Source organism: Gopherus evgoodei, unplaced genomic scaffold, assembly GCF_007399415.2.
Source record: "Gopherus evgoodei ecotype Sinaloan lineage unplaced genomic scaffold, rGopEvg1_v1.p scaffold_35_arrow_ctg1, whole genome shotgun sequence".
Taxonomy (NCBI): Eukaryota; Metazoa; Chordata; order Testudines; family Testudinidae; genus Gopherus; species Gopherus evgoodei.
Genome location: NW_022060027.1, coordinates 5,713,268 through 5,833,662, shown reverse-complemented (window position 1 = coordinate 5,833,662; position 120,395 = coordinate 5,713,268). Strand labels below are relative to the sequence as shown.

Below are 120,395 nucleotides of genomic sequence, written 5' to 3'. Positions count from 1 at the left end.
AGGGGAGAGAGCGAGCGAGGAGCAAGCAGAGGAGAGAGGGAGAGAGCAGCAAGCAGGGGAGAGAGCGAGCGAGGAGCAAGCAGAGGAGAGAGGGAGAGAGCAGCAAGCAGGGGAAGAGAGAGCAGCAAGCAGAGGAGAAAGCGAGCGAGGAGCAAGCAGGGGAGAGAGGGAGAGAGCAGCAAGCAGGGGAGAGAGCGAGCGAGGAGCAAGCAGGGGAGAGAGGGAGAGAGCAGCAAGCAGGGGAGAGAGCGAGCGAGGAGCAAGCAGGGGAGAGAGCGAGCGAGGAGCAAGCAGGGGAGAGAGGGAGAGAGCAGCAAGCAGGGGAGAGAGCGAGCGAGGAGCAAGCAGGGGAGAGAGCGAGCGAGGAGCAAGCAGGGGAAGAGAGAGCAGCAAGCAGAGGAGAAAGCGAGCGAGGAGCAAGCAGAGGAGAGAGCAGCAAACAGAGGAGAGCAAGCGAGCGCTCGAGCAAAGGGGCCAGCGAGCGATTGACAAGCAAGCAAGAGAGAACACGTGCATGCAGCCAGGCAAGCAAACAGCGGAGCAGGAACCAGAGAGCGAGGAGCCAGGCCGGCAAAGGTGTGAGGACGGAGAGGAGTAAAAGGCGGAGCAGGGGGGAGAAAGGGAACGTGGCAGGAGAGAGCATCTGAGCAGCCCGGCGAGCGCAGGGAGAGGAAGCGAGCCCCAGCTTGGGCTACATCACCCCGAGCGACATGACAGGCCGATGTAAGCGCCAGTGGGACCAGAAACGAGACAGACTGTCAGGGTGAGCAAAGGGGGGGTGAGGACAGAGCCAAGCGAGCAAGAGCCGGGCTGGACGAGCAAAGGCGCGAGCAAGAAGCGTGTCGGGGCAAGCGAGCTGGTGAGGGAGAGGGACTGGAGCAGAGGGGCACGCCGGGGGCGATTGCACGGCCAGCGCTGGGACGAGAAGCCAGGAGCGAGCAGTCCTCAGCGAGTGAAGAGCACATGAGCGAGCACCTGCAGCTGGGTGAGTGAAAGTAACAGGCAAGCAAGGGGGCAGGGGGGCAAACGGGCCAGAGCTAAAGAGAGAGAGAGCTAATGCAAGCCACCGGGGGAGCAAAGGGGAGAAAGACCCTGAGTCTCCCCTGCCTTTGTCTCTCTCTCACGCGTGCGCACACACACACACACACACACGCACGTGCGCGCACACACAGAGTTGGGATAATAGGCGTCTATCACACACACACACACACACAGTTGGGGGGATAACAGGCATCTATATCACACACACACACACACAGTTGGGGGGATAATAGGCGTCTATATCACACACACACACACACACACACACAGAGTTGGGGGGGGATAACAGGCGTCTATATGAGAAAAAGTCACAAAAACGAGACTGTCCCTTTAAAAACAGGACATCTGGTCACCCTCACTGGAGGGCCAGGATGAGAAAGGCCAGGCCCTCAATGCAGGGGTGGGATGGGGGGGGACTGCAGTCAGTGACCCCAGGGGCAGGAGGGTGTAGAGCCAGCCATGCTCTCACTTCCCCAGGGTCTGAGCCTCCGAGCCCACAGAGGTAACCTCATTGGGGAGTCGCCATGGGTCAAACCCAGCCGGGATGGAGCACCGACGGGTGCACTGCAGCCAGGAGCCCTACACTGGGGACGGGGTCTGTCCCAGTTGACCATGTGGCTTTCCTGCTCCATGCAACCAGGGCAGCTTGGGCGAGGGGGACCCTACATCTCACCCTCTATCCTGCAAAGAGCCGGGTCCTTCTCCCAGGTGGCACAGGGCAGCGAGGGCTGCGCCAGCCCGCAGGCACCAAGCTGCTGGAGGATTGGCCTCACTGTACTGCCCTGTGCCCCGGGGCCCCGCAGCCCTGCCAGGAACCAGCAGCGGGAGGGAAGAGACAGAAATGCAGCACGAGAGAGACAGAGCGTGAAAGCGAAAGGCCGGAGAGCAGAGCCGAGAGCAGGGCTTTATTACAGCACAAGAAAACGGGGACAGGAGAGAGGCTTTGGCAGTCGAGCACTTTCCCTGAGAGACCGCGCTGGGGTGAGGCCGGGCGCATGCCCTGAAATCCGCCATGGTTCAAAGAGCTCGCAGCTCAACCTGCTTTCAATGCAACCCCGGCCTGGGACAGGCCCCCAGCCTAGTGTTTGCTGAGCACAAAAGACACCCCCCCCCCGGGGAGCTGAAAGAGCGCAGGATGCATGCAGGAGATAGGAGCGTTGGGGGGGGGGGAGAAAGCTGCAGAGAAATAGAGAGAGCCGAAGTAGGGCACTGAGAGAGACGGGCACTAGTTGGAAAAGGAATTCGGTCAATGTCGGGTCTCTGAGCCCAGGGACGAGATGCTGGGAAATTCAGTCTCATCTTCCCTGCTTAGCGGCTGCCTGAGGCCTCTGGCCACGATCCTGGGAACAGCCCTAGGTTTAGAATTTCCCCAGTTTTTCTTTTTTCTGTGGCAGTGGCTCCCAACCGGGGGAGGGAGGGGGTCCGCGAAGGTCTCCCGGGCGTCCATCAGCTCATCTAGACAGTTGTCCAATTTTACAACAGGTAACATAAAAAGCACCAGCCAAATCATTCCAATTTCATACAGACGAGGCCTGGTTTGACGGCTTGACAGACTATATTCTCCGGTAATGTCCCGTGTGGACTCGCACTGTATTAGACACACATTTGCTGCCATTTACTCATGCGTGCAAGCCAGGGCTGAAACTCTCAGAGAGTATTTCCCTCCCCCCAATGCCTCCCGTGCCCCAACATGCTATAAAATCTCCAGGGAGTTGGAAAATATTTCCCAGAGCTCTGCTCCAGACAGCAGCGGCTGAATTTAAGCCCTGGTGCGAGCAGATGCATGAGGCTGAGGTCGTTTTTAAGAGGGGTGAAACGTGGGGGGAGGCAAGACAGATCAGAGTCCTGAATGGGGTACGGTCGTCTGGGACAGTTGAGAACCACTGATTGAAAAGACCAAACGACCCCCTTTCCCGTGAGTGAAAGGGGTGAGGCCACCCAGCACCATCCTGCCCCGGGTGTGACGCAGGGATCTGATATTAAACGCTGGCTAAATTCACCCTCGTCTCCACTGCCTGGGGGGCAGCAGTGTTCCCCCCTCTGCACGTACCACTCCATTGTCTCTATGGCCAGGGGACCGGGGCCAGGCAAGAGCTGGGTAATAGGACACTGGGACCAGGCGTCCTTCCCCCCAGCAGATTCTGGGTAACACGGTGCTGGAGCCAGGCGGGGTTCCCCCCAGGGGATTCTGAGTAATGGGTCTGGGGTGCTAGAACCGGATGTCCCAACCCGTCCGTGTTGGGGGCAGGGGACTCGATGGAACATGCCCGTCGCTATTCACACCGAGATCTCAGAGTCCACTTCCCAGGCCCCTTCCCGTCACGGCCACCGGCCTTGTCAGCCCCTGGTTCCTCAGTATGGCGTGAAGCGGTTGTACCCTCCGCGGTACAGGCTGGCCTGCCGGGGCAGAGAAGGCGCCATTAGCATCAGCTGCTCGGCGGGGTGGGGTGAGAGAGGGAGAGGGCACCAGCAGGGCAGAGTGTGTGTGGGCAGGGGCTGCCTAGCAGCGTCTGGGGGGGGGGGGTCTCCCAGATGGGATTGAGGTTCTGGACAGGAGGGCGAGGCCACCAGGCTGGGCTTAGGGGCGTGAGCGGATCTGCCCAGGCAACCACCTCGGTCAGTGAGCAGAGTCACCTCCTTGGAAAGCACCAGTCTGTCGGCTGGGGGTCATGTTCAGGGAGACCCTCTGCCAGGGAGGAGCAGGGCCACCCGTGAGGCAGGCGGGGGCGAGGGTGCCGGAACATGCCTGCGCGACGCGGGGTGAGGCAGGGAGAGAATCGGGGAATGGGGCTCAGGGGCGGGCCCAACACGGGGCGGGGAGTCCCACCAGCTGCTGCTCACCATGGCCCCGACGCCGTAGGCTGGAGTGACGGCGTGGTGGTAAGGATCTGCTGTGGTGTAGACCCGGCCGTACCTGGGGTAGCAGAGCAGAGGCCGGTGTTAGGGAGTGAGCGAGCACACACGCACGCACGCGCACACACACACACACACACAGAGCCAGCTGTGCCAGGAGGAGCTGGTAGCAGCGGTTCCAGAACTGGCAGGGACATGCCCCCCCACCCACATTTTTTAAAAATGGGCCCCCCACTTTTAAACAAAAGAAAGATAAGCGCAGCATTCATGTCCCCTGCCGATTATTTCCCACCCCCGCAGAATAACTGATTCTCCCGGGGAGGCGCTGCTGTTACACCTTTAGCCCAGCAGGGGCTGCTGTGGTGCCAGAAGAGAGGGCAGCCGGCTCACCACCGAAGCAGCCAGCCGGGGACAGGAGGGGGGTGCTCTGGCCTTGGGCAGAGGGGGCCCCCCCACTTCTACAGCGCCCTTGGCTGGTATTCCCCGTGCCCTGACACTTACCCGTCGGTGTACGCCGCTGCCGTTGCCGCTGCCCCAGGGGGTTGTGCCACACGGTAAGCTGCATAGCCCTGAAACAGCCAGGAGGGGGGGTGAACCCGCAAGCAGCCCCTGCATCCTACACACACAACCCCGCCCACGATACCCTTCGAGGGCAGATCATGGGGGGGAGGAGCTTCCCTAATCGCTCCTGTTCCACAATGAAGGACCAGGGCTGATTCCCAGGGAGTGGACGTCTCCGTGCGCGCTCAAGGGAGGAAAGGGGCACTGAGGGCATGAATGGGGTGTGTGGGGGGTCCGATCTCAGGCTGTCATCCCCCCCTTTCCTCCCTCTGAGGCTGAAACAGACAGAGGGGTGGGGCAGTGCTCACAGGGCAGGGGAGAAATGCTTTGACCCCCAGGCCTCCTCTGCCCCAGCCCCTGCAAATTCCTAAACCCCAGCCACATATGCTAGCACAACCCAAGTCCCCCACACACAAACACACGCATACACACAGCTCCCCGGAGTGTAGGGCAAGGATTCAGGAGCCCGGGATGCTCCCACGGCAGCCCAGAGAGACAGGGACCCAGCGGGTAGGGGAGACATGCCAGGCACTGGTGGAGACCAGGTATAACCCCACACACACACACACGCACGCACACACACACACAACACGCCAGACCAGGTATAACCCCACACACACACACACGCACGCACACACACACACAACACGCCCACTGGAGCGCCAGAGGCTTACATAGATGTCGGTGCCATATAGCCCATCCGGGTACACCACACTGTGGAGAAAGGAGAAGGATCAGCTCCGGCCGTAAGCCCCCCCCCAGCACTGATACTGCCCCCCCACCCCATCCACATCCTCGCCCCAGATCCAGCTCCTCTGGCTGCAGGGTGCAAAGAAAGCGCCCCTCCAAAAGTGTCCCCTCCGCCCTCCTGACTGCCAGGATCGATGCCCAGCCTCCCCCACCCCCCCATGCCCCCGTTCCCACCCCCCACGGGCTCACCTCCCATAGGCAGGGACGGGCGACGGGGCAGGAGCTGCCCGGATCGGGCTGTAGATGGCTCGGCCACGGCCCCGGAGGCCCCCGCGATAGGCCAGTGCCGCCGGGGCCACCATCGGGTAGGGGATGGTGGCCACTGGGAACAGAGCAGACAGTCAGGACCACAGGGTGTGAGTGGGGGCGGGGGGGGTATAGGGGGCGAACGGGGGATGAGAAAGGGACGGGGCATGGGCAGTCAGTATAATAGGCCAGGGGAGGGTTGGGGCCCCACCTACGCTCTGCCCTGAGCCCCTACCCTCGCTCCCCTCTCCCCCCAGATTGGCGGGGGCTCAGGGGTCGGGCTGGTGCTCGGGATAGCCACCGGCCATGGTGGAGGGCTCCGGCCGGGGGTGGGTAGGATGTAGGGGCGGGGCTTCAGGCTTAAAGGGGGGCCGGGGGGGGCTAGGCTCCCTGAAAGGGGGGTTCACCCGCCGCCCCGAAGGGGGGTTCACCCGCCGCCCGTGATGGGTGGGTGACGGCGAAGCAGCAGACATGGGGCAGGAAGAGAAGATCCTCGTGGGGCCAGACAGGAGAGGGGGATGGAGATGCTGGTGGGGGGGACAGGCCTGGGGAGACACAATGGCAGCAGGGAGGGAGGGAAAGTCCCACCTGTGTAGAGGTCGGGGGCATAGACAGCACCAACCAAGGGATTGATCTTCCAACCTAGCCGCCGAGAGAGAAAGGGGGGCATCAGACCGGACGGGGGGGCCCAGCCCCCCTTCCCTCCCTGCCCCCCCCAGCTCAGCCCACGGCACCGGTCTCTCCCCACAGACCCGGCCGGGGGCACGTCAGAGACAGCCGCCTGCCCAGATGCCGGGGGATGGGGGCGTCCCTGTCCCCTGGCACCAGCAGCAGGAGGGGCCTGCACCCTGGCCGAGTGGGGGCCCTGCCGGGGGGGGGACACACCTCACCTCCCGCCCCACCCCCTTGTACCGTTCACAGCAGGCGCTGCTGGAGGCTTCTTGGTGACCACACGGGCCGTGGCGTTGTTCACCTGCCGGGGGGGGAGAGGTGAGCAAGTCTGGGGTCACGGCAAAGCCAACCCCCCCTCCCCACACACACACACATACAGCCATGGGGCTCAGAGCCAAGACACTGGACCCTGCCCGTGCCAGCTCCCCACGCACATCCCCCCACCAGATGGGCACAGAGCAAAGCTACCCCCCGCCCCCAGAGTGAAACCACCTGGGTCCCCCCCCGTCCCGCCATGGGGCACTGACCTCGATTTTCCTGCCCTCCACAACGGTGCTGTTCAGCTTCTCTCGCGCCTGGTCTGCATCCTGGCTGCTGTCGAAGGTCACAAAGCCAAAACCCTGCAGGACGGGGAGAGGCCGGGGAAGGATGAGGCTGCGGCTGGCTGGGGAGAGAGGGCGGCTATGGGGTGTGTTTGGGGGGGGGCACACAAGGGGTCATGCAGCTGCCCTGGCCAGGCCCCGCTGGGGGCTTTTAAACCCTGCCACATGCCCCATTTTCGTCCCCCTCAGGTTCTAGGGGCTCCCACCCCACACGGCTCCTCCTCTGCCCCAGTGTGACCTGCCTCGGCCCCGGGTTCCGTCTAGTCCCCAGCATTCACACACATACACACACAGTCACACAAACGCACACATGCTCACACACTCACACACACACAAACACACACTCATGCACACGCGCACACATGCTCACAGGCTCACATTCTCTCACACACACGCTCACACTCACGCACACATTCACACACATGCACACACACAAACACACTCACGCACATGCACGCACACACACGCATAAACACGCTCACACACACAAGCACAAACACACTCACAAAAACACACACACTCACGCACACACACATGCACACAGCGTCCCTCCCTGCCCCACGTCCTGGTTCGTGCCCCTCTGGACCTTCCCGCATGGGGGTCAGTGCCATGGGCAAAGCCTTGGCTGCAGAAAACCCAGAGAGGCCCTGAGCCATGGTGGGCAGGCGCTGCCCACTGGGTGGGCTCCGCTTCCAGACAATCCAGCAGCTGCCACCTTTCAGCCAGGCCAGGAACCTCTCCCGCCACCAGCAGCCTCTGCTGGGACCCCCCGGCTCCCCCCTCCCCCCGGCGCCCCCGCACCTTGGAGCCGCGTTCGTTGAAGATGATTTCCACGTCTAGGATCTTCCCGAATTGCTTGAAAAGGGGGGGTGGGGGGGACAAGACAGGAATCAGTGACCGACTCTCCAGAACCCAGTGGGGCCCCGACCAATCACAGGGCCCTAGAAGGGCCCTCGGTGACACACACACACTATGTGTGCTACACAACACCCCACCCCCAGGCCATCTGGGCCACAGGTGGTACCTTGTCCCCCCTTCACCATGGGGTACACACACACACACACACACACACACACCCAAAGCCCTGGGCTGCAGGACTCACCCCAAACATCTGCCGCAGGTCGGGGTCACGGAAGCGGAAGGGGATATTGGAGACGTGCAGCCGCTTGGGCTGGGATTTGCTGTCTTCGCTCTCTGCTTCCCGGCCGTCTGGGCTGAGCGCGGCCACGGGACTCTCCTCGGCTGGCTGGAGGGAACCCCAAGAGATAAACCGGACAGAGCTGGGGCAAAGAGACACTGGGATCCCCTGCATACCCCCACTGGAGCCCCAGGATCCCATTACAACCCCCCCACCAAGATTCCCTGCTATCCCCCTCCCCCGGAATTCCCCATCAACCCCCACAATGGGATCCCATAAGAACGGCCACACTGGGTCAGACCAAGGGTCCATCTTGCCCAGGGTCCTGTCTTCCAACATTGGCCAGTGCCGGGTGCCCCAGAGTGAATGAACAGAACAGGGAAACGTCAAGTTATCCATCCCCTGTCGCCCGTTCCCAGCTCCTGGCAGTCAGAGGTTTAGGGACACCCAGAGCATAGGGTTGCATCTCTGACCTTGGCTAATAGCCATTGACAGACCAATCCCCCATGAATTTATCTCAGTCTCTTTTTTTTTTAACCCCGTTCTACTTTTGGCCTACACAACATCCCCTGGCGAGGAGTTCCACAGGTTGACAGCACGCTGTGTGAAGAAACACTTCCTTGGGTTTATTATAAACCTGCTGCTTATGAATTACACTGGGTGACCCCTGGCTCTTGTGTACTAACGCTTCTCTACTCCCTTTCTGCAGGCTGTTCGTGCTGTTATCCCCTCCTTAGGCATCTATTTTCTATGTTGAACAGTTGCGGGCTTTTTCGTCTCTCCTCGTATGGAAGCAGCCCTGTACCCTTAGTCATTTTTGTTGCCCTTTGCTATACTTTTTCCAATTCTAATTTATCTTTTCTCGAGATGGGGCGACCAGAACTGCACGCAGTATTCAAGGAGTGGGCGTAGCATGGCTTTATATGGTGGCATTATGATCTTTTCTGCCTTATTCTCTATCCATCTCCATCTGGTTTAGACATCGTTCGCTTTTTTCGACTGCCACTGCGCACTGAGTGGATGTTTTCAGAGAACTCCTCTGCCATGGCTCCGAAATCTCTTTCTTGAGTGGTACCAGCTAATTTAGACCCCATCATTTTGGATGCGGAGTTGGGATTATTTTTCCATTTACAAAAGCCGTGTTGAGTCTTCCCCACCGTATCCTGTTCATCCGTGTGTCTGATCATTCTGTTCTTTACTAGAGTTTCTACCAATTTGCTCCTGGCGTCAGGTTTAACAACCTTTAATTGCCAGGTTTCAGAGTAGCAGCCGTGTTAGTCTGTAGCCACAAAAAGAACAGGAGTACTTGTGGCACGTTAGAGACTAACATTTATTTCAGCATGAGCTTTCATGGGCTACTGCTCACTTCTTCGGATGCATCTCTAAGGTGTTACCGGTACTCCTGTTCTTTCTTTAATTGCCAGGATCACCTCTGGAGCCTTTTTAAAAAAACAGCATTACATCAGTCATGTGCCAGTCACCTGGTCCAGAGGCTGATTTAAGCGATAGGTTACACACTACAGTTAGTCGTTCTGCAATTTCACAATGGGGTTCCTTCTGAACTCTTGGGTGAATCCCATCTGGTCCCGGTGACTTATTACTGTTTAGTTTAACATTTTTTTCCAAATCCTCCTCTACTGACACCTCAATCTGGGACAGTCCCTCAGATCTGTCACCTAAAAAGAACAGCTCAGGTGTGGGAATCTCCCTCCCACCCTCTGCCATGAAGACCGATGCAAAGAATTCATTTAGCTTCTCCGCAACGGCCTTATCGTCCTTGAGTGCTCCCTTGACCGGCCAGTGGCTCCACTGATTATTTGTCAGGCTTCCTGCTGCTGATGTACTTAAAAAATTTTTTTTGCTCTTAGTTTTTGTGTCTTTTGCTAGCTGCTCTTCAAATTCTTTTTTGGCCGCCCCAACTTTACTTCTGCGGCTGACTTGCCAGAGTCGATGCTCCTTTCTATTTTCCTCAGTAGACTTCGACTTCTAATTTTTAAAAGATGTCCTCTCGTCTCTAACCACACCTCAGTTGTTTAGCTATGGGCACAGGTTTTGGGGGAGGGGGATTGTGGTCCTCTTACTTCTTTTTTCTTAATTGGGGCATACATATAGTGGGAGCCTTTCTTACGGGGGCTTTAAAAAGTGTCCATGCAGTTTGCAGGCATTTCATTTTTGTGATGCCTCTTCTCTCTTTGCCAGCACACCGGGATCTCCAGCTATCTCCCTTTTACACCTCTCCCCAATGATATTCCCGTTTCCCCTCCCACCCTTGTCCTGTAGCACCTCTGCGCCGGGGGGGAGCTGGGGAGGGAACAGCCTCGACCATCTCACTTGAAGGTTCAGTGATTCATGCCCTTGTCCCTTCAGAGTCAGTTCGGGAGGGAACAACCCCCACCACCACCACCCCATTCAGTGGGTGCTCCAAGCGCCGTCCCCCCTCCCTCCTGTCCCCTGCAGCATTGCCTGGGAGACAGGCCCCTGGTGCCCCGGCATTGACACCGGCCGAGACGAGACAGCAGCTCTGGCTCCTGATCCCCCGTTCAGGGCCGAGGATCAGGGGGTCTCCAGCCCCGTCGGCGGACAAGCCGGGGCAGGGGATCCAGGGAAATTCAGTGCCGGGACCTCTGGCTCCCAGCCAGGAACCAGGTGTGAGCCGTGGCTGGGCACAAGATGCTGAGCCGTCGGGGAGCAGGCACGAACGCACCCAGAGGTCCTGGGCCGTTGGGTTAGCACACGCTGGCACAAGCAAGGCAGTTAGTGACAAGAAGCAAGGGGGGTTTAGTGGGGGAGAGGGGGCTGGGATGGGCTTTTCCACCGCGCTAGGAGCTGAAGGAATCCCGCCCCTCCCACAGGGATGGAGGCTTCTCTCCTCTGCCCATGCAGACGGCTCAGCTCAGCCCAAGGCCTCAGATCTCAGACATCCTCCAATGCACGGGCCAAGATGCCGCATCCGGGGTGTCGCCCATCGCACGGAGCACAGCCACCAGGTCAGAAGGCGTGAAACCGGTTACCCAGCTAGAGAGACGGGGTTGAACTTGTCTTTAACCTTTTCCCTGGGGCCTCTCAGGAGGGGTGGGGCATGTGCATTCATGTGTGTGTGTGCGCGCACACATGGGGAGAGTGCGCACACGCCCCTGTTCCAGCCCAGGCGTGGGGCTGCGTGCAAACTGTGTGGGTGCCCGTGGGGAACGTGTGCTCCTGCAGAGTGTGTGGGGGTGAACATGTGTGCACATGAGGGGTGTGCGGGTGGGGGGTGGGGTTGGATGCTCACACAGCAGGGGTGTGTGCAATGCAAACGCCCCCGTGCATAGGAGTGAAGAGTGGGTGTGCGCCCTCAGTGCACGCGCACGGGAGCAGGGGTGTGCATGCGTGGCATGACTGTCTGTGAAGTGTCGGTGCGTGCGTGTGCCAGGCTGGTGTGTGCGGCCTCCGTGCAGTGGGGGGGGTGTGCAATACACTTGGTGGAGGTGCGACGGGGGGTATGTGTGATATGCTCACGTAAGCATGCGTGTGCACAACTGTTTGAAACATCCCTTTCCCTCGGCCGTGTGAACAGTCCGATGTGCTGCAGCCACACCCAATGCTCTGCCCTGGGCCTCCCAGTGGCTCAGAGCAAGGGGGTTCACCCGAGCAGCTTTCCTCTCTCTAACTATGTCCCCGCCCCCCCCGCCCCCTGCCTCCAGCCCTCCCCCAACTCTCCATGGACCAGTCACCTAGACCCGGAGCCGCTCCGCCCTTAAAGACAAGTTCAACCGGGATCGCCCCTGCCGAAGCCCAGGGACGGTATCCAGCCGGGGTGGGTGGGAGTGGTGAGGGGGTGCAGAGAGAAACTGAGGCAGGCAGGTGCGGCGCCGGGGGGTGAGTAGGGATGATCGAGGCGGATCACGGATTAATGCTACTAGGCCCGAGAAACGTGACGGATTCCAAGATGCCTGGGACAAAAACCTGCTTTTGCCGGGAGATCCGCCAGCGCCGCTCCCAACGCCCCAGGGGGGCCCTAGCCGGAGAGGGGGGGAAGAGACAGAGTCATTCGCCACATCGCTAGGAGCCAAGAGGCATCTGATCCGGCGGCGGCCGCGGCCGGTGGGAGGAAAGGCCCTCGGAGAAGAAACCCCCCTGCCAGCCACCCCCGGCCAGGCCTTGCACGGACACCCCGGTGATTATATCCCACACACGCTCCTCCAGCATTCGCCGCGATCTCTCCTCGCCGGGCTAGGACGTTTGGCAGGCGTGGCTTGGGGGGAGGTCACAGGTCTTGAGGGGACCCATTTCCCAGCGGGCAGGAGGGGAACGCTCAGCTGCAGAGTTACGTCAATGTCCACACTCCAGACTTGGTCCCACCGAGGACCCTGGAGAGCCTTCCCAAAAGTGGGGGGGCTGGGGGCCCCCCTGAGGCCCTGCCCCCCAAGTCCCCTTCCCCCCAAGGGCCCGCCCCCACCCCTCTTCTCCCGCAGGCCCCAGCCAAGCCAGAAGCCAGAGTGGGGCTGGGGAGAAAGCAGCCCCCTGCCTGTGTCTCCAACCCCCAGGACCCCCACCCAGGGCAGATGGGGGGACCCAGCCTCCCCACAGCTGCCCGCACAGGTCTCCCCAACCCAGCTCTGGCAGGGGGGCCTCAGAGACGCAGCCCGGCCATGATAGGAGTCAGGCGGGGAGCTGTGGGGAACCCACGTAGCGTTGCAGACCTTCCACCTGCCCTGGGCCGGGCGGGGAGCCTGGTGGGCGGGGCCCCAGGTAGGGGGCTCTCAGCCCCCTTACACCATGGGCAGGGGGAGGGTCCGCATGGTCCCACAACTGCCTAGGCTCCATGCCGGTGGAGAAAGAGGTGGGGTCCGCCCTAGTGAAAAGTGGACAAGCCATGACCTCCCCTCCTAGCCCCCCGGTTCCAGCACCCCTGGTCTCACCAATGTATGTTCCCTATTACACCAATATAACACCACCCCGGGGGCTCCCCACTCCCAGCTGGGAGCCCAGCTGCTGGGAGGCTCCCAGGAGGGAGGTGGGAACCTCGGGAGGCTGAAGTTTCTAGCGTACACATGCCCTGCCTAGTCACCCCGCATCTCGGCGCTGAAGCCCCCAGACCGAGTCTGTTTGGAGTCCCCAGAGGATTCAAGTGCATTGTTGCAAAGTCTCCCGCAGTTTGGTCATCCGCTTCAATCCCCAGCTCTCAGAGTCACGTGATTGTGAGACAATCTCACCTAGCATTGACAATAAAAAAAAAACCCCACAACCCTAAAAAACTGGATGCTTCTCGCCCACCTGGCTGAGGTGGGAAACGGGACGCGAGGCCGAGTGCGCAGAACCCGCAGTGGGCTGTTTCGCTCATCTCACGATTTTGGGGCCGCATTGTGGGTTTTGGACACGGGGCGAGGGGCTGAAATGCTGAAGACACAGGTCTAAGGCAACCATCCCAGCCTGGCAAGGGCACAAAAGCATCTCCCTTTGGGGGGGGGGGGGCACAGCACCCTCTGCTGGCTCCATGAGGTGCTGCAAACACAGAGCGCCTCAGCAACAAACCCAGAACTCTGGGGCAGCCCAGAGCCCCTTGGGGATCCCAGCCTGAGCCCGCAGTTTGTTCTCACCAAACCCCAAAGCAGGCCCGCATCTGGGTGATGGAAGCTGGGCATCCAGAAATGCAGCCTCCCTCACTGACAATCTGAGACTCAAACTGCCAGCACAGGGGGGGCAGAGGGGGACCACAGGCCCGTGCCCCTCCCCCTTTTAGCACAAGAAACATAGCGCAGAATCAAAGTTCCCCGCAGATTTTTCTTCCCCTCCCGGAGAATAATCGGTTGGGCTGGGGAGGCGCCGCAATGACACATTTCGCCCACCAAGGGAAGCTGCAGTGCCAGAAGAGAACTGCTGGCAGAGGGAGGGGCCACTTTGACCTTGGCTTGCCCCCCCTTGCCCCCACCACACACACACTCACATACACACTTCTACAAAGGTCCCTTCACAATCTGCTGCCCCCAAACTCCTTCCAGACTCAGGCCGGACCTCCTGAAATCCCGCTCCACAAACACCAGCCTGGGGGCAGCTGTCCAACCCCCATCTCCAGCATGCAGCTCTCCTGTCCCCACCCCCTAGCCCCTTCCCGGGCTACCGGTACCGGTACCGCGCTGCTGGCTGCTGCGTCATTTACCGTCCCTGGTTGCTCAGCGTCGCTCTCACCCGGGGGCTGGAAGACTTTCATCTTGCAAAGGGCGGCACAACAGGTTCGGGGTGGCGGGGGGACGCAGGGTCGGTTGCCACTGAGCAGAGCAGATGGGGGTGGGGGGCTTTTTCTAGGGCACAAAGGGATGTGAAATCTGGAGGGGGGACTTCTGAGCAGGGGGGGAAGTGGAGGGCTCTGTGCCACCCCATTCTGGGTGTAGGGGCAGGTTGGGGGGGGGCACCCAGAGATTCCCAATCAGTGCAAAAGCCCCTGGTTGAAGAGGGGGGGCTAGTTCTGAGCACCCATCTCAGGGCTCCAGCCCCGAACCGGCATCCCCAGGATTGGGGGGTGGCCAGGGGCACTCCATGCTGCCACCCCTCCCACCCCCCGCATCCATGCTCTCCATCTGGGGACCCCAAGCAGCAGGGGCATGATCTGAATTGATGAGCAGCCCAGATGACAGTGGTGCGGAGGGGGGGTAGATTCTCGGGGGTGAGGGGGGCTCCCTGGGGCAGGGAAGTGTCTCACTGGGGTCCCCCACGGAGGTGGTGGGGTGTGGCCCCTGTTTCCCAGGGGTTCAGAGGACACCGTGTCCTTCCCAGAGCTGTTTGTGCATTTGTGGCTGGGGGGGGCGGCGTGGGGAGGGGACCAGGAATGCACCATTTGTTCCATGTGGAGATAAACAGCTGCCGGCGTTGGGGGGGAGGGAGGAATCCGATCCCGAGGGGGCAGGCGACACCATGACCCGATATGGGCAGAGAGCTCCAGAGCCCAGGGAAGGGGACGCCCAGCTGCCTGGAGATGGAGGGGGGGGGGGATCACCTTAGCCCCCAGCACCGGGCGTGAGGGGGGTGTCCAGTCCTCCCCCCCAACAGGGGCCTGTGTCACACTGAACCTGGGACCTCCAGGGCTGAGGGCAGGAGCCCTCAGAGCAACTGGCTGTTAGCTGAGTCTGTAGGGCAGATGCATTTTCTCTCTAAGGAGGTCTCGGTACCCCGGCATGTGGGTTACATGTGCCCCCACTCCCCCCCCCCAAACGCACAGATCTTGGCAGCCGAGGGTCAAGGCACGAGGGGGGGAGCTTGGGATCGAGGGGAAGGTGGGGGAGAGTTAGGATCCAAACACCCATGGCCCTCACCACTCCATGCCGGGGAGATCACCCTCTTCCCTAGCCCGGTGCTGGCCGAGCGGGGGCACCAATACCCGAGGGGGGGCTGCAGAGCGATCTGCACTCAGGTGAAGCGGCCACGTTCCTCCTGGCCCCTGTGGGCCCAGATCCCAGCCCCCCCACCGCTACGGAGACGCCACCAGTGCCCTCCAGCCATGACCCCGATCCGCCTCCGATGGGGGACGCTGGGGGGCAGAGAATAGACACAGCGCCGTGCGCCCTGATCCACCCCCTATGGGCCTTGGGGGGCAGAGAACAGCCACAGCACAGTGCGCACCGATTCTGCCCCCTATGGGCCTTGGGGGGCAGAGAACAGCCACAGCACAGTGCGCCCCGATTCCGCCCCCTATGGACCTTGGGGGGCAGAGAACAGCCACAGCACAGTGCACCCTGATTCCGCCCCCTATGGGCCTTGGGGGGCAGAGAACAGCCACAGCACAGTGCACCCAAACCAGGCCCCAATCCAGCCTCTGTGGGGTCCACCTTGGCTACAAAGGCCCCATGCCAACATCTCTGCCCACTTGGCACTGGGGCGGGACGGATTCCTGTAGGAGGGGTTGCTGGAGGGAGCGGCAAGGGGGGTGCAGGGAAGGAGGCCTGCGGGGCCCCTGAGACATGCAGCAGAAGAAAGGGGCAGGAGGGCATCTCCCAGGCGAAAGGGGCCAGGCACTCACCGCGGGGGGAGGAGGCAGGGCTGGCACCAGGGGCTCCGGTGGGGCGGCGTGCTCCGGGTGGGGCTGGCCAGCCGGGTAGAGGCACAGACCGTGCTCAGCGGGGGTCTGCGGCGGGTAGTCCTGCAGGGCGCCGGGTGGGCGGAAAGGTGGGGGCAGCCGGGCCGGGGCCGGGGGGTACGGGGCAGGGTACGTCTGAGTCATGGGGTCAGCGGGGGCAGCGGCATCCTGGCTACCCTGCCGGGGAAAGAAGAGGAGAAGTGAGACCAGGAGCAGGAGCCAGGCCCTCCCCCATCCCCACTTAGCACCAGGGAAAGGGTCCCCCCTGCCCGGAGTAACACACAACATCTAGCTGAGAATAGAACCCAGGAGTCCTGGCTCCCAGCCCCTACCCTGTCTCTAACCCACCAGAGCCCCCTCCTCTCCCAGAGCCAGGGAGAGAACCCAGGAGTCCTGGCTCCCAGCCCCTACCCTGGCTCTAACTCACTGGACCTCCCAGAGCTGGGGAGAGAACCCAGGAGTCCGGGCTCCCAGACCCCCCTGCTCTAACCCACCAGCCCCCGTGCCCTCCCAGAGCCGGGGAAAGAACCCAGGAGTCCTGGCTCCCAGACCCCCCCTCCCTGAGCCAGGAGAGAACCCAGGAGTCCTGGCTCCCAGACCCCCCTTCCTGAGCCAGGAGAGAACCCAGGAGTCTGGGCTCCCAGCCCCTACCCTGGCTCTAACCCACCAGAGCCCCCTCCTCTCCCAGAGCCAGGGAGAGAACCCAGGAGTCTGGTCTCCCAGCCCCTACCCTGGCTCTAACTCACTGGACCTCCCAGAGCTGGAGAGAGAACCCAGGAGTCCTGGCTCCCAGCCCCTACCCTGGCTCTAACTCACTAGACCTCCCAGAGCTGGGGAGAGAACCCAGGAGTCCTGGCTCCCAGATCCCCCCTCCCTGAGCCAGGAGAGAACCCAGGAGTCCGGGCCCCCTGTCACAGGGAAACCCACCCACCTACACTGGGCACCAGCCCCATCCCAGCAGCTGCCTGAGGCCCCCGGCCTGGCTGGGGGATGCTGCCTTTGGCCCCCGGCCCAGGGGCTATAAGGCCAGCTTGGGGGGGGGGTACTGCATCCTAGCAGCAGCCAATGGGGAGAGTGACAGGGTGCGGGAGGGCGTCCCATTGGCCGCCCCTTATCAACCCTCCCCCCGCCCCCCAGGCCCTATTTGGGCTGTCGCCTTTTTCAGCTGTTTGAGGATTTTCTAACCCTGGCAGGGAGCAGCCCGACAGCTGCAGGGTCTGCCGGCCCCCCCCCCGGGACACCTCCCAGCCCAGGGGGAATCTGCCCCCCCGGGACAACCCCAGCAGCCCCCAGCCCAGAGAGAACCTGCCCCCCCGGGACACCCCCCCCAGCAGTCCCCAGCCCAGGGAGAACCTGCCCCCCCGGGACACTCCCCAGCAGCCCCCAGCCCAGGGAGAACCTGCCTCCCCCGGGACATCCCCCCAGCAGTCCCCAGCCCAGGGAGAACCTGCCCCCGCCCCCACAGACCTGGGAGTCAGCGTCCCTGCCCCAGCCCCAGCCCCAGGCATGGGGCAAACCCGGCATCCTGCTCCCCAGGAAGTGGGCAGGAAGTGAGGGGTCCCCACATCTCTCTCTGCACCCTTCCCTCCTGCACACCTTCACTCCCCCCTCCCTCCTGCACTCCCCTCCACTCACCCCTCCCTCCATCCATTTATATAAGAATTCTTCCAGCCCCCCTCTACACACACAGTGACCCCCCCCCCTCTCTCCCTGCCCACATCCACCCCTGTATCCCCCCAGCCACCCCTTCGGGAGCTGACCCTCTCCCGGGTTCGGCCTGGTCTGTGCCCGGCCTTCGTCCCGCTGGGCCCTGGGGAATCCGTTCCCCTTTTAATAACCACTGGGGCTGGATAGGACCAGCCCTGCGGCTGAGGTCCCCGTCTAGCAGGGTAAGGGGGCTTCAGCCCCCAGCGCCGCTCTGCCCCTCGCTTCCTTCACCCCACTGCAGCTGCTGCAGCTCTGCGCCCCGTTCACGGGCTTTGCTTTGTCCTGAGCGGACGCTCGGGGCCTGCGAAAGGCCCAGACTCGCTTCCTCCGGCCGGTGCGTTAAGACTTCGCGTCTCCTGCAGTTCAGACTGGGGGGGTGATTGCGTAATATCGCGGCAGGAAAACGCCCAGTGAGGCAAAAAATCAGCTGGGGTCACGTCAGGCCTGAGGGTTTAAAGGGGGGGGCAGATCCGCAGGTCACAAGCCGCATGGTGGCTCTTTAACAGTTCAAGGGTGACCCATGGAGCCTCTCTCCCCCCAGGCCCCCGCCCATTCTCCATCTACCAGACTGGAGGGGGGACTTGGGGTTTCTGCCCTGCGGCACGGTGGGGGGGCTTCTGTCCAGTGGGGAGAGGGCACTGGGGGGGGTTCAGCCTCGTGATCCCCTTCCTCTCAGCCCCGGCGGGTGCCTCCTATGGGGAAAAGCCCTGAGCCCCCCTTCCCCGCAGGGCAGAAGCCCCGAGCTCCATCAGGCCTGATTTTGAATGGTCCAAAGGGCGGCGTAGGCGGCTCGGAGGGCAGCAGGTGGGGCCACCCCGGCTTTACGCGGCGCCAGCACCTTGTTCTTAAACCCACCGGGCGTTTCCCCGGTCCCGCGCTGACCGTCGCTGCCTCCCCGCCCTTTGCCACGGCTTTGGGCCGCCACCAAGCCGACGGGGCGAGCGGCAGCGGGACGGTTTTGGGTAGACAACAGCCCCTGGGGGGCCTCCTTGAAGGGGGAGGGGGCAGCAGCAGGTCCCCGAGAAGTGGTTGGGGCCTGACGCTGAGCTCTGATGGGGGGGGATTGCAGGTGGGTCACCCCGAATGCTGGGAGCAGGGGGAATATAATCAGAGCCCGTGCGGGCCCTGAGCAGGAATATCCCCCCCCCCCCATCCTAAACCAGGCAGGTTCTTATAATAAAAAGTGAAGGGGGGGGGGAGAACCTGCTGCTCCAGGCTTAGTCTGCCAACCCCACCCCCATGTGGGGCCCAGCCTCTCATACATAGATAAGACCTCCCTTTCCCCCCCCCCCCCCGCCGGCTCCCCCAGCCCCCACAGCTGCTTTCAGCAGCCGCTATCAAGGCATCTGGCTGGATATAAATAGCAACACCTTCCCCAATCACTCAAGGCATGGGGGGGGCAGCGAGGGGAGATGGGGGGGGACAAAGGCCCGTGGGTCCTGCCCCTCTGCCTTCCGGACCCATGGAGGAGGGGGAGGGACGGGGGGTGGGATACAGGCGCCACAAACCCCCATCACCCCCCCGGGGTGTCTCTAATACAGGGGTGGGGGCAGGGCTGCATAAACACAAGTGTCCCCACTTCCCCCCAATCCCGAGGGGCTGGGTCCCCCCTTCATGTTGCACTCGACAACGCCGCCCTCCCACATAGGACAGGCTCCAAAATGGAGCTACCATGGCCGAGGGGCAGGGATCCACAGTGGGTCTCAGGAGAGGCGCCCGCGGGGGGAGACAGGTGCAGCGAGGGGACAGGGATTGGGAGGGTGTGGGGGCGGGTGCCACTACCTGCCCCTTCCTATAAAGCCACAACCAGGGGGCAAGTTTGCAAAATGCCACGGCCACAGATTCAGACCGGACCTGAGAAAAATGCTTGGCCAGGGGAACTCCCTGCTACATGATCTCGCTGAGAGCACAAGTTTAGCACGGGCTGGCTGAAAGCAGAAAGGACGGCGCCCCTGCTTCCTGTTGCTTTGGGGGCAAACCCTGACATGAAGGAGGCTGGTTATCTCCCCCCACCCCCCACCCCACCCAGCTGTGGGTTTCTGGCCCCTTCCTTTGTAGGGAGCTGGTGCTGGGCCAGACAGGTCCCCAATCCAATGGGCGCTGGCCTGGGGCCCCTTCATCCAGTCCTCGCCATGCAGCCCCAAGGCACAGCGGCACTGCGGTGACAGAGGCAGAGGGTGGCGTGGGCTGGGACCCTTGGACACAACTTACATCGGGGCTCACCAGGCCAAGGGGGGAGCACAGACCAGCAAGGGCCCCCCTCCCCCCCGCTGCAGAGGTAGGCGAGCACCCATCTGCTCTAAGGTCAAACCCCCCCCAGGGTAAGGGCAGAAGATGTGAATCCTGCTGCCCCTGAGGTAACTCTCAGACTCGGAGAAGCTGAATTCACTGGGCCCCCGGCCTCTCCAGCCTTCCCCGAGAGCTACAAATAGCACTTCCCATACATGGCCGCCCGTCTCCGCTATCTGACCTCCCGGGAGACGGGGGCCCCCCAGAAAGGAGACAAGGAATCCAGGAAGCAAGGGGTTATCTCCCCGCGGTGCTGACAGGCCCGAGGTGTTACAGGGGCTCCTGGCTCCCAGGCACGGCCGGTCACCGCAGGGGGCCACAGACACACACCCACACACACACAGAGGGGAAGCGTGTACCTGAACCAGGCCCGGGTAGCACTGGGGCACCTGCGGGTACACAGGCAGGCTGTACGGGTGGAGCACCACAGCCGGAGAGGACAGCATGGCTCGTAGGCCCCGGCCCCACACAGGGCGGCACAGCGAGGGTCCCACAGCCCCAGCAGCCAGCTACGCGGGGTCCGTCTCTCCGCCCCGAGCTGTGCGTTGGGCACTTGGTGGAGGGGAGGGAGCCGGGGGCTGAGTGGCAGCTGGGACAGTGCCACTGAGAAACACCGACAGCTGCTGGGACTTGGTGACGCTGCCACAGGTGGGGGGGGGGCAGGCCCCTCCTCCCCAGCTCAGCAGAGCCCTCCTCAGAGACAGGGACCGACTGATCCCAAAAGCAGCTCCCGCTCCCAGCTGTTCCAAGCACCTGCGCGTGCAGAGAGGTGAGAGACGAGGACTGGGCACACACCGCCACGTGCCTGGCACACGCAGCCGGCTCTCCGCAGCGGGTGCCCGCACCCAGCCCCCAAACACACACCTTCCACCTCCAAACAGCCGGGTGCTCGTCGCACCCAGCCAGCGCCCATGAAAACCTGTCTCCAGCGTGCATGCCTGTATCCCCCAATGCCCAGCCAGTGCCCACGCCACCCAGTCACGTAATCCCCAAGCCCAGACACGAAGCACCCACAGACCATACAGGCAGCTACGCAGCGCTTAATCTGTGCCAGGTCTGAGCCCCAGCACCTCCGGGCCTGGCCGCTCCGAGCCCCCTGGGCACCTCCGGGCCTGGCCGCTCCAAGCCCCCCAGGCACCTCCGGGCCTGGGCGTGGGAGTTATGAAAGTAAAAAAAAAAATTTGCTTGAGCCCCAGAATCGCTTCCATTACAAATGAAGCCCTGCAGCCAAGATAATGCCCCGGGGTCCCCAGTCAGTGACAGGCCCCAGCCCCCAACGGAGCCCAGCACCAATTTTCTCCCCACACACAAAGACACCTCCCCAGTGGTGAAAGCATAATGGCCAAGAGGCTTCAAACGGCAACGCAGGCACATCTCCCCCCTGGGGTCCACTGAGTAAGGGAGGGGGCAGGGAGCTGGGACCCTTCCCCAGGGCTGAAAGCAGGTGTGTGCGGGGAGCCGGCAGGGCCTGTCCGCGCCTGAGCCGAATAGAACCCAGGCATCCCAAAGTCTCAGCTGGGTGCCCCCCAAACCCCCAGTCCCCGTTCCCACCCCCACGCTGCCCTCAGTTTCCTCCCCCACAAGAAACCCAGCCCCAGCCCCACCCCAGGCAATCACTTCAAGGCAGAGTGAGCGTTGTGTCCTTTATCATAAACTTTGTAAGCACTTGCAGCTGAGACAGATGCCCAGCAGGGAGATGGGGCCAGGCACCCTAAGCCAGGTTTCCCTGTGGCCCCCTGGTGCCGTCTCTGGCTCCAGGGGCTGTGGGGTGAAGGGACCCCCCAGTGGAGTGAGAGCAGCATGCCCGGAGCCATGCACTCCTCAGGGCAGATGGGATGGGGTATCTGATGCCAGCACCGGAGGGGGGGGGGGGGGGCTGTGACTAAGCCAGACTCAGCATGTGGGTCCTGCCCCCCCAGCGAGGCTGCTACGAACAGTCAAAATCTTTGGTATCTGCGGCATCACTCTGGGTTCAACCAGCAGCCGGATTCCTCCACGGCCCGGGACACGACCAGCAGCACTTCACAGGGACCCTGGGACAGGAAATCCTGAAGGAAAGCCCTGCGGGGAGGGGCAAGGAGATGGAGGGGGGGTCAGAGCAGCCCCTGCTTTGCACCCCCCGTCTTACACATCTCGCCGCGCTCCTGCCCTGCACAGCCCCTGGTTCATACACCCCTCCAGCCCCGTGGTCCATACACTCCCAGGGCCCCCTCGTCCATACACCCCTCCGGCCCACCCCCTGTACAAGCCCCCTCCAATCCCCTGCACCTCAGCTTTGCCCTCTGTTCTCTGGCCACCCCTGCCCATGTCCCAGACCCGAGCTCCCCCCACACACCCTCACTGCCCCCTATATACCAGCTCTCCGAGCCCTGCCCCCTGCTTGTCCCCCCATCCCCCTCTTCCCCCCACATAGCACCATAGGGCTGGAAGGGACCTCACGAGGTCTCCAGTCCAGTCCCCTGCACTCATAGCAGGACTAAATATTATCTAGACCGTCCCTGACAGGGGTTTGTCCAACCTGCTCTTAACAATCCCCAATAATGGAGATTCCACCACCTCCCTCGGTAATTTATTCCAGCGCTTAACCAGCCTGATAGGACGTTTTTCCTAATGTCACAACCTAAACTGCCCTGGCTGCAGTTTAAGCCCGTTGCTTCTTGTTGGATCCTCAGAGGTTAAGAAGTTTTTCTCCCTCCTCCTTTTAACGCTTTCTTCTGTACTTGCAAATTGTTCTCCTGTCCCCTCTCCGGCTTCTATTCTCCAGACTCAACAAACCCCCTTGTTTCAATCTTCGCCCAAAGCTCATGTTTTCTAGATTTTTCATCATGTTTGCTGCTCTTCTCTGGACTTTTTCCAATCTGTCCCCATCTCTCCTGCACTCAGAACAGGACCCAGTCCTCCAGCTGAGACCGTATCAGGGCGGAGCAGAGCGGAAGAATCACTTCTTGTGTCTGGCTTACAACACTCCTGCTGATACAGCCAGAAGGAGGTTTGGCTTTCTCGCAACAGTGTTAAACTGTTCACTCACCCCTAACCTCTCATCCACCTGAGCGCTCCTCCCCACCCCTTGCCCGTCCCCCACACCTGAGCTCCCCCTCTCCGCCGACACAGGCCGGGGCCTTCAGCTTGGAGTCCAGGTTGTAGTAGGTGCCTCCCACCTGGCGCACGGCGATCCAGTGCTTACGCCGCACGGGCAGCGACACGAAGCCCAGGGACACGTTGGACGGCACGTTCACGATGAAGCCGTGCACCCGGCTCAGTACCAGCTGCTCCAGGGGCCTGCCGGCAGAGGGGTAGAACCAGGGGTTACACCGAGACCGACGGGCTGGAGGGGTGGCTCCAGAGAAACAGCCAGAGGGGAACACGATCGGTGGATATGCAGCAGGGAGGGGAAGGCAGGTGGACAAAGAGAGGCACCGGGGCAGCAGGGAGCATCCTCCAGGCCCAGGGTATTTCAGGGCATGAGAACATAAGAACGGCCAGACTGGGTCAGACCAAAGGTCCATCCAGCCCAGGATCCTGTCTACCGACAGTACCAATGCCAGGTGCCCCAGAGGAAGTGAACCTAACAGGTAATGATCAAGTGATCTCTCTTCTGCCATCCATCTCCACCCTCTGACAAACAGAGGCTAGGGACACCGTTCCTTACCAGCCTGGCTAATAGCCATTAACGGACTTAACCTCCGTAAATTTACCAGTTCTCTTTTAAACCCTGTTACAGTCCCAGCCTAACAACCCCCTCAGGTAAGGAGTTTCACAGGCTGCCTGTGCGCTGCGTGAAGAAGAACTTCCTTTGATTTGTTTTAAACCTGCTGCCCACTAATTTCATTTAGTGACCCCTAGTTCTTATATTATGGGACCATGTAAATAACTTTTCCTTATTCACTTTCTCCACATCACTCATGATTTTATAGACCTCTGTCATATCCCCCCTTCGTCTCCTCTTATCCAAGCTGAACAGTCCTAGCCTCTTTCATCTCTCCTCATATGGGACCCTCTCCAAACCCCTAATCATTTTAGTTGTCCTCCTCCGAACCTTTTCTAATGCCAGTAGATCTTTTTTTGAGATGAGGAGACCACATCTATACACAGTATTCAAGATGTGGGCGTACCATGGATTTCTATAAGGGCAATGAGATATTCTCCATCTTATTCTCTATCCCCTTTTTAATTATTCCTAACATCCTGTTGCTTTTTCGGCTGCCTCTGCGCACTGCAAGGATGTCTTCAGAGAACTATCTATGATGACTCCAAGATCTCTTTCCTGAGGGCAGACACTGGCCTCTCAACTAGGGTGATCAGATGTCCCAATTTTATAGGGACAGTCATGATTTTCGGGCGCTTTGTCTTATATAAGTGCCTATTACCCCCTTCTCCCTGTCCCAATTTTTCACACTTGCCATCTGGTCACCCTACTCTCAGCGCCAGCTGGAGCCAGGCCGGGGTCACACATGGCACCAGGAGCCTTTAAGCGCTCTGCTATCGGACAGTGCGGGGTCTGCCCCAGCCTGCCCGCTCCTGCTGCCCCGCCGCCTCCCTCTCACCGGCGCTTGTCCCACCAGATGGCCGCGAAGTCCAGGCTCTGCAGGGCTGCCATGATCACATTGACATCGTAGTTGCCCGTGCCCAGGACGCTGCGATGCGGATTCAGCCGGGCGTCCGGCGCCAGCCTGGAGGGGAGAGACGGGTGCCAGTGAGTGACCCAGGGTGGGGTGGGAGCGTTGGGTGCGGGGTGGGGTCAACACCAGGGGAGACAGGGGGTGGCAGGAGGCAGGCGAGGTGGGGGGTCTGTTGGGAGGGGGGGCCCGCCTGCCCCCTACCTCTTGCAGATCTCGTCGGCCGCCTCCTGGGTGAAGCGTCGCTCCTGCAGGACGTTGTTCAGGGCGTGGACGGCGCAGAGCTCCAGGCGCTGGCGTTCGTGGTACACCCGCGGCCTCCCGCCCGGCTCCGGCCCCCCGGACATCGCGCCCCCCAGCCTGGGGGGGGTGGGGGCGGCCTCACGGCGCGGCCCCGAGCCCGGCTGCCTGCAGAGGAGAGGAGAGAGGCGGGGCTAGGCCCTGGGGAACCCCCGCCCCAGTGACCCCCCCGGGACCCCCCCGCCAGGGCAGCCCCGCCCCCTGCACGGGGCCGGCTCCGCCCCCCCGGACCCACCCTGGGGCTCCTCCTGCAGCCGGGGGGGCCCGTCATCCCCCGGGCCGGGGAGCCTGAGACCAGCCCGCAGCCAGCGGGACCGAGCCGCGGGGCACGGGGACCACCGCTCCCGGCATGCACCGCGCACCGCCGCTCCCGGCATGCACCGGGGCACGGGGACCACCGCTCCCGGCATGCACCGCGCACCACCGCTCCCGGCATGCACCGGGGCACGGGGACCACCGCTCCCGGCATGCACCGCGCATCATCGCTCCCGGCATGCACCGCGCACCACCGCTCCCGGCATGCACCGCGGCCACGGCACCATTGCTCCCGGCATGCACCGGGGCACGGGGACCGCCGCTCCCGGCATGCACCGCGGCCAGGGCACCATTGCTCCCGGCATGCACCGCGCACCACAGCTCCCGGCATCCCTTGCGCCAACGCGAACTACAGTTCCCAGCATGCACCGGGGCCAGGCCAGCTCTCCCATAGCTCCCAGCATGCATAGGGGCAGATCAGCGCGCTCCCAGCATTCACTGGGACCAGAGTATCACAGCTCCCATCCTGCCTCGCCGAACTACAGCTCCCAGCATGCCCCAGGGCCAGAACAGCCCATCTCCCGGCATGCACCGCGCCAACGCAAACTACAACTCCCAGCATGCACCGAGCCCCGTGGCCCGCAGCTCCCGGCATGCACTGTGCTAGGAGTGACAGCTACAGTAACAGCCCCCCCCCAAATGACGGTTCCCAGCATGCACCACTGACCTCAGTGACCCCCCCCCCTGTTCCCAGCCCCGCCTGGCCGGGGGGGGGGTGTTTTCGGTCCCTGGCTGCGCCCCGTCTCCAGGCTCCTCCGAGTCGGGGTCGCTGCTCTGTGCCCCCCCAGCTGGAACCTCTGCCCCCCTTGTGCCTTGTCAGGCTCTGGTGATTGTATTGCTGCCCCCCCGGACGAAGGGGGGGGGGGTGCCGCGCTCTGTGTGCCTCCCCCTTTCGTTTTGGCCTAGGGAGACCAGACGTCCTGATTTTATAGGGACAGGCCCCATATTTGGGGCTTTTTCATAGATGGGCCCTTACCACCCCCCACCCCCGTCCCGAATGTTCACACTTTCTATCTGGTCACTCTATTTTGGCCAGGCCCTGGCCCGTCCGTCCCATTACCCGCAATCAGGCAGCGGAACGGGGGAGCCAGGGGGCTGTGGCTTTGCCCTCCCATTTTTTTGACTGTCCATAAAGGGTGAGCGGCACGGGGGAGGGCAGAGAGGAGCGGGTGGGGGCAGAGTCTTGGGGGAAGGGGCAGCGTGAGGATGGGGGGACGGGGTCTTGGGGGGATGGGAGATGTCGGTGCGGCACCTTGGGGGAAGGGTGCGTGGGGGGGGCACGGTTCAGGTGCTGGTGGGCCCCCTGCTTTTAGGGAGTGTCCATCGCTCCTGCCCACAATGGGTACAGCTCCCAGCATGCACCAGGCCCCACGCATGGAAAGCTTACAGCAGATCTCATTGAACTTTATCTCCCAGCATGGATCGGAGGTGGATCGTAACTCTGAAATGGCCGTAACTCTATACAGGTGCTTCTTGCCAAAGTTTACAGCTGACCATTGACGACCTAGTGCTTTGAAACTTTCCTCTGCAGAAGGAAAAAAGGCTGCTTTTAACCCTGTTCATTTAAATGAAACAAGCCCAGAAACAGTTTCCTCGCCTCGTCAAATCTTTCTTTTTTTTTAAACTTTCCATTTATTTTTTGTCATCGTTTACATTGAACACAAGACTGTACTGGCTTTGTGCGTTTGTCTCTGCGGCTGTTGCATGACTGCGTACGTCCAGTTTACAAGATGGGGTGTGGTTAGGGTGACCAGATGTCCCGATTTTATAGGAACAGTCCGGATTTTGGGGTCTCTCTCTTATATAGACTCCTTTTACCCCCCACCCCGTCCCAATTTTTCACACTTGCTGTCTGGTCACCCTAGGTGTTGTTGACTGGTCAGTTCATCACGCGGGTGTTCATAACGCTGAGGTTCTACTGTACCGTTCCCGTCATAACCCAAAAGCAACAGCCGACATCAGTCTCTGCAGGAGGGGGTTACATACCCTGTGACTCCCACTCAGCTCCGGGGAGCAAGAACTAAACCCCCCATCATGCCTCTGGGACCAAGTATGAAAAATTTCCCACCATTCCTCCCTGCCACCCTGCCCTTTAATGATCTCTCAGTCAGAGGAGACACCCCCCAACCCCCAGCAACACACACTACCAGCCCCACTGGCTTCAGCCAGGTCCCTTCGGCCCCGAACCAGCATCAGCACAAAACAACATGCCCTCGGTGGCCCTGGCAGGCTGCGGGGGAAATGAGAAGGGGAGGTCAGAGGGGCTGATCTGTGGGGCCCAGGCCCCCCTACCCACCTTCAGGAGAGCCCCCAGCCTGCAACTCAGTTACCCCATGGAGAGCTCCCAGCCCAGGGTACCTCACCCCACCACAGAAGACACCTTGGCTCAGCCGTTAGTCAGTCCCTGCAGCCTCTAGTGGCAATTGCACTCCCCAGGTCTGGGGGACCCCCCCCCCTTCCACAGTGGTCGCCCCCAGGAGTCGGTCTCCCTCCAGGAGTCGCCCAGGGCTCAGTCTGTCCCAGCAGGCAGATTCCTGTCCCTCTATACACACCCAAGAGCGCCCCCACCCCCTCTTACCCAGCAGGCTGCTCCAGAAAGAAGGGAAAGTAGCCGTGCCAGTGACAGCTCCGGGGGAGGCTGGGTTCCTGCGGCTGGTGGTGACCGTGAAGGCCTGGTCCCTGCGCTCGCCAGACCGGCCGGTCACCTCCACCTCCACCACATGCCAGTCAGGGAGGCTGTGGGGACAGGAAGGCAGGGAGGTCAGTGGGGGGGACCAAGCTGGGGGAAAGAGAAATGGAGAGGGGGATGCAAAGATCAGGGCACGGAGTGGCACTGACCTGGCTGGAGCGGAGCAGAGAACTGGGGGGGGGGGGCGGTCAGGGAGCAGGGAACTGGGGGGATGCATGGAGCAGGGATCAGGGTGGTCAGTGGGGGGGGGGTCCAGGGAACTGGGGAGGTCAGGGAACGGGGAGGTGCATGGAGCAGGGATCCAGGGCTGCAGGGAGCAGGGATGGGGGGTGCAGGGAGCAGGAATGTGGGGGATGCAGGGAGCAGGGAACTGGGAGGGGTGCAGAGATTGGAGGGAGCAGGGAACTGGGGGATGCAGGGAGCAGGGATCGGGGGGGCAGGGAGCAGGGAACTGGGAGGGGTGCAGGGATTGGAGGGAGCAGGGAACTGGGGAGTGCAGGGAGCAGGGATGGCGGGGTGCAGGGATGGGAGGATGCAGGGAGCAGGGAACTGTGGGGGTGCACTAACCCGGGGTCAGCAATGAGGCACCCCTGGACCCCGTCGAAGCCCAGGCTGGGGGCGGCCATGCAAGCGGCCGCCATGGTGTTAACATTGTTGGGGGCCAGGGGGCAGAGACCCCGCACGGGCCCCTCGTACAGCACAGCCCGCACGGCCCCCAGCCGCTCCCTCAGCCCCCCCTCCAGCCGGAAGCTGTCCGGGTGCTTGATCATGGTCACCTTCAGGCCCTGGAAAGCAACGTCAGAGAGTCAGCCCTAGGGGTGGGGGGCAGGGACAGTCCTCCCTTCCCCCCCACCCCCACTTCCCCAGGAGAGCAGAGGCAGTTCCTTGTCACTGTCCCTTGCCTCACACCAGGGTCCACGTGCCCACCCCCCAGGCAGACCCGAGACCCCCACCTGCAGCACGCCCCTGTCATCCATCCGCTGGATGTCCTCGCCGCCCCACAGCGCCCCCCGGGGCACGTACAGCGTGTGCCCCCCACGCCGGGCAGCTTCCCGCAGCCGCATCTCCGTGGCCTGGTCAGCCAGGGCTGTGGGGGAACCCACCTGGGGGAGAAGGGTCAGAAACCTGGTCACAAGGAAGCTGCAGGCTCTAAGCCAAGACCCCCCACACACACATACACCGCAGCCCCCCACCAGGGCACCCTCACTCCCCTTGGCACCCACCTCCCTGCAGAGTACGTCCCTGCCCACTGCCACCCCATCTCCCAAGCCATCCCCTACATGGCACCCTCACAGCCCCAGGGTGCCCCCTCAGGTTCCCGCATCCCCGGCAGGGCCCCGTGCTGTGCCCACTCCATGCCACCTCGCCCCTGGGTACCCCGCTGCCAGCCAGGGATGGTGCCGCTCCGACCCCTCACCATGAAGTCTGCCCCAGACAGAAAGGAGGCGCCGTGGTCCCGGACCACACAGGGATGAGCCACTTCGACCACCAGATCCACCTCGCTGCAGGGACACGAGACAGTGACCGGGGGGGCACATTAACCCTGGCACTGCCCGTGCTGGGCTGGGCTCAGGCAGGAGCCACAGGGTCCCAGGGGCCAGGTTCTGCAGCTGAGTTGGGGATCAGGAATCACTCACCACTTGGGGAACCGGGCCAGGTCCTGTGGCGGGGGTTGGGGGTGGAATCACTCGCCGCTCGGGGAACTGGGCCAGGTCCTGCAGCTGGGGGGTGGGGGGGTCGGGAAGCCCTCACTGCTTGGGGAACCGGCCAGATCCTGCAGCTGGGCGGGGGTGGAATCACTCACCACTTGGGGAACCGGCCCAGGTCCTGCAGCTGGGTGGGGGTGGAATCACTCACCACTTGGGGAACCAGCCCAGGTCCTGCAGCTGGGGAGGGGGCGTCGGGAAGCACTCACCGCTCGGGGAACCAGCCCAGGTCCTGCAGCTGGGGGTGGGGGGGTCGGGAATCACTCACCGCTCGGGGAACCAGCCCAGGTCCTGCAGCTGGGGGTGGGGGGGTGGAATCACTCACCGCTCGGGGAACCAGCCCAGGTCCTGCAGCTGGGGAGGTGGGGTCGGGAAGCACTCACTGCTCGGGGAACCAGCCCACGTCTGCAGCTGGTGGCGGGGGAAATCACTCACCGCTCGGGGAACCGGCCCAGGTCCTGCAGCTGGGGGTGGGGGGGTGGAATCACTCACCGCTCGGGGAACTGGGCCAGGTCCTGCAGCTGGGGGGTGGGGGGGTCGGGAAGCACTCACTGCTCGGGAACCAGGCCAGGTCCTGTGGCTGCGGGGGGAGTGGGGGGGTCGGGAAGCCCTCACTGCTTGGGGAACCGGCCAGATCCTGCAGCTGGGCGGGGGTGGAATCACTCACCACTTGGGGAACTGGCCCAGGTCCTGCAGCTGGGGGCAGGGGGTGGAATCACTCACCGCTCGGGGAACCAGCCCAGGTCCTGCAGCTGGGGGGTGGGGAGGTCGGGAAGCACTCACTGCTCGGGGAACCAGCCCACGTCCTGCAGCTGGTGGCGGGGGAAATCACTCACCGCTCGGGGAACCGGCCCAGGTCCTGCAGCTGGGGGTGGGGGGGTGGAATCACTCACCACTCGGGGAACCGGCCCAGGTCCTGCAGCTGGAGGGAAATCGGCACCTTGCCCTGCAGTTTCCCCACGTCCCGGTTCCAGACGAAGGCAAGTTCCAGGCCGTGCCGGGGCCCCTCATCCTGGAGTCTCTGCACCAGATACTGGCCTAGGGCAAGAAGGGGGCTTGACTGACATGGCTGGGAACCCCAGACGTCCGTATACCCAACTCCCCCACCCCCACCAGTACAAAGCCCCTTGCGTTGTGGGGGTGGAGCTGCCCCCCACCAGGCCCAAGATTCTTGCAGCAGATGCAGTGGTGCTGCCCATTACACCACCCCACCCCACCTGTCTTTCCCTCTCCACTCCCTATTTCAGTCCCCCCAAGCCAGACCCCCTCTGTCCAGCCCCCTGCCAGGGAAGCAGCAGCCCCCCAGCCCCAGGTGAGCCCCAATCCCCCTGGGAAGCAATTGAGGGGGGTGTTTATGACCTACCCAAATGTCCAAAGCCCACGATCCCGACCTTCCGCCTGGCCGGCCCGTCGCACATCCTGGCCCGCTCGCCCCTGGGCCGAGACACAAGGACAAGCGGGGGAGCGTCACGCCGGCCCCACAGAGCAGGGCTGGGAGGGGGGGTGTCACTGTTTGGGGAGGGGAAGGGATGTTGGGGCCCAACGCACGGCCCTTGTGCACCAGTCCCAGCAGAGGAGAGCACGCGACACAGGGTGGGGCTGGCTCGGGGTGGGGGGGGGGGTATGACAGGTCCCAATGCCAGGCCGGCAGGACAGGGTCCTTTCCCCACCCCTGCAGGGCTGCAGGGTCCCGGGACCAACACGGCTGCTGCAATATCTGTCTAGCCCCAGGCACACCCGGCGCCCTGGCCCTCCCGCCCCCGCCCCCGTCCCATCCAGCTGGCTGTTCATCTGGCGCAGGGCGGTGGTGCTGTGCTGGCAGGATCGGGGCTGCCCCCCTCCTCACCCGAAGCCAGAGTGGACCCTGGATCCCAGGGACCTTCGGTCCCACTCACCCTTGGGAGAAGTTAATGGTCAACCCAGAGCGTTTAACCCTTTGTGGGGTGCAAGTGCCTTTGGTGTCCTGGTCCCTGCGACTCCTTCCAGTGGCTCAGTGGGACACAGGTGCTTCGGAAGACCAGGGCAGTGCGCACGCGCACACACACACACACACACACACACACACACACACACACACACAAACATATAGTCCCTGCCAGCGCACAGTCACACACACACATATAGTCCCAGCCAGCGCAAAGTCACACAATCACACACACACACCCTGTCCCTGCCAGCACACAATCACACACACACTGGCCCTGCCGGCACACAATCACACACACACACTGGCCCTGCCGGCACACAATCACACACACACTGGCCCTGCCAGCGCACAATCTTACACACACTGTGCCTGCCAGCACACAATCACACACACACACACCCCGTCCCTGCCAGCACACAATCACACACACACACACACATTGTGCCTGCCAGCACACAATCACACACACACTGGCCCTGCCAGCGCACAATCTTACACACACTGTGCCTGCCAGCACACAATCACACACACACACACCCCGTCCCTGCCAGCACACAATCACACACACACTGACTCTGCCAGCGCACAATCACACACACACACTGTGCCTGCCAGCACACAATCACACACACACTGGCCCTGCTGGCACACAATCACACACACACTGGCCCTGCCAGCACACAATCTCACACTGGCCCTGCCAGCGCACAATCTCTCTCTCACACACACACACACACCCACACCCACACACACACCCTATCCCTGCCAGCACACAATCACACACACACTGGCCCTGCCAGCACACAATCACACACACACACACACACACACACACCATCCCTGCCAGCACACAATCACACACACACTGGCCCTGCCGGCGCACAGTCACACACACACCGTCCCTGCCAGCACACAATCACACACACACACTGGCCCTGCCGGCTCACAGTCACACACACACCGTCCCTGCCAGCACACAATCACACACACACACTGGCCCTGCCAGCGCACAATCTCACACACACACTGTGCCTGCCAGCACACAATCACACACACACTGGCCCTGCCAGCACACAATCACACACACACACACACACACACACACACACACACACCATCCCTGCCAGCACACAATCACACACACACTGGCCCTGCCGGCGCACAGTCACACACACACCGTCCCTGCCAGCACACAATCACACACACACTGGCCCTGCCGGCACACAGTCACACACACACACCGTCCCTGCCAGCACACAATCACAGACACACTGGCCCTGCCAGCGCACAATCACACACACACACACCGTCCCTGCCAGCACACAATCACACACACACACTGGCCCTGCCGGCGCACAGTCACACACACACCGTCCCTGCCAGCACACAATCACACACACACACTGGCCCTGCCGGCGCACAGTCACACACACACCGTCCCTGCCAGCACACAATCACACACACACTGGCCCTGCCAGCACACAATCACTCACACACACACACACACACACACCATCCCTGCCAGCACACAATCACACACACACTGGCCCTGCCGGCGCACAGTCACACACACACCGTCCCTGCCAGCACACAATCACACACACACTGGCCCTGCCGGCACACAGTCACACACACACACCGTCCCTGCCAGCACACAATCACAGACACACTGGCCCTGCTGGCGCACAATCACACACACACACACACTGCCTGCCAGTACATAGTCACACACACACTGGCCCTGCCAGCGCACAATCTCACACACACACACACACACTGTGCCTACCGGGCAGTGCTTGGGAATATTGCAGGTGGCTGGTGCCTTGGGCCAGCCATTGGCACCTGACCCAGCCTCACCCAGTGCCCAAGTTGCCATGGGCCCTGGTGTCTGGGGGGGGGGGGCAGAGAATGGGGCCTTTGGCCCCCAGCTCTGGATGCTGTTAATTGGGAACTGACGAGTCCCTGGCGTGAGCCCAGACCAAGGGTCCTTTGCCCCCCCCCCCTCACCCCTGCCCAGCAGGGAGCCGAGTCAGGCTAGATTGGGGGGGCGGGGGGCTGCGGGCCCAGGTAGCCCCATGGCAAAGCGCAGTGTGCCTGGCCCAGCTACAGGTGGCGCTGTAGGCCTGGCATGGGGCGGTGCAGGCGCAGCTGCTACCAGGAGGCAGGACCTCTGCTCACAGCTGGGTTCTGCAGGGGGGACGGGGCTGAGCCAGGACTCCTGGGTTCTCTCCCCGGCTCAGGAGGGGAGTGGGGGCTGGTGGTTAGAGCGGGGGGCTGCAAGCCAGGATTCCTGGGTTCTCTCCCCAGCTCTGGGAGGGGAGTGGGGGCTGGTGGGTTAGAGCCATGGGGTCTGGGAGCCAGGACTCCTGGGTTCTCTCCCCGGCTCAGGAGGGGAGTGGGGGCTGGTGGTTAGAGCGGGGGGGGGGGCTGCAAGCCAGGACTCCTGGGTTCTCTCCCCAGCTCTGGGAGGGGAGTGGGGGTTGGTGGGTTAGAGCTGGGGGGTCTGGGAGCCAGGACTCCTGGGTTCTCTCCCCGGCTCAGGAGGGGAGTGGGGGCTGGTGGTTAGAGCGGGGGGGGGCTGCAAGCCAGGACTCCTGGGTTCTCTCCCCAGCTCTGGGAGGGGAGTGGTGGCTGGTGGGTTAGAGCCGGGGGGTCTGGGAGCCAGGACTCCTGGGTTCTCTCCCCGGCTCTGGAAAGGGAGTGGGGTCCAGTGGATTAGGACTGGGGGCTGCTGGAGCCAGGACTCCTGGGTTCCCTCCCCAGTTCCAAGAAGGATGGTGTCCCCCCACCCCCGTCCCATATCAGCATATGTGTTCCCTAAGTCCCCCAGTACCAGGTACCTAGTGCCACTGGAGTCCCTGGTGCTCACAGGATCCTGGGCACCATGGGGGTGGTTGCGTGCCCCCTGTCCACACGGGATCCGTGGCTCAGGCTGCACTGACAGAGACTCAGCCGTTTGCCCACAGCCAAAGCCGGAGGGTGCCCGACCCCTGCCAGGCACGGGCAGGGGGTGGCCCTTCAAACGTTTCTCCCTCCCTGGGTTCACTGCTGATCCAGGCCAGACAGATTGCAGGTTGCCCCCCAGCCCTGGGACAGGTGGGATCTCGTTGAGCAAATGCCCCCCCTACCCAACCTGCAGCATCCGGTTAATCAGGCAGACAGTGAGGAACAGAGGGAGCTGCTCGGGGGAAGTGTGGGAGGGGGGCATTTCTGCTGGAGGTGCTCAGAACTTTTCCAAGGTGGGGTGAGGGGGGGCATGCAGGCAGCTGGCCACAGGTGCGTTATGCCAGGTGGTTTATAGTCACTGACTGGGATTTGCCCCCCACACACACACACACACACTGTTCCAGGCCCCTGATGGCGATGCCCCCCTATCATGTCAGGTGCTACACAGCTCCCCCCTTTCCAAAATGAGATAAGAAGCATCCTACGCCAGCCACGGGGATCCACTGGCATCTATGTTCCCTCCCCCCAGTGTTGGCATGGCAACCAGAGAGGGGGTGTCAGACAGAGAGATGGTTCCCCCCCCCCCCACAAGCACTCAGTGGCCCAAACACAGAGCTCTAGCAAGGGAGGTGTGGGACAGTCCACACAGGGGCACAAGCGTGGTGGGGGGAGGTCACGTGTACAGTGCTTATGGTGACACCCATGTGCGATTACACAGGTTGGCCTATGATTCTGGTGGCTCTCTTGTGGGGGTCAGCGTGGGCGGGTGCATGTTAGTGTGGATGGGTGCAGACAATTCAGTGTATGTGGGTCTGTGTCGGGATGGGCACGTCTGCCTGCATCCGTGTGATTCTGTACGCGTCTGCCAGCGGGTCTGTGTGTGTAATCTGTGTGCATGAGCTAACTCTGGGGGTGAGAGATAGATAGATAGATAGAGTGGGTGGCTGGGGGTAGATAGATAGAGGGAGTGGCTGGGGATAGATAGATAGAGGGGGTGGCTGGGGATAGATAGATAGATAGATGATATTGCGATATATGGGGATAGCTAGGGAGAGATGGGGGGGGTGCACGAAGCAGGGTTGCCCACTGGCTACAGCCCAGGGTTGGAAGTCAAGACTCCTGGGACCTGATCCCATTTCCTCCCTGTCCAACCGGGTGAACTTGGGCAAGTCACATTCCCTGCTCTTGGCGTCTTTGTCTGTACAGATTGTGAATGATGCGTAGTCTGGGGCTGCAGAGCATCCAGCACGACAGGGGACCTTGATCTCAGTTGGGGCCTGGGCAGCGGGGGCATGACGGGGCCCTGATCTTGGTCGGGGTCGGGGTCTGGGCAGCACCTGGCACGATGGGGCCCTGATCTTGGTTAGGGTCTAGGCAGCGCCCGGCGCGATGGGGCCCTGATCTCGGTCAGGGTCTGGGCAGCGCCCGGCGCAATGGGGCCCTGATCTTGGTCAGGGTCTAGGCAGCGCCCGGCGCGATGGGGCCCTGATCTCGGTCAGGGCTGGGCTGCACCTGACACGACAGGACCCCATCTCAGGCAGCGCCTCTACTGCTACCATCATGGGAGTAAATTACCCCCGGCCACTGGTATTTCCACATCCTAGACCCTTGCAACAAAGGTTGGGGGGCGGGGGGCCTCCCTGCTCATTCCTGCTGTGACACTGAACAGCAGTGTGGCTTCCACTGGCTACAACTTCACAATCAAAAACCACCACAAATCAACAAAGCCCCAGATCCCCTGCCCTGGCACCACTTACAGGCTGCAGGCAGTGTCCAGGAAGCTCACATGAAGCCATCGCCAGAATGCCAGGGCCAAGGGCCCCACATCTCCGGTGCAAAGACTGTGGAGGGGGTGGTCTCCACACCCGGACCAAGCTGGCCCCTCCACACAGGCAGCATCAGGGTCCTTGGCCCCACGGTGAAGCACGATCCCCCACTTCCACGGAGAACTCAGTTCAGTCTCCTCCATCTGTGAGGCAATTTTGTCATTACTGGTGGGGTGGGGCCAGAGTCACAAGAACTGTACCGGGCCGCACGTGCCTGACCCTGGCTGCGGGGTCAAGCAATTGTCTTGTTGATCTGCAATGTCTCCTACAACCCCTCACCCAGTTAAAGACCTTTACCAGCCACTTACACCGCAACGAGAACCCAGGCATCCTGCTGCTCCACTCTGCTCTAACCAGTAGCCCCCACTCCCCTCCCAGGGCCGGGGAGAGAACCCAGGAGTCCTGACTCCCAGCCCCCCTGCTCTAACCCACTAGACCCCCACTCCCCTCCCAGGGCCGGGGAGAGAACCCAGGAGTCCGGGCTCCCAGCCCCACCTGCTCTAATCCACTAGCCCCCACTCCCCTCCCCAAGCTGAGGAGAGAACCCAGGAGTCCTGGCTTCCACTCCAGTGCCCAGTCCTCAGGCCATTATGCTGCAGGGTTGCCGGTGCCCAGGTTTAACCCAGTCGGTGCCCATTTCATGAGTGCCGAGGGGAAAAGCCTGGAGCTGCTGAGTGACAGCCCCACTACAATGAATCTCCTGTGTCCTGGGAAGGGCAAGACGCCCTGGCTGAGATCCAGGGGCAATTTCCTGGCTCTGCCGCAGATTCCCCCAGGAGCTTGGCCCAGACATGCACCCCCTGGGCCCCAGTGCCCATCTGGAACATGGAGGGGCGGGTGTCCTGCTGTGGGACGGAGGGGTCGCTATAGAGGGGACCCAGAGGCAGGGCTGGGGCCAGGTAAATATCCTGGCTATAGCTGGCAGGGTGGCAAGGCTGGAGACACCCAGGTAGAGGGCTGTGTATCAGGACGGCCGACGCCCAGAGGTTGGGAGGAAGCCGTTGCATGCTCCTTGCTTTGCTTTAGCAAGGTTTGCGACCCCCCCTCCCCGCCGCACACACACCCCCCCAACCCCCACGTCTTGCACCAGAGGGTCCCTTCCCGACTTCTGCTGCTGCTGGAGAGCGGGGGGGGGGGGGGAGGCTGCTGCAGCTCCCCCTCTCCCCACACACAGGTTCATGTTCCTGTCCAAGCTGACACCTGCCAGGCGCCCTCTCCAGCAGCGTGGGCAGGGATGGGGGCGCCTGTCAGGCCATCTCCTCCCGCCTCGTTGCATGGTTCAGCCCAGCGATGGCAGCCTGTAATTCATCCAGGCACGTTTGGTCGGGGGGGGCCGCCCTGGGGAAGGGACCACGTGGCTGTGAAGAACAGGGAGCAGACAGAGAGGCTGGGAACCAAGGAGAGAGAATTCCCTGCAGCAAACACCCTGTAGCCTGAGCCACAGGCGCTGCTGACAGCAGGGCCGGGGAGAGGGGGGGCCACTATACCCACGACCAGGGCTTCCTTTGGGCCCGGGCTGGCCAGGGCTGAGCCCTGGCACTTGTGGGCCTGGCCATTACTAGCCCCAGCTCCTCTGGGCCTGACCGTTCCGAGCCCGGCACCTCTGGGCCTGTCAGGTCTGAGCCCCCTGGCACCTTCGGGCCTGGCCGCTCCGAGCCCACCAGCACCTCTGGGCCTTGCCGTTCTGAGCTCCGGCACCTCTGGGCCTGGCCGGTCTGAGCCCCCTGGCACCTTCGGGCCTGGCCGCTCCGAGCCCGCCAGCACCTCTGGGCCTGGCCGTTCTGAGCCCCGGCACCTCTGGGCCTGGCCGGTCTGAGCCCCCTGGCACCTTCGGGCCTGGCCGCTCCGAGCCCGCCAGCACCTCTGGGCCTGGCCGTTCTGAGCCCCGGCACCTCTGGGCCTGGCCGTTCTGAGCCCCCTGGCACCTTCGGGCCTGGCCGCTCCGAGCCCACCAGCACCTCTGGGCCTTGCCGTTCTGAGCCCCGGCACCTCTGGGCCTGGCCGGTCTGAGCCCCCTGGCACCTTCGGGCCTGGCCGCTCCGAGCCCGCCAGCACCTCTGGGCCTTGCCGTTCTGAGCCCCGGCACCTCTGGGCCTGGCCGGTCTGAGCCCCCTGGCACCTTCGGGCCTGGCCGCTCCGAGCCCGCCAGCACCTCTGGGCCTGGCCGTTCTGAGCCCCGGCACCTCTGGGCCTGGCCGTTCTGAGCCCCCTGGCACCTTCGGGCCTGGCCGCTCCGAGCCCACCAGCACTTCCAGACCTGGCAGTTCAGAGCCCTGGCACCTTCGGGCCTGGCCATTCCTAGCCCCCCAGCACGTCTGGGCCTGGCCGTTCCGAGCCCCCTGGCACCTCTGGGCCTGGCCATTCCTAGACCCCCGGCACCTCTGGGCCTGGCCGGTCTGAGCCCTCTGGCACCTTCGGGCCTGGCCGCTCTGAGCCCGCCAGCACCTCCGGACCTGGCAGTTCAGAGCCCTGGCACCTTTGGGCCTGGCCGTTCCGAGCCCCCCGGCACCTCTGGGCTTGGCCGCTCCAAGCTGTCAGGCACCTCTGGGCCTGGCCGCTCCGAGGCCCCCGGTACCTCAGGCCTGGCCATTCCTAGCCCCCCAGCATCTCCAGGCCTGGCCAGTCCAAGCCCCCCAGCACCTCCGGGCCTGGCCTTTCCTAACTCCCCGGCACCTCCAGGCTTGGCCAGTTCGAGCCCCCTGGCACCTCCGGGCCTGGCCGCTCCGAGTACCCCAGCACCTCTGGGCCTGGCCGTTCAGAGCCCTGTCACCTTTGGGCCTGGCCGTTCTGAGCCCCCTGGCACCTCCGGGCCTGGCCATTCCAAGCCCTGGCACCTCCGGGCCTGGCCATTCCTAGCCCCCCCGCACCTCCGGGCCTGGCCACTCCGAGCCCCCCAGCACCTCTGGGCCTGGCCGTTCCGAGCCCCCCAGCACCTCTGGGCCTGGCCATTCCGAGCCCCCTGGCACCTCCGGGCCTGGCCGCTCCTAGCCCCCCGGTGCCTCCGGGCCTGGTCGTTCTGAGCCCCCCGGCACCTCTGGGTTTGCTGTCTCAGTTAGGAAAGTAGCCAAATTAAAATTGCTTGAGCTGCGGCCCTGCTTTCCTTGCAAATCAACCTCTGCCCGGCTCCAGATGGGCAGTCGGGAAGCGGCTGCGGGGAGAGGAGGTGGCTGCTGAGCCCAGCACATTCGGAGGGTGAGGGACTGGGGTGCCCCATTCCCGCTTCTACAGGCAGGCGGCTGAGACCACCTCCCCATTCCCACTTTCCCGAAAGGCAGGTGGTGCCTCTGCAGGCCACAAGGTCGCAGGGAGGACACGGCCCAGCCGGTCACTGGAGCATGGGGGGGGCTGCGGAAGGAGGGAGCAGACCCCTGGGGTGGGAGCGAAGTGGGGAGCTGCCCGGTGGAGATACCAGAGATGCTGAGAGTTCCCTTCCTCCCCCCACCACCCGCCCCACCGCCTCAGAGCAGTCTGGTGCCGGGGGCACTCAGGGCCTATTCTGGGGTGGGCGGGGGGGTAGCTCTGACTCAATCTCCCCCAGGCCCAAGTATCCTGCTCCCTGTGCGTCTGTCTGTCCTCCGGACACAGGCACCCATTGAAGAATCCCTCCCCCGCACAACACAACACACACACACAGACACACACACACCGAAACACACTGCTACGCTCAGCACTCACACGCACACACACACACTGCTGTGCTCACTGCAGGCTCACACACACGCACACACACACACAGAGGGACGGACACACACACACGCAGTCCACACACAGAGACACACACACACACACATACCCCCCCACACCCCCACAGGGACGGACGGACACACACACACACACCACACCCCAGCTGGGTTTTGCAGACGACAGGGCCTGCCCCCGGCTGCAGTGTTGCTACCACCTGGAGCCTGTGGCGTTGCCACGGTGATGAGGATCTGCAGCCGCAGTTGCCATGGCGACGGGGATCTGCAGCAAAGAGGTTACCCTGGTGACCGGGATCCACAGTGCTGCCCCCTCCCGGAGTTACCACGACAACTGGGATCCACAGTGATGTTGAGCATCACAGCCCCCTGGCGGGGGGGGGACGTGTGTGTGCGGGGGGGGGTGTCGGCATGGAGAGACACTTACCTCCCCTTACAGCTGGGGCTGTGCCGGGGGGGGAGGGGCAGGGGATCTGCAGAGGGGCCCCAGGGCCCCAAGGGGCAGGCAGAGAGTAGAGCTTGGGGGTCCCACGCTCCCCTGGGAGAAGCCAGTTCCCACCGCACACGGCACCGGCTGCCTGCCAGTGGGAAACGCCTGGCTCCCCGCTGGGAGCCTGCCAGCAGGGATTTAAACATTGTGTCCCCCCCCCCGGGGGGAACCTCTCCCCAGGAGACACAGAAACACACTCCCCAGCCCCTGACCTCCTGCTTCTCCCAGCCCTGGGAATCGCCAGGCCGGCGGGACCGCCCCCAGGCGCTGGGCTGAGATCACTGGGGGGGCTTGTTCCCTTTTGACCTACGCCAGTTTGGGAAGCCAGAGGCCGGAGAACAAGAGCCCCCTTTGTGCTTCCCTCTCCCCGTGCCCCCTGGCCGATTCCTGGCCCGGCTCCGCAGGGACAGACGGGCCTTGAGGTGGTGCCTGGCGGGAGCCAGCAGAGGGGGAGTCATGGGTCAGCACGGGAGGGGCTCTGCCCCCCTGCTCCCAGAGCCAGAGATAGAACCCAGGAGTCTTGGCTCCCAGCCCACCCTGCTCTAACCACTAGACCCCACTACCCTACCAGAGCCAGAGATAGAACCCAGGAGTCCTGGCTCCAAGCCCCCACCCCCCAGCTCGCTGTCTCCCAGTTGACTCTTGCAGAGCTGCGGCACTCATTGCCAGGCTGCAGGCAGTTCCTGGCCGCGCTGCCAGGCCATCGCTTTCCCTCTGCTGGGTTTATGCGACGAGGCAGAGCTCAGAGGGAAAGGAGGCTGCACCCGCCGCACGGCAGCCCAGCCCAGGAGCAGGAGGCCGCGACGCCGCTCGCTGTGCCAGGCTGCAGAGAAGCAAAAGAGATGGTAATAGAGGAAAACATCTGCCACAGAGGAAAACCTCATACCCCCAAAAATCTGCTCCTGGCAGCCCAGCGCCCACCTCGCACTGTGCTAGGGCATCGGGGCCTGGCCTGACCGCCAGGGACCCCCGACCTGCAGTCCAGCACCCCCTAGCCTTGACTTAGGGCATCAGGGCCTGGCTTGACCTCCAGAGGCCCCGACCTGCAGCCCAGCGCCCCCTAGCATTGCCTTAGGGCATTGGGGCCTGGCCTGACCGCCAGGGACCCCCCAACCTGCAGCCCAGCGCCCTCTAGCATTGCCTTAGGGCATTGGGGCCTGGCTTGACCGCCAGGGACCCCTGACCTGCAGCCCAGCGCCCCCTAGCATTGCCTTAGGGCATTGGGGCCTGGCCTGACCGCCAGGGACCCCCCAACCTGCAGCCCAGCGCCCTCTAGCATTGCCTTAGGGCATTGGGGCCTGGCTTGACCGCCAGGGACCCCCGAACCTGCAGCCCAGCGCCCCCTAGCATTGCCTTAGGGCATTGGGGCCTGGCCTGACCACCAGGGACCCCCGACCTGCAGCCCAGCACCCCCTAGCATTGCCTTAGGGCATTGGGGCCTGCCCTGACTGCCAGGGACCCCTGAACCTGCAGCCCAGCGCCCCCTAGCATTGCCTTAGGGCATTGGGGCCTGGCTTGACCGCCAGGGACCCCCGACCTGCAGCCCAGCGCCCCCTAGCATTGCCTTAGAGAATCGGGGCCTGGCCTGATCGCCAGGGACCCCCGAATCTGCAGCCCAGCACCCCCTAGCGTTGCCTATGGGCATCGGGGCCTGGCCTGATCGCCAGGGACCCCCGACCTGCAGCCCAGCGCCCCCTAGCATTGCCTTAGGGCATTGGGGCCTGGCCTGAACGCCAGGGGCCCCGACCTGCAGCCCAGCGCCCCCTAGCATTGCCTTAGGGCATTGGGGCCTGGCTTGACCGCCAGGGCCCCCCGACCTGCAGCCCAGCGCCCCCTAGCATTGCCTTAGGGCATTGGGGCCTGGCCTGATCGCCAGGGACCCCCGAACCTGCAGCCCAGCACCCCCTAGCATTGCCTTAGGGCATTGGGGCCTGCCCTGACTGCCAGGGACCCCTGAACCTGCAGCCCAGCGCCCCCTAGCATTGCCTTAGGGCATTGGGGCCTGGCTTGACCGCCAGGGACCCCCGACCTGCAGCCCAGCGCCCCCTAGCATTGCCTTAGGGAATCGGGGCCTGGCCTGATCGCCAGGGACCCCCGAACCTGCAGCCCAGCGCCCCCTAGCGTTGCCTATGGGCATCGGGGCCTGGCCTGATCGCCAGGGACCCCCGACCTGCAGCCCAGCGCCCCCTAGCATTGCCTTAGGGAATCGGGGCCTGGCTTGACCTCCAGAGGCCCCGACCTGCAGCCCAGCGCCTCCTAGCATTGCCTTAGGGCATTGGGGCCTGGCCTGAATGCCAGGGGCCCCCCGACCTGCAGCCCAGCGCCCTCTAGCATTGCCTTAGGGCATTGGGGCCTGGCCTGAACGCCAGGGGCCCCGACCTGCAGCCCAGCGCCCCCTAGCATTGCCTATGGGCTTCGAGGCCTGGCCTGACCTCAATGGGCCCCAACCAGCAGCCCAGCGCTCCCTAGCGTTGCCTATGGGCATCGGGGTCAGTCCTGGCTGCCAGCGAACACCCCCAGCCATGCTCCCTGCAGCACAGCACCCCCTGGTGTCTCAGTGAGGGTGGGAGCCTGGGGAGGGGGCTGTTAGTGAGGCTGGGGGGGGGATCTTTGGAGCTTTGCACCCGCAGCTCCAAATCCCCTTCCAAGGCGCGAATCACAGCCTAGCCCAGGGGACTGACATTCCCTGTTCTCCGCTCCTGGCCCGCAGCCCCCCGCCTCGCCCACCAAGCACACCTCCTCCCCGCCCCCCCCCCCAAAAAAGCCCTCACTTTGCCAGCCACAGAGAGAGGGCGGCCTACGGGAAGATTCTCCATAGCAACGCCGCTCACCATGGCGACGGGGGGATGCTGCTGTCTGGATAAAATACATATATTCTGTGAAGGAAACAGGAGTGTGTGGGTATCCCATAATACTCAGCTCCCCTTCCCTGGGATCCCACCCCACCGACTGGATAGATAGATAGATAGATAGATAGATAGATAGATAGATAGATAGATAGATAGATAGATAGAGGGGGTGGCTGGAGGGGGGGGTGGATGGAGATAGACAGACATCAGGAAATAGGTGGGGGGGGGACTGGAGAAACACAGAGCACCCCCCATGGCCAGCGCTCCTGCCCCGCTCCCCACAGCGCCCCCTGCTGGGAGAGGCCGGGGATGGCATCAGCGGGAGCTCCCCCACACGGAGATTTCTCCCACTCGCTGGCATGCAGCACCTCTGAGGCTATTTTCCTTTAGTCCCAAATTCCCCATCCCTCCCTCCGCCCCTGGCCTGTGACGCGTGGAAAACCCAGTTTCACTCCACAAACACAGTCTAAACGCAGCCCGGAGCCTGGTGTCACAACTTGTGGTGCGGGATGGGGGCTGGGGCAAGGCTGGGGGCTGGGTCTGACTGTCCCCTTCCGAACTAGGGGTACATTGCAAAGGTCACCCCTAGAGCCTGCCCCCCCCCCAGACAGCATCTCCACAGCTCCCTGCCCTAATCCATCTCCACCCCCTAGCCCCAGGGAGGGGGCAGCAGACCCACTGCCTCCCAGCATAGACCCCCACCCTGCCCCGAGCAGAGCAGATCCAACCGCCTTGGACAATCCTCGCTCTGCGAGCCCCAAACTCCCAGCAAGGCACGGGCCCCTCACAGAACAGCCTCCCTGGCTGTGTCATGCTAGCCAAGCAGCTGGGAGCCCCAGGACTCCTGGGTTCTCTCCCCAGCTCTGGGAGGGGAGGGGGATCTAGTGGTTAGAGCGGGGGGGGGGGCTGGGAGCCAGGACTCCTGGGTTCTCTCCTTCCACCTGAGTAGTAAAGGAGATGGGGGGGGCTAGTCCAGTGGCAGGTCCCTGGGGTCAAACCTGCAGCACAGTTGGGAGCTGGGAAATTGCTAATAACCCCACACACACTGGGCATCACCCCACATCCTGCACAGCCCTCCTTGTCTCACCCTGACCCCCCTCCACACACACACTTTGCAGGTCTTCCCCCCAGCCACTTCGAGAGGGTTGTTTTGCCTCCATTGGCTGGGACTCCCCGAAGGCAGCTCCCTGGCTGAAGTGTGTACGCTTCCCCTCTCACCAGGGGGGCGACGAGAGAGAAGAGACACCCAGCCTAGGCAGACCCTCTCCTCTTCTCTGGTGGCCCCATGGGGAACGGAGCATTTCCCACTGCAGGCCTCTGTGTGTGAGGGCAGCTGTGGGCGCATGCATCCGGTGCGGGGGGGTGCTGAGGGAGGTAGGTGTGAGGGTGGGCGTGCGAGCTGCTGCGTGTGAGTGGGCGTGCGAGCTGCTGCGTGTGAGGGTAAGCCTGTGAACGGCTGCGTGTGAGGGTGGGCATACGAGCTGGTGCATGTGAGGGTGGGCGTGCAAGCCAGTGCATGTGGCTGGTGCACACTCCCTCCTGCCCTCATCCTCCCTCCCCTTCACCCCCCCCCCCGCCAGCTCTCGGAGAGACGCTTGTAAACACCTTTATGGATTTTATTAAAATAGGAAACTCGGACGAGACCCAGAAATGGTTGGGATCACAGGCTCCGGGGGAGGGGGGCAGGAGTGCACCCCCTGCAACCCCCCCCTCCCGGCTCCCCCCTTCCCAAACCCCGCCCCTCCCCAGATTATTACAAATTAAAAAATACCTCTGCTCTGCGTTTCGCGCGGGGAGCAAGGGCTGGGGTGCCCGGAGTCACATAGTCATTAAAAAACCCCACAGCCTGTGCCAGCCATGGCCCTATGGCTGAAAATAGACTCTCGACCGAAACAGCCGCTACCACAAAATAATATTTTGTCGTACCCTCCCCTCCCCCACTACCTCTTTCTCTGCCGGGTTTTTTTCCACCCTCCCGCCCCACCCCGTTTAATCCCACGACCACCAAAAAAAAAAATTATTCCAGGGTTGGTTGGTTGGTTGGGTTCCTTTTTTTCGCTTTTAGTAACCTGGCATCCCAGGCGGGGCCGGGAATGCCCAGTGGTATCAAAAGAGTTTCAAGTTTCGGGGAGCGGGGCGGGCAGGGGTGACACAACTTCCTGGCCTTTGATTGGGGTGGGGAGGGGGGGGGAACGCAGACATCTCAGTCAACTGGGCACTGAGAAAACTGCCAAAATAAAAGCCAAAGGGTAAACCAGAGAGAGGTGGAAATTTCAGGGCAGGGGAGGGACAGACAGGTAGGGAGGGGGACAGGGCAGGGGGGACACAGAGGCAGTTGGGGTGGGAGCCAGGAATTGGGGGGACCTTCCGGGGGGGGACATGGCGTCCAACGGGAGCCGATCCGTCGTGGGCGGGTTGGGGGGGTCTCTCTCCCCGGAGGCATTTCCCCGCTCCCTCTCCCGTGGCAGGCCGCCGGGGGGCAGGCGGGCGGGCCGCGTGGTCGGGGCGGGCGGAGGGGGGAAGGCAGGCCGCGAGGGGCGTCCCCGTCCTCAGATCTGCGTCTCCTGCACGTTCTCCTTTGAGCTGCTCTTGTACAGCAGAGGTTCGTGGATGGAGTTCAGCAGCGGGTTCTTGGCGCACGCCAGGGCCCCCGCGTTGTTGTTGTAGTGGGCCTTGAAGGCCGCGTAGTGGTTGAGGTGGTCGTGCTCCAGGGCCGGCAGGGCCAGGTGGCTGTCGCCGGGGGCGCCAGCGGCAGCCGGCAGCTCGTCCTCCACGTTGATGATCTCGATGGTGCGGGTGGGGCCGTGGTGCTTGTGGAACTGGTGCTGCTTGCGCAGCTTGTAGAAGACGATCAGCATGACGGCCGCCATGAAGGTGATGGCCACGAAGCAGCCGATGATGATCTTGGTGGTCTTCATCACGTCGTCCAGGTCCTTCATGCCGCCCTCGGCCGCGTCGGTGATGGGCACAGTGTAGGGCTTCTCCGTGGAGTGGGTGGAGCGGGGCGTCAGGGAGGTGGTGGAGTAGGTCACGTCCCAGCCCACGGCGGGCGTGGGGCCCGGCTCCTTCTTGGTGGGCAGCGCGTCCTCCTGGGCCGTCTCCAGCGTCTCCACGGTGACGGTGGTGAAGTAGGTGTAGCCGGTGGCGGCCGGGTCCATGGCCGAGACGTTGAGGGTGGCCGAGGCCGTGGTGTTGCCGGCCGAGTTGGTCACCATGCAGGTGTACTGTCCCGTGTCCTGCACCGTCACATTGGTGAAGTTGAGCGTGCCATCGTGCAAGACGGAAATCCGCACCCGGTACGAGCCGTGCGTCATCAGCGTCCCGTTGGGCGTCAGCCAGTTGACCGAGGTCATGGAGGTGCCCGTCCGGCACTTCAGCTCCGCCGCCATCCCCTCCGTCACGTTGAGGTCGGTGGGCGGCTCGACGATGACCGGCGCGTAGCAGGTGAAGTGGCTCTGGTCCAGCTCACCGATATAACGCCCCTTGAGGTTGGCCGGGGCGTGGCAGCGGGCACAGCAGGTGGTGTTGTTGGGCACCGTCTCCTTCAGCCACCAGCTGAGCCAGAGGACGTCACAGTTGCAGTGCCAGGGATTGTGATTCAGGTGCACCCGCTCCAGCCGGTGCAAAGGGGTGAAGAGGTCATGGGGCAGCGACATGAGGTTGTTGTGGGACAGGTTCAGCTCCTCCAGCGACTTGAGGTCATCGAAGGCGTTGCGCTCGATGGTGGACACCTGGGCGTGCATCAGCCACAGCTTACGAAGGCTGGTGAGGCCCTGGAAGGAGCCGGGGCGGATCATGTCCAGCCGGTTACCCGACAGCTCCAGCTCCTCCAGCCGCACCAGCGCCGTCAGGTTGGGGATGTCCTTGAGGTTGCACATCCCCAGATTCAGGTACCGCAGGTTCACCAGCCCTTCGAAGGCCGCCTCGGAGATGTACTCCAGCCTCTTGAGCTCGCCCAGGTCCAGGCGGCGCAGGGAGGGCACCCGGTTGAAGGCGTAGGACGGGATGCTCTCGATGGGGTTGTTGCGCAGCCACAGCTCCCGCAGTTTGGAGAGGTACTCAAAGGCCTGGGTGGGCACCGTGGCCAGGCGGTTGTCGAAGAGCTCCAGCGTGTTGAGGTTGGGCAGGCCGTTGAAGGCGCCCACCTCGATCTTGCGGATCAGGTTCTTGCTTAGCTGCAGGATCTCCAGGTGCCGCAGGTGCTTGAAGGTGTCGGTTTTGATGAGCTGGATGTTGTTCTCCTGCAGGTTGAGGTACCGGGTGTTGATGGAGATGCTCTCCGGCACCTCCACCAGCTCCCGGCGCGTGCAGATCACCCGGCTGGCCTGGTTGCTGCAGGAGCAGGCGGCCGGGCAGGAAGTAGGCGAAGCTCCGGCCCACGCCAGTGAGGGCAGCCACAGGGCCAGCAGCAGGACTGGCTTCCAGAGCATCCTAGAGGGACGGGGAGGCGGCAGCCCCCTCCGGGAGCAGCAACGGGGGGCAGCCATGTCCAACGTTCATGCTTTAATGGGCAAAACCTCCTCTGGGCAGGCTCTTGAATACCTAGAGACTGGAGACACAACGGAAGAGAGAGAGATTCGTTAGCATCATCCCTGCACCACGGGGACCATCCCCACAGGGAGAGAGACCAGGTTACATCGTCCTTGGGCCCCAGGACCCGACCCCAGTGGGAGAGAGACCAGGTAGCATAGTCCCGGGGCCCTGGTTGAATTTACCCCTCCATCATATATGCCCTGTGGATCACAGGCCCATCTTTTTGTGCCTCAGTTTCTAGTTGAAGTGCAGGGACCGTGCTGGGTTCTGGGGCTGGGGAGGGGGGGTACATGAAAGGCCCAGTTACTCTGGCAGGGGGGTCACATAAGGGGCAAGCTATAGTTAGCCTGAGACGTGGGGTGAGGGCCGCATCACGTCCCTCAATGGCCCAGTGACCTTTCTCCCCCACTCGCCACAATGCTGAGGTCAATATCGCAACAGGATCCACAATTCCCTTGGGGCTAAAATGACCTGCAACAATATTTCCTCCCTCCGCCGTCCCCTTTGTTAATAAACAAACACAAAATTTCCCTCCGTGAACAGTTTGCAAAGGCCCCAAACTTTCCCCCTCTAAATCCTTATGGAAACCTGAACACGCCCCCCCAATACAGTTTTGGAATCCCAAAGTTTCTTGTTTCCGCATTTAAAAAAATGGAAAATTTTCGATGGAACTTGGGAGAAACCAAACCTGAAGTGTTTTGAATTTCCCAGAACGAGTGACTGGCCAGTCGTGGGCAGCTGCGTCGCACAGAGGAACCAGGACTGCGACGGGGGCTAATCCAACGCCCAGGACGGTCACGTCCCAAGCCGGAAAACGCCTGGCTTCCCCCCTAGGACCAGGGCGGTGTCCCTCTTCGAACCCCCAGCGCTAACTGGTTTGCCTCTGAACAATCCCGTGACTCTTGCTGAATTCTTGGCTTCAAATGCCTCCAGCCCCACAGATGACCCATAGCTTGATAGCGTTGAGGGCCAGAAGGAATCGTCCAAGCATCCAGGAGGTCTTGGATATCACAGGCCATGAGATCTCGCCCGGTTACCCCATTACTGAGACCAAAGTCTTGACCTGCGGTTCTCAAACGGTGGGTCGTGACTCCGTTTCGAGCAGGGGGCTGAGGCCCCGAGCCCCCAGCTGAGTGAGACCAAAGCATCTCACTCCCCAAGGGACTACACTATTGTGCGCCACAGTGCCCCGTCTCCTCCTCTTGCCCTCCCCAGCCCCTACTGAGACACAGACAAGACACACGGGATAACAACCAACCAGACCAACCCACGGTAGAGCAGCAACCCTTCAGTAACAACCGGCTCTGCACAGGGTATATCGCAACAACTACCCCACCACACAGTGTATGTATACCAGCAACCCGACATTAGCCATCATCCCCACACCCAGCACACAGCAACACCCTGCCACGGGAACAATCGTGCTCACGCAAGAGGTATATAGCATGACCAGGAAGCACATGTGAAAAATCGGGACAAGGGGTGGGAGGTAATAGGAGCCTATATAAGAAAAAGACCCTATAAAATCGGGACATCTGGTCACCCTAGACGTATAGCAACACCTTAATATTAACACCTGTCCCCAGGCAGGATGTAGAGTAACAACCGTGGAGTAAAAATCATCCCCCCACACACAGCAGACCATCGACTCTCAGACTTCCCCCAGCAACACTCCATAACGAACCGTACACACACACACACACACACACACTATAGCAACATCTTACATTAACAAGCATCTCCACAAACAGCATTTAGCAACAATTCTACATTAACAACCATCACTGCAGTATGTAGCAACATCTCTACAGCAGCAAACGCACGCACGCACGCACACACACACACACACACACACACACTATAGCAACATCTTACATTAACAAGCATCTCCACAAACAGCATTTAGCAACAATTCTACATTAACAACCATCACTGCAGTATGTAGCAACATCTCTACAGCAGCAAACGCACGCACGCACGCACGCGCACGCACGCACACACACACACACACACACACAGAGTGCATATCGGCGGCACACAGTGCATATTGACTTCTTAGCAATATAAGCCATCTCTATATCCTGGGTTACAGAAACAATCTGCCCTTAAATACCGTCACGGGGGGCGGGGGCAGGAGTATAGCAACATTCCTACAATATCAACCGTTCCCCTGGATATTGCACAGAAGCAACCACACGTTAACCACCACCACACCTACAGTGTGGAGCAGCAATCCGACATTAATAACTATCCACACACACAGGGGATAGCAACATCCGTCCCATAGCAACCCTCCCCACATGGACTGCAGAAAAACCACCCTATACTACTAACCAGCCCCATACACAGTGTTTAGCAACAGCTCTACAGTAACGCACATTTGCACACACAGTACAACCCAACATTAACAACCATACACACACGATGTAGAGCAGCAAACCTACATTAACAACCAACCTCACGTGCCACATGGTAACAACACTACCTTAACAGCCGTCTCCACACACAATGTGTCGCAACAATCCTACGTCAACCAATGCACCACAGGTGTCAATGGTGCAACAGCCACACAACAACCACTACCCCTCACACACACATGATCTAGCAACATTCTTGCAGGAACAACCTTGCCCACACAGTGTGTAGACCAACCATTGTTCTTTAACAAACCTCTTCACACACCACACATAGCTACAACCCTATTTCACAGCCACTAGTTGACACTGTTTATTACCCCATCTTCCAAGAATAACGGTCCCCACAGTGCATTGTAGCAACCCCTATACAACCAACCATCCACACTCGGTGTGTAGTGACCATTTTAATTAACAACCCATTGCACATCGTGCCTGGGCCCCGGGGCCCATCCCCTCAATCGGACAGTAACAACCCTCTCCACGGTGTGCTGCAACAACCCTGTACATACGGAGCCTGGTCGACACACACAGCGCAGATCAACATCCCGACCATAACAACCGTCTCCACACACGGGGTAGCATAGAAAACGTACACTAATAACTATTCACGCACACATGGCGTGCAGCAACCAGCCAACTGATTAAGCAACCACCCACCATAAAAAAACATCCCCACACACAGTGTAAAGCAACAGCTCTGCAACAACCACTGTCACTAGCAACTGTAATAACCGCACAATAAAAATCATCATCGCACACAGACTATAACACCAACCTGACATTAACAACCATGTATACACACACAATATAATAGGCTGTATAGTGCCCGTCATCCACACCCACAGCATAGAGTTACAATCCTATATTAGCCACTGGTGACACATAGAGTTTATTACAACCGTACCCACACACCATCTGTAGCAGCAACCCTACAGTCACAACCGTCCACAACGTGTACATGAGAACAGCCAGACTGGGTCAGACCAAAGGTCCATCTAACCCAGTATCCTGTCTACCGACAGTGGCCAGTGCCAGGTGCTCCAGAGGGAATGAACAGAACAGGGAATCGTCAAGTGTCCATCCCGTGTCGCCCATTCCCAGCTCCTGGCAATCAGAGGCTAGTTAACACCTTCCCTGCCCATCCTGGCTAATAGTCATAGATGGACCTACCCTCCATGAATTTATCTAGTTCTTTTTTGAACCCTATTATAGGCCTGGCCTTCACAACATCCTCTGGCAGGGAGTTCCACAGGTTGTCAGTGTGTTGTGTGAAGAAATACTTCCTTTTATTTGTGTTAAACCTGCAGCCTGTTCATTTCATTGGGGGACCCCTAGTTCTTGTGTTATGAGCAGGAGTAAATAACACTTCCTTATTTACTTTCTCAACAGCAGTCATGATTTTATAGACCTCTACCATGCCCCCACCCCAGTTGTCTCTTTTCCAAGCTGAAAAGTTTCAATCTTACTAATCTCCCCTCATACGGCGGCCGTTCCATTCCCCTCATCAGGTAGAGCAAAGACCTTACCATAAAAGTGGTGCAGACACGTGGATGCAGGGCATCAGGTTTGGATAATTTTTGGTGGTGCCCAGAATGGGTCCAAGCAGAGCCATCTTGTCCATAGGACGGAACAGGGCAACCATCCCAGGCCCCACACTTTGGGGGGACATGGGGTCCAGGACGGCCTGGGGGCTTAGTGTGGGGGGTGGCACTGGCAGCAGCAAGCAAGCCAGCCCCAGCCCGCCCCTGCTCTGCCCTCACCCCGCCCCCACTTCCCCCCTTCCCCCAAACCCCCGCCTCTTTCCGGCTTCTGCCCCAAGTGACACCAGGAGCCAGCAGGGCGGAGCAGGGCAGGCTGGGGCCGGGTCGCTTGCTTGATGCTCCCAGCACCAGGCCCCCCGCTAACTCCCCAGGCCACAGGGGACCCACTAGAACCTCTCCTCTGACCTCCTGTCCCACCTCACAGGCCCCACACAATAAACCCAGCAACCAAAACAAGACCCAGGTGGTCTCCCAGGCCACAGGAGACTGGGCTATGAGGCACCACAGGCAGAGACGGGGGGACCGAGGTGAACCAGTGTCTGAAGCGGGCAGACCCGGATAATCCTGGCACATGACCCACACCCACACACTGCAGGGAAAGGCGAAAAGCCCTCGAGGTCACTTCCAATGTGACCTGGGGAGGGGGGGTGAGTTAGACCCTGCAGGCCAGCAAGACCCACCCAAGAGGGAGAACGCGCTGGGCCATCCCGCCCAGCGTCCCATCTCCAGCCATGGACAGCCCTGAGGTTTCAGAGGAAGGCGATTTAAAAAAAAAAAAAAGTTACCCCTCTTCCATACCCCCACTGCCTCAGAAGGAAACTGAGGCAGCAGGGCAGGCCTGACACTGGATGAAGAGAGACCCTGCCCCGGACACAGTTCCAGGGCAGTGTGTCCCTCCGTCCCCTTGCAGGTTTCAGACCCTGCATCTTCACCACTTATGGAGACCGTGACCAGGACTACACCTCCCGGGTACCAATGCTGCTGCCCCAGTGGGTCCGACTGGGACTGGCCCCCGTGGTTCTCTCCTCTGTGCCCACTGGGGAATCCAGTGCCCCAGGACAGCCTGCTCCAACCAGAGCCTGGGCTACCCAGAACCTCCCCACTCCGCAAGGTCCAGCTCCGTCGGCCCCACCAGTGGTGTCCGTGCATCTGTTCCTCCCTCCCCACCCCCAACCTCTGGACACACAGGGCCCTTCTAACGAGTTATCCGCCGGGTTCACAGCCTCGCTGAGGCTGGAAGGCAGGGTCTTCCCAGCAGCGAGCTCTGGGCTCGCCTGTTCACTCACCTGCCCCCAAAACCTTTCTGTTTGTTCCCCCCCACAGCCCTGGACATATAACCCACTATATCCACCCAGCCGCCACTTGCCAGCTTCAGCCGTCCGGCAACCTGTGCCGCTATCAGACCACCTAGCAAAACGCCCTGCTATTTAACCCGAAATCAAGCACCCCCAAAATTTTGCACATCATAGCCTCCCCCACCCCCCAGGAGGGATTCAGCGACTGTTTCACACCACAGTCCATCGACTTGCAGCAGCAGGAGCCCCACGGCGGTTGGCGTGTGATAAGCTAGCGGCGGGCCGTAGATTCGCTCGCTGTGCTCCATCGACAGGGTCTGGAAGCCATTTCCTCCCCGTTCGCCAGACCCAGAGTCTCCAAGAATACAGAACGGGAGGTGGGAGAATTTTCCGTTTTGCCCCCGAGATTCACATCCAAAGCCACGGGGGCGATTCTTCCTCTTTGCCAAAGAGCAGGGGGAGGAGATCAGGGAAGACCCCTGTCCCTCTGGAAAAATAATCCAAACTTTTAAAAAAGAGGGAGCTTCAAACCGAAAGGGAAAACTCTGCATGGCGTTTGCCCCCTTCTCCAGCGGTGAAAAAAATGGAGGAAAAGTTTTCCTTTTATTCTCCTTTTTATTGGAAGTAGCGCCCTCTCGTTTTAAAAAAGTTTTGATTCAAACTTTTTCCTTTCTTCTTTTACAACAAAAAAAATAAAAAACTTCTGGAGGGAAAAATGAACTTTCTTTGTTGACATTTTTTTTCCCCAGCAGCCCCTGGGATGGCCATCAGCCCCTTTCACCATGTCTGGTTCGACTCCCATTAGATCCTCCTCCCCACCTCCGACCTGCTTCATTTTCAGCCCTTTTCAGCCCCTGGTAGCCACCAGAGCCAGAAGGGACCATTAACTCAATCTAGTCTGATCCCCACTGCGTCACACAGGCCGGAAAGTCCCACCCAGTTACCCCTGTGCCGAGCCCAATGACTTCCCGAGAGGCCCCCAAGTCTGGAGCTGAAGACGCCAAGAACCAGAGAATCCTTAACAAGCTCACAGCCAAAGCTGTGACTTTAAACCCATTTTGTTCAGCCGCTGCCAACCCTGGGCGGACGTCACTTAATCCAATTTAAACCCAGCTCAGCCGTATCGATTTAATCCGATTTCTGCCAAGCCGGGTTGAGCCGGGTTTAAGGGATCTCAAAGCAGCTGCACTTTTCGCCAGAGGCTTTGTCGGCCTGCCGCACCCGCATCGCTTTGCCATGCAGCCCGCTGGCATGAAAGGCGGCATTCTCGCGGTTCCAAGCTCAGGGGAGAGCGACACCACATACCATATTTTCCACAAGGCTCCTGCCTGATTCAGGGCACACGAGAGAGATGCCTCGTGGAAGGAGCAGCTATTCAACAGATCTTTGCATCTGCATTTCTTAAGATCAGATTTACCGCACACCATACCAATCCCGTTCTGAGGACAGAATTATTCAGGGTCCGGCAGGTTTTTCAATGGCCTTCACCGCGCCCATCCCAGAGCAAGGGGCGGCATACACCCCATTTTGCAGACGGGGAGCAGCGAAAAGCCAAAATCTGCCAAAGCACCCGCTGATTTCAAGTGCCCCATTTGTAAACCAGAAATTTCCTCATGCGTCGCCCCACAGACCATCCCCACAGGAGGCCACCAGCAAGGCTGGGACCTTCAGAGCTGCCCCGCGTGCCTCTGCACTTGAGCTGACCAAGTGACTGGTAGCACTAGAAGGCTGTTATCCTCTCTGTGGGCCTAGTCACCAGAGGATGATGGAGACACACACATGGCCAGGGGCATTCACAGCCACTTGGGAACTCAGGACTAGGGGTGGTCGATTCCCAGAGCTGGAGGGGAGCATGCTCCAGTGGTTACAAACCCTTCTGCCCAGGTTCCCCCCACCTCTCCCTGTTCCCTTCTGCTCCTAACCCACCGCCCAAGGTCCTGCCCCTGTTCCCTTCCCACTTGTACCCCTCTCCACTCCCCTTATTCCAAAGCCCTCCTGCAGACTTCTGACCTGTCTGCTCATCCCCTTGTTCTTCACCATGCCAGATTGGGCCAGGTTCTCACTGCAATGGCAAAAGGCACTTCCCTGGCCCTAGGGCAACTGCTTCCCCCACCCCAACCAAATGCCCTGAAGCATGGTGTTCCTGGGAAAAGTCATCCAGCTTGGCCGGGTTATTAGGCTCTGAAAATCGCTGTTCACACATAAGGACGGCCATAATGGATCCGACCCCTGGTCCATCTAGCCCAGTGTCCTGTCTTTTGACAGTGGCCAGTGCCAGGTGCCCCAGAGGGAATGAACAGAACAGGGCAATTATCAAGTGATCCATCCCCTGTCACCCATTCCCACTTTCTGGCAGTCAGCGGTCTAGGGACACCCAGAGCATGGGGTCGCCTCCCTGGCTAATTGCCATGAATTTATCTAATTCTTTCTTGAACCCTGTTATACTTTTGGCCTTCACGTCTGCCAGCAACAAGTGCCACAGGTTGCCTGTGCACGGCGTGAAAAAATACTGCCTTCCATTTGTTTTAAACCTGCTGCCTGTTCATTTCTTTGGCTGACGCCTGGTTCTTGTGTTGTGGGAAGGCGTAAAAGACGGTTACTCACCTTTGTAACTGTTGTTCTTCGAGATGTGTTGCTCATATCCATTCCAGTTAGGTTAGGTGTACGCGCCGCGCGTGCACATTCGTCGGAAAACTTTTACCCTAGCCACTCAGTGGGCCGGCAGGTCGCCCCCTAGAGTGGCGCCACCATGGCGCTCCATATATACTCCTGCCGGCCCACCCGCTCCTCAGTTCCTTCTTGCCGGCTACTCCGACAGTGGGGAAGGAGGGCGGGTGCGGAATGGATATGAGCAACACATCTCGAAGAACAACAGTTACAAAGGTGAGTAACCGTCTTTTCTTCTTCGAGTGATTGCTCATATCCATTCCAGTTAGGTGAATCCCAAGCCTTACAAAGGCGGTGGGGTCGGAGTGAAATATGGCAGAATAAAACTGCCGAGCCAGAGGCTACAGCCTCCCTTGACTGCTGAACCAGGCATACTGCGAAGCAAAGGTAAGGACCGAGGACCAATGGAGCTTCGCGACAGGTCTCGTGGGTAGAAACACGAGCCAGCAAGGCGGCAGATGAAGCCTGAGCCCTGGTAGAATGCACGGTGATGTGGCTTGGTGAAATATGAGCCAAATCAGAACAAGTGGGGATGTCCGCCATCACCCAAGATGAGATCCTCTGAGAGGAAAACAAGCAAGCCCTCCCTTTGGCCCGCTACCGGGGCAGAGCTGGGGCACCTTAGGAAATGATTCTGTCAGCACAAGATAATGCGAGCACTCCACAGATGTCCAAGGAGTGCAAAGGTTATGCCCATTGCGTTGAGCTGTGGGTAACATGAAAGGCCAAAACACCTTAGGGAGGAAAGCCGGGTGCGGTCACAACTGCACCTTGTCTTTGTGGAACCTTCGTAAGAGCTCTGATCTCAGAGACCCGTCTGGCCAAGACTAGGTTGAGGCCCCAGGGCGGGGCTGGGCGGCGCACCCGAGGGTGCAAGCGCTCCAAGCCCTTGAGGGACCTCGAACCCATAGAGCGTGGGACACTGAACGTCCATCTTAGCCTGCTGGAAGGTAGGGACGGCTGCTGAGCGTATCCTCAGCGATGATACCGCCAGATCCTGCCGCTAAAGGCCAGAGGCAGGCCAGAAAGAGGGGATCGAGACCTCAGCAGGAGCAAGATCGAGCGTACTGCAGCTGTAAAGGAAACGCTTCCACCTGGCTCGGTACGTTGACCAGGTGGAAGGCTGCCTGTCACCCCAACTCAGGTACGCAGGAGCCACCGTGAGGCGAAGAGGCTGCAGGTCCGAGTGACGAAGCCTGTCATTGCCCTGAGTGATGAGGTCTGGGCTGACAGGCCGAGCAACGTGGTATGTCAGTGCTGCCTGGACCACTCTGGAGTGATCATGATGACGCACGCTCCGCCCCTGCGGAATTTGAGCAGGACGTAACGAACCAGTGGGAACAGCGGGAAGGCATAATGCAGTTGGCCGGTCCACGGTATCAGGAATGCGTCCAAGATCGATTCCGAGGAGAGACCTTGGAAGGAGCAGGACACCTGGCATTTCCTGCACTCGCGGTGAGCGAACAGGTCTGTGTGAGGAACCATTTCCACTTCCGGAAAGCGGGACGCCTCACATGGGGCAGAGTGATGACTCGTAAGACAGGAAAGACCTGCTGAGTCAAAGAGATAAGACGTTCCGAACGCCTGGGAGAAAGGACGTCGCCAGCTCCATCGAGCGGGCCATGCAAAAGACCCGGAAATGGATGGCCTCCTGACAAAAAAGGGGGGAGGACTATGTCCCCCCTGAATGCTTATGAAGCACCTGGCCATTGTGTTGGCTGTAAACACCGAGATACAACGGCCTCGCAGCTGCCGCTGGAACCCCTGGCACGCCAGGCGGACTACTCTGATTTTTGGGGCATTAATGAGGAATGCCAGCTCTCTAGAAGACCGAAGGCCTTAAGCTCGGAGGTGACCATGAGCACTCGAGCAGAGAGATGATGCGTCCGCCGTCAGGGGCAGTGAGGGCTGGGGCGGATGAAACCGCATCCTGTCCACACCAAGGAGGGGGTTAGCCACCACTCTAGGGAGCCTAAGGCGTTCGAGGGAACGGTGACTACCATGACCATTGGCTCCCTGTCCAAGCGGTACGCCGAGGTGGGCCAGACTTGGAGAGGACGGAGGCGGAGCTTGGCGTGTTTGGTTACAAACTTGCGGGCAACCATGGACCCAGGAGACTGAGACAAGAACGAGCTGAGGTCGTTGGGAAAGCCTTCAGACCTCAGATGATTGATGCCATCGCCTAAAACCGCAGTTGCGATAAGCAGGCTCCGGCTAGGCAGGAGACCAAGATAGCCCCTAGGAAGCCCAACCTCTGCGTGGGAACCAGAGTGGATTGCTCTATAGTAATCATCAGGCCTTGATCTGTGAATAAGACCGTGACGATGCCCACGGCTGAGTGGGTTGTGTGTCAGAGTCTCCTCGGATAAGCGAATCGTCCCAATACGGAAAAACGCATATCCGACATAGCTACGGTAGGCGGCGACTATGGCCGTAAACCGGGAGTATTCACCGCTGGCTATAAAGCGGAGGCATCTCCCATGCGGAGGGAAGATGGCATTGCAAAAGTACGCGTCCTTCCTATCCAGGGCGGCATAGTAGCCCCCCGGAGGCAAGGATGGAATAATGGTTCCCAGGGATACCATGCAGAACTTCAACCTTATCCCAAACCGGTTGAGTCCATGCAGGACCAGGAAGGTCTGACCTGTGGTCGAGTGGGGGACTAGGGCATAACGGGAGTAAAACCGCTAGCCCCTTTTGTCCGCTGAAGGGGGACAGGGCTGGAGCAATTTTAAGGTGGTACCTATGCTCCATCGTGCGCAGGACCCAGCGACCTAAAAGTAACTGGGGCCATGCCAGGAGAAAGCGGGATCAGGATCCCGTCCTGCGACTGGTACACCGCCCTCCGGTGAACCTTGGAAGGTCCGTCTTTGGTCCCAGTGGTAATTGCGAGGGACCTCGACTTTGGCTTTTTAGGGGGCCTGACGTTTGTCTGCGACCACCTTGGCCTTGCCGTTTTCCAGAGTTCTGCCTCTGGCTAGGCACAGAGTATGGCGGCTGGGGCCATAAAGGCCTGCGTTTGGTCGCAGGCGTATACATGCTGAGACGCATTAGGACCCTATTGTCCAGCAGGCTTCGCAGTCTGGGGCTGTCTCTGCCGCGAAGATGCCTTTACCAACAAAGGGTAAATCCTTTCCCCCGTCCTCCAAGACGGCAGCGAACTCTAGGTGGGAGGTTCGAGGGAGAAACTCCTCCACCCAGGTGCTATAAGTATCGCAGCTAAGCAAGGCTTGTTGCTTCGCACCCCAGAGGTGCAGGGCCCCTGCAGAATACACCTTGCATTCGCCAAGGCTCTTTCCGCTTCGGGGCTGGCGCCCGCTGGCCATGATATCAGGATCGTGGTCCTGAGCATAAAATCCGCGCATATGGGGTGACACGGATGCGTGTCCGGACGGCCATGGAGGTACTAAAAGAGGGCACGGGCCGAGTCCCTGACTCACTCGGACCTTGCCCAACTCGGCACCGGGGACCGGCATCGGGAGGCGTATCGGTACCTGGAACGAGATCCAGACCCGCAACCAGAACGGTGTCGGGAGGTCGACCGAGATCTCGAGGCTCGGAGAAGAGCTACAGGAGTCAAGGTACCTGCCCCGGTGCCAGATGTCGGAACGGTGCCGATAGCGGGTCGGCGAACGGGATACCGACCGGTGCAGTGAGTGTGACCCGTACCGAGGAAAACAGTACCGGGACTGCCAGTGGTGTCCGGTGTGCCGACAGGACTTGGCGCGTCTGCGGGACCGTGATCATAGACGGTGCCGCTCTGCTGTACTGACAGGGGACAGTCCCTTGAAGAGACTGTATTACCCGTACCGGCGGTGCCCGGGTCAGGCAGCACTGACTCCGTCATGGCACTGAGAGCCCTCGCCGTTGGTAACATCTCCGGCGCGCAGGGAACAGCAGGCTCAACCACAGTGCGTACTGGGGAGCTGTCAGGCACCGGATTCGACGGCCCTCGTGGGGCCGGGATCCATGGTACCGAGGTCATCAGAGCTTCGGTAGGTGCCGGTGCCGGGAGAACCGAGTTAGATAAGCCGTCTGGCTGGGGTGCCGTCAGCACTGAAGCAGCGGGAGTAATACGCTCAACCACGGCGCGTGCCGGGGAGCCGTCGGACACCGGATTCTACGGCCCTTGCGGGACCGGGATCGACGGTGCCGAAGCAGGTGTCGGTGCCGGGCGATCCGACTTAGACTAGCCCTCTGGCCGCGGTGCCGTGGGCACGGAAGCAGCCGGAGAAGTAGCTCGACCACGGCGCGCGCCGGGGAGCTGTCAGGCACCGGATACTATGGCCCTTGCGGGACCGGGATCGACGGTGCCGACGTCATCGGTGCCGCAGCAGGTGTCGGTGCCGGGCGATCCGACGTAGACGAGCTCTGGCTGCGGTGCCGTTGGCACGGAAGCAGCCGGAGCAATACGCTCAACCACGGCGCGTGCCGGGGAGCCGTCAGGCACCGGATACTATGGCCCTTGCGGGACCGGGATCGACGGTGCCGACGTCATCGGTGCCGCAGCAGGTGTCGGTGCCGGGCGATCCAACGTAGACGAGCTCTGGCTGCGGTGCCGTTGGCACGGAAGCAGCCGGAGCAATACGCTCAACCACGGCGCGTGCCGGGGAGCCGTCAGGCACCGGATTCTACGGCCCGTGTGGGACCGGGATCGACGGTGCCGACGCCATCGGTGCCGCAGCAGGTGTCGGTGTCGGGCGATCCGACGTAGACGAGCCCTCAGGCTGCGGTGCCGTTGGCACGGAAGCAGCCGGAGCAAACGCTCAACCACGGCGCGTGCCGGGGAGCCGTCAGGCACCGGATTCCACGGCCCTTGTGGGACCGGGATCGACGGTGACGACGTCATCGGTGCCGGAGCAGGCGTCGGCGCCGGGCGATCCGACTAGACGAGCTCTCTGGCTGCGGTGCCGCTGGCACGGAAGCAGCAGGAGCAATACGCTCAACCACGGCGCGTGCCGGGGAGCCGTCAGGCACCGGATTCTACGGCCCTTAAGGGACCGGGATCGACGGTGACGACGTCATCGGTGCCGTAGTAGGTGTCAGCGCATGGCGATCCGACTAGACGAGCTCTCTGGCTGCGGTGCCGCTGGCACGGAAGCAGCAGGAGCAATACGCTCAACCACGGCGCGTGCCGGGGAGCCGTCAGGCACCGGATTCTACGGCCCTCGTGGGACCGGGATCGACGGTGCCGACGTCGTCGGCGCCGGGCGAGCCATCTTAGACGAGCTGTCTAGCTGTGGTGCAGCTGACACAGAAGCAGCAGGAGCAGTAAGCTCTACCACGGCGCGAGCCGGGGAGCTGCCAGGCACCGGATTCCCTGGTCCTGGGGGACTGGAATCGACGGAGCCGAAGTCATCGGTGCCTCTGCAGGCCGGATAACGCAACTGAGGCGAGCTCTCTGGCTGCGATGCAGGTGGCACGGAAGTAGCGGGAGCAGGGGCTCAACCACGGCGCGTGCCGGGGAGCCGCCAGGCACCAGCAGGAATCGTAGACTCTCTCGACCTCGGAAGAAGGGAACGGTGCCGAGTCGACATCGGTGCCGGCGACGGTCGGTGCCGGAAGGCCTTGGTGGTACCGGCGGGGTCCGGTGCCGAGGAGGCGCTTCTGCCCGCCGCTTGAACATCGCTCCGCGCCCAAGGTGGAGGGGCAAGTGAAAGTCCCGCACCTTTTTGTTCTCGGCTTAAAAGCCTTGCAAATGGGGCACTTATCTGTCAAGTGTGATTCTTCAAACAGGAGTCATGTAGATCTCTCTTCGGCCGCGGCTTCTGGTAAGCCGGGCCCCTTTTGAAAATCTGGTGAGCCATGCATGGCTCCGGCACTGGGCTCATGGAAGGGCTACTTCCTGAACCCCGCTAACTAAACTAACCATGTTAGCAAAGGAAAAACGTATAACCATACAAATATATATATATAAAAGTGTTATAACTGCATAATTATATACGAGAAAACGAGTAGCTAGGGAAGTGGAGGTCAGCTAAGCCGCGCTCCACTGTTCCAACGACCGACACGGGCGGTAAGAAGGAACTGAGGAGCGGGTGGGCCGGCAGGAGTATATATGGAGCGCCATGGTGGCGCCACTCTAGGGGGCGACCTGCCGGCCCACTGAGTGGCTAGGGTAAAAGTTTTCCGACGAATGTGCACGCGCGGCGCGTACACCTAACCTAACTGGAATGGATATGAGCAATCACTCGAAGAAGAAATAACACTTCCCAGTTCCCTCGCTCCACGCCAGTCATGGTTTTACAGATCTCGCTCATATCCCCCCTTAGCCGCCTCTTTTCCAAGCTGAGCCGGCCCCGTCTTTTCAATCTCGCCTCACATGGAAGCCGTTCTGCACCCTTGATCATTTTTGTGGCGCTTCTCTGTACAGTTTCCAATTCTGATATATCCTTCGAGATGGGGTGACCAGAACTGCCCCCAGTGTTCAAGGTGTGGGCGTACCATGGATTTATAGGGGGGCAATATGACCTTTTCTGTCTTATTCTCTCTCCCTTTCTTAATGGTTCCCAACATTGTTTGCTTTTTTTGATGGCCGCTGTGCAGTGAGTGGATGTTTTGGATGTGGCGTTGGGATTCTGTTTTCCAACGTGGGTATTTTGCATTTATCAACACTGAATTTCATCTGCCATTGTCTTGCCCAGTCACCCAGCTTCGTGAGATCCTTTTGTAGCTTTTCGCAGTCTGCCTGGGACTTAACTATCATGAGTAGTTTTGTGTCATCTGCCAACTTTGCCACCCGTTTTTCCTGTTCATTTATAAGTACGCGAAGCAGCGCTGGTCCCGGTACAGATCCTTGGAGGACTCCACTGTTTACTTCTCTCCACTGTGAAAACTGACTATTTCTACCTCCTATTTCATATCTTTTAACCAGTTACTGATCCATGAGAGGACCTTCCCTCTTACCCCCATGACAGCTCTTTGCTTAAGAGCCTTTGGTGAGGCACCTTGTCAAAGGCTTTCTGACTGTCTAAGTCAGGGGTAGGCAACCTATGGCACACGTGCCGAAGCTGGCACGCGAGCTGATTTTCAGTGGCACTCACGCTGCCCGGGTCCTGGCCACCGGGCCGGGGGGCTCTGCATTTTAATTTAATTTTAAATGAAGCTTCTTAAACATTTTAAAAACCTTATTTACTTTACATACAACAATAATTTAGTTCTATATTATAGACTTCTAGAAAGAGACCTTCTAAAAACATTTAAATGTATCACTGACATGTGAAACCGTAAATTAGAGTGAATGAATGAACACTCGGCACAGCACTTCTGAAAGGTTGCCGACTCCTGGTCTAAGTACACCATAGCCACCAGATCCCCCTGGGCCACATGGGTTGACCCCCCTCAAAGAATTCTAGTAGATTGGTGAGGCGTGATTTCCACTTACAAAAGCTGTGTTGACTCTTTCCCCTACAAATCATGTTCATCCATGTGTCTGGTAATTTTGTTCTTTACTAGAGTTTTAATCAAATTTGCCTGGTACTGAAGTGAGGCTTATCAGCCTGTAATTGCCAGGATCACCTCTGGAGCCACTTTTTAAAATCAGTGTTACAATAGCTATCTGCCAGTCGTCTGGTACAGAGACCGATTTCAGCAATAGGTTACATACCGCAGTTAGTACGTCTGCACTTTCCTATTTGACTTTCTGACGAACTCATGGGTGATACCATCCAAACCTACTGCTGTCTAATTTATTGAATTGTTCCAAAACCACCTCTACTGGCAGGTCAATCTGGTACAGTTCCTCGGGTCTGTCACCTTAAAAGAATAGCTCAGGTGTGGGAATCAGCCCCAGACCCTCTGCAGCAAAAACCGATGGAAAGAATTCATTGAGCTTTCCCAGAACAGTCTCGTTTTCCTTGAGCACTCCTTTAGCCCCTCGATTGTCCAGGCTTCCTCCTTCTGATGTACTTACAGCAAAGATTTTTATTTTAGTTTTAATTTTTGCATCTTTTGCTAGTTGCTGTTCAAATTCTTTTTTGGCCTGCCTAATTATACTTTTATACTTGACTGGACACCGAGTTTCTTGTTCCTTTCTCTTTTCCTCAGGAGCACTTGACTTCCAATTTTCAAAAGATGTCTCCTTGTCTCTAATAGCCTCTCTGACTCTGTTGTTTAACCGTGGCAGCATTTATTTATTTACTGTTTTGCTCCTCAGAGAGAGAGGGTGTGTTTAAGTCTGAGATATATATACAGTTTAAGCCTCTTTTATGCTGGGTTGTTGGGGTTTTCCATGCAGCTTGCAGGCATTTCACCCTGGCGACTGTCCCTTTTCATTTCTATTTAATTAGCCTCCTCGCTTTTGCGTAATTCTCCTTTTTGAAGTTATATACGACTGAGGTGCTTTTTATTTTCGTATTTCCCCCCTACAAGGATGTGAAATTTAAGTCCATTTCATCGCTGTTATCGAGTGGTTTAGCGACACTCACCTCTTGGACCAGATCCTTAGATCTAAATGAAGAATCGCCTCTCCCCTGGTGGGTCCCCGGCCCAGCTGCTCCAAGAAGTTGTCATTTAGGGTGTCTAGAAATTTTCTCTCTGCCTCCCGGGCTGAGGGAGCATGTGCCCAGTCAGTCTGGGGCTAGCTGAAATCCCCCTTCTAATCTCCCTGAGTCACTATCACCCTCCTGGTAGGTGGTCAGTCGTATAGTCCTGCGGCTGTACGCTTGTTATTCAAGCAGAGAATTGCTATCGATATAGATTCGATGGGACACTTTGATTCATGTACTATATGACTTGATGTTTTCTTTCACGTGTAGCGCCGCCCCACCCCCCACCAGCGCCACCCACTCTGTCATTCTGAGATACTTTTAATCGCTCTTCCCATGCCGCAGGGATTAGCGTCAATCCACCAAGTTCCTGGTACATCAATCGCCTCACAGCGCCAGGCACTTAACTTCACCCCGTTTAGTATTTAGAGTCCTTGCATTGATCAGATGGGTCGATATTTACTTGCCTGCCTTCCTGTGGGGTAATCAAAGGGGACACTCACGTTTGACGGTTTGTCTTCAGTTCCGACCTGTTCTTTATCAACTTCTCTCCTCTCCTCCTTACTAGGAGCGAGAGATTCCCTTTTCATGACTCATCCCCTAAGGGTGTGTCCATCCAACCCCATGCACCTCGCTTTCGTCGGCCCTTAGTGTCAAAACTCCTCTGGACTCTTAGAAGATCAGGGTTGGAAGGGACCTCAGGAGGTTCTAGTCCCACGCCCTGCTCAAAGCAGGACCAACTCCAACTAAATCATCCCAGCCAGGGCTTTGTCAAGCCGGGCCTTAAACACCTCTAAGGATGGAGATTCCCCCACCTCCCTAGGGAACCCATTCCAGTGCTTCAGCACCCTCCTCGTGAAATAGTGTTTCCTAATATCCAACCTAGACCTCCCCCACTGCAACCTGAGACCATTGCTCCTTGTTCTGTCATCTTCCCCCACTGAGAACAGTCTAGATCCATCCTCTTTGGAGCCCTCTTCAGGGAGTTTTTAATTTGACATGACAGGAATCTGGCTCCAGTTTGGTTTAGGTGGAGTTCATCCTCCCTGTCAGCCGTGGCTCCAGGAACCAGCGCTCCAAGAGTGTGCCTGGGGTAGCAAGCTGCAGGGGGAGCGCTGCTGGTCGCTGTGAGGGTGGCAGTGAAGCTGCCTTCGGTGGCTTGCCTGCGGGAGGTGCCTGGTCCCGCGGATTTGGCAGCTTGCCTGCAGGTCTGGTGGTCCCGCAGATCCATCAGCAATTCGGTGGTGGGAACGCCGAAGCCGCAGGTCCGGAGGACCTCCCACAGGCGCGCCGTCGAAGCCACGGGACTGGGGATCTCCCACAGGCAAGCCACCAAATCTCTGGGACCGGGGACCTCCCGCAGGCGCACTGCCGAAGCTGCGGGACCGAGGACCTCTCGCAGGCGCGCCGCCAAATCCGCGGGACCGGGGACCTCCCGCAGGCGCGTCGCTGAAGCCGCGGGACCGGGGACCTCTCGCAGGCGCGCCGCCAAATCCGCGGGACCGGGTGACTAGGAATGTTCTTAATGTTTCCTCTGAATACTGTGCTGGTGCCTCAGTGTCCCCATGGCAGTTCTTAAGTATCTGGCAGAGTAAAGGGCCAGTGCACCTAAATGCCTGACACTCTGTCTCCTGGCAACTGATGGCCTGGGCCCCCCCTCTGCAAAGGTGCCAGCTGAAGGTGTTGGAGACAAAGGGATCAGGTGACCTCCTGGCCCGGGAAAGGAGCTGAGCAGAGAGGAGGGGCTGGGGGGTTTGTTAGTTGGGAGCTGGTTGGGGACGAGGAGTGAAGTGCAGACGTGGGGGGTCTGGCTCACTGCCCCCCAGAACGGACCCGGCCGAGGGGTCCAGATCGCTGTATCTAAAAGCTCTGTTTTAGACCCTGTTCCTGTCATCAAATAAACCTCTGTTTTACTGGCTGGCTGAGAGTCACGTCTGACTGCGGAGTGGGGGTGCAGGACCCTGTGGCTTCCCCAGGACCCCACTGAGGTAGGCTCGCTGTGGGAAGCGCACGGAGGAGCAGAGGATGCTGAATGCTCCAAGGAGAGACCCAGGAGGTGAAGACTGTATGAGCTTCTTGCCCTGAACAAGTCTGCTCCAAGGGAGAGGAGGCTCCCCAAAGTCCTGACTGGCTTGGTGGCGAGCAGTTCCAGAGCATCGCCCGGGGACTTCGTGAGACCGGGGACCTCCCGCAGGCACATAGCCGAAGCCGCAGCACCAGGGACCTCCCGCAGGCACGTCGCCAAAGCCACGGGACTGGGGACCTCCCACAGGCGCATCGCCAAAGCTGCGGGACCGGGGACCTGCCACAGGCGCATCGCTGAAGCTGCGGGACCAGGGACCTCCCACAGGCGCGTCGTCGAAGCCGCAGGACCAGGGACCTCCCGCAGGCGCGTCGTCGAAACCGCGGAGCCGCGGGACCACGGACCTCCCACAGGCGTGTCGCCAAAGCTGCGGGACCGGGGACCTGCCGCAGGTGCATCGCTGAAGCTGCGGGACCGGGGACCTCCCGCAGGCGCGTCGCCAAAGCCGCAGGACCAGGGACCTCCCGCAGGCGCGTCGTCGAAGCCGCGGGACCGGGGACCTCCCACAGGCGCGTCGCCGAAGCTGCGGGACCGGGGACCTGCCGCAGGCGCGTCGTCGAAGCTGCGGGACCGGGGACCTCCCGCAGGCGCGTCGCTGAAGCCGCGGGACCGGGGACCTCCCGCAGGCACGTCGCCGAAGGCAGCCTGGCTGCCGTGCTTGGGGCGGCGAAAAAGCTAGAACTGCCCCTGCTTCCTGTACAGGTGCCTCCTTTCCCAAAAAGTTCCCCAGTTCCCTAAGAAACCTAAACCCCTCCTCCCTACACCATCGTCTCATCCACGCATTGAGACCCTGCAGGTCTGTCTGACTGGCCGTGAGCGTGGAACCGGGAGCATTTCAGAGAATGTGCCCGTGGAGGTCCTGGACTTTGATGTCTTACCTAGCAGCCTACATTTGGTCTCCAGGACGCCTCTCCTACCCTTCCCCATGTCGTTAGTACCTACATGTACCACAACCACCGGCTCCTCCCCAGAACCGCGCGTGAGTCCGTCCAGATGTCTCGAGAGGTCCGCAACCTTCACACCCAGCAGCCAATTCACCCTGCAGTTCTCCCGGTCATCACAAACCCAACTCTCTATATTTCTGATGCTCGAATCGCCCATGAGTATTACCTGTCTCTTACCTCGCCTCAGCGTGAGAGGACACCGTGATCATCTGGAAGGAGGGTCCCAGCTACCGGATTGCTTCCCTCTGCCCCAGCTAGATGTTCTCCTTCCCCGAGACTTTCATCCTCCTCCGCAGCACAGGGGGTGTCAGACCAGGGGTGGGGGAAAGTCTGGGTCCCTCTCTGTCTCCCTCAGCACCGCCAGTACAGCCACTCGGGTCTCCAGAGCCCGACCTCGGTCTCGGAGGGTCATGAGTGGCTGGCACCGAATGCCCACGTCCGCCCCCTGCCCAGATGGTGGGTAAGCCAGCACTGCATTCAGTGCTATAGACCGGATGGGCCCTGCGCTGGGGCTGGACAGTCGCCTGCACTCATTTACTCTTGCGGGGGGTTGTGTGTTTGTGTTCTTTGTGTGTGTGTGCGGGGGGGTCTTTGCAGGGGCGGGAAGGGGATCATTGGCTTAAATTTAGAGAAAGTTTATTAGGTGTCTCTGGCTCACATGCACCCTCTCTCAAGGCCGTGTCTGGCTGCTAAATTGTCCAAAAACGGTGTCTGCACAGAGTATGCTCCCGCCCCACAGAGCTCCAACAACCACACAGAGCATGCTCCCGCCCCACAGAGTGCCCTGAAAGCTGCACGGAGCATGCTCCCGCCCCACAGAGCTCCAACAACCACACAGAGCATGCTCCCGCCCCACAGACTCCCTGAAAGCTGCACGGAGCATGCTCCCTCCCCACAGAGTACCCTGAAAGCTGCACAGAGCATGCTCCCGCCCCACAGAGCTCCAACAACCACACGGAGCATGCTCCCGCCCCACAGAGCTCCCTGAAAGCTGCACGGAGCATGCTCCCTCCCCACAGAGTACCCTGAAAGCTGCACGGAGCATGCTCCCGCCCCACAGAGTGCCCTGAAAGCTGCACAGAACATGCTCCCGCCCCACAGAGCTCCCTGAAAGCTGCACGGAGCATGCTCCCGCCCCACAGAGCTCCAACAACCACACGGAGCATGCTCCCACCCCACAGAGTGCCCTGAAAGCTGCATGGAGCATGCCCCCACCCCACAGAGCTCCAACAACCACACGGAGCATGCTCCCACCCCACAGAGTGCCCTGAAAGCTGCATGGAGCATGCCCCCACCCCACAGAGCTCCAACAACCACACGGAGCATGCTCCCGCCCCACAGAGTGCCCTGAAAGCTGCACGGAGCATGCTCCCGCCCCACAGAGTGCCCTGAAAGCTGCACGGAGCATGCTCCCGCCCCACAGAGCTCCAACAAGCACACGGAGCATGCTCCCGCCCCACAGAGCTCCCTGAAAGCTAAACGGAGCATGCTTCCGCCCCACAGAGCTCCCTGAAAGCTGCACGGAGCATGCTCCCACCCCACAGAGCTCCCTGAAAGCTGCACGGAGCATGCTCCCTCCCCACAGAGTGCCCTGAAAGCTGCACGGAGCATGCTCCCGCCCCACAGAGCTCCACAACCACACGGAGCATGCTCCCGCCACAGAGTGCCCTGAAAGCTGCACGGAGCATGCTCCTGCCCCACAGAGCTCCCTGAAAGCTGCACGGAGCATGCCCCCGCCCCACAGAGCTCCCTGAAAGCTGCACGGAGCATGCTCCCTCCCCACAGAGTGCCCTGAAAGCTGCACGGAGCATGCTCCCGCCCCACAGAGTGCCCTGAAAGCTGCACGGAGCATGCTCCCACCCCACAGACTCCCTGAAAGCTGCACGGAGCATGCTCCCGCCCCACAGAGCTCCAATATGCACACGGAGCACACTCCTGCCCGGGGCGAAATCAACTTAAGGGACTTACTGGCCCGCAGGGCAGCCGGGGGTTCTGAGCAACGGGAGGGGGGCTCAACAGAAGGGGCGGGGCTTCAGGCAGAAGGGGCGGGGCTAGGGCCCTAGGCTGCCCAGCTGGGCTCGCTACAGCTGCCCCTGCGGCTGGCACCAGGCACCAGAACTCAGAGCCCAGATGCCCTCGCCCCGGGGTGACCGGCTGGGAGGCAGAGGGGAGAGGAGCAGGGGGGCAGGAGAACAGGGCGACCTCTCCAGAATCTGCAGCCGAACCCAGGAGTGGAGGTCAAAGGTCCCAGCCCACAGGATGAAATTTCTATTTCCTCCCCACACCTCCGTTTATTTTTAACAACCTAGCAAATTAAAGGCAAAGAACCACGTCGACGAGCGTTACGGCGGCAAAGTCAAACCCACAAAAGGTGAGGGAATTCCAGGGTTAATAATAGGAAGTTAACTCTGCCCCCCACCGCCCCCTCGCTCCGAGCAGCACCGGGGCCTGCACTAGGATCTAGTCTCGCATCCGACTCCTCTGCAGGATCCCAAACTGCAGTTAGCGCACAGCGCCCCGAGATCAGGGTCCCCCCGCTGCTGCCTGGACGTGCCCCCCCATCCGAGATCAGACACTCGCCCTCCGAAAATGCGATACCAGCCCCAGCGAGTGCTCGGTGAAGCTACAAAGAATCTGCCCCGCGCTCTCTGTGCTGCCAGCTAGCGCCCCATGGAGCGCAGGACAGAGCCCCCCGTCCCCCCTCATCCCCCACTGGGGGAACATCCCTGTCCCCCTCCCAACCCATTTTGAAAGGGCAGATGCTCATGTGGGCTGTGTTCCTGAGGGAGGGCTTTGTGGGGGAGCAACTGCCCCCCGGCAGCAAATCCATGCTTCCTGCACTCCCTCTGAACCCCACAGACGTGCCCTGCCCCAAATATCCACCTGTTGTCCCCCCCACAGGGGACCCTGATCCCAATACACTTCCCCTCTGCCCCCCCGTACAGGCCCCACACCCTCCATCCCCAATACACTCCTCCCCACATCCACTGTACAGACGTGTCCCCTTCCCAACCAGCCTACACCTGCCCACCCCATCCCCCATATATAGACCCTCCCCCACCCCAGCCCACACCCCCAACCCCAATGCACAGGTCCTCCCCCACCCCACACAGCCTAAGCCCCCCAGCACCTATATGCAGTCCCTCCCCCCACCCCACACAGCCTACACCCCCACCCCAATGCACAGCCCCTCCCCCCACCCCACACAGCCTACCCCCCCATCCCCAATGCACAGCCCCTCCCCCACCCCTCGCAGCCTACACCCCCCATCCCCAATGCACAGCCCCTCCCCCACCCCACACAGCCTACACTCCCCCACCCCAATGCACAGCCTCTCCCCCTACCCCACACAGCCTACACCCCCCACCCCCAATGCACAGCCCCTCTCCCACCCACACAGCCTACACCCCCCAACCCCAATGCACAGCCCCTCCCCATCCCACACAGGATACACCCCCCAACCCCAATGCACAGCCTCTCCCCCCACCCCACACAGCCTACACCCCCCAGCCCCAATGCACAGCTCCTCCCCATCCCACACAGCCTACACCCCCCAACCCCAATGCACAGCCCCTCCCCCACCCCACAGCTTACACCCCCCAGCCCCAATGCACAGCCCCTCCCCCACCCCACGCAGCCTACACCCCCCAGCCCCTATGCACAGCCCCTCCCTCACCCCACACAGCCTACCCCCCCAGCCCCAATGCACAGCCCCTCCCCCACCCCACGCAGCCTACACCCCCCAGCCCCAATGCACAGCCCCTCCCCCACCCCACACAGCCTACACCCCCCAACCTCAATGCACAGCCCCTCCCCCACTCCACACAGCCTACACCCCCAGCCCCAATGCACAGTCCCTCCCCCACCCCACACAGCCTACCCCCCCAGCCCCAATGCACACACACACACACACACACACACCCCAGAACAGTCTGACCGCAAACCCATTAATCTCTCTCTCACAGACACACGTGCTATTCTGGGGCCTATCAGCCCCCCTCCCCTCAGCCCTGCCCCCCCCCGGAGAAGATACCAGCCTGGGAGGGGGAGGTGGGGTGGGGGGGAGAAAGAGGAAACGGGGGGACGGATCAGTGGGGGAAGGGGCTTCAATGCAGGGAAAAGGGAAGGAGAAATCCCCCTTCCCCCCCAGCTCAATGGGTCGGCATGGGCCGCGCTCATCTTCCCCCCCCCAGCTCCTCGCATGGCTCGGGGGGGCGCTCCGAGCCGGAGGGCGGCGGGGGGAAGGAAGGGGGGATGCGGGGAAGGAAGGAGGGAAGGATGCAGGAAGGAGGGATGGAGGGAAGGATGCAGGAAGGGGGATGCGGGGGGGGAAGGAGGGATGCGGGGAGGGGGGGATGCAGAAATCAGCACCTTGTTGGGGGGAGGCAGCGGAGTGGCCCCCCCCAGCCCTGGTCCCTCGGATCCTGCTTCTTCCCCCCGCTACGACCCCGGATCCTGCCCGTCTTCCGACGACACAACGCGCCTCCGTCCCCCCACCCCCCCCGACGCTGCTCCCTTCCCTCTTCCGCCGCCCCCCCGCCAGGAGCCCGACCCCCCCGCACCCCGCTCCCGCCCGGCCCCTGCTCCGGGCGCTAATCAGGGTTTCCAGTCACACTGCGGTGCAGGGGCCTGCGCGCTGCTCCCCGCCCCCCCGGCCCAGGGCACGTCCCCCCCCGGCACCTCCCCGCACCCCCAGGCACTGCCCCCAGTTCCTCCCACCCCCGGCACCTGCCCCTCCCCCCGGTTCTCCCCAGCCCAGGGCACCTCCCCCCTAAACCCAAGCACCCCCCCCGTTCATCCGCCCCCCCGGCAGCTCCCCCCAAACCCAAGGCACCTCGCCCTCCCCCCCCCAGGGCATCTCCCATCCATGCTTCCTCCCCCCAGCCCAGGGCACCCCCCTAGTTCCTCCCCAGCCCCAGGCACGTCCTCTGGCCCCTACGGCACCTTCCCCCCAGCCCAGGGCACCTCCCTCCCCCCAGCCCAATGTGCCTTCCCTCCACCCACCCCCTGCTCTCCTGCCCCCCCATTCCAGCCCAGGGCACCTCCCTCCCCCCAGCCCAATGTGCCTTCCCTCCACCCACCCCCTGCTCTCCTGCCCCCCCATGCCAGCCCAGGGCACCTCCCTCCCCTCCATTCCCACAGGCCCCATCCCCCTCCCCCAGCTCCAGGTCCCTCTCCCCCCCTCCCGTCCCCAGCACCCTGACCCCAAGCAGGGTCCGTCTCGCCCAGCCCTTTGCCTCAAGCTCTCAGAGTAACTGGGCTGCTCCCCAGTCCTTCTCCCCAGCCCCAAGGGCAGATTAGTCACTGGTGCGGCCCCCATCCCCAGAGGAGCCGGGCGACTCATTCTCCTCACAGCCCCGCAGGAGGCAGGGCAGCACCACTAGCTCCGTGTACAGGTGGGAAACTGAGGCAGGGGGAAGGCAAAGGGGGAGCCTAAAATCCCACCAGAAAAGCAAAGCCTGGCACCCGGCTCGCCCAAGCCCAAATCACTGGTCTCCGCTTCCTCTGGCGACCTTGGGATTTTGAACCCAGGACCAGAAACAAGCCCCTAGTCCCATGCCAGCTCAGGACTGGGTCCTGCTCTCTCACAGTGCTCCCTAGCTCGACCGCCCGATATGGGCGGAGGCAGGAGTCACCGGGTGACGTTCCCCGGCCGAGGGCTACGGAGGCAGCCACACTGGATGACACTATCGTCGCCGTAAGCTGGGTCAAATTTCCCAAAGCGCCCGTGTGGCTTTGGAGTTTTGTTTGATGCGGGCCCCCTGGGGCGGGAGTGGGACACAGGCCCCTAGGGGACGGGGTCACAACACTCTTCGGGCACCAGCCTGCTGGCTGAAATGGGATGTCCCGCTCACTCAAAACCAGCGAGCAGGCAAGCCTGGGCTACCTACCTCCAGGAGAGCATCCCATCCCATCAACCAGGGGCCACCAGACCGTCCCTAGCTCTGCGTTTCACTCCGGCTCAGCTTGCTGGCTTTGGAGGAGCCGTCTCCATACAGGAGCCTCCTGGGCCCTGTTCTCCCATAATCCTGCTCAGAAACGTCACCAACTCACTCTTAAAACCAGCTCAGCGTCTTGTCCCCACCCCGAACCTCCCCCAGCCCCGTCTGCGGGTTAGAAACCTGCTCATTTCCAGCCTAAACTTCCTCACGGTCGGTTCTTGTGCCAATGGAAAAGGCTCCTCCACTTCTCTGGTGTTTCCCCCACCTGATCCCCTTCCCGGGGCTGCTCTGCACTAGGAACTCACGTCCGTGCGGCTGCGTCCCTCCGGTGCGAAAAATCCACAGCCCCGAGAGACGGAGCTAGACTTAGCGACCCTCCGGCCCTGGGTCCGACTTCTTCTGCCTCACCAGCATAGGTCGAGGCTACATGGCACCAGGCGGGAGCGTTGTAAGTGTAGACAGGCTGTTAGGTGTCTAACTCTCCCCACACACCGGGGAGCTGAGGATCACACTAGGCCGTGAGCTTGTCTGCACTCAAAGCAGTGCAGAGCCACCATAGCCACGACCTATGCCAATTCTGCCCTCAGCAGAGGTAATCCATCACCCCGAAAGCCAGGAGCTAACTCGACTGAATGCGTCCAGCGGCGTAACACTGTCTACACCAGAGCTGCGTGCATCCAGCCCCATCTCTCAGAGGGGAGTGGGTTTTTCCCCGTAGCGACGCCGCTGTCAAACCCCCGAGCAGACCAAGGTCGCGGGTTGGGTAGCGTCGCGCCAAAGTACCTTTTGTGCAGCCAGCCCTTATCCGCCTTTGAAAATTACTTCCCGTGTGGACCCCACCCCAAAACAAGAGGGGACCCTCGCCAGACCCAGGAGATTCTCTTTGAATTGTTGTTGTTGTTGTTGTAATCACGTCCCCAGCTGTGTCGGATGACTTTTTAAACACACACAGAATGGGTGCGTGGGAAGGGGGAGGAATGAAACAGTTTTGCCACCTCTCACCCATCTCTGGAGAGGGAGACACCCTACCAAACCCATGTCCCTGAGGGGACCCCAAGCAGCCAGGAGGTGGGAACAGCTTTTGGCTTCTGCTTGATTGGGCAGGATTCAGACCGGGGCCCTGCCCGCTCCGGGCATGTCCCCACACCCAACCCCCCAGGAGAGTGACAAAGTTCTTGGGACACAGGAGCAGCATCTCCCACACACTGACACCCCGCTCGCACCCCCAGGCCAGCTCCCCTTAGTCAAGCGCAATTGGTGCGAAAGCAGCCGCGAGAAGCCTAAGACCACAACATCCAAATCCAATCGTTTGCCACCCAAAAACCACTTCAGCTATTATGAATATGGATGAGGACTGCTTAGTGGCTGGCACAGGCCTGCCGGCTGATCGCATTTGGGGCTACCATAAAGACACATAACAGATTCAGACTCAACCTGATTCAGAGATAAGTTGTTGTTTTTTCTCCTGGAGAGAATCCCAGCCCAATCTGGCGATCAGAGCTCAGGTGCTGGCATCTGGGGCCCCTTCCCGCTGGTTTCCTACAGAACCACGGTCCAGCTCCTGCCCCTCAGCGTGGAAGGGACTGAACCAAGGGGGCATCGCCCTGAGCAAGTCTCACTCACCCAGCGTCCAGTGTGTTTCATAAAGCCCCAGCTCCTGGAGTCAGGGGATTAAGCGAGTTGCTCTGCGGCCACTTTTTTAAGCGAGAGTCATTTTCTCACGTGCGTGGCTGCAGAAAGGCGCTTGGAAAGCTGACTCGAGCAGAGCCTGAAGCCTCAGAAACCACAAGGCACAGAGAACACACTCAAAAATTGTACTGCTTTTTTTAAAAAAACTCTTGGGCTTGACAACACTGCATCCTCCTCGTTTCTTTTTCACCTTCTTTAAACCACAACCAAGCTGCTTTTCTGACTCCTTGGGAGCAGCACACCATGGCTGATGAGCCCTCAACTGACCCCCGTTTATCCCATCCGTGACGGCAGCCCACTTTCCCGCAAACACTTTGACGTTTCTCCCATGGGGACACGTCAATCTCCTCAGCCTCCTCTTGCTGGTAAATCATGGGTCAGGCCACAGAAATCAAGAGATTGGCTGTCAGATCATGAGATTTGAAAAAAAATCAATAATATAAGAACGGCCAGACTGGGTCAGACCAAAGGTCCATCTAGCCCAGGATCCTGTCTTCTGCCAGTGGCCAATGCCAGGTGCCCCAGAGGGAACGAACAGAACATTCTCAGCTTCTGGCAAACAGAGGTAGGGACCCCACCCCTGTCCAGCCTGACTAGTAGCCATTGACAGACCTGTCCTCCGGGAACTTCTCTAGTTCTTTTCCGACCCCTGTTCTAGTCTTGGCCTTCACAACTATGACAAAGTTGGGGATTTGTGTGGTGTTGTACATGAATCACAGGTGCGCGCCTCAGTTTCCCTGTGTGCTGCGTGTTTAACAAGATGGTAGGAGAGGGTTTGTTGGTGCAGAGGACCAGGGGTGACCTCACCTGCTGGCTGGGACCCCCGGACAAGGGCCTAGAGAGGGGGAACCCTAGCGACTGGTGACCAAGGGACCCACCCCAGCTTGGAAGGCAGCCAGTTCTGGCCAATGGAAGGACAAAGGGCTGAGGAGCGAGGACCCCGTGAGCTGTTTACCTGGGACAAAGACAATGGACAGAGGAAGGGCTTGGGGCCGGGGGTATCAGATGCCCAGCTGGGAAGCAGGGGGGCTCGGGGCTGGAGAGGGGGAGCAGGCAGATCCCCCCTGGCTGCAGGGAGACTGGGATGTGCTGGGCTGAGGGAGGCCAGGCCTGAGGTCAGAGAGTTTCCTGTGTTGGGTTCAATTCTCAATAAACCCTGCTGTGTTACGCTGGAGGAGAGTCGCTCCGGGCTAGAGAACAGGGGGCATTGGCCCCTTTGGGGGTGAGGAGGTCCCGGGGGGTCCAGAGTGAGGGGACTCCCTGAGGGGGCCTGTGGCAGAGACAGACGTCCTGAGGCTCAGAGAGGTGCGGCTCCAGGAGGTGGAGAGGCCCGAACCCGTGAGAGAGTGGCCCCCAGAGAAGGGCTGTTGCTCTGAAGGGGGGCTCCCCTCACAGACTGCACAGGGCCAAGAGTGGGCACGACCTGTGAGTCCATGACAAGATCATCCTCCGGCGAGAAGTTCCACAGGTTGACTGTGTGTTGGGTGAAGAAATACATCCTTGTGTTTGTGTTAAACCTGCTGCCTGTTCATTTCACTGGGTGACCCCAGTTCTTGTGTTCTGAGCAGGAGTAAATAACACGTCCTGATTTCCTTTCTCCACACCAGCCATGATTTTATAGACCTCAACAATATCCCTCTTTAGTCGCCTCGTTTCCAAGCTGAAAAGCCCCAATCTTCTTACTCTCTCCTGATACAGAAGCCGTTCCAGACCCCTAATCATTTTTGTTGCCCTTTTCTGAACCTTTTCCAATTCCAATCTAGCTTTTTGGAGACGGGGCGACCACTCCTGCACACAGTATTCAAGGTGTGGGCAAACCATGGATTGATATAGAGGCAACATGATAAACACTGGGCTCATTTAATTCGTCTTGTTTTCAGGTCCTGTTTGGGTCCTGTTTGTAAACGTCTCTCTCCCACCCCCTAATTCCTGATTCTCCTTAAATCCCAGGACTCCAGCACCTGGCACTTTAGGAAACTCAAAAGACCACACAGGGCTACCCAGAGGATTCAGGGGGCCTGGGGCAAGGCGGGGGAGCGGACATAAAAAAAGGTGCCATCCGCTGCAGTGCTTGTACTCACCAGGCGGCGCTCCAAGTCTGTGGTGGCGGCAGGTCCTTCACTCACCCCGTGTCTTCGGCAGCACTGAAGGACCAGCCACCGAAGTGCCGCCAAAGACCCGGATCGCCGCCAGGTGAGTAAAAATTAAAAAGGTGCCTCTAGCCAGGGAAGGGATTCTCGGCCAGGGTTCGCAGGGCCCTTGTGGGACCCGGGGCAAATTGCCCCACTTGCCCCGCCCCACCCAGGGCAGCTCTAAAACCACAAGACTCCCAAACAACCTGCGCCCCTCCCCTCTAAAATCCCCTGCAGATTCACCTCTGCCTCGAGTCTCATTCCATGTCTTGCGGCTGCGCCTCGAGACCCCGACTGAGATCAAGGCCCCCGTCACACCAGCTGAGATCGGAAGCCCCACCATGTCAGGAGGGGTGTTCTGCTCCTTCCTCTCCCCCTCCCTTATGTTTAAAAATACCATCCTCCTTTTTCGTCTGGCACCAGCTCCCATCCCTCGGTTCTCGTTTGGCATTCCCCCGCCAGATTAGAGAGCCCCATAGTGTCCCGGGAAGGCACGTCCTCAAAAATCTCCTTTGCTGGATACCGACGAAACCCCAGCAACGCGCAGCCTACGTCACTACGCGCAATGCCAACCACCGTTGTCTCACAGGGCGGGGAAGGACTTCGAGACGTCATCTAATCCCGTGCCCCACCCTCACGGCAGGACTATGTATTCCAGTGGCTTTCACCAGGGGGACGCACCCAGGGGAAGCCCTCTGCATACCCCCAAGTTCGTAACAAGGGCGAGGGGAAGAGGCACTTGCCTCAGGCGCGGAAAGCGGAGGAGCACAGCTCTACCGCGATGGGCGGCGCTTCGGCAGCAGCTCTCCTGCTGCCACTTCTTTGGCGGAAATTCGGCGGCGGGTCCCTGAGTGCCTCTTGGAAGGAAGGACCTGCCGCTGAATTCCTGCCACAGCTTCATTCATTCTTCAGCGGCAATTCGGCAGCGGGTCCTTCTCTCTGAGAGGGACTCAGGGCCCTGCCGGCCCTTTGCCTCGGCCGCAAAAAATTCCTTGTTACGGCTCTGGCGTCAAGTCCTCTAGAGATTCACCTAGTTTTACACCCAGCGACCCAAAAAGCCCTGGCGGAGTTCGCACAAACTAACCTTTCATCCGGGCCCTGGCTTGTTCGTACGGCTCTGTGCACTCCACACTGAAACGGCAGCCCGGTACTTCTGTTCCAGTGGATTTCTTTCACAATTTTATGCTAAAAATGAGGACGTCAGACACTTTTCAGCACTAGGGTGGCTGGGACACGTCTGTATTTCGACGCTGGGTTTTGGAAGGAGGTCGTTTTTTTTGGGGGGGGGGGAACTTGGGGTACACAAGACAAATCAGCCTCCTGAAAGGGGAGCAGCCATCTGCAGAGGTTGACAGCCACTGGTCTGGATCTCCCTGACGGGGGTTTGTCCAGCCTGCTCTTAACAATCCCCAACGAGGGCAATCCCACCACCTCCCTGGGTGATTTATTCCACAGCTTCACCACCCGACAGTCGGGACGTTTCTCCTAATGTCCAACCTAAACCGGCCCGGCTGCAATTTAAGCCCGTTGCTTCTCGTCCGATCCTCAGACGTTAACGAGAACAATTTTTCTCCTTCTCGTAACTATGTTTTCTGTACTTGCAAACTCTTCTCCCGTCCCCCCTTCAGCTTCTCTTGTCTGGTACTTTGTTGGCAGGCTCCTTGGGGCAGGTTCTGTGTCTGAACGTGCCCAGCGCAACGGGGTCCTGGCATGTGACCCGAGCGCCGAGCCCCAGGCACTGCCGGTAATACAAAGAAACAACAATCCGCAACTCCCGACCCCCTCCGCATGGGCCCTGAGACTCACAGGCGCTGACTTCTAGTTTGCGCCACCCCCGCTGCAGCCTGAGGCTCCGCCCCCTCGCTCCGCCCCTCTCCTGAGGCCCCACCCTCTTCCCCACACCTGTTCCGGGGCGGGGGTGGGGTAGGGGGGGTGTTCAAATGGGAGAAGAGACATGCAAGTGCCCCCCCCATTTTGCCCAGTTTGGAGGATCTGACTCCCCCTTTTTGAATTGTTGGCGAGAGAAGAGAGAGTGCAGCCGATGGGTGGGAATGGGGGGCAGAAAGAGGGGATGGAGTGGAGGCCGCGGGGAGAGGCCGTGTAGCTGGTTAGTGGTGGGGCCGGATCTGTTGTGGTTTGGGCACATACTCATCTGAGGGGGAGAAAAGGCGGGGGGAGGGGGGCAGAGGATCAAAACGTAAATGAGTTAATTAAACCGCCAATGAATTATCCAGCCAATTGGTTCTGGGGCCGGCGAATGAACCAGAGGGAAGCGGCTGGGAGGCTCGATATCGAAATAATCCATCAGTGGGGCTGGGGGGCATGTCTGGAGGGTGCAGGGCGAGGGGCCAGCGCTGGCACCAGTCAGGGGAGGCTGCAGGTGGGGCAGATGTTTCCCCCAGGGTTTCTACCCTCGCTCTGGGTTCCAGACGCTGTGGACCCAGCAGGACCCGGCCTGATCCGCACGGGGTCACAACGCACCGAAACCCAGGGCCACTGCAGGAGAGGATCGGGGAGACAAGCGCGGACCAGAACGTGGTCCCTGCCGGGGACCGGAATCTGTCACACATGCGCTCAGAGACCTCGCCCCCTTCCCCCAGTCACCATGGACCCTCAGCGCTAAGGGGAGCCGCTCGGGAGATCTGGTGCAGGGCAGATAGTGGGTTTAGGGGGGTCAGGAGTCCCGGAGACTAGGGTCAATGAACGTGGGGTTACAGGCATCAAGGCTGGGCACTGGGGGCTGGGAGTTCAAGGGTTAAGGGTTTAGGTGTTTGGGGGGTCAGGCATTCGGGTTGGGGGTTAGGAGGGTGGGGGTTGGCAGGGGTTCGGGTTATCAGCGGATGGTTGTGGGGTTTGGGACATCTCCCTAGGGCACCAGGCGCTCCCTCACACGTGTCCCCACATGCTGGTACACAGGGAACAACGGCGAGCACAGGTCCTGCCGACGGGTGGCTTCATTACACACACACACGGCCATGGCCCAGGAGCTTACGGCAAGCCCACAGGACCCCCAGCAGGATTGCCTGGTTCCATGTTCTCTGCACAGCGATCCCACGAAGAGCGATCCGCACAACACGTCATCCACATCGTCACCCGCAGCACATTAACCACACGACAACCCAAAGTACACGGTAACACGCAGCACATGTTAGCCACACGCAATTTCTTGGGCTCGATCTCAGACACCTGTTAGCTACAGGGTCACCCACAATATATTATCCACACAGTAACCTCAGTATGCATTATCCACACACAATACATCGGGATCAGTGTCGGACATGTATTTGCTACACAGTAACCGCAGTACGCATTATCCATGCACAATACATCGGGATTGGTGTCGGACACGTGTTAGCTACACAGTTACCGCAGTACGTGTCATCCACACACAATACATCGGGATCAGTGTCGGACACGTGTTAGCTACACAGTTACCGCAGTACGTGTCATCCACACACAATACATCGGGATTGGTGTCGGACATGTATTTGCTACACAGTAACCGCAGTACGCATTATCCATGCACAATACATTGGGATTGGTGTCAGACATGCGTTAGCTACACAGTAACCACAGTACGTGTTATCCACACACAATACATCGGGATTGGTGTCGGACACGTGTTAGCTACACAGTAACCGCAGTACGTGTCATCCACACCCAATACATGGGATTGGTGTTGGACACGTGTTAGCTACACAGTAACCGCAGTACGCGTTATCCACACTCAATACATTGGGATCAGTGTTAGCTACACGGTAACTGCAGTACACGTTATCGACACACAATACATCGGGATTGGTGTCGGACACATGTTAGCTACACAGTAACTGCAGAAAGCATTATCCACACTCAATACATCGGGATTGGTGTCGGACACGTGTTAGCTACACAATAACCGCAGCACACGTCATCCACATACAATACATAGGGATTGGTGTTAGCTACACTGTAACTGCAGTACACCTCATCCACACACAATACATAGGGATCGGTGTTAGCTACACGGTAACTGCAGTACACGTTATCCACACACAATACATCGGGATCGGTGTTAGCTACACGGTAACTGCAGTACACGTTATCCACACACAATACATCGGGATCGGTGTTAGCTACACGGTAACTGCAGTACACATTATCCACACACACTACATCAGAATTGGTGTTAGCTACACGGTAACCGCAGTGCACGTCATCCACACACAATACATCGGGATCGGTGTTAGCTACACGGTAACCGCAGTACACGTTATCCACACACAATACATCGGGATTGGTGGTAGCTACACGGTAACTGCAGTACACGTTATCCACACACAATGCATCGGGATCGGTGTTAGCTACACGGTAACCGCCGTGCACGTCATCCACACACAATACATCGGGATTGGTGTTAGCTACACGGTAACTGCAGTACATGTTATCCACACATAATGCATCGGGATTGGTGTTAGCTACACAGTAACCGCAGTACACGTTATCCACACATAATGCATCGGGATTGGTGTTAGCTACACGGTAACTGCAGTACACGTTATCCACACACACTAAATCGGGATCGGTGTTAGCTACACGGTAACCGCAGTGCACGTCATCCACACACACTACATCGGGATTGGTGGTAGCTACACGGTAACCGCAGTACACGTTATCCCCACACACTACATCAGGATTGGTGGTAGCTACACGGTAACCGCAATACACATTATCCACACACACTACATCGGGATTGGTGGTAGCTACACAGTAACCGCAATACACGTTGTCCACACACAATGCATCGGGATTGGTGTTAGCTACACGGTAACTGCAGTGCACGTTATCCACACACACTGCATCGGTATTGGTGGTAGCTACACGGTAACCGCAATACACATTATCCACACACACTACATCGGGATTGGTGGTAGCTACACAGTAACCGCAATACATGTTATCCACACACAATGCATCGGGATTGGTGTTAGCTACACAGTAACCGCAGTACACGTTATCCACACACACTAAATAGGGATCGGTGTTAGCTACACAGTAACCGCAGTACACGTTATCCATACACAATGCATCGGGATTGGTGGTAGCTACACGGTAACTGCAGTGCACGTTATCCACACACACTGCATCGGGATTGGTGGTAGCTACACGGTAACCACAGTGCACGTTATCCACACACACTACATCGGGATTGGTGGTAGCTACACGGTAACCGCAATACACATTATCCACACACACTACATCGGGATTGGTGGTAGCTACACAGTAACCGCAATACACGTTATCCACACACAATGCATCGGGATTGGTGGTAGCTACACAGTAACCGCAGTACACGTTATCCATACACAATGCATCGGGATTGGTGGTAGCTACACGGTAACTGCAGTGCACGTTATCCACACACACTGCATCGGGATTGGTGGTAGCTACACGGTAACCACAGTGAACGTTATCCATACACAATGCATCGGGATTGGTGGTAGCTACACGGTAACCGCAGTACACGTTATCCATACACAATGCATCGGGATTGGTGGTAGCTACACGGTAACCACAGTGCACGTTATCCACACACAATGCATCGGGATTGGTGTCGGACACATGCGTTATTCACACACCCTCTGTTCCGCTCGATCGCAAACATGTGTTATCCACACGCAAATCCCCAGCTCCCGTGTTCCCCGCACACCGATCCCCAGTTGTTCCCCACTCGGCGGCCACCTGCCAAACAGGGTGGGGCACGTCCAACCCCACTGCGATACCGGTCCCCAGTTCCGCTCCCCATCACCTGCCATCTCTCCCTCTCCTTTACTGCCAGACCCCCGGCCGGCTGCTCCCTTGTACCAACAACAACTTGGCAGGACACAGTGCATCCCGTGGCGGAGTGCGGAGACCTTGGCCCAGCACTACCCTAGGAGGGGAGTGGGGTCTAGTGGTTATAGCGGGGAGGGGGGCTGGGAGCCAGGACTCCTGGGTTCGATCCTGGCTCTCAAAGGGGAGGGGGTCTAATGGTTAGAGCGGGGGGCTGGGAGTCAGGACTCATGAGTTCTAGCCCTGGTTTGAGCTCCTCGACCTCACACACCCAGGTCTGTGTGCAAGAGGACAAGACAACACCTGTGTGGAGGGGGGGTGCAGCAGTGCGCCTCCCCCCATTACCAACCCCACCCTCCTCAATGGGAGACGGGAGAGATGCCAGGGAGGAGGTTAGCCCCAGACCCAGGAATCAGCATCTGACCCGTGCCACGCGGAGGGTGGAGCGAAGAACCATCAGAGAAGGGAAGGTGGGGGGGTCCTCAGGATTTAGATGAGCGAGGGGTTGGTGGAGCAGTTACCGAGCCCTGCCTGGGGAGTAGCGGGTTCTGTAACTCGGACCACAGCCAGGCCTCCCACTTTGTACCCTCCTCAAAGCTGTGTGGCCAAACACGTGACAGGTTATACGGAGAGACCGTGACAAAGCTGGGGAGAGAACCCGGGAGTCCTGGCTCCCAGCCCCCTCGCTCTAACCACCAGCCCCTACTCCCCTCCCAGAGCCCGGGAGAGAACCCAGGAGTCCTGGCTCCCAGCCCCTTCGCTCTAAGCACCAGCCCCCACTCCCCTCCCAGAGCCAGGGAGAGAACCCAGGCGTCCTGGCTCTCAACCCCCCTGCTCTAAACACAGCCCCCACTCCCCTCCCAGAGCCGGGGAGAGAACCCAGGAGTCCTGGCTCTCAACCCCCTCTGCTCTAACCACAGCCCCCACTCCCCTCCCAGAGCCAGGGAGAGAACCCAGGAGTCCTGGCTCTCAACCCCCCCTGCTCTCACCACCAGCCCCCACTCCCCTCCCAGAGCCGGGGAGAGAACCCAGGAGTCCTGGCTCCCAGCCCCCCCCTGCTCTAACCACCAACCCCCACTCCCCTCCCAGAGCGAGAACCCAGGAGTCCTGGCTCTCAACCCCCCCGCTCTAACCACAGCCCCCACTCCCCTCCCAGAGCCGGGGAGAGAACCCAGGCATCCTGGCCCCTCCGCCCCACTCCCCTCCCCTGGCAGTGCTGAGGCAGAACAGGAGGATTCCAGGCTGGCAGAGGGGGCTGGAGGGGCTGGGCAGGAGGCAGAGGGGAGGAGATGTGGGGGGGGGGGATTCCCTAGCTGTGAGGCCCATCCTCCCCTCGCCCCCCACCCCGTCTCAATGTCAGCGGCTGGAGCAGGGCTGCCTGGCAAACAGGACGTGAGGAGCCTGCAGATGCCGCACGATGCAGAGAAACTTCTCCCAGAACACGGCTCCCCCCGCCCCCGCCGCCCAAGCTAGGCAGTGCGGGCGGGGGGAGGGCAGGACGCCTGGGTTCCAAACCCCCTTCCCCAGTTCTTGTCGGATACCAAACACCCGTGGCCAGTGGCCTTCTCACCTGAACACCCTGCCCCACCGCTTCCTCCCCCCCAGAATTGGCAGCCCCCAATGGATACACCCCCCCATCAATCTCCCCCAGGCACTGTGCCAGGGTCAAGAGCATTTAAATAGTAGGGCCGAACGATAAAGGGGTTCCAGCAGCCCCCATTCCCGACCCACAGCCCCCTGCTAGCCCGGCCCTGCCCGCCCCCAGCCCTGCCGGTGTCCCTCACTCCCAACCCGCAGCCCCCTGCTAGCCCAGCCCTGACACACACCCCGGCCCTGCCGGTGCCCCTCACTCCCGACCCGCAGCCCCTGCTAGCCCAGTCCTGGGCTCCCCCAGCTCTGCCGGTGCCCCTCACTCCTGACCCGCAGGCCCTGCTAGCCCAGCCCTGGGCTCCCCCAGCCCTGCCGGTGCCCCTCACTCCCGACCCGCAGGCCCTGCTAGCCCAGCCCTGGGCTCCCCCCAGCCCTGCCGGTGCCCCTCACTCCTGACCCGCAGGCCCTGCTAGCCCAGCCCTGGGCTCCCCCCAGCTCTGCCGGTGCCCCTCACTCCTGACCCGCAGGCCCTGCTAGCCCAGCCCTGGGCTCCCCCCAGCCCTGCCGGTGCCCCTCACTCCCGACCCGCAGGCCCTGCTAGCCCAGCCCTGGGCTCCCCCCAGCCCTGCCGGTGCCCCTCACTCCCGACTGGCAGCCCCTGCTAGCCCAGCCCTGGGCTCCCCCCAGCCCTGCCGGTGCCCCTCACTCCCGACCCGCAGGCCCCTGCTAGCCCAGCCCTGGGCTCCCCCCAGCTCTGCCGGTGCCCCTCACTCCCAACCCGCAGGCCCTGCTAGCCCAGCCCTGGGCTCCCCCAGCCCTGCCGGTGCCCCTCACTCCCGACCCGCAGGCCCCTGCTAGCCCAGCCCTGGGCTCCCCCCAGCTCTGCCGGTGCCCCTCACTCCCAACCCGCAGGCCCTGCTAGCCCAGCCCTGGGCTCCCCCAGCCCTGCCGGTGCCCCTCACTCCCGACTGGCAGCCCGCTGCCAGCCCAGCCCTGGGCTCCCCCCAGCCCTGCCGGTGCCCCTCACTCCCGACTGGCAGCCCCTGCTAGCCTAGCCCTGGGCTCCCCCCAGCTCTGCCGGTGCCCCCCACTCCCAACCCGCAGTCTCTCTCCCCAGGCTGTTAGCCCCAGATTTGCCTCTTCTCACACTTGTGTCTCTATGGACACATACATTACCCCCCCCCGCCACTCACAGCTGCCCCCTGCTGGAGGGTGAGGCCAGCTGGGGGCGGCTCCTGCACCGGGCCCAGGGACTGTTCCCCAGAGCAGAAATCGTCCCCCCCCAGGTCAGCCCCTGCCACCTCCCCAAGATCCCAAATCTCCCTTCCCCACTGCCCCTGGGACCCACCAGCCCTCCCCCCCCGGCCTCTCTCCCCCATCTCCTCTTCCCCCAGCCAAGACCCTGAGCTCCCCTCCCCCACTGCAACCCCCCCATCTGGTCCCAAATATCTCAGGCCTGCCTGATACACAGTGCCCCCAACACACCCAGCTCCCTGCTGTCCCCCAGTCCTTCCCACTAACCCCCCAACAACCTCTTACCCCCCAACCCCTCCCCAAAACCTCCCTAGCCACCCTCAACAGCTGCCCCTCCCCCACCCACTGATCGGGGGGGCGGGATTCCCGCCCCCCTGCCTGCTCTGTTCCCTGGCACCACGGGGTTGGTTGGGGGGGTCCCTGGGACTGGGGGGGCATCTCTCATCTCAGCCAGATCCCTGGTGAAGGGGGTCTCAGAGGCGCTTGCCGGGGGGCGGGGAGTCAGGTTGTGACTGCAGCAGTCGGGGGGGGCTACTGTTTAACTAATGGGAGAGGAATGGGGGGCGTGGGGCCCGTTGCCCAGCAGTGGGAGGGGGAAGCCCGACTGTTTGGGGGGGGCAGAGACAGGCCCACTGCAGCATCGCCCCCCCACACACCATGTTTCCATTTTCTGTCCCAACCCCATTTTCATGAGCTCCAGTTGCCGTGGAAACAGCTGCTGAGTAGCACATTGGTTTCTCCCTGGCGACTGCTGCATCCCCCCTGCCCCCTCACCCCAACCTGCCCCCCCCATCCTCCCCTGTGTACCCATCCCCCAGGTACCCCCAACCCCCCATCCTCCCCTGTGTACCCCTCCCCCAGGTATCCCCAACCCCAATCCTCCCGTGTACCCCTCCCCCAGGTACCCCCGACCTGACCCCCCCACCCATCCTCCCCGTGTGCCCCTCCCCTAGGTACCCCCGATCTGCCCCACACACACCTGCCAATCCATTGGATCCGAGACAGAAAATCTGCCCCCCCGACCTGAGGATGCACTTCCACTCAGCCCAGCCCCCAGGCTCCCAGACACATGGACTCCCCCACCCCCAATCCAGCCTCTGAGACACGGTCCCCCCACCAGAAGGCCTAAGAACCCCCAGCTGCCCTTCCAGTCCCCCATCCCCCAGAACTGACTCAATTCCACCATCACCACCCTGACAGACCCCCCCTCAGATGTCTCAGTGTTCCCCCAGCTCGCCTCCCCTACAGGTCACCCCCCCAACAATAGGTCAGTCCTCCTCTCCACCAACATGGCACCCCTCAGCTCATGGGCCGTACCCCCAGTCTCCCCCATGTCCCAGCACCCCTCAGCTCATGGGCCGTACCCCCAGTCTCCCCCATGTCCCAGCACCCCTCAGCTCATGGGCCATACCCCCAGTCTCCCCCATGTCCCAGCACCCCTCAGCTCATGGGCCATACCCCCAGTCCCACCCCATGTCCCAGCACCCCTCAGCTCATGGGCTGTACCCACAGTCCCTCCGCCATGTCCCAACACCCCTCAGCTCATGGGCTGTACCCCCAGTCTCCCCCATGTCCCAACACCCCTCAGCTCATGGGCCATACCCCCAGTCTCCCCCATGTCCCAGCACCCCTCAGCTCATGGGCTGTACCCGCAGTCCCTCCGCCATGTCCCAGCACCCCTCAGCTCATGGGCTGTACCCGCAGTCCCTCCGCCATGTCCCAGCACCCCTCAGCTCATGGATTGTACCCCCAATCCCCCATACACAACCGATCACACCCCCCCAGCTGGCCCTGATCCCTCCCCAATGGGTCACACACACCCCTGGCATCCCACCACTCCCCCACCCCAACCCTACAGGACAATCCCACCCCCGGCCACACACCCAGCTTCCATCCTCAGTGGGTCCCCTCGCAGCATCCCCCATCTCTCCACCATGGATCACTCCCCCACTACAGGCCAGACCCCTCCCCGCCAGCAGGCTCAGCACCCCTGGACGGATCACACTCCCCGAGCATGTGTCCACAAGCCCTGATCTCCCCCCCACCCCGCAACCTGAACATCCTGCCACCCCCCACACACATCCAGTTCCCCGCTGCTGCACCAATGAGAAGCAAGACCAGGCTGCCCCCTTCTGGAAGCCCAGGGACCTGGGGCAAGAGGGGCCACAGCTCACGGGGGGGGGGGAGCGGGGGGGCGGGGTGCTGAGGCAGCAGGAAGGAGGAAGCAACTGGCAGGCTGGGGGGGGGGGATGCTGAGGGTTGTGCGGGGGGGTGTTGGGCCAGCAGGGGGTGCAACACAGAGATAGTCGACTGGGAGGGGGCGAGGAGCAGCCTGGGGATGCTGGGGGCTGGGGGGGACAGGGGCCTGGTGGGAAGTCCGGGGATGCGGGGGGCGGGAGGGGGGTTAGGGATGCAGGTGCGGGAGCCCGGGGATGCAGGTGGAGGGGTGGGGGGCAGGGATGCAGGAGGCGGGGGGCAAGTGGGAGCCCTGGGGGTGCAGGGGGCGGGGAGGGGAGAAGAGGGGGGTGCAGGCGGGGGCCCCGGGGGTGCACGGGGAGGGGGCTGCCGGTCTCCGCTCCAGGCGCAGGAGCCGGGCACTCACCGGGGCGGCGGGGGGAGCATCCCCCTCCCCTGGGTCCTGCGTTGGGGGTCCCCGGCCCCGGCCGCTCAGTGGGCGCTCGCCATGGGCCCGGGGGCGGGGGGCGCGGAGCGAAGGTGGCGGAGCAGCTCCCCGGCCCCGCCGCGCAGCGCTGGATGCGGCAGAGTCTGGCAGGGCCGCGGGGACGGGAGGGGAATGTTAATGGGGGGGGAGGAGAGCGAGAGAGACCGAGGAGGAGCGGGGGGGGAGAGATCGAGGAGGGGAAGAGGGGGAGGAGAGAGCGAGAGAAGGAGAGAGACCGAGGGGGGGGGGAGAGACCGAGGGGGGGAGTGGGGGAGAGAGAGACGCGGGGGGGGAGAGAGAGAGACGAGGGGGGGAGAGAGACCGAGGGGAGGGAGAGGGAGAGAGAGGGAAGGAGAGAGACGGGGGGGGGAAGAGAGACAAGGAGGGGGGGAGAGATGGGGCGGGGGGGAGGAGTGAGAACAAGGGAGAGAGACGGGGAATGAGAGGGAACCGGGAAGGGGGGAGAGAGAGAGGGAAGGAGAGAGACTGAGGGGGGGAGAGACCGAGGAGGGGGGGAGAGGGGGGGAGAGAGAGGGGGGAATGAGAGGGAACCAGGAAGGGAGGAGAGAGAGAGAGAAGGAGAGAGACCGAGGGGGGGAGAGACCGAGGGGGGGGGAGAGAGACCGAGGGGAGGGAGAGGGAGAGAGAGGGAAGGAGAGAGACCGAGGGGGGGAGAGATGGGGCGGGGAGAGCTGGGGGGAAGGAGTGAGAACAAGGGAGAGAGAGGGGGAATGAGAGGGAACCGGGGAGGGGGGGAGAGAGGGGGAGAGAGAGACCGGGGGGGGGGGAGAGAGACCGAGGAGGGGTGGGGGAAGCGAGACTGAGGGGAGGGAGAGGGAGAGAGAGGGAAGGAGAGAGACCGAGTTGGGGAGAGAGATGGGGTGGGGAGGGGGGAAGGAGTGAGAACAAGGGAGAGAGAGGAGGAATGAGAGGGGGGCAGAGAGAGAGGGAGGAATGAGAGGGAACCAGGGAGGGGGGCAGAGAGAGAGGGAAGGAGAGAGAGGGGGGAATGGAGAAGGAGAGGGGGGGCTAAGCACACAGAAGGTGGGGGGGGCGGAGAAAGGAGTTGAGCCTGCAGATCTGGGTCCCCCTCAAACCCTTCCACCCCAAAGGCCGTTAATGTCTGGTGGTGCTAGGAGAATGGGGGGAACCGGGCCTGTCAGACCCCTGGTTGCTGCCACCAGTAATCCCCCCCCAGCCCAGCGCCCTGTTCCCTGTTACCCAGAATCGCCTGGGGCCCTGCCCCAGTACCCCATTCCCTGTTACCCAGAATCCCCCAGGACCCAGTGCCACATTATCTGTTACCCAGAATCCCCTGGGGCACCCATTTTCTCTTACCCGGAATCCCCCAAATGACCTCCCCCATCCATGTGACCCCAGGCCAAGAGCCCCCCCTTCACGGAGAGGACAGGGCTGCTCCGGATTTACACTGAGTCCCTGTTGCAGCCCCAGGCAGAGCTGCAAAGAGCAGCCACGCGGCGCAAGGTGTGAGCTGGAGCTGTTGTTGACGCAGAGCATAAATTAGCAGGGCCAGGTCCCGTGGTCAGGCCCAGTCCAGGGGCAGAGTCAAGCACAAGAGGGCAGCTGGCTCTGGGGGGGGGCACAATACAGCATGAAGCCCTGGCACCGTGGGAGGAACGCCTGGGACCACCATAAACCGCAATAAACGAACAATGCAGGATTCAACAGGGGGCACTCTCCCCTCGAAGTCACTGCTGACCCCAATGCCCCGGTGTGGCACTAGGGGTGCTGTGCTGCAGGAAGGGGGGGGTTGCTCCAGGTGTAGGGGCTGCTGTGCTGTTGCTGTAGGAAGGGAGGTGGGGGGCTCAGTCTCCAGTGCGGAACTCGGCCTGTCAGACCCTGGTTGGTGGCACCAATAAATCCCCCAGAACCCAACGCCCCAGTCATCAAGAAAGATGTGGAGAAATTGGAGAGGGTCCAGAGAAGAGCAACAAGAATGATTAAAGGTCTTGAGAACATGACCTATGAGGAAGGCTGAAGGAATTGGGTTTGTTTAGTTTGGAAAAGAGAAGACTGAGAGGGGACCTGATAGCAGTTTTCAGGTATCTAAAAGGGTGTCATCAGGAGGAGGGAGAAAACTTGTTCACCTTAGCCTCCAATGATAGAACAAGAAGCAATGGGCTTAAACTGCAGCAAGGGAGATTTAGGTTGGACATTAGGAAAAAGTTCCTAACTGTCAGGGTAGTTAAACACTGGAATAGATTGCCCAGGGAGGTTGTGGAATCTCCATCGCTGGAGATATTTAAGAGCAGGTTAGATAAATGTCTATCAGGGATGGTCTAGACAGTATTTGGTCCTGCCATGAGGGCAGGGGACTGGACTCGATGACCTCTCGAGGTCCCTTCCAGTCCTAGAGTCTATGAGTCTATGAGTCCCTGTTACCCAGAAACCCCTGGGGCCCACCCCATGCCTTCTTACCCAGAATACCCCAGGGCCCAGCCTGTGCCAGTGCCCCGTTCCCTGTTACCCAGAATCCCCAGGGTCCCAGCCTGTGCCAGTGCCCCGTTCCCTGTTACCCAGAATCCCCAGGGTCCCAGCCTGTGCCAGCGCCCCGTTCCCTGTTACCCAGATTCCCCAGGGTCCCCAGTCTGTGCCAGCGCCCCGTTCCCTGTTACCCAGAATCCCCAGGGTCCCCAGCCTGTGCCAGCGCCCCATTCCCTGTTACCCAGAATCCCCCAGGGCCCCAGCCTGTGCCAGTGCCCAATTCCCTGTTACCCAGAATCCCCAGGGTCCCCAGCCTGCCCCAGCGCCCCGTTCCCTGTTACCCAGAATCCCCAGGGTCCCCAGTCTGTGCCAGCGCCCCGTTCCCTGTTACCCAGAATCCCCAGGGTCCCCAGCCTGTGCCAGCGCCCCATTCCCTGTTACCCAGAATCCCCAGGGTCCCCAGCCTGTGCCAGCGCCCCGTTCCCTGTTACCCAGAATCCCCAGGGCCCCAGCCTGTGCCAGCGCCCCGTTCCCTGTTACCCAGAATCCCCCAGGGCCCCAGACTGTGCCAGCGCCCCGTTCCCTGTTACCCAGAATCCCCCAGGGTCCCAGCCTGTGCCAGCGCCCCGTTCCCTGTTACCCAGAATCCCCCAGGGTCCCAGCCTGTGCCAGCGCCCCGTTCCCTGTTACCCAGAATCCCCCAGGGCCCCAGCCTGTGCCAGTGCCCCGTTCCCTGTTACCCAGAATCCCCCAAGGCCCCAGCCTGTGCCAGGGCCCCGTTCCCTGTTACCCAGAATCCCCCAAGGCCCCAGCCTGTGCCAGCGCCCCGTTCCCTGTTACCCAGAATCCCCCAGGGCCCCAGCCTGTGCCAGCGCCCCGTTCCCTGTTACCCAGAATCCCCCAGGGCCCCAGCCTGTGCCAGCGCCCCGTTCCCTGTTACCCAGAATCCCTCAGGGTCCCAGCCTGTGCCAGCGCCCCGTTCCCTGTTACCCAGAATCCCCCAGGGCCCCAGCCTGTGCCAGCGCCCCGTTCCCTGTTACCCAGAATCCCCCAGGGTCCCAGCCTGCCCCAGCGCCCCGTTCCCTGTTACCCAGAATCTCCAGGGTCCCAGCCTGTTCCAGCGCCCCGTTCCCTGTTACCCAGAATCCCCCAAGGCCCCAGCCTGTGCCAGCGCCCCGTTCCCTGTTACCCAGAATCCCCCAGGGTCCCAGCCTGCCCCAGCGCCCCGTTCCCTGTTACCCAGAATCTCCAGGGTCCCAGCCTGTGCCAGCGCCCCGTTCCCTGTTACCCAGAATCCCCCAGGGCCCCAGCCTGTGCCAGCGCCCCGTTCCCTGTTACCCAGAATCCCCCAGGGTCCCAGCCTGTGCCAGCGCCCCGTTCCCTGTTACCCAGAATCCATAGGGTTCCCAGCCTGCCCCAGCGCCCCATTCCCTGTTACCCAGAATCCCCAGGGGCCCCAGCCTGTGTTAGCGCCCCGTTCCCTGTTACCCAGAATTCCCCAGGACCCCAGTCTGTGCCAGCGCTCCGTTCCCTGTTACCCAGAATACCCAGGGTCCCAGACTGCCCCAGTGCCCCGTTCCCTGTTACCCAGAATCCCCAGGGTTCCCAGCATGCCCCAGCGCCCCATTCCCTGTTACCCAGAATCCCCAGGGTCCCAGCCTGTGCCAGCGCCCCGTTCCCTGTTACCCAGAATCCCCAGGGTCAGCCTGTGCCAGCGCCCCTTTCCCTGTTACCCAGAACCCCCTGGGTGCCAGCCTGTGCCAGCGCCCCGTGCCCTGTTACCCAGAATCCCCTGGGTCCCAGCCTGTGCCAGCGCCCCGTTCCCTGTTACCCAGAATCCCCAGGGTCCCAGCCTGTGCCAGCGCCCCGTTCCCTGTTACCCAGAATCCCCAGGGTCCCAGCCTGTGCCAGCGCCCCGTTCCCTGTTACCCAGAATCCCCCAGGGCCCCAGCCTGTGCCAGCGCCCCGTTCCCTGTTACCCAGAATTCCCAGGGTCCCAGCCTGCCCCAGCGCCCCGTTCCCTGTCACCCAGAATCCCCAGGGTCCCAGCCTGTGCCAGCGCCCCGTTCCCTGTTACCCAGAATCCCCCAGGGCCCCAGCCTGTTCCAGTGCCCCGTTCCCTGTTACCCAGAATCCCCAGGGTCCCAGCCTGTGCCAGCGCCCCGTTCCCTGTTACCCAGAATCCCCAGGGTCCCAGCCTGTGCCAGCGCCCCGTTCCCTGTTACCCAGAATCCCCCAGGGCCCCAGCCTGTTCCAGTGCCCCGTTCCCTGTTACCCAGAATCCCCAGGGTCCCAGCCTGTGCCAGCGCCCCGTTCCCTGTTACCCAGAATCCCCAGGGCCCCAGCCTGTGCCAGTGCCCCGTTCCCTGTTACCCAGAATCCCCAGGGTCCCCAGCCTGTTCCAGTGCCCCGTTCCCTGTTACCCAGAATCCCCCAGGGTCCCAGCCTGTGCCAGCGCCCCGTTCCCTGTTACCCAGAATCCCCAGGGCACCAGCCTGTGCCAGCGCCCCGTTCCCTGTTACCCAGAATCCCCCAGGGCCCCAGCCTGTGCCAGCGCCCCGTTCCCTGTTACCCAGAATCCCCCAGGACCCCAGCCTGTGCCAGTGCCCCGTTCCCTGTTACCCAGAATCCCCCAGGGCCCCAGCCTGTGCCAGCGCCCCGTTCCCTGTTACCCAGAATCCCCCAGGGCCCCAGCCTGTGCCAGCGCCCCGTTCCCTGTTACCCAGAATCCCCCAGGGCCCCAGACTGCGCCAGCGCCCCGTTCCCTGTTACCCAGAATCCCCCAGGGCCCCAGCCTGCCCCAGCGCCCTGTTCCCTGTTACCCAGAATCCCCCAGGGCCCCAGCCTGTGCCAGCGCCCCGTTCCCTGTTACCCAGAATCCCCAGGGTCCCAGCCTGTGCCAGCGCCCCGTTCCCTGTTACCCAGAATCCCCAGGGCCCCAGCCTGTGCCAGCGCCCCGTTCCCTGTTACCCAGAATCCCCCAGGGTCCCAGCCTGCCCCAGCGCCCTGTTCCCTGTTACCCAGAATCCCCCAGGGTCCCAGCCTGTGCCAGCGCCCCGTTCCCTGTTACCCAGAATCCCCCAGGGTCCCCAGCCTGCGCCAGCGCCCCGTTCCCTGTTACCCAGAATCCCCCAGGGTCCCAGCCCGTCCCAGCGCCCTGTTCCCTGTTACCCAGAATCCCCCAGGGTCCCCAGCCTGCCCCAGCGCCCCGTTCCCTGTTACCCAGAATTCCCAGGGTCCCAGCCTGCCCCAGCGCCCCGTTCCCTGTTACCCAGAATCCCCTGGGTCCCAGCCTGTGCCAGCGCCTCGTTCCCTGTTACCCAGAATCCCCCAGGGTCCCCAGCCTGCCCCAGCGCCCCGTTCCCTGTTACCCAGAATCCCCAGGGTCCCAGCCTGTGCCAGCGCCCCGTTCTCTGTTACCCAGAATCCCCAGGGTCCCCAGCCTGCCCCAGCGCCCCGTTCCCTGTTACCCAGAATCCCCCAGGGTCCCAGCCTGTGCCAGCGCCCCGTTCCGTTACCCAGAATCCCCCAAGGCCCCAGTCTGTGCCAGCGCCCTGTTCCCTGTTACCCAGAATCCCCAGGATCCCAGTCTGTGCCAGCGCCCCGTTCTCTGTTACCCAGAATACCCAGGGTCCCAGCCTGTCCCAGCGCCCCAATCCCTGTTACCCAGAATCCCCCAGGGTCCCAGCCTGCCCCAGCGCCCCGTTCCCTGTTACCCAGAATCCCCAGGGTTCCCAGCCTGCCCCAGCGCCCCATTCCCTGTTACCCAGAATCCCCAGGGCCCCAGCCTGTGTCAGTGCCCCGTTCCCTGTTACCCAGATTCCCCCAAGGCCCCAGCCTGTGCCAGCGCCCCGTTCCCTGTTACCCAGAATCCCCCAGCACTTTTCCCAAAAGCCAAGAACAAAGTCCTGGCCAAACTCTGTCTAGTGAGAACAGGGCTGACCCAATACACGCACATCACAATTGTGTGGATGGGTAAGAGGGTGCCTCTGGTGGGAGGGGAGGGGGCTGCTTCCCACTGGGTAGAGGGGGCCGTGCACACTCCCTGCTGTGTAGCTGTGCTCTGGCTGTGTGTGTGGAGTGGTGTCTAGGGCTGTGTTGTGTATCCATTCATGCACGTGTGTTAGGAGGGGGTCGCAAACTTCATCGAACCACGACTCCCATCTGACCACAACTTTGCTGCATGTCTCCATATGGGGGGAGGGAGAGGGGGGCAAAGCCCGAGCCCCTCAGCACCAGGTCAGGGAGCAGCACAGGCCTCAGCCCTGGGCCCCAGCACATCTAATGGTGGCCCTGGTGACACCATGAAAATGAGGTCGTGACCCACTTTGGGGTCCTGACCCACAGTTTGAGAGCCGCTGAGATAGCGTGTGGCTGCACGCGTGTGTGTGTGTATACACACATGCTCTGTTCTCTGCACACTGCTCTGGGTGGGCCAAGGGGAGCTGGTGGGTGGGTGTTTGTGGGTGTGCTGTGTGTCTGTGAGCGTGTGCACTGGCACAGGACTGGGGAGGTGTGCGGGGGGGGGGACTCTGTTACTCTCAGCCCCTTCCCCCCGCCCTCATGCCTCTGTCCCCTCCTCCATTACTCCCAGGCCCCATAACCTTCCACCTCCCACCCTGTCCCCTGCACCTATTTACCCTTTGCCCCCCATCCACCCCCGCTCTGAGCTCAGACACCCCGTTCCTGGGGCCCTACAACCCCCTGCCAGTGGGTCGAATTCGGTGCCAGCCCAGCCGAGGGCACCCTGGCCCCGGGACGCGATCACACCGTGCCCCCCAGCCCCCCAAGGGGCCGGGCCCCTGGGTTAGGGTCTGCGCCCAGGGCAGCCGCCCCATGGCTGAGGAAGCAGCGACACCTGGTGGGCAAAACGCTCCTCTGCAGCCACCACCAGGATCCGGCGTGCAGTGAGTGAACAGTGGCGCAGTGTCATAAGCCCTCACTTCCCCCAGGGGGCGCCAGGGGGCACTGCAAGGAAATGGGGCAGGGCCTCCCGGGGGGGGGGCTGGCCCCCAGTGCTACACTGCGACGCTAGGGGGCACTGTGCTGCACTCCCTTCCCAGAGCTGGGGATAGAACCCAGGCGTCCTGGCTCCCAGACCCCCCTGCTGTGCCCAATGCGCGCGCACGCACGCACGCACACACACGGGATCAGCGCCGTGGACTTTCACTGCACAAGGCCCCCAAGGCTCGGAGCCCCCTAACACCATCCAGCTAAAATTCATCCCCAAATACCCCTCTACCTACTCAGCCATCTATCCCCCTACACCCATCTAGCTTTTCCCTACACTCATCTATCCTCCTACACCTATCTACCCCTGTACACCCATCTAGCCATCTATCCCCCTACACCCATCTACCTGCGTACACCCATCTAGCCCCCTACACCTATCTATCCATTCCCTACACCCATCTATCCCCCTACACCTATCTACCCCTGTACACCCATCTAGCCATCCCTCTACACCCATCTACCCCTGTACACCCATCTAGCCATCTACCCCTGTACACCCATCTACCCCTGTACACCCATCTATCCCCCTACACCCATTTACCCCATACACCCATCTAGCCATCTATCCCTGTACACCCATCTAGCCATCTATCCCCCTACACCCATCTATCCATTCCCTACACCCATCTACACCCTACACTCATCTATTCCCTATTCCCATCTATCCCCATGCACCCATCTATGCATCTATTTCCCCATAAACCCATCTATCCTCCTACACTCACCCATCTATTCATCTATCCCTCTACATCCATCTATCCCCATACACCCCCGTAGATATCTATTTAGCCCTCTACACCCAACAATCCATCTATCCCCCTACACCCACTCATCTATCCATCTACCCCCATACACCCCTGTATCTATCTGTCTATTGCCAGAACCTGAGAAGGGGCGACAGGGGATGGATCACTTGATGATTCCCTGTTCTGTTCACTCCCTCTGGGGCACCCAGCACTGGCCACTGTCAGGAGACAGGACACTGGGCTAGATGGACCTTTCGGCCATTCTTAGGTTAGACAGGAGCAGAGCCCCACGCTGAGCAATACGTGGGGCGGGGGTGCATAGCCCTCGCCCCCTCCCCGCGCGGGGGTGGGAAGAGAAAGCAGCGCCCCTCACCCCGGCACTCAGAGAAGAAATGCCTGGCAGGGGCAGGCTGGAGTCCGTGGGTCTGCCCGGGAAGCCGAGGATTTGCCGGGGAAGGGGCGCGGGGCAGACAAGGGAAGCTCTCAGCCAGGGGCGGGTGGAACTGGGAACCCCCCACAAACACCCCCCCACCCCAACACACACACACACACACACACACACACACACACACACACACAGGGGTTACCGCTGTGCCTCGGGGGGGGGGAAGGCTCGCTCCAGAGAGTTGCATTGTGTGTGGGGAATACACGGAATAACCCCACACACACACACTTCGTGGGGGGTGTCCTCCCTTTCTCCTCCCCCCTCCGGCGCCTGGGCTTTCCCCAGGGCGCAAGCAGCCAGCTCTGGGGAGGAGCGTGGGTTCCTCTCCGGCCCCGCCGGAAGGGGGCGCCGGGTGAGTCCTAGCGGCGGGGGGACTGATGACGGGGGTGCGCAGGGCGCAGGCGCTGGTCTCCCCATATAAGCTATAAACGCTGGGCCAGAGGAGACGCGGGGGTCCATGGGGGTCCCCTACCCGGACAACTAGGGTGGGGACCTATGGGGCAGGTCTGGAGGGAGTCCCGCAGGAGGGGGGTGGTGCTGATCTCGCGGGGCAGGTCCTGAGTGTTGGGGCGGGGGGGAATCCCGGACGCTAGAGGGGTCGGGGGGACGCTAGGGGGAAGCTGCTGGGTCACTTTTGGCGAGCTGGGCTTTCTGGGTCTGCCCATCCGCCGTGTCAGACACAGCCCCCGCCGACCCCCCAAAAAACACTCGGGGTTGCACGAGGACATCGCTGGAGCGGTGGCAGGGGGCGCCCACGACCCGCCCACCGGATGCTTGGAGGGGGACGGCTAGGGGGGTCCCCTCCCTCCATGGATCAGTGCGGGGGAAGATTTGGTGGAGAGCGAGCCCTGGAGAGTCTCCCCCTTCCCCCCGCCGCTTGTCTGCGCGAGTTTTAGGGATGCCCACCCTGGTCTCATCTGAAAATAGCTCACCCCCTTGTGCGCCTTTCCTGCGCTCTGGCTGCGCACTATTTTCGGATGAGCCACCATCCCCCAGTGTTTGCGACGAAGGGGGTGTGTTTCCTGGATCTGTAGCCCGAGGCAAATTTTTTTGGCCCAAGGGCCACATCAGGGTTGTGAAACTGTATGGAGGGCCTGGTGGGGACGGCTGTGCCCCCCCAAACAGCCTGTCCCCTGCCCCCTATCCTCCCCCTCCTCCTTCCCACTCCCGACTGCCCCTCTCAGAACCCCCGACCCATCCAACCCTGCTGCTCCTTGTCCTCTGACTGCCCCTCCTGGGACCCCTGCCCCAATTGTCCCCTCCCGGGAGCTCCAACCCATCCAACCCCCTCCCCACTCCCCACCCCCTGACTGCCCTGACCCCTATCCACACCCCTGCCCCCTGACAGGCCCCCCAGGACCCCACCCAACTCCCCCCACTCCCTGCCCCCTTACCATGCCGCTCAGAGCAGCAGGAACTCGCAGCCCCACTGCCCAGAGCACTGACGGGGGTGGGGGGCAAGCTGAGGCTGCGGGGGGGACAGTGGGGGAGGGGCTGGGAGCTCAGGGGCAGGGCAGGACAGGACAGTCCCATGGGCCGTACTTTGCCCACCTCTGGTCCAGCCCCAGGATTCCAGACACATCAGGGCCACCCCCCAGCCACCCCCACCTCCACCCCCCAGCACCGAGACTGGCCTCACCTCATTGCGCTGCGCCGGAGGGCACTGGAGATGGTTCTGCACCCCCTGCAACCCTGCCGGTGCCCCTCACTCCTGACCCACAGCCCCTGCTAGCCCAGTCCCCCCAAGCCCTGCCGGTGCCCCTCACTCCTGATCCACAGCCCCTGCTAGCCCAGTCCCCCCAAGGCCTGCCGGTGCCCCTCACTCCTGATCCACAGCCCCTACTAGCCCAGCCCCCCCCAGCCCTGCCAGTGCCCCTCACTCCCGACCCACAGCCCCTGCCAGCCCAGCCCTGCTTCCCCACCCTCAGCTCTACCGGTGCCCCCCACTCCCGACCCGCAGCCCCTGCTAGCCCAGCACCCCCCAGCCCTGCCGGTGCCCCCCACTCCCGACCCGCAGCCCCTGCTAGCCCAGCCCCCCCCAGCCCTGCCGGTGCCCCTCACTCCCGACCCGCAGCCCCTGCCAGCCCAGCCCTGCTCCCCCACCCCCAGCTCTGCTGGTGCCCCTCACTCCCAACCCACAGCTACTGCCAGGCCAGCCCTGCCCCCGCCCCCCGGCCGGTGCCCCTCACTCCCGACCCACAGCCCCATGCTAGCCCAGCCACCCCCAGCCCTGCCGGTGCCCCTCACTCCCGACCCACAGCCCCTGCTCCTCCACCCCCAGCTCTGCCGGTGCCCATGCACCAGAGCTCCAGGCCACAAGACACGTGGGAGCCCAAAATAGCCCAACACCCGCCCCTCCCCCACCTCCTGCCTGGTGGGGCTGAGGCCCAGGCACTAAAAATACCCACCAGACCAGCAGTCCCCCCTGCCCCCACACACACACCAGGAATGGGGGGCACCAGCAGGGCTGGGGGGCAGGGCTGGGCGAGCAGGGACTGCGGGTCGGGAGTGAGGGGCACCGGCAAGGCTGGCCAGTAAAGCAGGCCCGCGGTGCTGAGGTCAGGCTGGGGGGCACAGCTCCCACCAAGCCCCACACAGTCATCATCCTGGCTGGATCCGAGTCCCTGATTCTGGGGATGTACATATTCAAGGGGGGGTGCCCCGTGCAAGGCTGCGGAGCATGGGGGGGCACTAGGCCAAGGCCTGGTACATAGACTCGTGGGGCAGGAAAGGATGTGGGGGGTCACTGGGTGGGGTCCGCCCCAGGCCCCCCTCTGTGCGGAAGCAGGACCAAGCAAACCTGGCCCAGCCCTGACAAGGGTGTGTCCGACCTGGCCGGGGACCCCAGAGCTCCCCCTCCCTTAGCATTCGCTATGAGGAAAACTTGCCGCCCAAACCTGCCCCGCTGCAGATCGCGGCCGTGGCGTCTCATCCTGCCGTCAGTGGGCACCGAGACCCGCCGGTCACCAGTCCCCGCAGAGAACCTGCGACAGATCCGGAGACCGGATCCAGATCTGGAGCCCTCCCCCTTTGTCCTCTCCCAAGGCTCAGCTAGAAGATTTGCTCCCGCAGCCGCGTTACACCGCCAGGAGGGAGCTCGCCCATCGCCATAATCAAACCAGCTCTGTGCCCCCGAGTGCTTATGCTGGAAAACGTATGTCGCTCGGGGTGGGGTGTTTTCTCTTCACACCTCAGCGACAGAAGTTTTGCCAAGATAAGTGCGAGTGTCGGCACGGGGCTGGGCGAGACCGTGGTCCCCTCCAGTCCTACACCCGCTTGGGGGGGGTCCCCCCTTGCCTCGGGGCTCTTCTCTGGACTCCCAAGACCTAGTGCCCCGAACCGGACATGCTCCTCGAGCCAAGCAGGACAAGGAGCTCCCGTGTTTTGCAGCCACACGCCGGGTACGACAGCCCAGCTTCTTGGCACCACGGTGACTCACTTCCAGCTGTGATTCGCCCGGACTCCGGGGTCCCGGTTCTGCCGCCCAGCTCCCTCACCAGGCCTCCATTTGCAGGTGGGCACCGGATGCCTCCTTCCTTCCCCGTGGCGTTTGGCTGGATCGTGTCGATTTCACGCCTAGAGCTCCAGGATCCTTTCGAGAGCTCGGCCCAGACGCCAGAGTGTTTCTGGTCCCGGTGCTGCTAACCCCACGGCCGCGCCAGGGCCAGCTGGGTGAAACGGGGGGTCTCCTCTCCACACAGGAGTCCCCCGCTTCCCCAGAGGGGTCATCATCTAACAGGGACAGAGCTGTGTGCTCCCGGCCTAGGGGATCCCCACCCAATGCACAGCCTCAGATGGAGCAGGACCAGTCCCCCAGCCGCCAGCACCCCCGTCTGGTGAGGGTGGGGGTGAATCCTCCGCCCGGTAACCCACTGGCAGTGCAAAGTCTCCCCCCCCCCCGCCCCCTCCCGGCACAGAACTGTCCCAGGGAAAGATGGAGCAACTCTGCCCCAGGTGGTGAACCGCACCCAATGAAAGGGCCCTGCCATGAACCAGACACTTCTCCTTCAAACCGCCCCCCCCAACAAATGAGTGTTAATTAAAGAATGCCCTCCCCCCGAGCCAGCATAGAACCCAGGAGTCCTGGCTCCCAGCTCCCCTGCTCTAACCCACCAGCCCCCACTCCCCTCCCAGAGCCGGGGAAAGAACCCAGGAGTCCTGGCTCCCAGCCCTGCCCCCAGCTCTAACCACTAGACCCCACCCCCCTCCCAGAGCTGGGGAGAGAACCCAGGAGTCCTGGCTTCCAGCTCCGCCCCCCGCTCTTTGCACGCCAGGGTGGGTGCGGCAGCAGGGGGCAGTGTCTTGCTGGGGGGGGGGGGCAGGGAGGGGGGTCCAGGACACACCAGGCCCAGCCATCACCTCTCACCAGGTTTATTGTTAAGGTCACATTAGCAGCAGCTCTGAGTTCCTGGGAGGCTATTGCAGAATGTTATGGACAGAGCCCTGCCCGCCCCCCGCCTGGGACGCTGGGTGCCCTGGCCTAGGGCTGGGGAGCTGGGGGGGTCTATGGCTTTTCCAGGGCGGTTTCCACTTGGTCAGGTGGGCCGGGGGGGTGGGGGGGTTGGGTTTTCTGTTTGTTTTCCCACACGCACACAGGCCGGGTCATCGGGGGACGGATGGACAGAGAAACACAGACGGACAAAGGTACAGACATGCAGGGGGAGGGGGACAGACCTGGACTGGGTGTCTGGGTTCTCCGAGACGGATTCCCCACACCACCGTCCCTACACTCTCGGGGGGGGGGGGGCATCCAGATGCCTGGGTTCTCCGAGACGGATTCCCCACACCACCATCCCTACACTCTCGGGGGGGGGGGGGCATCCAGATGCCTGGGTTCTCCGAGACGGATTCCCCCACACCACCGTCCCTACACTCTCGGGGGGGGGGCACCCAGATGCCTGGGTTCTCCGAGACGGATTCCCCACACCACCATCCCTACACTCTCGGGGGGGGGGGGGGGGCATCCAGATGCCTGGGTTCTCCGAGACGGATTCCCCCACACCACCGTCCCTACACTCTCGGGGGGGGGGGCATCCAGATGCCTGGGTTCTCCGAGACGGATTCCCCCACACCACCGTCCCTACACTCTCGGGGGGGGGGGGGCAATCCAGATGCCTGGGTTCTCCGAGACGGATTCCCCCACACCACCGTCCCTACACTCTCGGGGGGGGGGGCAATCCAGATGCCTGGGTTCTCCTCCCCCTCCACACCCACCCACCACGGCCAGCGGGGAATAGAGGGCAGACATGTTCATGCAAACCACCGAGAAACAAGTTGTGGGGGAGAGACACATTCCTGCCCCCCCAAGTCCAGAGCAAGCATGAAGTCCCGGGGGGGGGGGACTGACCCCCATTTCAGTCGGGAAGCCAGGTGCTTTGGGGGTCACTGCAGACAGTCCTGCCCCCCCCAGATGAGTCAGTCTTTGGGGGGTGACGCAGCCACCACACAGTGCAGGGGTCTCCTCTCAGCACTGGGGGGGGGCAGCAGGAGCTGACGGTCGGTTGAGCGCGGGGGGGGGAACGAGGCAACAGGCCCTTCCTCTTCAGGATGAGAGGCAGCTCCCCGGACACCTGGGTTCACAGTGCGTGGGTGCGGCTAAAGCCAGGCGACAGGGCCCCCCAGGAGGGGCAGGGGGTGCAGCCCCCCCATCCCACAACATGCAGGTCACTGAGTAGAGGGGGGCCAGCCTGTGCCCTCCCCTGCAAACCAGCTCCAGGGAGGGAGGGGCGTTGGGAGACAGCTCAGTCCTGGCTTCTCCTATGGCTTAGAGAAAAGATGACCCCCCCCGCCACAGCCCCCCCCAAACACGCAGCTCCTGACAGCGCCTCCCCCTGGACACGGAGAAGAGAGCAGAGCCAGAGAGACCAGCCACGATCCTGGGGAGGGATGGAGAGAGAATCCACTCAGCTCTGCCGGTGCCCCTCACTCCCGACCCGCAGCCCCTCAGCTCTGCTGGTGCCCCTCACTCCCGACCCGCAGCCCCCCAGCTCTGCCAGTGCCCCTCACTCCCGACCCGCAGCCCCCTCAGCCCTGCCGGTGCCCCTCACTCCCGACCCGCAGCCCCCTCAGCCCTGCCGGTGCCCCTCACTCCCGACCCGCAGCCCCCCAGCTCTGCTGGTGCCCCTCACTCCCGACCCACAGCCCCCTCAGCCCTGCCGGTGCCTCTCACTCCTGACCTGCAGCCCCCCCAGCCCTGCCGGTGCCCCTCACTCCCGACCCGCAGCCCCCCAGTTCTGCCAGTGCCCCTCACTCCCGACCCGCGGCCCCCTCAGCTCTGCCGGTGCCCCTCACTCCCGACCCGCAGCCCCCCAGCTCTGCCGGTGCCCCTCACTCCCGACCCGCAGCCCCCCAGCTCTGCCGGTGCCCCTCACTCCCGACCCGCAGTCCCCCAGCTCTGCTGGTGCCCCTCACTCCCGACCCGCAGCCCCCCAGCTCTGCTGGTGCCCCTCACTCCCGACCCACAGCCCCCTCAGCCCTGCCGGTGCCTCTCACTCCTGACCTGCAGCCCCCCCAGCCCTGCCGGTGCCCCTCACTCCCGACCCGCAGCCTCCTCCTAGCCCGGCCCTGCCGGTGCCCCTCACTCCCGACCCGCAGCCCCCTGCTAGCCCGGCCCTGGGCTCCCCCCAGCCCTGCCGGTGCCCCTCACTCCTGACCTGCAGCCCCTGCCAGCCCAGCCCTGCCGGTGCCCCTCACTCCCGCCCCGCAGCCCCTGCCAGCCGAGCCCTGCCGGTGCCCCTCACTCCCGACCCGCAGCCCCCACTAGCCTGGATACTCACGGCCCCTGGGGGTCTGGGGGTGGCTAGTCCGATGGGACACTCTGCACTACAATGCTGGGCTTGTCGCGCTGGGTGCTCTTGGAGATGTAGCTGTTGAGGGTTTTCTCCTGGGGGGGGGCATTGGGGGTCAGAGATGGCACCAGCCCCTTCTCCCAAGCCCCCCTCCGAGCTCCACAATCCTCCTAGCATCCCTCCCTGACCCCTTCCCCATGGTACAGCCCTGCCCGTCCACCGCCCCTCTGCCCCATAGGTGACCCCTCCCCGACCCCAAAGCCTGCCCCCTCCCGTCACTCCCCCAGCCCATCTCCCCTGCACCCCCAGGGCCACCCCATCTGCCCCCAATGCCCCACAGCACAACCCACCTCTCCCCTGCCCCCTCCCCCACCCCATTACCTCCACCAACTGGTGCCAGTGCTCGATGGGTTTGCGGGGGTTGGCCAACATCTCGGCCCAGTGCTCCCGGCCCGGCCCCTCGGCGTCGCTCCCCACCCGGCACATCCCGATCACCTCGTTGTGCCCGATGCTGGGAGAGAGACCGACTGGTCAATGCTGGACCCCTCCCCTGCCATGGGGACCCAGAGCCGGAGAGAGAACCCAGGAGTCCTGGTTCCGAGAACCCCCTGCTCTAACCACTAGCCCCCACTCCCCTCCCAGAGCCAGAGGTGGAACCCAGGAGTCCTGGCTCCAGCCCCCCAGCGAGTGGCCGTGCTCCGGGCTCACCAGTCATAGTCCATGACGGTGATGGTGAGGCTGACGTGCTCGGCGCTCTCGTGCGGGATGTCGAAGACGAGGGCCTCGTTGTAGCTGGGGTTCAGGGTGTTCTTCTTGATGGACGTCTTGCGTTTCTTCAGCCGCCGCCCCTCGCACATGAGCGAGGCCTTGACGTAGGGGTCTGGGGCGGGGGGATCAGATATGGCCCAGATGGGGAGTGCCAGCAGTCCCCCTCCCCAGCCACCCCTTCGGTGCCTCCCCCAACCCAAAAGCAGCCCCATCTCCCACCTCCTGTAGCACCCACAGCCCCGCTACAGCACAGCCCTGCCCTCCCCCAGCCCCCTCACTCCCCCGAGTGCAGACCCCAGGCCCCTGACCTGAGAAGCCGGTCAGATCCATGGCTTTGAGGTTGGAGGCCCGGATGATGGTCACGGTCAGGCGGCCGGCGGTGGGCAGGTAACAGAGGGAGAAATTCACCTCCCCCAGGTCGGCCTTCTCCTGTTGGGGGGGGCGGGGCAGGTGAGTGACCCCAGGCGCCGGCAGCCGCTGCTTTCCCCAGCCTGAATATTTCATGGCGTTTTACCAGGCTGGAGCCACTTCCTGCCCATGAATATTAATGCCCGTCTGGCCTCGGGCACCAGCCCAGCCCGCGTGTTACAGGCCCTGGCGCCCGGCCACCACCGGCCCCCGGGAACGGGCCACGGAGCGAGAGGCAGAGAAATGACTGGCCAGATTTCCTGAGTCAGAGCTGATCCCAACGCGGTGCCCCTCACTCCCGACCCGTAGCCCCCAGGCTCCCCCAGCCCTGCCGGTGCCCCTCACTCCCGACCCGTAGCCCCCAGGCTCCCCCAGCCCTGCCGGTGCCCCTCACTCCCGATCCATAGCCCCCTGGCAGCCCAGCCCTGCCGGTGCCCCTCACTCCCGACTGCAGTCCCCTGCCAGCTTGGCCCCAGGCTCCCTCAGCCCTGCCAGTGCCCCTCACTTCTGACCTGCAGCCCCCTGCCAGCCCAGCCCCTACACCAGCCCTGCCGGTGCCCCTCATTCCTGACCTGCAGCCCCCTGCCAGCCTGGCCCCAGGCTCCCCCAGCCCTGCCGGTGCCCCTCACTCCTGACCTGCAGCCCCCTGCCAGCCCAGCCCCTACACCAGCCCTGCCGGTGCCCCTCACTCTCGACCTGCAGCCCCCTGCCAGCCTGGCCCTGCCAGTGCCCCTCACTCCCGACCTGCAGCCCCCTGCCAGCCTGGCCCTGCCAATGCCCCTCACTCCTGACCTGCAGCCCCCTGCCAGCCCGGCCCCTCCACCAGCCCTGCGGGTGCCCCTCATTCCTGACCTGCAGCCCCCTGCCAGCCTGGCCCCAGGCTCCCCCAGCCCTACCGGTGCCCCTCACTCCCGACCTGCAGCCCCCTGCCAGCCTGGCCCCAGGCTCCCCCAGCCCTGCCGGTGCCCCTCACTCCTGACCTGCAGCCCCCTGCCAGCCCAGCCCCTACACCAGCCCTGCGGGTGCCCCTCATTCCTGACCTGCAGCCCCCTGCCAGCCTGGCCCCAGGCTCCCCCAGCCCTACCGGTGCCCCTCACTCCCGACCTGCAGCCCCCTGCCAGCCTGGCCCCAGGCTCCCCCAGCCCTGCCGGTGCCCCTCACTCCTGACCTGCAGGCCCCTGCCAGCCCAGCCCCTACACCAGCCCTGCCGGTGCCCCTCACTCTCGACCTGCAGCCCCCTGCCAGCCTGGCCCTGCCAGTGCCCCTCACTCCCGACCTGCAGCCCCCTGCCAGCCCGGCCCCTCCACCAGCCCTGTGGGTGCCCCTCACTCCCCAGGGACTCAGTAGGGGGTGGTCTCCCCTCAGCTTCTGCACTGGCTCTGCCCCCCAGAGCGGCGCTAGGGGGCGCTGTGCTGCAGGGGTGGATGCTGCCCCATGGCCTCCGTGGCGGGTTGTAGGGCCGGAGCTGTAGGGAGCAGGACCAGGGACTGTCTGGGGCTGGTTCCCAGCTCACCCTGTTTGGATGCTGGGGCCGGAGCTAGAGCAGTGAGTGGATTTTCTGGTGGGGAGGGCGTGGGGGAGGGGGAGACAGTAGGGGTCGCAGCTCCTCACCACCACCACCCCAGGGACCAACACAGCGCCACGGGGGAGGGGCAGGGCGCGCACACACACCCCGACCTGCTCCTTACCCTCCCCCCCTTTCCCTCACCTGAAAATCAGCTGACTTCCAGCATCTCAAACCCCAAACAGCCTCCAATTGATGACAATTGGATTTGATACCGGAGAGCGAGCGCTTTATGGGACAATAATAAAGGCAGGGTGGGGGCAGGGCTGGGCTAAGAGGGGGCTGTGGGTCAGGAGTGAGGGGCACCAGCAGAGCAGGGGGGAGTCCAGGCCTGGGCTGGCAGGGGGCTGCGGGTTGGGAGTGAGGGGCACCAGCAGAGCAGGGGGGAGCCCAGGGCTGGGCTAGGAGGGGGCTGAGTGTCGGAAGTGAGGGGCACCGGCAGAGCTGGGGGGGGCAGGGTTGGGCTAGCAGGGGCTGCGGATTGGGAGTGAGGGGCACTGGCAGGGCTTGGGGGGCAGGGCTGTGCTAGGAGGGGGCAGCGGGTCGGGAGTGAGGGGCACCAGCAGAGCCGGGGGGGAGCCCAGGGCTGGGGTCAGAGGGGGCTGTGGGTCGGGAGTGAAGGGTACCGGCAGAGCAGGGGGGAGCCCTGGGCTGGGCTAGGAGGGAGCTGCGGGTCGGGAGTGAGGGGCACCAGCAGAGCCGGGGGGAGCCCTGGGCTGGGCTAGGAGGGGGCCGTGGGTCGGGAGTGTCGAGCAGCAGCCGCTCTGGGTGGGGGAGGGGCACGCACATACCTGGCTGCTCTAATTACCTGACAGTTTCATGAACAACAAATTCAGCTGAAATATTCAAACATACCCAGGCCGGAAATCCAGGCAGAATTGGGTTGAAGGCACCAGGAGCTGGGAGGAGGGGCAGGGGTGGGTGCTGTGGGGGAAGGGCAGGGTCCGGGGGAAGCTGGATGGAGGGTTGTTAGATACCACGGCCTTCGCCAAGCTGGGACCCCACCCCCCAACTCGAGGGAGCCTCCTACCCAAGATTGCATGTCTCCCGCCCTGGCCTGGGCCCCATCCCATCTCCCTGGGGTCTCACCACACTGGCCTCCAGGGGGTCCCTCCAGACTAGCCACCTTCTTCCAGTCCGGCAGCTCCAGCAGGATGGCTGGGTGTGCGGACGGGGGGCTGGGCTGGGCAGGGGTGTGGGCTTGGGTAGAGGAGCTGGACTGGGGAGATGGATCAAATCGAGTTGGTTTGAGCGTTGGATGTTGGGTATGAGTTGAAGTGGGTTGACACAGGGATGAGGTTGAGTTGGGTCAGTCTCCCCTATATCCCCCTTTCCCCAAGGGGTCTCACCCATCAAGGTGGCCTGCAAGATGCCCCTCCAGATGGGTTCTGCTGCCGCATCTGAAGCACGTTGAGGTTGGGAGTTGAGTTGAGTGCAGCTTAGAGTGCAACTGAATTGAGTTGGGTTGGGCTGAGTTAAGGTTGGGTTTGGGTTGAGAACTGGAGTTGAATTAAGAATTGAGTCTGGGCTGGATTGAGATGAGTTGGGGTTGAATTTGGATTGGGCTGATTTGAGGTTGGGTTGAACTGGGATGGGTTGGGTTTGGGTTGGGATAAGGTCCCGTTGGGACTGAATTTGGATTGGGCTGATTTGAGGTTGGGTTGAACTGGGATGGGTTGGGTTTGGGTTGGGATAAGGTCCCGTTGGGACTGAATTTGGATTGGGCTGATTTAAGGTTGAGTTGAACTGGGATGGGTTGGGTTTGGGTTGGGATAAGGTCCCGTTGGGACTGAATTTGGATTGGGCTGATTTAAGGTTGAGTTGAACTGGGATGGGTTGGGTTTGCATTGGGTTAAATTCGGGTTGGGGTGAAGAGCTGAGCTGAATTGAGATGGACAGGGGCTGAGATAACGATTGGATCAGCCTCCCGCCGCTCACCCTTCCCACAACCCCCCCGTGATCTCACTCACCGAGCTGCCCTCCAGGATATCCCTCCAGATGGGCACCTCCTCATCCCGCTCCGCCATCTCCAGCAAGTTGTCCAGCACCACCTGCCCGATGAGGTCGTGGCGGGAGAAGCGGTCGAAGTCGTAGACACTGAAGTGCAGCTTGCGTCCCGGCAGCTCGGCGAAGGGGACGTTGAAGTTGAAGGTCTCGTTGAAGACGGGGTTGAGCGTCTTGCGGTGCACCTTGGTCTGGAATTTCTTCTTGCGGTCGGGCAGCAAGTACATCTTGACGTAGGGGTCGGAGAAGCCGTTGGCGTCCTTGGCCGGCAGGTCCAGCGCCCGCAGGATCTTCACCACCAGCTGCTCGGAGGCGTAGGCGTAGCGCAGGGCGAAGCAGATGCGCCCGCAGGGAGGACCCTCCGCCTTACGGTGCTCCGCCTCGCCCGCCCGCTGCTTGTACAGCTCCGGCTTGATCTGACCGATGCTGGTGGCCTGCTCCGGCTTGTCCTCCCCACCGTGGCCGACCACCTCCGGGCTGGAGAGCTGCTGGGTCAAGGGGCGCGGCAGGGTGTTGTACCTGCGAGGGGTCAGGAGTTGGGAGGGGCGTACCGAGACATGGGGACCCCCCAACCCACCTGGAACAGGAGCTATGGCGCTGGGAGAGCGGGTATTTCCCCTGAATGCACTCCCTCAGGAGCCCCCACACCCCAGGGCTCCCCTTGTGAAACCCCAGCTACGCCACCGGCCCCCCGAGACAGAGCTCCCCTTCGGTTCCCCCTCCCATGCCAGGCCCTCTCCTGCTGCCCCCTAGTGGGAGACGAGAGCGGCGCCGGGCCTCACCTGGGGGTGGGCGCCAGGGTGGCCACCTGCTGGTGGGAGTGTGCATTGGGCATACCGCCGCCCTCCTTGGGGCCGACCTGCCCCTCCACCGGCAGGTCGGGCGAGGTCTGGCTCAGCTTGAGGGTGGCCTCGGGGTAGGAGTCCATGTCGAGGTAGGAGCGTTCGGGCATCTCGGGGCCCAGCTCGACCCGCTCCACCAGCAGGTCGCCGTAGGGTGAGTGGTGCAGGTGGCCGTGGAGGCCATGGTCCTTGCGCGGCGCCGGAGAGGCCCCCTTGTCCCGCCAGGGGATCCAGCAGAGCTTCCAAGAGACGAAGAGCGAGACGCCGAGCAGCACAATGCCGCAGAAGGTGACGATGACGGAGAGCAGGCTGACGGAGATGTCTGTGTGGGGCAGAAGCTGTGAGCGGCGGGAGGGGACATGGGAGAGGCAGGCTGGAGACCCCGTCCTCCCACTGGTACCCCAGACCCCTGGGCACAAACACAGAGCCGTGCCCCCACCCCTAGTATCCTACCACCATCACCTGGAACATAAACACGACTACATCCCCCTGTAATATCCCATCACGGCCTGGAACGCAGACACAACCACGTCCCCCTGTAATATCCCATCACAGCCCTGGATCATAGACACGACCACATCCCCTGTAATATCCCATCACCCCCTGAAACGTAGACATGACCACGTTCCCCTGTAATATCCCATCACCCCCTGGTACGTAGACACCACCACGTCCCCCTGTAATATCCCATCACCCCCTGAAACGTAGACACGACCACGTCCCCCTGTAATATCCCATCACCATGTGGAACATAGGCATGACCACGTCCCCTGCAATATACCATCACTGCCTGGAACATAGACATGACCACGTCCCCCTGTAATAACCCATCACCCCCTGGAACGTAGACACAACCATGTCCCCCTGTAATATCCCATCACCGCAAGGGAACGTAGACACGACCACGTCACCCTGTAATATCCAATCACCCCCTGGAACATAGACACGACCACGTCCCCCTGTAATATCCCATCACCCCCTTAAACGCAGACACAACCACGTCACCCTGTAATATCCCATCACCCCCTGGAACATAGACACGACCACGTCCCCCTGTAATATCCCATCACCCCCTGGAACGTAGACACGACCACGTCCCCCTGCAATATACCATCACCCCCTTAAACGCAGACACGACCACGTCCCCCTGTAATTACCCATCACCCCCTGGAACGTAGACACAACCATGTCCCCCTGTAATATGCCATCACCGCAAGGGAACGTAGACACACCACGTCACCCTGTAATATCCAGTCACCCCCTGGAACATAGACACGACCACGTCCCCCTGTAATATCCCATCACCCCCTGGAACGCAGACACGACCACGTCCCCCTGCAATATACCATCACCTCCTGGAAGGCAGACACGACCATGTCCCCCTGTAATATCCCATCACTGCGTGGAACATAGACACGACCACGTCCCCTGTAATATCTCATCACCCCCTGAAACGTAGACACGACCACGTCCCCCTGTAATATCCCATCACCATGTGGAACATAGGCATGACCACGTCCCCTGCAATATACCATCACTGCCTGGAACATAGACATGACCACATCCCCCTGTAATAACCCATCACCCCCTGGAACGTAGACACAACCATGTCCCCCTGTAATATCCCATCACCGCAAGGGAACGTAGACACGACCACGTCACCCTGTAATATCCCATCACCCCCTGGTACGTAGACACCACCACGTCCCCCTGTAATATCCCATCACCCCCTGAAACGTAGACACGACCACGTCCCCCTGTAATATCCCATCACCATGTGGAACATAGACATGACCACGTCCCCCTGCAATATACCATCACTGCCTGGAACGTAGACACAACCATGTCCCCCTGCAATATGCCATCACCTCCTGGAACGCAGACACAACCACGTCCCCCTGTATTATGCCATCACCGCCAGGAACGTAGACACACCATGTCACCCTGTAATATCCAATCACCCCCTGGAACGTAGACATGACCACGTCCCCCTGTAATATCCCTTCACGGCCTGGAACGTAGACACGACCACATCTCCTGTAATATCCAATCACCCCCTGGAACGTAGACACGACCACGTCCCCCTGTAATATCCCAACACCCCCTGTAACATAGACACAACCACGTCCCCCTATAATATCCCATCATGGCCTGGAACGTGGACACGACCACGTCCCCCTGTAATATCCCAACACCCCCTGTAACATAGACACAACCACGTCCACTGTAATATCCAATCACCTCCTGGAATGTAGACACGACCACATCCCCCTGTAATATCCCATCACCCCCTGGAACGTAGACACGACCACGTGCCCTGTAATATCCCATCACTCCCTGGAACGTAGACACGACCACGTCCCCTGTAATATCCCATCACCCCCTGGAACGTAGACACGACCACGTCCCCTGTAATATCCAATCACCCCCTGGAACGTAGACACGACCACATCCCCTGTAATATCCCATCACCCCCTGGAAGGTAGACATGACCACGTCCCCTGTAATATCCCATCACCCCCTGGAAAGTAGACACAACCACGTCCCCCTGTAATATCCCATCACCGCGTGGAACATAGACACGACCACGTCCCCTGTAATATCCCATCACCCCCTGGAACGTAGACACGACCACGTCCCCCTGTAATATCCCATCACCCCCTGGAACGTAGACACGACCACATCCCCTGTAATATCCCATCACCCCCTGGAACGTAGACACGACCACGTCCCCCTGTAATATCCCATCACCCCCTGGAACGTAGACACGACCACGTCCCCCTATAATATCCCATCATGGCCTGGAACATGGACACGACCACGTCCCCCTGTAATATCCCATCACCCCCTGTAACATAGACACAACCACGTCCCCTGTAATATCCAATCACCTCCTGGAATGTAGACACGACCACATCCCCCTGTAATATCCCATCACCCCCTGGAACGTAGACACGACCACGTCCCCTGTAATATCCCATCACCCCCTGGAAAGCAGACACAACCACTTCCCCCTATAATATCCCATCATGGCCTGGAACGTGGACACGACCACGTCCCCCTGTAATATCCCATCACCCCCTGTAACATAGACACAACCACGTCCCCTGTAATATCCAATCACCTCCTGGAATGTAGACACGACCACATCCCCCTGTAATATCCCATCACCCCCTGGAACGTAGACACGACCACGTCCCCTGTAATATCCCAACACCCCCTGGAACGTTGACACGACCACGTCCCCTGTAATATCCCATCACCCCCTGGAACGTAGACACGACCACATCCCCTGTAATATCCCATCACCCCCTGGAACGTAGACACGACCACATCCCCTGTAATATCCCATCACCCCCTGGAACATAGACACGACCACATCCCCCTGTAATACCCCATCACCCCCTGGAACGTAGACACGACCACGTCCCCTGTAATATCCCATCACCCCTGTAACATAGACATGACCACGTCCCTTGTAATATCCCATCACCCCCTGGAACGTAGACACGACCACGTCCCCCTGTAATATCCCATCACCCCCTAGAACGTAGACACGACCACGTCCCCTGTAATATCCCATCACCCCCTGGAACGTAGACACGACCACGTCCCCCTGTAATATCCCAACACCCCCTGGAACATTGACACGAATAGGACCCTGGCACCTTCCCAGCCGTCACCGAATGCAGACATAACCCCGCCCCCTGCAGCCTGCCCACGCCCCCGTGCCCTTACCCGAGTCGGTGGGCGGGGGATGCCCCCGGTTCCGCAGCAGGTCGGTGAACTCCAGGCATTTCTCGTGTTGCTCCAGCGCCCGCAGGGAGAAGCAGAGGTCTTTGAGCAGGGTGAGTGCACTGCGACACACGTCCTCCTCGTAGTCACCTGACATGGTGCCACACCATCTGGCCACCGCAGGGAGAGAGCCGGTGAGCTGCCCCCGGGCCGGCCCCGCCAGCCCAGCTGAGAGCCCCAGGCAGCACAGCCGGGGGGCGCACACCCGCCCCGCCTCACACACTCGCACAGGCACAAACACAGGCACCTTTGCACACCCACACCCACACAAACACATGTGCATTTGCACACTCACACCAACACATATGCTTGCACATGCACACCCATGCAAACGTGTGTATCTACATGCCCATACGCTCGCAAACACATGCATTTGCACACCCATGCACATATCATGTCTGTATTTGCACAAGTGTGCCCATGAATACATGTGCACACACATACTCGCACAAACATGTGGGTATTTGCACACCTAAATATGTGTATTTGCACGCCCTCACCCACACAAATCCAAGTGCATTTGCACATCCATGCCAGCACATCATGTGGGTTTGCACACCGTGAACATGTGTGCATTTGTGCGCACCCGCCCCCCCCCCACACACACACAAACACCTGCCCACAAGTTTCCACCCACAGGACCATCCAGTCTCACGTGCGCTGGCACTTGGTCGCCCTCCTATGGTCTGAAGCAGCTACGCCCACGTGCGAAGCCTTGTGCACTGCCACACACCAGCCGACTGGACATGCATTCACGCACAGACACATGGGCACACTCCCCCTGGCCCGCAGACCAGCACGTGCCCCCTCCCGCCCATCCTCCCCAACCCCCCCCCAGGCCGGGTCCCCTCCCCCCTCACCTGCTCAGCAGCCTCCGTCTCCTGCTGGCTCGGGGTGCAAGTGGGGTGGCTGGTCCTGGCAGAACCAGATGCAGGGCGTCGGCCCGGTGAGGGGCTGGGGGTCAGTACCAGTTCCGGGGAGTCTGCGCTAGACGGGGGCAGGCGCCCAGGTCTCCCATGCTGGACGCTGCCAAAGCCATGTGGGGTGGGGGACAGGCCCTCGAGGGTGCCCCCTCCAGGCGGCTCCAGGATCAGTGGTAGAGACCAGCCACCACCATGCTCCACGGGAGGGGGGGGGGGCCTCACAGGGCCTGGGGTGCAGGCGCCCAGCTGGGAAATCAGGGGCCAGGTGTTTCCATGGGGGTGGGGGGTGGCTCAGAGATTCTTCTCCTGGGGGCAGGGGGTCTTGGTTGGAGCCTTGGTATGGGGGTGGATTGCCCCAGATTCACAGGCACCTGTTGGGGAGGGGGGAGATCATTAGATGGAAGCATCTGCACCCCACCCCCCTCTCCAGACCCCAACCTTCCCACCCCCTCTTCCAGCCCCATGACTCCATCCTCCAGCCTGACCTCTCCTCTCTACCTATATCCCCTCTGGCCCATCCCACCCCTTTCTTCTCTGCTCGGCCCTGGAGACACTCCCCTCCCCAGAGCCCAAAGTCACGCAGGGTTGGAGAGACAGGAGCTGGGAGCCAGGACTCCTGGGTTCTCTCCCCGGCTCTGGAAGGGGAGTGGGGTCTAGTGGTTAGAGCAGGGGGGCTGGGAGCCAGGACTCCTGGGTTCTCCCCCCAGCTCTGGGAGGGGAGTGGGGTCTGGTGGTTAGAGCAGGGGAGCTGGGAGCCAGGACTCCTGGGTTCTCTCCCTGACTCTGGAAGGGGAGTGGGGGCTGGTGATTAGAGCAGGGGGCTGGGAGCCAGGACTCCTGGGTTCTCCCCCCGGCTCTTGGAGGGGAGTGGGGTCTAGTGGTTAGAGCAGGGTGGGGCTGGGAGCCAGGACTCCTGGGTTCTCCCCCCAGCTCTGGGAGGGGAGTGGGGTCTGGTGGTTAGAGCAGGGGAGCTGGGAGCCAGGACTCCTAGGCTCTCTCCTGCCTCCTGCTGTCAGGGGGACGGGCACTGGCTGTGTCTCCAGAGAGAGACGCCCCCCCTACAGGGTCACTCCCGCTGCCCCCCCACCCCCGCAGCAGCCTGGCCACCAACCAGCGCGGTGCCAGCGTAGGTGTCACAGCAGCAGCCACACTGGGCTCCGCTCAGGTTCTCGCCTGCCCTGAATACCAAGTACCAGGCCAGATTCCTCCCCGTCATCGCCCGCTCCAGCCAGCCCCCTCCCCGCCCAGCGCTCCCTGGTCCCCCCAGCCAGCCTGAGCCCTCCCTGGCGCAGAAGATGAGGGCAAGGCAGAGCTGGGGGGGCCCTGGGGGGCAGTGGAGCTTGGGTTAAGGACCATATGGGGGGTGTTGGGATCAATGGGGGGGGGGAGCCTGGCTGGCACAGAAGCACCAGGCCTGCTCGTGTCACCATCTTTTCCCCGTCCCTGCCCCAAGGCCAGGCCAGGCAGCTGCTCCTTGTCACATCGCGTCGGGGCGCCTGGCCAGAGCCGCTCCCGCCCGCCAGCGCACACGGCTTGGCCACGCTCCCACACGCGTGTGCCGAGACGGGCCGGGAAAGGTGCAATGCACACACACCTACACATCCCTCCGGGGCACACGCTTGTGTGACATGGGCCAGGAGCCGGGGGGCACCCGCGTGTGAAGCTCGCGAACGCCCCGGCCCCACCCCAGGCCCCAGGCTGGGATTTCTCCGCTCCGGCTCCCCCTGTCAGTCCCACGGCTTCTGCCATCGCTCCCCCCGCACGGTGAGTCACCAGCGCCGCACGGGGGGGCTCGGCCAGGGAAACCCCTGTAGACAGACGTGGGCAGTCAGAGCAAAGCACAGACACCCCCCCCCCGGCCTCGCCCCCAGGGGTCAGGGATTTAACGCTGCTGCGGATTCGCCTGAGCCCCCAGCGTGTCAGAGGCTCGCCGGGGGTGGGGAGTGCAGGGGGGATGCAGAGGGACAGGGGCATGTGTGGCGTGGGGCGTGGACGCAGCTCTGCGAGAACCCAGGAGTCCCAGCTCCCAGCCAGCCCCGACTCCAGTAACCGGAGCTGCTGTGGGGCACACCCAGCCATGCCCGGTCAATACATCGCCTGGCGCTGCCAGGAGCCGTGATCACACACACACACACACACACACACGCGGATCCTCCAGTGGCCCAGCAGTTGGGGGGGGGGCAGGGTAGGGGCCAACCCCTCCAGCAGCGGGGCCAGAACCGATTCCCAGCGTTCAGGCCTGAGAGGTTCGTAGATAAGGAAGGTCAGGGAGGCTGGTGAAAGGCAGCCAGGCCTGGCCGTGGACAGAGTGGCAGGACTCCTGGGTTCTCTCCCCAGCTCCAGGAAGGGAGTGGGGTCTAGTGGTTGTGGTGGGGGGGACTGGGAGCCAGGACACCTGGGTTCTATCCCTGGCAGCTGGAGGAGAGTGGGGTCGGGGGGAGGGGGCAAGACTCCTGGGTTCTCTCCCCGGCTCTGGGAGGGGAGTGGGGGCTAGGGGGTTAAAACGGGGGGGGGAGGGCTCTATGCCTTCCCCACCCCCAGTACTGAACAGTTCCCCTGGCCTGGCGAGTCCCCAGCCCCAGCTCCATGAACAGGCCTCAACCCCTCACAGCAGAGACCTAGGATGCGGCTGTGGGGCCCAGCACCCTCCCACCATGAGCCAAGAGGGGCAGGTGAGTGCACCCCCCAGGGCGTGTCACCCACTATCCTGCCACACGCCAGCCCCAAGGGGGGTTTCTCTTGCAGGGACCCAACCGGGGAACCCCAGAGCGTGAGCAGCCGGGGCGTCGCACACTCACCCCCTCCCTCTCACACACCGGCACGCCCTCGCTCTCTCGCACACCCAGCGTGAGCAGTGCTGGTGTCACACGCGCACACAGAGTCTTTGTCTCGCGTGCAGCCAGCCAGAGTGGCGCTGGTGTCACACACTTGCCGGGGCGCTCGCACACTCACGTCCGGGGCTGGCTCCAGTTCTGCTCCTAATCACATTAGTGTGTTGTTGGCACAACAGCCGCCGGGGAGGCTGCTCCCTTGTCTGAGAACCGCCCCCCCTTCCGCCCGACAGGCGACTGCCTCCTAATTACACCCTGCGCTGGGGGGGAGGGAAGGGGAAGCCCCCTGCAAGCAGCTACGCCAGGAGCATCTCCCACAGCCCCCATTCCTGTACATCTGCCCCCCGCCAGGGGCCAGGAGACCTGAGCCCCTCTCCAGCCCCCCTCAGCATTCCCCCCCCCACACAGCTCCCTCCCCCTGTTCCTGGAGACAAGCGGGAGCACACGGGGTACTAGGAGACTCTGCGTCCCCCTCCCACACATTTCCCAGGTCTTGCCCGAACCCCCACCCAAACCTGCAGACCCACCAGACCCCAGCACCCACTGCCCCAGGTCTAGAGAACATCCAGCCCCCCATCACACTGCTTCTCACTCCTATCCACTAGAGACCCTGCACCCCCATCCCCCCTCAATGCATCCCCAAATCCTCCCCCTCCTGCACCCCAGCCCCCTCAATGCACCCCTGAATCCTCCCCCTCCTGCAGCCCAGCCTCCCTCAATGCACCCCCAAATCCTCCCCCCTCCTACACCCCATCTCCCCCTCACAGTATCCCCAAATCCTCCCCTCCCTGCACTCCCAGCCACCCTCAATGTGCCCCCAAATACTCCCCCTCCTGCAGCCCAGCCCTCTCAATGCACCCCAAAATCCTCCCCCTTCTGTATACCAGCCTCCCTCAATGCACCCCCAAATCCTCCCCCCTCCTACACCCCATCTCCCCCTCACAGTATCCCCAAATCCTCCCCTCCCTGCACTCCCAGCCCCCCTCAATGTGCCCCCAAATACTCCCCCTCCTGCAGCCCAGCCCTCTCAATGCACCCCAAAATCCTCCCCCTTCTGTATACCAGCCCCCCTCAATGCACCCCCAAATGCTCCCCTTCCTGCACCCCCAGCCCTCACCTCAATTCACCCCCTGAATACTCCCCCTCCTATACCCCCAGCCCCTTCAATGCACCCCCAAATCCTCTCCCTCCTACACCATCTCCCCTCACAGTACCCCAAATCCTTCCCTCCCTGCACCCCCAGCGCCCCTCAATGTGCCCCCAAATCTTCCCCTCCCTGCACCCTCTCTCTCTGCCAGCCCAGCTCCCCCTTCAACCCCCTCCTGCACCCCCATCTTCCCCCTCAATGCACCCCAGTTCCCCTCTCCCTGCACCCCTGAAATCCTCCCCTCCTGCACCCCCAGCTACTCCCGCAATGCACCCCCAGCTCCCTCCCCTGCACCCCATCTCTCTCTGAAAATCCAGCTCCCCCCTGAGCCCCCATCCCTGCGCCCCACGCTGCCCCTTCAGCGCACCCCCAGGCCCCGGGCTGGATTCCCCACCCTCCGCTCCGGTCCCTACCTGCCGGGGCCGCCCGCCCCGCCGACCGACCCGAGCCGGCTGCGCGGGGACGATGCGCCTCCGCCCGCCTCCCCCGCGCCTGGGAGCGCAGCAGAGCCGAGCAGGTGCCGGGTCCCCCCGCAAAGCCCGCGCCGGCCGCCAGGGGGCGCCCGCGCCCGGCCGGAGCCGCCGAGAGAACGGGGGGGGGCGGGGGAAGCTGCGGAACCCGAGCGCTCCAGCCAAGGGGGGGAGGCAAGACAGGGGAATGACACGGAGTGGGGGGGGGGTTCCCGCATGCCCGCCCCCCCCACATCCCACCCCAGAGCCAGGCGAGGGGTTCCCTGATACCCAGCCCCCTGCACCCACCCCAGAGCCAGGCGAGGGGTCCCCATATACCCAGCCCCCTGCACCCCACCCCAGAGCCAGGCGAGGGGTCCCTGGATACCCAGCCCCCTGCACCCACCCCAGAGCCAGGCGAGGGGTTCCCTGATACCCAGCCCCCTGCACCCCACCCCAGAGCCAGGCGAGGGGTTCCCTGATACCCAGCCCCCTGCACCCACCCCAGAGCCAGGCGAGGGGTCCCTGGATACCCAGCCCCCTGCACCCCACCCCAGAGCCAGGCGAGGGGTCCCTGATACCCAGCCCCCTGCACCCACCCCAGAGCCAGGCGAGGGGCCCTGAATACCCAGCCCCCTGCACCCACCCCAGAGCCAGGCGAGGGGCCCTGAATACCCAGCCCCCTGCACCCACCCCACAGCCAGGCGAGGGGTTCCCTGATACCCAGCCCCCTGCACCCACCCCAGAGCCAGGTGAGGGGTCCCTGGATACTCAGCCCCCTGCACCCACCCCAGAGCCAGGCGAGGGGTCCCTGGATACCCAGCCCCCTGCACCCCACCCCAGAGCCAGACGAGGGGTCCCTGGATACCCAGCCCCCTGCACCCACCCCATAGCCAGGCGAGGGGTCCCCGTATATCCAGCCCCCTGCGCCCCACCCCAGAGGTGGCTGCATGCTGGTCATGGGATCTGTCTGAGGTTCCACAGTGGGGGCGGGGGGGGAGGAGATCCTGGCAAGAGTTAGGGAGAGGCCCCTGGTCTGTTACACGCACACGCATGTGCCAGGCATGTGTGTCCCTGCCTCTGGCACACACACCCCGTGGGGGACCCACCCATCGCTATCTCTGAGCCACCAGGGGTCATGGGACCACAGTGCAAAATCCCTGGGGCAGGGGGAGTCTCTCTGCCCTACGATCCCCACGGGGCCTGGGCAGCGCCAGACATGGGGGTTCACCACAGCAGGATGGCAGCTGGGGGGTGGGGAGTGAACCATGGGGTGAGGCTGCAGGCCTTGCTCGTGTGACTAAGGGGCTGTGGGGGCCACATCTGACGGGGGGGTATCGGACTAAAGGCGGCCTCGTGCGCACACAATCACACCTACCCTCACACGTGTGGCTGAGGATTCAGGACGGCATGCATGGAGCGCGGGCACCCACGCCCGCACTGCTACACACCCCTGGGTGTGGCTCCCAAAGGCGGGGGAAGGGGGGCACCCTCCAAGCCAGAGCAGGATCTGGGGCAGCCCAGGAATCTGGATGGGGGGGGACCCAGACCGGCAGGGGAGGGGGGGATCTGACCTTGGCAGGGGCACAGGCTGGGGGCTTTAAAGACAGGCAAGGGGGAGGTGCTAATGGAATGAACTGAGAGGAGGGACCCCCATAGGTGGGGACTTGGCCAGAGGAACCAGGTGAGTGTGCGAGTGATGGTGCACAACACACGTGTGCGAGGCAGCCGTGTTGCTCCGGCAGAGTGGGGAGCCGCCGGCCCGGCAGATCACGGCCTATCTCCGTCTCGGTACCAGACGCTGATGCCAAGCGACAGCAGGGCCTGAGGGGGCAGCCTGCATGAGAAAGAGCAATTACCCAGACCTGGGGCTCTGGGGGGGGAATATCGGGGGGTAGGGGCTGGCAGGG

The 120,395-nt window shown here is 61.8% G+C and overlaps 4 protein-coding genes across 10 annotated transcripts; all 4 read right to left on the bottom strand.

Moving 5' to 3' along the window:
• Positions 1-2,572: 2,572 nt before the first annotated feature.
• On the bottom strand, positions 2,573-21,418 carry LOC115641728 (RNA binding protein fox-1 homolog 3-like). The gene is made up of 12 exons (XM_030545082.1): positions 20,269-21,418; positions 15,857-16,090; positions 7,828-7,971; positions 7,527-7,580; positions 6,651-6,743; positions 6,364-6,424; positions 6,040-6,093; positions 5,395-5,527; positions 5,130-5,169; positions 4,396-4,463; positions 3,883-3,955; positions 2,573-3,438 (listed from the first exon to the last, which is right to left on the bottom strand). The coding sequence occupies exons 1-12, from the start codon at positions 20,353-20,355 to the stop codon at positions 3,394-3,396; spliced, it is 1,086 nt and encodes a 361-aa protein (XP_030400942.1). The 5' UTR covers positions 20,356-21,418; the 3' UTR covers positions 2,573-3,393.
• Positions 21,419-21,538: 120 nt separating this feature from the next.
• Positions 21,539-28,485, bottom strand: LOC115641730 (josephin-2-like). The gene is given in 8 exon segments (XM_030545083.1): positions 21,539-21,970; positions 22,994-23,188; positions 24,454-24,579; positions 24,730-24,892; positions 24,895-24,933; positions 26,528-26,665; positions 27,719-27,876; positions 28,397-28,485. Coding segments are annotated over 8 exon segments (993 nt in total). The 5' UTR covers positions 28,471-28,485; the 3' UTR covers positions 21,539-21,870.
• Positions 28,486-45,011: 16,526 nt separating this feature from the next.
• On the bottom strand, positions 45,012-98,689 carry LRRC4B (leucine rich repeat containing 4B). 4 transcript variants are annotated; one of them, XM_030545174.1, is made up of 3 exons: positions 98,606-98,667; positions 78,085-78,185; positions 45,012-47,820 (listed from the first exon to the last, which is right to left on the bottom strand). In XM_030545174.1, exon 3 carries the CDS (start codon positions 47,756-47,758, stop codon positions 45,821-45,823), a length of 1,938 nt encoding a protein of 645 aa, XP_030401034.1. In that variant the 5' UTR covers positions 47,759-47,820; positions 78,085-78,185; positions 98,606-98,667; the 3' UTR covers positions 45,012-45,820. The 4 variants fall into 4 exon arrangements, with proteins under 4 accessions (XP_030401034.1, XP_030401035.1, XP_030401036.1 ...); XM_030545175.1 differs by lacking the exon at positions 78,085-78,185 and having other exon boundaries at positions 98,606-98,689; XM_030545176.1 differs by lacking the exons at positions 78,085-78,185; positions 98,606-98,667 and adding an exon at positions 88,258-88,341.
• Positions 98,690-101,321: 2,632 nt separating this feature from the next.
• On the bottom strand, positions 101,322-118,496 carry SYT3 (synaptotagmin 3). 4 transcript variants are annotated; one of them, XM_030545179.1, is made up of 10 exons: positions 118,450-118,496; positions 113,996-114,429; positions 113,079-113,245; positions 109,281-109,662; positions 108,465-109,017; positions 104,831-104,951; positions 104,463-104,634; positions 104,136-104,265; positions 103,743-103,849; positions 101,322-102,842 (listed from the first exon to the last, which is right to left on the bottom strand). In XM_030545179.1, exons 3-9 carry the CDS (start codon positions 113,230-113,232, stop codon positions 103,766-103,768), a joined length of 1,596 nt encoding a protein of 531 aa, XP_030401039.1. In that variant the 5' UTR covers positions 113,233-113,245; positions 113,996-114,429; positions 118,450-118,496; the 3' UTR covers positions 101,322-102,842; positions 103,743-103,765. The 4 variants fall into 4 exon arrangements, with proteins under 4 accessions (XP_030401039.1, XP_030401041.1, XP_030401038.1 ...); XM_030545181.1 differs by lacking the exon at positions 118,450-118,496 and adding an exon at positions 117,011-117,079; XM_030545178.1 differs by lacking the exon at positions 118,450-118,496 and adding an exon at positions 116,857-117,036.
• Positions 118,497-120,395: the final 1,899 nt, after the last annotated feature.

Excerpts from the sequence above, each read along its gene's own strand:
- LOC115641728 (XM_030545082.1), bottom strand. The coding sequence starts at position 20,355 with ATGCTGTCCTCTCCGGCTGTGGTGCTCCACCCGTACAGCCTGCCTGTG. Across the intron at positions 6,744-7,526 it reads TCAACGAACGCGGCTCCAAG|GGTTTTGGCTTTGTGACCTT; the intron begins GTGCGGGGGCGC and ends CCCGTCCTGCAG. Across the intron at positions 3,956-4,395 it reads GCAGCGGCGTACACCGACGG|GTACGGCCGGGTCTACACCA; the intron begins GTAAGTGTCAGG and ends CTGCTACCCCAG.
- LRRC4B (XM_030545175.1), bottom strand. The coding sequence starts at position 47,758 with ATGGCTGCCCCCCGTTGCTGCTCCCGGAGGGGGCTGCCGCCTCCCCGT.
- SYT3 (XM_030545179.1), bottom strand. The coding sequence starts at position 113,232 with ATGTCAGGTGACTACGAGGAGGACGTGTGTCGCAGTGCACTCACCCTG. Across the intron at positions 104,952-108,464 it reads ATATCCTGGAGGGCAGCTCG|GAGAAGGCCGACCTGGGGGA; the intron begins GTGAGTGAGATC and ends CCCCCCCAACAG. Across the intron at positions 103,850-104,135 it reads ACTGGCACCAGTTGGTGGAG|GAGAAAACCCTCAACAGCTA; the intron begins GTAATGGGGTGG and ends GCCCCCCCCCAG.